The 142,291-nt window shown below is 34.8% G+C and overlaps 8 protein-coding genes, 1 long non-coding RNA gene and 2 pseudogenes across 27 annotated transcripts; 7 read left to right on the plus strand and 4 right to left on the minus strand.

Moving 5' to 3' along the window:
* Nucleotides 1-2,923: 2,923 nt before the first annotated feature.
* LOC139814863 (uncharacterized) lies at nt 2,924-9,617 on the plus strand. 11 transcript variants are annotated; one of them, XM_071781359.1, is made up of 6 exons: nt 2,924-3,324; nt 3,467-3,580; nt 3,689-3,740; nt 3,806-3,918; nt 4,117-5,734; nt 6,100-9,617. In XM_071781359.1, the coding sequence occupies exons 2-6, from the start codon at nt 3,518-3,520 to the stop codon at nt 6,120-6,122; spliced, it is 1,869 nt and encodes a 622-aa protein (XP_071637460.1). In that variant the 5' UTR covers nt 2,924-3,324; nt 3,467-3,517; the 3' UTR covers nt 6,123-9,617. The 11 variants fall into 11 exon arrangements, 10 of the variants coding, with proteins under 10 accessions (XP_071637460.1, XP_071637463.1, XP_071637464.1 ...); XR_011732604.1 differs by having other exon boundaries at nt 2,924-3,740; nt 6,100-9,302; nt 9,398-9,617; XM_071781362.1 differs by having other exon boundaries at nt 2,924-3,740; nt 4,117-5,574; nt 5,658-5,734.
* On the minus strand, nt 8,772-10,697 carry LOC139814864 (uncharacterized). 2 transcript variants are annotated; one of them, XR_011732606.1, is made up of 4 exons: nt 10,347-10,697; nt 9,836-10,204; nt 8,996-9,698; nt 8,772-8,909 (listed from the first exon to the last, which is right to left on the minus strand). It is a non-coding gene; the product is annotated as an uncharacterized lncRNA (long non-coding RNA). The 2 variants fall into 2 exon arrangements; XR_011732605.1 differs by lacking the exons at nt 8,772-8,909; nt 10,347-10,697 and adding an exon at nt 10,291-10,305 and having other exon boundaries at nt 8,999-9,698.
* A 17,464-nt stretch (nt 10,698-28,161) lies between these two features.
* LOC139814039 (proteasome subunit beta type-2-like) lies at nt 28,162-30,817 on the plus strand (annotated as a pseudogene).
* Nucleotides 30,818-31,841: 1,024 nt separating this feature from the next.
* On the plus strand, nt 31,842-40,329 carry LOC139814037 (solute carrier family 35 member C2). 4 transcript variants are annotated; one of them, XM_071779977.1, is made up of 9 exons: nt 31,842-31,988; nt 32,064-32,208; nt 32,803-33,033; nt 36,204-36,415; nt 36,516-36,588; nt 36,682-36,934; nt 37,098-37,273; nt 37,519-37,816; nt 39,901-40,329. In XM_071779977.1, the coding sequence occupies exons 3-9, from the start codon at nt 32,824-32,826 to the stop codon at nt 39,936-39,938; spliced, it is 1,260 nt and encodes a 419-aa protein (XP_071636078.1). In that variant the 5' UTR covers nt 31,842-31,988; nt 32,064-32,208; nt 32,803-32,823; the 3' UTR covers nt 39,939-40,329. The 4 variants fall into 4 exon arrangements, with proteins under 4 accessions (XP_071636078.1, XP_071636076.1, XP_071636077.1 ...); XM_071779975.1 differs by lacking the exon at nt 39,901-40,329 and having other exon boundaries at nt 31,843-31,988; nt 37,519-38,395; XM_071779976.1 differs by lacking the exon at nt 39,901-40,329 and having other exon boundaries at nt 31,859-31,973; nt 37,519-38,395.
* Nucleotides 40,330-44,580: 4,251 nt separating this feature from the next.
* LOC139814036 (uncharacterized) lies at nt 44,581-48,958 on the minus strand (annotated as a pseudogene).
* Nucleotides 48,959-50,624: 1,666 nt separating this feature from the next.
* LOC139814127 (uncharacterized) lies at nt 50,625-58,393 on the plus strand. Of its 2 annotated transcripts, XM_071780172.1 has the most exons (11): nt 50,626-51,481; nt 53,021-53,130; nt 53,203-53,280; nt 53,973-54,047; nt 55,352-55,399; nt 55,718-55,822; nt 55,903-56,035; nt 56,130-56,224; nt 56,309-56,534; nt 56,692-56,835; nt 57,163-58,393. In XM_071780172.1, exons 1-11 carry the CDS (start codon nt 51,319-51,321, stop codon nt 57,444-57,446), a joined length of 1,461 nt encoding a protein of 486 aa, XP_071636273.1. In that variant the 5' UTR covers nt 50,626-51,318; the 3' UTR covers nt 57,447-58,393. The 2 variants fall into 2 exon arrangements, with proteins under 2 accessions (XP_071636274.1, XP_071636273.1); XM_071780173.1 differs by lacking the exon at nt 55,352-55,399 and having other exon boundaries at nt 50,625-51,481.
* Nucleotides 58,394-72,067: 13,674 nt separating this feature from the next.
* Nucleotides 72,068-72,987, minus strand: LOC139814903 (uncharacterized). Its single transcript, XM_071781424.1, has 3 exons — nt 72,767-72,987; nt 72,483-72,644; nt 72,068-72,434 (listed from the first exon to the last, which is right to left on the minus strand). Exons 1-3 carry the CDS (start codon nt 72,985-72,987, stop codon nt 72,068-72,070), a joined length of 750 nt encoding a protein of 249 aa, XP_071637525.1.
* Nucleotides 72,988-75,930: 2,943 nt separating this feature from the next.
* On the plus strand, nt 75,931-81,647 carry LOC139814128 (uncharacterized). 2 transcript variants are annotated; one of them, XM_071780174.1, is made up of 7 exons: nt 75,931-77,370; nt 77,510-77,666; nt 77,741-77,861; nt 77,939-78,202; nt 78,315-78,456; nt 81,238-81,256; nt 81,340-81,647. In XM_071780174.1, the coding sequence occupies exons 2-5, from the start codon at nt 77,658-77,660 to the stop codon at nt 78,428-78,430; spliced, it is 510 nt and encodes a 169-aa protein (XP_071636275.1). In that variant the 5' UTR covers nt 75,931-77,370; nt 77,510-77,657; the 3' UTR covers nt 78,431-78,456; nt 81,238-81,256; nt 81,340-81,647. The 2 variants fall into 2 exon arrangements, with proteins under 2 accessions (XP_071636275.1, XP_071636276.1); XM_071780175.1 differs by lacking the exons at nt 75,931-77,370; nt 77,510-77,666; nt 77,741-77,861; nt 77,939-78,202; nt 78,315-78,456 and adding an exon at nt 78,464-80,031.
* Nucleotides 81,648-84,906: 3,259 nt separating this feature from the next.
* On the plus strand, nt 84,907-85,518 carry LOC139814904 (uncharacterized). Its single transcript, XM_071781425.1, has one exon. It carries the CDS (start codon nt 84,907-84,909, stop codon nt 85,516-85,518), a length of 612 nt encoding a protein of 203 aa, XP_071637526.1.
* Nucleotides 85,519-85,641: 123 nt separating this feature from the next.
* Nucleotides 85,642-88,025, plus strand: LOC139814905 (uncharacterized). The gene is made up of 3 exons (XM_071781426.1): nt 85,642-86,709; nt 87,095-87,817; nt 88,011-88,025. Exons 1-3 carry the CDS (start codon nt 85,642-85,644, stop codon nt 88,023-88,025), a joined length of 1,806 nt encoding a protein of 601 aa, XP_071637527.1.
* A 16,915-nt stretch (nt 88,026-104,940) lies between these two features.
* Nucleotides 104,941-112,396, minus strand: LOC139814708 (uncharacterized). Of its 3 annotated transcripts, none has more exons than XM_071781175.1 (12): nt 112,254-112,396; nt 111,780-112,108; nt 111,598-111,657; nt 110,969-111,075; nt 110,421-110,693; nt 110,145-110,286; nt 109,834-110,014; nt 109,378-109,688; nt 109,104-109,299; nt 108,807-109,019; nt 108,530-108,727; nt 104,941-108,353 (listed from the first exon to the last, which is right to left on the minus strand). In XM_071781175.1, exons 5-7 carry the CDS (start codon nt 110,623-110,625, stop codon nt 109,927-109,929), a joined length of 435 nt encoding a protein of 144 aa, XP_071637276.1. In that variant the 5' UTR covers nt 110,626-110,693; nt 110,969-111,075; nt 111,598-111,657; nt 111,780-112,108; nt 112,254-112,396; the 3' UTR covers nt 104,941-108,353; nt 108,530-108,727; nt 108,807-109,019; nt 109,104-109,299; nt 109,378-109,688; nt 109,834-109,926. The 3 variants fall into 3 exon arrangements, with proteins under 3 accessions (XP_071637276.1, XP_071637275.1, XP_071637274.1); XM_071781174.1 differs by having other exon boundaries at nt 109,830-110,014; XM_071781173.1 differs by having other exon boundaries at nt 109,378-110,014.
* Between the last annotated feature and the right edge of the window lie 29,895 nt (nt 112,397-142,291).

A 142,291-nucleotide genomic window follows, 5' to 3' on the forward strand; every position in this document is an offset into this window, starting at 1 on the left:
GGTCAGCCTGGTGTGTATGTGCAAGCGAGTGGGTGTGGGCGATGTGTGTGTGTGTGTGGTGTGTGTGTGTGTGTGTGTGTGTGTGTGTGTGTGTGTGTGTGTGTGTGTGACGGTGAATAATGCGGCTTATTACTAAGTATAGGATAAGTTAGGATAAGTTTAGATTTTTAAAGCGATTAGAATTAAGTATAGAATAAGTATAGAATAAGTAATATCTACATTTGTAAAAGGCTCTTCTCTCTCTCTCTCTCTCTCTCTCTCTCTCTCTCTTTCTAGCAGCGCCAAGTTTTTTGACAAGAAAAATTTATGTATTTTAATAAAATATTTTATTTTTTGTACTGTTACCTCTGTAATTCTTTGCGATGCGATTAAATCTTTTAAAATACATATATAAACTTTGTATTTAAATACCTTGTATTCCCTTGTTGGGTTTAAATATTTTAATAAAATATTTGTATTTTGTACTGTTACCTCTGTGTATAATTCTTCATGATTCAATTTTTTATTCTAATCGAAGAAAAGCAGTAGTAATATTATACCTCGAAAAAACCTAAGTAACAAGTGGCAGACGTAATCTTTGTATCTCGAAAAATATATGTTCTCTGTAATTGGCGCTGTAATTTAAAAAGAGATATCATTTCTTTTTTGTAATTGTAATAATAGATCACTTGAAGCGCGACTCATTTTTTGATAAGGTAACGTAATTTTGTGATGTGTATCACTTGAGTAATAATTTTTTGGAAATAAAAATAATACTGCTTAGGTTTTTTTGAGATTTTTGGAGATACAAAGATTACGTCCACCACTTGTTACTTAGGTTTTTTCGAGGTATAATACTACTACTTTGTTTTTTTTTTCGAGGTGAAGACACTACTGTTTAGGTTTTTTCGAGATTTTTCAAGATACAAAGATTTCGTCTACCACTTGTTACTTAGATTTTTTTAAGGTATAATACTACCACTGTTTTTTTTTTTTCGAGGTAACAACATATACACTACTATGCGTGTACTTGGCGCCTTTCTTTACTTTAAAAAAAAAAAAAGTAATTTTGTACAGATATCACGCCTTTTTGTAGTGTCATATAAGACGTCGGCGTTAGAAGTAGATAGAAGAAGTATCTTAATAAAAAATTTTCACATTTAAACTTTGCGTCGCAATATCTCCGCTCGTAGGGCACGGAGCGGGATATTATAAGAGAAACCCCCCCCCCCCCTAATTGGACCCCAAGCTATCGATCAAGCCTACTTAGAACTTGATCCGTTCACTCGTTATTGAGATCTCAACATCTCGGGTACTCGCAACCCGTCGCGTTGCGTAAAAGAGTCACGGTCGGTCTCGCTCCGCGTGTACTTGGCGCGAGACACTACCGTGTCTCTTAATTCTGTCGCTAGGGAATTTTTAAGTCGATTTTTATGAATCAAGCTTGAATCGATGTCTAGGTGTCCCAGGTTGCCGATGACGAGGTTCACATAGTGCGCTTCATAGTTTTCGGTATCCAGGTGTATTAATACCTTGAATTCGATGTCCACGTGTTCCAGGTTGCTGATGTCGGGTTCCAGATAGTGCGCTCTATAGTTTTCGGTGTCCAGGTATAATAATACGTTGAATTCGATGTCTAGGTGTCCCACGTTTCCGATGACGAGGTCCACATAGTGCGCTCCGTAGTTTTCGGTGTCTACGTGTATTAATACCTCGAATTCGATATCTACGTGTCCTACATTCAGATTTAAAGTTATTAATACACCTAGACACTAAAAACTACAAAGCGCACTATGTGGACCTCGTCATCGGCAACCTGGGACACGTAGACATCGAATTCGAGGTATTATTACATCTAGACACCGAAAACTACGGAGCGCGCTATCTGGACCTCGTCATCAGCAACCTGAGACACCTAGACATCAATTTCAAGATATTAATACACGTAGACACCGACAACTACGGAGCGCACTATGTGGACCTCGTCATCGGCAACCTGGGACACCTAGACATCGAATTCAAGATATTAATACACGTAGACACCGAAAACTACGGAGCTCATTATCTAGACATTGTCATCGGCAACCTGGGACACCTAGACATTGCATTCAACGTATTATTACACCTGGACACTGAAAACTACAAAGCGCACTATGTGGACCTCGTCATCGCCAACCTGGGACACCTAGACATCGAATTCAACGTACGATTACACCTGGACACCGAAAACTATGAAGCGCACTATCTGGATCTTGTCATCGGCAACCTGGGACACGTGGACATCGAATTCAAGGTATTAATACACGTAGACACCGAAAACTACGGAGCGCACTATGTGGACCTCGTCATCGGCAACCTGGGACACCTAGACATCGAATTCAACGTACGATTACACCTGGACACCGAAAACTATGAAGCGCACTATCTGGATCCCGTCATCGGCAACCTGGGATACGTGGACATCGTATTCAAGATATTAATACACGTAGACACCGAAAACTATGAAGCGCACTATCTGGATCCCGTCATCGGCAACCTGGGATACGTGGACATCGTATTCAAGATATTAATACACGTAGACACCGAAAACTACGGAGCGCACTATGTGGACCTCGTCATCGGCAACCTGGGACACCTAGACATCGAATTCAACGTACGATTACACCTGGACACCGAAAACTATGAAGCGCACTATCTGGATCCCGTCATCGGCAACCTGGGACACGTGGACATCGAATTCAAGGTATTAATACACGTAGACACCGAAAACTACGGAGCGCACTATGTGGACCTCGTCATCGGCAACCTGGGACACGTAGACATCGAATTCAACGTATTATTACACCTGGACACCGAAAACTATGAAGCGCACTATCTGGACCTCGTCATTGGCAACCTGGGATACCTAGACATCGAATTCAAGCTTGATTCATAAAAATCGACTTAAAAATTCCCTAGCGGCACTTTCTGCCAAGCGTAGAGAACCTTCTTTTCCGTTGACTTAATATATATTATATCAAGCTTGATTCATAAGAATCGACTTAAAAATTCCCTAGCGGCACTTTCTGCCAAGCGTAGAGAACCTTCTTTTCCGTTGACTCAATATATATTATATTTTACCTAATTTACCTACGGAAACCCCTACGGCTCACCAGCGACTGTGTCGCTAGTAGTGGTTATTCGTGCAACTAGTATCACGTTTTGCTTCGCGCAGCGCGTGAGTCGGGTGCAAGCAGCAAGTTGTGTTGCTTCGTGCAACTAGTTACATCCAGAGTGGGTCTGAAACATAACCTTACTGTCAGAGTGATAAAATTGCACAAACTTGAACATTTATTAATATTTTGGGTAATTTGTCACATTCGAAGTTTGACATATTCATGATTGTGTACAACTAACAAAATGTGAAATGTTTTTTGGTTTTTTACTGTAGAGGTTTGATTGATTTTGCTGCTATTCATGTATTACATGTTCGATTTTTATGTTTCAGATAATTTTCTAGATTATTTTGCTGTCAGAAATAGCTTGTAATTTTGAAGACATGAATCACATTATAGTGAAAGATGAAAATAGTACTGTCAAACTGCCAACACAAAATTGCAGGGTTCGTTTTAAAAGTGTAAAAACTTACTTTCCAGAAGCAAGTGGCCTTGTCTACTATGATTCGGACAATGAACAATGTGGTCTCGAATTAATTAATGATGAATTTCAGTTAATCCCCGGAAAAATTGAGTACAGAATTTTTTATGCTAATTTATCAAAACGTGAGTATCCTTATTCTGATAGTTTAATGTAAATTGAATTAAGTTATGTTAATGTAACCTTGCAGATCCGAACTTCAAAAATGAAGGTAAAAAGAAAAGATTTCAGGAAATAATGGCTATTATTGACGGAGAAGGAAACAATTCTTCTGGGACGAATTTTTTTGAAAAAAAAGTAAAGGTTTTGGATATTGCATTTTTTATTTTTATCAGTTTTTATTTTTAAGACATAGAAAAGTATTCGAAAAATTTATCAATCCTGCATTCTGCCTGAATAGAGAATATTTATCGTCACTGATTTCGGAAGGAATTAATGAAGATTTACATTATTATGTACACTAGGGAATTCTTGGAATAACTTTTTCTTTATTCTTTTTAGGTCGGTGTTAATAAAAATGTAAAACGAATTATTCATATCGGATGGAAACACAAGATAGATGAAAGAAGTAAATTCATTCACATAAAGGAGCCAATCGCAGGTGCCAAGACGATAGAATTGGACCAAGCAAAAAAATATCGACTTGCCGAAGTGAAAAATATGATACTCGAGGCAATGAAAACCGAAGAGAATTCTAAATATTTCGAAGGATCGGTCGTTGACATAGGTAATTACAACGGAGAGATTTATGATGATTTTCGCAGTTGTAGTGAAAAAAACTTTTGGGATTTTGTTCAAAAAATTCGTTCAAGGAATTCAACATTAAGATTATATTTATTGACTCAGAAAAAATCAGTACCTAATCGAAAAACGACAGAAAATAGTTTTTTAGAGGACAAACAATTATCACAAATGAGCCAAATTTCATTGCCAGTGAATCAGATAAAAAATGTTTTCTCATCAAAGTTGAACGATCTGAATATTGAGCAAAATAGAAATAAAAGACGTAATTTCCCAAGTGCGGAGGAATGCAGTAGTAAAAAAAAAATTCTATTCACTACCAAAAATAGTGCTGCTATATCATCTAAAATTCATATTATAACAAATGAAGTCATTTCCAAAGAAAATGTAAATAAAAAACGCAATTTTTCAAGTGCGGTAGAATTGAGTAGTAAAAAAAGTATTAAATTTACTACAGAAAATCGTGCTGCTGCATCGTCCAAAATTCATATTTTAACAAATGATTTCGAATCTAAAGAAAATCTGCCTAATAATCGACAAACTGTTCACAATGTGCATCTTTCGATCCCTGTTATCGACGAAAAAAATATACATTTTTCCGAAATCTTGTTGGGTAAAGGTGCTTTTGGAACAGTGAAACGTGCGACATGGTTAGGAACTGATGTGGCAGTGAAAACTATAGAGTTATCGACCAGTAATAAATACATCATTCGCGAAATGAATATAATGGATAAAGTGAGACATCCGAATATAATTAGTATAATGGCAGTATCATTTTCTCAATCTCAATGTCACATTGTCATGGAGTACTTCGACAGCGAAAGTTTGCGATCTGTCTTGTTTCATGGTAACTCAAAACTCAAATTAAAACTAAATGAAAAAAATAAATCCCTTATATCTTATCAAATATGCAAAGCCATCACATTTCTTCATGAGTCAAGACCAGCAATACTGCACAAAGATATAAAACCAGAAAACATCCTTGTGGATAGACACTATACTACAAAAGTGTGTGATCTTGGCTTAAGTAAATGCGATGCGATGCCTTCTGCGCTTCACACCACAATTGGACACAACTTTCAAGGAACACCGCTTTATATGGCTCCTGAGATACTTATACAATACAAAGAAGCTACTATTTATTCTGACGTTTGGTCGCTTGCCTGTGTTATTGTAGAGTTATACTCGCAAAAGAATGTCTGGACTCTGCCTCTTGGGGTAGGATACAATTTAATTAATTTAAGAGGAATTGTCTCCACTTTGAAAGCACCCAATTTATCGAAAATGCCAATTCATTTAAGATCTCTTTTAAAAGAATGTTTTCTTCACGAACCTGAGAAAAGACCAAGTGCCCATACTCTTCTAAATACTTTCAAAGGTATTGTTTTTTAAATACTATATTTCAAAAAAACGTATTATTCTCTTACATTAAGAAAACGAGGAACAACGAACTCAAGTCATGCAGTTATAGAAAATATACATAGATTTCATTTTATTTCAAGTAAGTCGGTTACGATTTATTTATAAAAACGTTGCAATGCTCTATATGTATACGAAAGTTTGAAACATAATTCTTTACAGTATATGACATTATTCGTTCTTATTATTAAAAATTCTTAATTTATGTTCATTTTCTAATTTAAGCAGAAAGCGACCGATTCAGATATTGAAATAAAATGGAATAACCAACGCATATCTGTACAATAAATAATTAATCAAATTAAAATGGTTGTAATCATTTAGCAGGAACTGAATCTTTGGAATGAATGAAGTAGAGACACTCAAGAGCTGAAGACTGAGAAGAAATGTTGATTTTACAATGGGTGATTTCAACCAAAGATTTTGTTGATTTGTGATTACGATACCAAAATATGCTCACAAAAGAAGTATTATATGCCTAGCATTTGCAAAAAGGATTGTGATTATACGTGTTTATATGCTGCAAATGCAATTTTCAGTTGCTACAAAGTTGAAAGTAAGATTTAATAATATATAAGATATGTTCGGTTATTGTTCTAGTTTTGAACAAACTTATTTTCATTTAAGACTTTTGTTGTTCGTATTAATAGATGTTTAGAATTTAAAAAAATATCATTATTATCCTTGTTTAGTCTGCAAATGCAATTTTGAGTTGCTATAACCTTAAAACTAAAGTTGAATTATATACATTTATAATATATCTTCAACATGTGCTAGAACAGGTTTGATGAAAAGTGTTTTATTTTGGAAAATAGTTATCTTCATTCAAGAATTTTGCTGTTTGTTTTAATAATTAGGAAAAGATTGCGATTATACGTGTTAATGTTGCAAATGCAATTTTTAGATGCTACAAAATTGAAAAAAGGTTTAATAATATAAGATATGTTCGATTATTGTTCTAGTTTTGAACAAACTTATTTTCATTTAAGACTTTTGTTGTTCGTGCTAATAGATGCTTGGAATTTGAAAAAAATCGCGATTATATCATATGTGTTTATGTAATAAATGAAATTTTGAGTTGCTACAAAGTTGAAAATATGGTTGAATCAGATAAAACTATAATATGTATATGTTCGGCATGTGCTACAAAAGGTTTGATGGAAAATGTTTTATTTCTGAAAAAAGTTATCTTCATTCAAGAATTTTTCTGTTCGTATTAATATAATTACAAAGAAAAGATTGCGATTATATATGTTTATGATGAAAATGCAATTTCGAGTTGCTGAAAATATAACGTAAATGCAGTTAGTTTTTAATATTAATGCTTTCAAAATTTCCTTCATAGTTTATGTACAATTGCAATATTGGTTACTAATATGTAACATAATTATGTATTGAACGTGCGAATGTGATACGAAAGTGTACGGCCCTTAAAACACAGTATTTTTCAAAGACTTAAACTTACAGCATAAATAGTTAATAAAATAATAAGTTTTTAATTAAGAAGAATCATAAGTTCATAGAATAATATTGTAATATTTTATGTATATGAGTTATAATTTCCAAAACAGGGTTACTACTATTATAAAAAATACATTAGCAAAGAACAGTTTTGTTATTTGTAAAAATAAACTATTTTCAAAAATTCATTACATTGCTTATAACTTACTTATGCAGGGTGGCCACTTGTCAGGGAAAAGTCAGGGAATAGAAAAACCGTCAGGAAAATCAGAGAAATATCAGGGATATATTTACGAATAACATTACGAAGTAAAAAATAAAGTTTCCTCTATGTAAATTAAAATTTAAAAAATCGAGATAAAATAAGCTCTGCATTCATTTCAGAAGGAATAATTTATTTTGATCATCTTGTGAATACATTGCTTCCTTATAAACTTGAAAGTTTAGTTTAATTTTAAGAAATTTTGTTAAAACAAAGCTTCTTCTTTAAGGAAGCAGTGTATTTTGGAATAGCTATTGATGTGTGGCTTCATTAATTTGTTGCTCACAATTTTATTATCAATCCAATACTTAGCTGAAGCTGATAAAAATACTTTGTCAGTGGAAGTAAAAAAAAAAAAACTCAGGGAAATGTCTGGGAAATTATTCGAGTTTTTAGTTATGGCTTACGGAATGAAAAAACATGTTACTAATTTTATGTAAATTCTTTTATAACGTATATACAGTTTCTCTATAGTGAATGTTAATTTATTAGGTATGTAGACTTACGTTTTTCGTTCGCTAATCACTTCAGGCGTATATATTATATTGTTTAAGTGTTTCAATAACTTGTTGGAAGAAGGGAAAGGTCTACATGAAGGAGAAAAACGTTCAGGAAAAGGAAAAAAGAAGTATGAAAAACGGTAAAAAGAGACAGAGTATAGGGGAAATGTGCATTGAAAGAAGAAACAAGAAAAGAGTATAGATGATCTTGCAATACTTCTCCATTATAATGTATTTCTTCTTGGCCGAGTGAAGTTACAAGAAATTTAAGAGATAAATTATGCTTTATATTTATTCATTTGAAACTCATTAAACATTAGAAATTTCTTCAATATTTTGTTAATATAATGTCAGACTGATTTTATATTAAAATTATTTAAATTGTAATCGAAGTTTGATGTTTAGAAGTTGGAAAAGTGAAGACGATCTTAACAAAAAATAATATGAATCCTTTTAGTGAAGAAACTATACTCTCCACAATGTTCATACAATATACCTCATCGATTACTTTCATTTGTATATTGACTAATTCTGTTTAAAATTTTTTTATACAATTCGAGAGCCTCCTCCGGTGATCTTGCAATTTGAACTTCCGGTAGAATTAATTCAACTAGTTCCTTAAAATGAGGATCAATCAAATGTGGTTTAGTTGTAAGCTCTTGAAGAAGCCGCTTCACAACGTCTCCATTTGTATCCTTCTTGTAATTGCGAGCATTGACCTTTTCAGGCAAATGAAAAAGTATATACGGTTTACCAGCAATGTTATTTCTCGCTGCTTGCTTCCGAATTCTATGTTCATTCCATAGTTTTTTTGTCAGATATAAATCCTCCTTAATCAGTGGACCAAAACAATACTGCAGGCACATTTTGTGTAGCTTACTGCCATCGAAGAGGTTCTTTTGCATCATGCACTTGAAAAATTGTATGTAAAAATCAGCTGAGTGACGCCGCATTTGCCCCCAATAAGATTCGATACGTTGATTATGAACACTTCTACCTTTTATGACACTTTTTTCTCCAGAAAATTTGTCTTCGTCTTTGCTGCGTAGACAAATTTGTAGCGATTCTATTAGAGTGTTTTCAGAGCCCTTATCTGACCGCATTATAGTAGGCAAAAATTTCAAACTGAATATTGTTGATAAGAAATAATGTGCTGTCACTTTTGGGTCATTATTCGTTGTTGCAACTTCTAACCACAGAATCATCCTCGAAAAGCCATCAATACAACCATGTATCGCAAAACCAAACGGTTTTAATTTATCGTAACCATCTGTATGCCACATGAAATTTGGACCTGGACTAAGGTACTCCCTTCTGCGAAGCTTATTAGCAAATCTGTCTGCCAGACCCTCTGGATCTGCAATTTTCAAGATATTATACACTGTATTCCTCTTTACAGTCAGACCATATTTTTTTTTCAATTTCAACCACAATGACGTATATCCTAAATTGTAACCAGCTGAGTGAAGTTCTTCCACAATAGCCCGGCATATATCTTTAATATCACTTTCTTCAATATTTTTTCTTCGTAGGCCAAATGATGAAAGGGTTCTTTTAATAGTACTTAAAGACGTTTCAATACCATGTACTTTTAGCAATAAATCACGTATTTCCTCGTATTTGAAATTCTTGTAAAAATATTTTTTTATCAAAACCTCCATTACATTTTTTAACCAAAACACCTTATCGTAGGAAATAACCTGAAAATGACAATTCAATCCTGGGTTTATGATAGGGGTAGAGATTCGTGAATGGGGAACATATTCCATCATCACGAAAAGGTGACTTCAATAGAAATAAATACAATAAATGATAAATTTGGAGTCGAAAAAATTACCTCTTTCAATCCTTATTGAATGTTACTTTTTATCTCATTACAAAGTTGCAAGAAAATTGAAAGGTCACATTTTTCATTATCTAAATCATATTGCGATGGCCCTCGCGGGTGTTGACGCAATGTGATTTCTGCCCAGTGCTCTGAATGTCAACGTGAAGAAATTCAAGCAAGCGCGGGTAAACGGCGGGAGTAACTATGACTCTCTTAAGGTAGCCAAATGCCTCGTCATCTAATTAGTGACGCGCATGAATGGATTAACGAGATTCCCACTGTATACCATAGTATACTATTTTCATCTTTCACTATAATGTGATTCATGTCTTCAAAATTACAAGCTATTTCTGACAGCAAAATAATCTAGAAAATTATCTGAAACATAAAAATCGAACATGTAATACATGAATAGCAGCAAAATCAATCAAACCTCTACAGTAAAAAACCAAAAAACATTTCACATTTTGTTAGTTGTACACAATCATGAATATGTCAAACTTCGAATGTGACAAATTACCCAAAATATTAATAAATGTTCAAGTTTGTGCAATTTTATCACTCTGACAGTAAGGTTATGTTTCAGACCCACTCTGGATGTAACTAGTTGCACGAAGCAACACAACTTGCTGCTTGCACCCGACTCACGCGCTGCGCGAAGCAAAACGTGATACTAGTTGCACGAATAACCACTACTAGCGACACAGTCGCTGGTGAGCCGTAGGGGTTTCCGTATTTACCTAATAAATAGAAATCTTCCTCCTGACCGATAAGTCTATCGACCTAATTTCGAAATACGCGCGCGATATCGAAACTGGCGATACCTGCGCCGCCAGCGTCGAAAAAGTGAAAGGGACGTTTCTCTGATAATCATAATAATATTGAGACGTCGGCGTTAGGAGGAGGAGGAGGAGGAGTATCTTAAAAATAAATTTTCCCATTTGGACTTTGCGTCGCAATATCTCCGCTCGTAGGGCACGTAGCGGAATATTATGAGAGAAACCCCCCCCTAATTGGACCCCAAGCTATCGATCAAGCCTACTTAGAACTTGATCCGTTCACTCGTTATCGAGATCTCAACATCTCGGGTACTCGCAACCCGTCGCGTCGCGTAAAAGAGTCACGGTCGGTCTCGCTCCGCGTGTACTTGGCGCGAGACACTACCGTGTCTCTTGATCACGGTCGGTCTCGCTCCGCGTGTACTTGGCGCGAGACACTACCGTGTCTCTTGATATAGTCATATATGGTTTTATATACTAGTATATTATCATGTGTGATCATGTAAAAGTATATTTATAAGGTCAAAGATAATCATATATGAATATATACTCTATAATGGATCTATCCATATAAATTTGTATAACTGTTATAAATATTCTTCTAATAGTATATTATTTTACTTTACAATATCAAATTAATATAAATTATATTATTTTTAGTTTCAGTTTACACAATTGCGTTTAACTCCGACAAAGTCCATATATTGGCACGCAGTGCCAATTTAAAAAACTGAAACATGTATTTAATAATAATTGATATTGTGAAATATTATTAAGCATCAAGATCCGCTTCGACCGAAAACGGCACTTCTCATTGCTTATATGTTATTTTAAGTTTTCTTTTTCTTCTAATTTTGCATAAGATACTTAATTGACATTTTTTTAATTGACATATTAATTTTTTACTTTCCATGGAAAGGTTGAAGGTTTGGTTGAAGGTCTGTTAATTTCCATGTAAAATTGTAGTATTTTATAAACATCTAAAAAAAGTAAATTTATGTAGATTTTCATGAATTCACGAGTTGTAAAAGACTTAAGAATTTTGTCGTTTTCTGTAGAATCTTGTAGTATTGTATGCAAAATTACAACCATTCACGAATCAGAAATTTATATAGGTAAAAAATTGTACATTTATGTATTTTTCTATTGGACTTTACAACACAGACTATACGAAAATAAAAACATAAGTATTTTGACTTCTGCGAATTAAGAAGTTATTAATAATAGATGAATTTTGGAAGATTTGTGTAAAAACTTGTAACATTTAACTAAAAATTACAAATTTTAATTAGCCATAATTGTAATAAATTTTTTAGCTGTACAAACAAATCGGTATTTGTTAGTATTTGTACGCAGTTGTAGTATTTTATGAGAAACTAAAAACTGAATTAGATTCTAAGTTGCATAGTTTTACGATACGTAAATTGTAGTAGATTTCTTAGTCATTTATAAATAATTGTAGCATTCTACAAGTAAGCAGATGTTTTAATTTTTTAAGATTTTGTTTTTTCTTAAATTTTTAAAATTTGTAGATCTTTGTACTATTTTTTATAAAATTGTAGTTTTTCATAAAATACTATTTGCAATAATTTCTTGATTTGAGAACATTGTAATTTGTGATACTATTTCGTAGATATTTCTACAAAAAAATAACTATTTCTACACAGAGAGAAATGTTTCTTTAGATTTAATAAATTTTCTTAAATCTAAAGAAATTTATGCATTGGAATAGTCCAACCGAATCAGTGTTTAAACTACAAAATGCAATTGTTTGATTTTTCAAAGAATATATATCTTTGTCTTAAATAAAAAAATTGTTTGAAACGAAAAACATATTCTCTTTGCTTTAATAATACTATTGTTTTATTTAAATATCAATGTTTTATAAAAAATGTCTTAAACATTTATTTATTATTTATTTATTTATATATGATATATGTAGTAGTCGGTTGACTGCTACGTATATAAATAAATAAATAATAAATAATTGTCATATCTCCATCACTCGAGTGACCGGTGTGATATTAGATTCCAATGATGTGTACAACTGCGAGTGATAGACGCTTTTACTGTGGGGCCTTATATACGGTCTCTGGTCGAATTTGACTTACGAGTTTAGCAGCCGCCTAGCGGTGAAAACGCTAATTACATTTATTGTAACCAAAGAAAATGTTTTTTTATTGAAACATATTCTTTTAAACAATCGTGTTTGTTTTATTAAACAATATGGTTTAATGTAATAAAACTACAAAATTTCTATTCAACAAAATAATGTTTTACTTAAAGTAAATTTGTTTCTATGAAATAAATATAATCCAAACAAATGGAAATAACGAATGTAAAGAAATATTTCTTTCTGTGTACAAAAAATTAAATATTTCAACAAAAATGTACAAATTTCTATTTCTAGTTAAATTTTGTAGTTATTCATAGAAATTTTTTCCGCTAGGGTAGGGTCAAGTTACCGATAGGAGGCAACTCGGAGTTGCCAAGTGCGATACTTAATCTATTATTCGTTGTGCGCTCACAACACTTAGTAAATTTCCTCATTTTTGTAACTTTCACCTCGTTTCAAGAACCGTAATAAGCCCCCTTACTTATATATTAGATCCCAACTGAAATTTACTTGCAAGTTAGTCTTACCATTATGCGCCGCCTAGCGGCGTCGTTGCGAACTGGCACGGAAAAATGCGCTACCCCATGCATCTTTTTTAATTAAGAATATTTCATAATATTTCAAAAATATTTGAAAAAAGATTATAGAACTGTTTAAAAATAACCGCGTAAAGTACGATAGGGAGGAAAGGCAAAGAGCAATGAAAAACAAGTGGCGCTTGTCGTTGTCAAGGGCGCACTTCCGAATTCTGATTTTCTCAACGAAGAAGACGAAGCGACGATCGTCTCTCGTCACGTCGTTTTCTGCCATTCTGTCCGTACAATTTGAGCTAGCAACACGTTTTGATTAACGTTCTTTTACGTTTTGTAACATTGTGTTAACCAATTAGATTGAGTGATTTTATTGTAAAGGGTCATGTTAACTGCTTTGCGTGCGCTCTCAAATCATCTATTCTTGATTGTGGACGGCGAATTCCAACGAGAGTTGAAGAAAAGAGATTTCCATCGCATAACTACTACGGATCGTTCCAGCCATTTTGTGAGCTCCTCCATACAACGAAAGAGCACCTTCGCCAGCCGTCCATAGGAATAATTGAGAGAAAGGAATGATGCCGACACGACATCATTCAGCCAGCTCCTAGTGCCGACACGATACAAGGAACCACGAGAGATTTTCTCTCTGTCTGTTCGGTTCGACGAACTGTTCATCCTGAACACAGGTATTTAGTAGAGTTTCAATGAAACCCGAGAAGAGTTTGTGATGTAACTCTCTTGGTTTTAGAAACATCGCTCAATCGATCAAGGTTCGAGCCAATTCAATGCAAGACGTCAATATAGAAAGATTTTGTGAGAACAAGACGTTCTTTTCATTATAATTTATGTTAAGTAAAATCATTTAGTTACTTTAACTATAATTTACAATAACTTAACAAACGTTTGTCATTGCTCAATTTAAGGAAATCTTCACTGTAATTCATTTCATCAGAATTTCAGTTAACATCTGTTTAACGCATCTAGCTAAAACATTGTTAAATTCCGTTGATATTGTGCATGTTTTGACGTGATATTTGACATATTATGCATGCTCTGATGTAATATTTAACACATTGTGTATGTTCTGAAGTGATATTTGATATATTGTGCATGTTTTGTTGTGATAATTGTATAATTTTCATGTTTTGATTGTCATGATTTGATTGATCACTTGATATGTTTACATATGTTAAGATATATTCTGATAAACTAAATTAATATTTTGTACATGCTTCTTTAAACAGAACACAAAGATAATAGTTCATTTCTTATAAGTACAATTTAATTCTAGTTCACATTGTCCTTTGAGTTCATGCTTAACCCTCCGTAGTCACACCGGGTCAATTTGACCCGAGCCTCAACTTTGATCGTAAATATCTTGCGCGTAACTTGAAAATTGGCGGGCATGACGTCCTCTAGCTGTAGTTAAAAAAAAATTTTTTTTTTTTAACACAAATTTTTCGCGAATTTTTTTTATATGTTAAAAATTCCTGAGGCCCTTCTTTTTTTATAGCAATCAATTTAGTAATATCGCAAGTGCATTCGAGAATTTTTTCAACACGATCGGTGGATAAATGGTCAAATGGCGAACGGTCAAAGTTCGTCTCGGGTCAAAATGACCCAGAGTGACTTCCTTGTTTGAAAAAATAGGTGTGACTACGGAGGGTTAATTAAAGATTACCATAAAGAAAGATATAGGCTCTCTAGATTAACACAATGTGAATAGGAGAGGCAATTAGAGCCAAGCGCGGTAATCAAAGCGCAAACAATTTATAAAAATAAATATATTTAATTTAATTTTTAATTTAATTTAATTTAATTTATTGCGATGCTTAGTAGTGGATACAGTTAGAGTATAATGAGTGCACGCAAATGGTAAGGCATCAACAAATTGTTGTTTCTATGCCTACCAGTGGAGACAGTGTGAGTTGACATAATACTAAATACTAAATATATAATATAATATAGAAACAATAAATAATACAGAAATAATGGATTCGCTCACGGGATTCGCTCAATACTAAATACTAAATATATAATATAATATAGAAACAATAAATAATACAGAAACAATGGATTCGCTCACGGGAGCAAATTTCAGTCATTAATATATTTGTCGCAGAACTAAAAATACACACGCAGTGAACGCATAGGATATACGTACGCAACACTCGCACATGTGCGCGTTAGCAGACACGACCGTGCAAGCAATCAGCAATGCGCAGGTTGAGATGCAAGTATATATATATTAACGTACGTTTCGACACAATTAACCCTTCGTGTGTAACGTCTTTTTCGGCACCTGTAACGGGTAACGTCGGGTCACTCGTGTCCGACGCCTAAAAAATACTTTAAAGTGTTCTAAAAAAATCTGAAAAAATTCATGTTACCTTATTAACTATCCTATTTTAAGTATCAATCGCTATATTGCCGATTTTTTCATTTGTTTAAACAATATATTTATATAAACAAATAAAAACGTGAAGAATGGACCATTTTTTTCAAAAAATTGTAACTTTGGCAAAAATTAATATATTAAAAAAAAAAAAAGAAATTAAAGTTTAAGAATAGTACTTTAAAGAAAAAAATATTAGAAGTATGTATAAATTAATGGGATGCTTAAGTTTTGAGCATCAAAATCACGTTTTTTGAAAGTACGTAAATAGGTACAAATTACAGTAAAATACACATTTTATTCATTTTTAATCAATTTTATTCATGAAAATGTAATCAATCACAATTATTTATTACAAAATTATAAAAAAGTACAAAAATATGAAAAAATTATATCGAGGCTAAATTATTGTGCACAGTCAAAACATATTATTTATCGATAACTAAGATTAATCTATCAATTCCCAATGAAAGAACATGAATTTTTAGTAAAAAAAAACATCCAAATTAAAATAAACATTTTACTCACCTGCTACTAGGTGCGCAACTAAGTTTCCGGGTTTTTTTTATCAATAAATACAAAAAATGGTTTATTCAAAGTATCGTCCCTCGCTAGCTATACATTTTCGCCATCTCTCTGGCAATACATGAATACCGCGACGATAAAACGACGCGTCTTTGGACCGAAACCATTTATCCAACCAATTTTGCACTTCTTCGAAATTGGTCAAGTGTAGCCCAGCCAAGCCATGCGCCATCGACCGGAACAAGTGCTAATCGAAAGGCGCCAGGTCTGGCGAATACGGCGGGTGCGGTAGCAGATCCCATTTCAGCGTTTTGATGGTGTCCTGGACGCAAATGCTGTTTATTTGGCACAAAACTCGACATCTCCGTTGTTAGAAAAAATATTTTTGCGTTGCGATATGTGTTGGTATAACGACTGGTTATTGTTAACAGATGTCCAAGCTATAACTTCAGACAACTTCAAACATGTAAGTCGAGTACATGTGTTATTGGTGCCATTTATGTGTGAAACCCGGAAACTTAGTTGCGCACCTAATATTTTTAATCAACGTAACGTGTAATGTCGGGTCACTCGTGCACTTTCAAAATTTCGTCTGGCTTTCACAACGGCTGTTTACGCACTAGACCGTCGGCGCTTGGGGAGCTAGTAGCTTAGTAGTATATTTTTTTCAGTATAGTTTGGTCCCGCCCCCCCCCCCCTTCCTTCGAGCTACAGGGGACAGTCACTTTCGCCAGGGCACGAGTGACCCGACGTTACACACGAAGGGTTAAGCATTTATAACATACTAGATTTTTCGCCCGCGCTTCGCGCGGGCTCAAAATCTATTCCCCTCTCCCCAAACTCACTCATTAATTAGGAGCACCTTTGATATTCTTTCTCCTCAAACTCTAACCTACATTTCTTCGAATTTTTTTTTTTTAAATAAAAAATAATAGATAATATAATGGATGCAGATTAGCATATTGTCAAATGTTTCAAAAATGTATAATCCTTTATATTAAAGTCTTTAAATTTTATTTTTGCTCGTGCCTCGCACGCGTTTTCACCCTCCGTTGACCCACCATTATTAACTCTCTTTTATTTTCTTCCATTTCATTTTTTTTTTCGCAATCATCAAAAAATTAGAAAAATTTTGGCACTGGTTTCAAGAAAATCATTCTTAATGAAAAATTATCCATTAATAAAAAATAAACATCCTCCAAAATTAAAAAATTTTGACTCCTATTTCATATATAATTCTTTAAGATTTGGTCAATTAATACCCGAAAAATTAGAAAAATTTTGTAACTGGTTCACAAAAAAATCGGTAACAAAAAATTATACACTTTATAGCAAACCCCAGGAATTCTACCTTTATTTCATATACAATTTTTTGAAATTCGATCAATTAACTCCCGAAAAATTTGAAAAATTTCGTAACCGGTTTCCACAAAAATCGGTAACAAAAATTATCTATAAAAATTATCCATAAAAAAAATTTAGCTTGATATCTCAAAATTTACGGAAATTGGAGCAGAAATCGGAAACCCCTTTATTATTAACAATTTTTCTATAAACTCATCGTAGCCATCTTCAAAAAATTAGAAAATTTTGAAACCAATTTCCAAAAAATCGGTTATGAAAAATTATACACATCTTTGCCATCCCCAAAAAATTAGAAAAATTTGGGCATTGTTTTTAAAAAGTAACGAAAAATTCTTTAAAAAAAATTCAGCTAATATCTCAAAATTTGAGGAAATTAGAACAATCACGTACCTACATTTTTTTAAACAAAATCGAAAATCCCTTTAGAAAAATTGGAAAAACTTCGTAACCGGTTTCAAGACAATCAATTCATTAATAAAAATTAAACTTATCCTCCAACAATTAAAAAAATTTTGACACACGACTCCTATTTCCTATATAATTCTTTAAGATTTGGTCAATTAATTCCCGAAAATTTTCAAAAAATTTGTAACCGGTTCCCAAAAAAAACGGTAACGAAAAATTATACACTTTATAGCATCCCGGAGAAATTCTATCTTTATTTCATATGTAATTCTTTAAGATTCAATATTTTCCGAGAAATTGGAAAAATTTTGTAACCGGTTTCCAAAAAGATCGGTAACGAAAAATAATACACTTTATATCACTCTCCAGAAAATTCTACCTCTACTTCATATACAATTATTTGAGATTCGGTCAATTAATTTCCGAAAAATTGGAAAATTTTCTGATACCGGTTTCCAAAAAGATCGGTAACGAAAAATAATACACTTTATAGCACTCCCCAGAAAATTCTACCTCTACTTCATATACAATTGTTTGAGATTCGGTCAATTAATTTCAAAAAAATTTTCTGATACCAATTTCCCCAAAGATCGGTAACGAAAAATTATACATTTTATGGCAATTCCCGGGAATTTTACCCCCACTTCATATAATTCTTTAAGATTCGGTCAATTAATTTCCGAAAAATTGGAAAAATTTTGTAACCGGCTTCCAAAAAGATCGGTAACGAAAAATTATACACTTTATAGCATTTCCCGGAAAATTCTACCCCTGTTTCATATATAATTCTTTTAATTTGGTCAATTATTTCCCGAAAAATTAGAAAAATCGGTTTCCAGAAAATCGGTAGCAAAAATTGGCCGCGACATTTTCATCCCCGGGAAATTCTACCCCTGTTTCATATACTTTTGGTAAAAATTCGGTCAACTAACGAATGAGTAGTTCGCGTACATACAGACAGACAGACAGACAGACAGACGTGACTTATATATATAGATTTGTATCAATATACCTTAAATAAAGAGAAAACTAAAATTAATTATTACCTCTGTGCCTTCCATCGATCGCTCCAATACAATGAGGAAAATTCCACAGTTCTTCAAAATTTTCCGCTATCTTTTTCCATTTTTGTGTACTTGGTACAGGCATAACTATATCTTTTAATGTTTTCCAAATTTCATTACAAGTTTTATGCACACTTTTAGAAACTGTGTTTGGAGCAACTCTAAAGGCATATCCTACAGGCTTCATGCTATCACCACTGGCTAAATATCTAATATAAATTTCAAGCCTTGTTCGAGAGGGAATTGGTTCCCTTATAACACATTTTTTTTCAATTTTAGGACCCACTAAGACAAACAGTTTATCAAAAATATCCACCTGCATTCTGAAATAATTAAAATACAAGGATAGATCTGTTGTTCTTAACATTGTAACTAAATTGTCACTGTCTCCTTGAAGAAACCGTTGTTCCACAGTATAAACCCTATTCACTCCAACCATGCCTTTCGTGTCCCACGAGTTTCTAACAGTCGTTTGTTCCGGAAAACAAATGATCGTGGGATAATCCCCCCCACTCCTAAAAAAGTTGTTGTGGCAGAGAACCTCAGGTAAAAATTTCAAAGTCCTAGGCTCATTTACTCTCAAAACGGCGAACAATCAAAATCTCGGTGGGACACGAAAGTGCATGGTTGGAGGATTACGTCCGTGTTGTGTGAAAGGTAAATGAGCATTTTTTTTTTTTATAAAAATGTATTTTTGTGTATAATTTAAACGTATTTAAAATATTTTTGTCGTTAAAAAAAAATTTAACATTCCACAGAGGTCTATTATGGCTCAGAGGCAAGTAGAAGAGGTGGGGAGGAGCTACAATTATAAAAAAAAATTATTTTTTTTACATAAAAAATATCTGTCACACTTCAAATTCGCCTTTTCTTATTCAAAAATTCTTTTTCTAGCATTCTTTAAGTCCTTAAGGGCTTACACCTGAGTAAAGTGACCATATTTTGGGAATTTTTTTCTCGGGAAATAATTGCTTTATTCAAAAACTTTTTTTTCTGTTAAAAAGAGCATGTATTCTAGTACGTTTGTGAATTTTTTAATTAAAATTTATTAACAATAAATATTGTTTATTGGCATCAGCGTAAGCCCCGTTTTTTTGCGGTGTTCACCATTTTGGGTTGTCACGTCATCTGGAACAAAAATATGCATTAAATTCCTAATTAGTGATATACAAGACAGTTAGCTACGAACCAAAAAAAAATTTAAAAAAAAAATTCGAAAAATGGCGGCTGTTTGAAATTTGAAGTCGATTTTTGAACTATTTTTTCAAGTTACCAATGCATTTTTTAAACATTTGTAACAAAAAATTTATAAAAGTTTGATTGTAGCTAATTAGACAAAGCATCCAAGAATATCGTGTCCAAATTTCAAAAAGATCTATCGATCCGTTCTCGAGATATCGTGAACACCGTTTTTTAAAACCATGTTTCGAGAAAAACGCGTTTAAAGTTTGAGAAGAGATTTGGATATCATTAATTGTTTATAATGCTATAACTTGAAAACGACTCGTCTTACGAAAAAAATGCAAAAGACAAAAAAGTTTTATTTTGACTCGAAAATATTAGTAATAATTTAAAAAAAAATTTTTTTTTGTTAATTAACAATAAAATTGTTTTAAAAATAATTTTTTTTATAATTTTACCTTTAGTCGGCGATTCCGGGGCCATATAAAAGTCCTTCGATGACGACTTGAGGAGAGGCTTCTCGAAGGACACGAAGTCCTGAGAGGAGAGAGCTATCTCGCGATACCGGCGAAAAAGGCGCGATACCGCTACGCTCCGCTCCGCCCCGCTTCAGTAAAACTTCCGTAACTTCTACAATTCTTCGAATTTCTTAATAATATTTTAACACAATATTTTTGAAACTATATATTTTCAAGAAATGCAATAAAAAAAATCGATTTTTTCAAAATTCTACTCAGGTGTAAGCTCTTAAAGTCCTTCTGTACTATTTAAAAATTACCAAATTTGCGGCGACGAAATTAAGTATTCCTATTTAATTAATAATTATCTCATATTTTTTTTCTCATTTGCACTACTTTTAGCTTTAATTTGCGTTTTGGTTCATTAAGCTTCGTCAATTTGTTCGTGAGTTATGATTTTTTAAGTAAAACGAGTCGTAACGTGTGTTTGTCAACATATAATTGTTGTAAAAAAATATTTAAATAAATGATTTTTCCAAATTTTCTTTACATTGATTTTTAGTCGAAGGTACAAAGATATTATAATAATTTTTGGAGAATTTTTCAAAGTTATTAACATTTTGAAAAACACGTGGAACTCGAAAGTGCATGGTTGGAGGAATAAAGGGGCGGAAAAAACGTTGGAGTGAATAGGGTAAATTGGCCTAACCCATATACTTCTTTCAACTTTCTTTTTCGACATTGTTTCGTACAATATAAAAATTTACGTTAACGTTAATCTCATTTTCTCCTTTCAATAAGGTAACATTGGAGTTTTCACATAAAATTTCATAAAAATTTTAATAGCTTCTTGTAACATTAACATTAATTTATTATCCATTTTTAATTTTTGCTCCAGAATTCTAGACACAGATCAACAATGACGCATACGCAAGATTTTAGTGTGCCCTGTGCACACGATACGGGAAAACGACCAAAAATGCGTTATAGAATATAATAATATAATTTTAAATAAAATTTGTTCAATACTATATCGCAGTAATGCTTATTTCAATTGAAATAGTATATTTGAATAAAATTAACAAATATTACAGTTTTTGTTAAATAATTATGTCTTAAATTATATATTTATTTCCGGCCGGAACGCGTTATTTTCGGGTCTTTCACGCACTATGTGCAAAGGGCACGAAATACATGCGGGATAGAAAAATGCGGAAGAGCGTTGATTGGCTGTTCGAATCACGCATCCTCTCAGTCCCGCATGCTGATTCCCGTATCGTGTGATTTCACCCTTAAGGTCTATCCAGACAAACTTGCATAGGTGCATAACCATCATATGCATAAAGAAACGGATTGGTCTATTTCCTTATGCACATGCATATGGACCAATCAATTCTCTTATGCTTATGTTTATGCGCTATGCAAGTTTGTCTGGATTGACCTTTATGGTGCGATCTCATGGTACGGAACGTATGCGCAATGCGGAATTGGCGAAACGCTCGTGATTGGTTCGACCTCTTTTATGCCCGTATCAGACTATGGATTGGGATTGAGATTGGATTGAAATTTGACCAATCAGAGCTAAGTTTACTAAACTTGAGATCAGTTTTCTCTGTTCTGATTGATTAAATTTCAATCCAATCTCAATCCCAATATTCCCAATCCGTAGTCTGATACGGGCTTTTCGTTCATTCCGCCGACTTTTATCCACAGTTTCCGCACTGGGGCCCGATTCTCTAACGAGAAACGTATGCGCAAACTCTGCTCTAACAGAAAGGCTGCAAATTGATTGGCTATCGCATAGTTTTTAGCCAATAAGCTTGCAGCTTTTCTGTTAGAGCAGAGTTTACGCATACGTTTGTCGTTAGAGAATCGAGCCCCTGATCGTGCGGAAACTGCGGAAGCATATACTTGTGTGCAAGTGTGAAAAGACAAAATGTCAGAATCTCAACAGAGATCCGTAAGAATATTATTAAAAACTATTTAAATTTTAAATAATGTAATTTTGAATTAATAATTTTTGCAATTGGTGACAATTTTGTAGGTTATGAATGGAATTCGTTGTCGAATGTGACAGATGTATATGTATATACATGTGATTCCGATCCGCATTTTGTTTTCTAATGTACCATGCAGCGGAAAATACGAAAGCGTAGTCCGTGCGTGCCAATAATAGGCGATTTTTGGCGATCGTTTGGTATGGTTTGGTACATATACCAAAGTTGCTATTGGTGGTTGCTATTGGTTCTGGTGCAGTTTGGTACCCTTTGGTTGCTTATACCAGAGTCACGCCAAAAATCGTTTAATATACACTGTTCCGATAGTGAGAGTGAAATGATTCCAAATCAATAAGTGTAGCGATCTCGCAAGGCTGAATTCTCATACGGCGATTACGTGATATAACAAAGATGTAATTCAGCGTACGCAAAAGATTTCAAACTTCACGAGTATACAACTATCATGAATCACAATGAAAACACAAAATAAGGTAGCGTCCCCCTCGAACATTTCGTATCTATCGCATATCTAAATCGCGTATCACGGTCAATAATGTGCAAATTAAAAAATCGGAACAAATAATTTTCCAGTAACGCAGAAATAATTCAAATACACAAAAAAAATTACAAACTAAAGAACATTACATATAACAAACAGTAGGTCTTAATTATATTGCCGCGAAATAATTTTACAAATCATTATTATGATACAGATATAATATAGAAGGCAGCAATCCTCGCAGAAAGCTTCAACTCTGATGTCAATATAGACGTCTGACGTCAATTTTTTTTTTATTCAGATAAAAGAAAAACCATGGAGGTAGCCCATATGGTCATAATGGCGAAACCGAAACTAGTTATATGTCACATAAAAAAAAAGGACTATGACTATTAGGTTAACATGAACGCCTCAATAAAAGCGTCCCAAGCAAAAGTTAAACTGCGTAGTATAAACTCGTAAACTCGTAATATAAACTCGAAACTGTGTAAGCGTATGAATGTATGTATAATTGTTCGTGTATGTCCGCGGTGTCTTGAACTCGATAATGCCGTAGGTGCGTTAGGCCCAAGGAACTGCGCGGATCACTTCCCCCTGCGGCCAGACGTCAAATATAAACCAAGTATGTTCCATAAACGCAAGAAAAACTGTAAACACAATCACGTGAGGATGAAATGATTCCAAACCGATAAATATAATAGCGATCACGCAAGACTGATCCTCATACGGCGATCACGTGATATAACAACGTAGAAATAGTTCAAATTACGCAATAGATATCAAATTTCACGAGTATATAACTATCCTGAATCGTAATGAAAACACAAAATATACATAACAAATACGATCAAAACGCTTGGTCAAAATCCAAAGCGTCCCCCTCGAGCAGGGACGCCTAAGAGATCGACCAGTAGAGTATACTCATTATAAGTAATCCTCATACAGCGATCACGTGATATAACGCAGATAAAAATTCAAAGTACACAAAAGATTTCAGATTACAAGAGTAAATAACTATCTTGAATTATAAAGAAAACAAAAAATATACATAACAAAAACGATCAAAACGCTTGGTCAAAATCCAAAGCGTCCCCCTCGAGCAAGGGCGCCCAAGAGATCGACCAACTCTCCTTCTAGGCCATAAAATAACAGCGCAGGTTAACCTGTAATCACACGATCTCAAGGGAATTCCTATCCAAAAAGTATGATAACGATCTCTCATACAAATCATGTAAGCAGTGTAGTTAATGTAATCTATATCTATAAAGGAAGATGTCCTGACTGACTGACTGACTGACTGACTCATCAACGCCCAGGCCAAACCCCTGAACCTAGAGACTTGAAATTTGGAGGGTGTATTCCTCTCATGACGTAAGCATCCACTAAAAAAGGATTTTTAGAAATTCCACCCCTAAGGGGGTGAAAAGGGGTAAAATGTGTTTTTTTCACGATTATTCTGACTGACTGACTGACTGACTGACTCATCAACGCCCAGCCCAAACCCCTGAACCGAATTTTTACCAAAAGTATATGAAATAGGGGTAGAATTTTCCGGGGAGTGCCCTATGTGTATAGTTTTTTGTTACCGATTTTCTGGAAACCGATTTTTTTAATTTTTCTTATTTTTCGAAAAATAATTGATTAAATCTCAACAAATTATAGATCAAACAGGGGTAGAATTTTCCGAGGAGTACTATGAAGTGTATAATTTTTCGTTACAGATCTTTTGGAAGCCGGTATCGAAATTTTTTCAAATAATTTTTACCAAAAGTATATGAAATAGGGGTAGAATTTTCCGGGGAGTGCCACTATGTGTATAGTTTTTTGTTACCGATTTTCTGGAAACCGGTTTTTCTAATTTTTCTAATTTTTCGGGAAATAATTTACCGAATTTCAAAGAATTGTAGATCAAACAGGGGTAGAATTTTCCGGGAAGTGCTATGAAGTGTATAATTTTTCGTTACCGATCTTTTGGAAGCCGGTATCGAAATTTTTTCAATCTTTCGGGAATTAATTGACCGAATCTGAAAGAATTGTATATAAAGTAGGGGTAAAATTTTACGGCAAGCGCCATAATGTGTACAGTTTTTGTTACCGATCTTTTTGGAAACCGGTTTTTTTAATTCTTTCAATTTTTCGGGAAATAATTGATTAAATGTCAAAGAATTATACATGAAGTAGGGGTAGAATTTCCCGGGGAGTGCTATAAAGTGTACTATTTTTTATTACCGATCTTTTTAAAAACCGGTTCCGAATGACCGAATCTCAAAGAATTGTACATAAAGTAGGGGTTGAATTTCCCAGGAAGTGCTATGAAGTATATAATTTTTTGTTATCGATCTTTTTAGAAAGCGGTTATTACACGAGTCCGGGAGTGCGCGGCGCGAACGCGAGTGATTGTGCGATAGCGAAGCGCAGCGCAACATTTTGAAGTGTATAATTTTTCGTTGCCGATCTTTTGGAAGCCGGTATCGAAATTTTTTCAATTTTTCGGGAATTAATTGACCGAATCTGAAAGAATTGTATATGAAGTAGGGGTAGAATGTTACGGCGAGCGCCATAATGTGTACAGTTTTTGTTACCGATCTTTTTGAAAACCGGTTTTTTTAATTCTTTCAATTTTTCGGGAAATAATTGATTAAATGTCAAAGAATTATATATGAAATAGGGGTAGAATTTCCCGGGGAGTGCTATAAAGTGTACTATTTTTTATTACCGATTTTTTTAAAAACCGGTTCCGAATGACCGAATCTCAAAGAATTGTACATAAAGTAGGGGTTGAATTTCCTGGGGAGTGCTATCAAGTATATAATTTTTTGTTATTGATCTTTTTGGAAAACGGTATCAGAAGTTTGACGAATTTTCGGGAAATAATTAATCGAATTTTAAAGAATTGTATTTAGAGAAAGAGAGAGAGAGAGGGGGGGGAGGGAGAGGGAAAGGGGGGAGAGGGAGAGGGAAAGGGGGGAGAGGGAGAGGGAGAGGGAGAGAGAGAGAGAGAGAGAGAGAGAGAGAGAGAGAGAGAGAGAGAGAGAGAGAGAGAGAGAGAGAGAGAGAGAGAGAGAGAGAGAGAGAGAGAGAGAGAGAGAGAGAGAGAGAGAGAGAGAGAGAGAGAGAGAGAGAGAGACTATTTGCGTGTCTGATTACATATGTCCTCCGGGGCGAAGCCCGGGTAACCAGCTAGTACAGATATATATGTAGAATAAAACTCCAGACACGAAACAAATAAGTGTTCTCGCGCGCGTGATCCGCAGAAGACAATCACATGTTAAAATATAAAAATAACCGATATTTGAACTCAATTGATCATAGAAAACCTATCTTAGTGAGAGAAGATCATTCAGTCCCGAAGCACAAAGATAAAGTTACTCTTCACAATATGTTCAGTAAAGATACTCGTATTATTCGTGTCCTCTTCAGCGTTAAAAGTTACATAAAGTCAAATACGAAGATTAACAAGGATAATCAAAAAGAAGTCGAGTATAAGGCGTAGTCAATGGTTTGAATTTACAGACCGATGCGGAGGGTTTATCGGACGCGTATTTAAATGTGATCGAGAGACTGTCTAAAATTTAGAACGACTTTATGCGAGAGTTTATCCCCTCCTCTGGTTTATACACCAGTCTCTATTATGTTAACCTTCCCACCTATGCCTCACTCATTCGCGACGTTTCGAACCGTGAAGTTTGTTGTTACAATGCGATATTCCGGTCTGCAATTGCTCTGTAAGTAAATCCATTAGTCATCTGATTTTAACATAGATAATTTACGCCTTTACCACATTGCGACTCCGTTTGATGGTACAGGTAGGGCTTTCGAATCTTTCTTACCCACCTGGTCTTTCAACCTGGCGAGATTATTTCTAAGATGCGAGAGATGTGGAGCGAGTGCTTACCGGCGTATCTGGAATTTCGGCAACGGTACATCCATAGGATTTCAATCCTTGTTTTTTTTTTAATTTTGACTGCGTCTTTTATACTTTGTTCGTCTACTAACTACGCCTTATACTCGACTTCTTTTTGATTATCCTTGTTAATCTTTGTATTTGACTTTATGTAACTTTTAACGCTGAAGAGGACACGAATAATGTGTCGAAACGTACGTTAATATATATATATTTATTTTTATAAATTGTTTGCGTTTTGATTACTGCGCTTGGCTCTAATTGCCTCTCCTATTCACATTGTGTAAAGATTACCATTTTCTTTAAATTCAAGTTATTTATAATTTAATAGCTTACATTGTTCAATATACTGTGATAATACTTCATTTCGTTGATTCATTCTTTTATAGTTTAATGTAATTAATAACTCAGAGATAAACAAGAACTTCATCTTCTTCTTATCATAATATATCTGTTTGAATTTATTTATGCTATATATATTTGATTATGTATAATTTTAAACGTTGATAACTCAAGCTGTATTTTACTTACTCATTTATAAAAAGAGTGTTTGAACAATTATAAACGAATTATTGATCTCAATTGGTATTGCTTTCTTCCTTTCTCGTACAGTTCAATACAGAGCCCTTTAACAAGAACCAATAATATTTTTAAATATTTTGGAACAAGATTATAAAACATTAAATATGTAGAATTAAATTAATATTTCAAAAATACGATTTTGTAACTATTTTAAAATATTCCTAAAATTATTTTAAAATATATCTTGTAATATTTTTATAGAAATATTTAGAAATATTTTTTGAAAACATTTAATTTGTGCTGTATGGGATTATATAGTGTTTTGAAAACGTTTTGACAGAGGAAAATGTATGCAATAAAAAATGGGATATTCTATTTAAGGAAACATATGGATCACATTGACCTGGCCTTGAAAAAATCGCTCAAAGTCAATTCCATATTTTTATCATCTGTCCCCCTTAATATCCTACAACTTGTATCTAAAACATTTTTCCATATCTAAAGCTGTTTTTGAGATCCAGGGGGCTGGGTCAGACTTTAGAGATACTTTTAACCTTAGACCTAGGATAAGATAGACGGAGCGTAAGCCTGCGGGGTAGGTGATAGCGCGGGAGGGGAAATAGACCCAAATTTCGGCAAAATTCGGTTAGACTCGGAAACATTCGGACGCTCGACCGACTCGACAGCACACGGATGTGCCTTCGCGCTTTGGTGTGCGTTGGCAGCATGTGGAGGAGATGCGCTGGAATGCGCTGTTTGTTCGATTACACATTTGACATATTTCTCCGGACGGTGGATACCATAACCTAGAATACAGAAGCGTATCATGGAAATGAAGTGCTTAATTGGCATTTAGTGTACAGATTTCGTATTAATTGCGACGGATATGACAACTACACAATCTACTATAGTTATGAAAAGCGGTAAGATGTTTATCTGCACGTTTTACATTACCACGAAACCCTCATCATTGGAGTTGCCGTCGTAACAATTAAATAATAATCACAATGATTCTGACAAATTATGCAGATATAGAATTATTTATTATGCAAATCATTACGAATTATTATATTATTTTTTAACAAACGTTTCTTGAATGAACAGATGAACATAAAATCCACAAGATCTCTGACAAACTTGTCTTGGCAATATTCAGAGAATCAGGCAATACAATACAGTTTTCGGAATACATTGAGAAGAATATTCAGCTGTACAAGATGCGAAATGGCTACGAATTGTCCCCCAAAGCTGCGGCTTGTTTCAAAAGGAGAAATCTTATAGCCGATTATCTTAGAAACAGGACTCCATACTTTGTCAATATGCTACTGACCATATGATAACAATTCAGGACCAGAATTATACATTATATCGATTACTTATCGTCCTGCGTGAAAGTTCCTTACGCGACTCACGGATATGGCGGGATGTTCTCCACATCTGTTTTAGACAGATATCACAAATATGGTGAGGCATTGACAAGACAGCGAACAAATTAATAGAATACAGCTGAAAGATATTAAATAGAAACGTTTCTTGTAGATTGTATCGAAGAAGAGGCATATGCATTATTGAAGAAATGCGTTCGAGACATTCAGAAGCGATTAATCGTTAATTTGCCAAATTTCAAAGTTTAAAAGATATCTAAGCATGGGATTAAAGATAAGCAGCCAATTACAGCTAAGAACTTTGTTGTGGAAAGTGTTGTTAAAGAATAAAAGAAACATTCACTTTATATCTTTTCGTAGGAAAAATATTTCTAAGAAAATGGATACACTAATCAGGAAAGGGAAGGATAAATTGGAGATCAAGAGATGCACTGATGTCGTTTATAAACTCGACTGTTCTGATTGCAATGCATGCTATATCGGACAAACGAAGCGACATTTAGAAACGCGTATAAAAGAGCATCGCGCAGATATCAAAAAACCCCCCAACCAACATTCGGTCGTCAGTAAGCATAGAACAGATTGCGACCATAATTTCAAATGGCAGGATGTTACAATCTTACACAAAGAACAAAATTTAAAAAAACGTGAAATTTCTGAAATGCTATTTATTAAAAAACATAAAGGGGCAATCAACTCACAGAAAGACACTGAAAACCTACCATTGGTCTATGATCGAATAATTTCTTCACTTTAAGTTCTCCTTCTATGTTTACTGTATTTTGCGATAATGTATCACTTTAAGTTCTCCTTCTATGTTTACTGTATTTTGCGATAATGTATCATTAGTTTTTCGGCCTTCACATGAGACCGTCGTATTTTTCCGACCCGCCACGAATTTTATATAATTGACGCACAATGATCCATGTAAGTCCTATTTACCGATATTATCGTAAATCCGTTCAACGCGTAATGTTGTTTAATTTTTAATTTTTAAATTTCTTATATATTCATTCATTCTCTCATTCCAGCATTGTTAAAATAACTTGAAAAGGACCCAAATTAGTGGTCGAAACGTCGTTGTGATATACTTAATAAAACTTGCCAGTCAGGCCGTTTAACTATACCGAATTAAAAATATTTCCATTATAGGAATAAATGATCTAATTGTAATTTGATAATAAAAATATCAGTGATTATAATTGCATGGTTGTAATTACGGTAAATATGCAGAATTTGCATATTTATTTTTTATTTGCAGAATTTGACGTTCGCGATCGTCATATGCGACAACTTCAATTAATGATTATAATTATAATTATGTCTATATTATATCTTTTTTAAATTTAATTTTTAATTTTTTTATAATTATAATTGTCTATATTATATCTTTTTTTTATTTAGAAAGTGCTCTACTAAGCAGCGGAAAATTGAAAAGAAGTTGAGCAAGTTATTAAAACTTGGCTGAGACGTGCAAAAGAAAGGGCAGGCAAAGAAGCAAAATAAAATAAAACATATTCTTTATTGTAAACATTTGCATTTGCACATGCAATTTGTGAATTTATTTTATTTTTGCTCATTTTGAATCATTTTTGTTTTTAAACAATGCAAAAGTGTGAATTTGGAGTAAAATTTCTAGAAAATCTGAGAATTTTTTTACAAAATTTGAGTAAACGCCCTTATTGAAATTTCAACATTAGTTTTTATAAATATTTTGTACAAATTGCTGTTTTCTTTAATTAATTTGCAATACGTGTGTGCAATACGTTTAACAATGTGCATGTGTATGTGTGTGTGGATACATACATATATGTATATATTTTATATAATTTTTAAAATAAATATATTATTTTAAAATATTTATATATATTTCATTGTTTTTACCCTTTTAATGTAAATTACAATTCTGGATGTTTCCTTTTATCATGTCCATAGGACGTCCATCGGATATCCTGGACATGTTTTAGGGATATAAGCATGTCCACTAATTTCACAATAGACGTCCGTAAAATGTCCAAAGGACGTTAAATGGAAGGCCTATGAACATTCTCAATATCCTTAAAGGACGTCTTATGGATGTCCTCGGATATCCGTGTGCTGTCTGGGCAAATAGGAGGGGAGCCCCTTCCCCCGCATAATAAAACTAATCAAACTCCCAGCGTGATAACTAATAACTGCTTGAATCAAGACGCTTGGTTATTCCACACGATTGACCAGTCATTCCGCAGAATTGACCAGTCAATACTAAAACTGCCGCGGGCTTTGACCATAATATATTTTATAGATATATTTATTTAAAATTGAGAGAAACCTAAGTAATGCATTATAAGTACATATATGTTAATTCGCGCACTTTTTGCATGCGCGTGCGGCCACGGAGGATGCGCATGTGCAGATCATGAAGCTGTGACAGAACACATACAGTTTTTCGCCTTTTTTATCGAAACCTGATCCAACAAACATTTTAATTTGTTTATTCGGGTCCAACAAACGATTCCGCATTGATTGGATTGAACCCGTTTTGAAACAAAAACTGTAAAGAATTCTATATTTATCGGCTATATTAAAACACTAAAAATTATTTTCGTGTTTACATATAAAACCTATTAACTAACAAATGTTTAAATTAGTCTAACAATCACTTACAAACGACTAACAAACGATTCGTAAAAAAAATGTTTTAAGTCGAAGTGGTCGAAGTCGTCGAAGTTGTCCGGCTAACTTCATTGAGGTTGTTCTGGGTTGTCATAGAGACCCTCTTCTTTATAGGGTCTCTAGGTTGTCCTAACTCAAGGAACTCTAGTACTCTAGTAGCAGCGAGCAGCAGTTTAGTAATTTCCTATAAAATTTCTAGGAAATTACTAAACTGCTGTTCACTGCTACAGCATTTTACTGTCCATGAAAACCCTCCATAACAGTGTCTAAACAGCCGAACAGCGTTGTGTTTGCGCTATAATTTTAGGTTATATAGGTTAGGGTTGACGCGGTACTTTCTCACACTTTTATGTTGAAATCAAGGTGAGAACAATCAAGGTGAGAACGATCGAGCAACTTTAATAAATAATCGACGAGCCTTTTAATTTATCCCTTAATCTCTATTTTTTTCAGACAAGCGAAAGTGGTAATGGTATTGTGAGTAACATATGCAGGCATATGGGCACTTTTCCTTTCCGGACGATTGACGCGTATACAGTAATTGTCACGCAATGGTTTGCTTACAATCTCTTTAGACTCAAGGCTTTATAACAAGGCGGTGCGTTTCACAAATTTTTATTTTAAATTTTATAATTTTTTTTTACAATTCTTATTGTGTTAATCAGTGATGCTAACAAAATAAACTTTATTTAATAAAAATTGTTCGTTATTCTAAGAAAATGTTTGAAGCAAAAAGAATCTTCTTACTTTAAAGAAGTTATTTGTGAAATTTTTAAAAAATAATGAAAGCAGTTATTTTGAGAATTATATATATTGAAACTATGATACATCTGTAATTACTACGTAGTTTTTTTAGAAAATTTTTTTGTATTAAAATTATCATAATTTCTAGTAATTTTTTAAACAGAAAAAAATATGCAATGTGTCTTAAAAATTATTATAATGTATTTATGCATATTTTATACAAAGTAGAATATATTTGTTTCCTATTCCTGATTAAAACATTATTGAAAAATATAGAAATAAAAATTTTTATTTTCTATATTATTGATAATATAGTATGAAATAAAATGAGACAAATATTTATAAATCTTTGTAAATTTTTGTATTTGTAAATTTTTTATTTTACTTTTTTGCCTTTTTTTTCATAGCAAGTTTTGTGTTGCTAAACATGTATTCTAATTTTTTTTAGAAATTTTTTTACTTTGGGAATATGACACGCTCACATGTAAAATACCAAATTGCTAGAGATGATGTTGATACATCCGAGTACTTGCCACAAAATGCTCCAGATTTTCAAAATGTGACGAAGCCAGAACCTACATTTTGGAGAATAGCATCCCACGTGTTTTTATTGATCTCCGCTTACTTTATTTTGTCGATAAGCCTTACATTTTATAATCCATGGCTTTACAATACATATGTGAGTAATTATATTGATAACCTAAAATGATAACTTTTTACATGTTTTGGTTAATATGAAGAAAAATGTATATATATATATATATATATATATATATATATATATATATATATCTAAAAATTTTTATTCATTTTGTTTTAAGAAAATGCAACTCATCCTTATGAGATTTTATTGTTTATATATACACACACGCGCACGCACACACACACACACACACACACACACACACACACACACACACACACACACACACAAATGTCCCATTTTAATCGATCACCTCCATAAACTTTTTTATTTGTGATTCTAGAAAGAAATGCTTTAGACGATAGTTGTTTGGTTTGAAGGAGAAAACATGATTCTTATGTGAGTTATGTCGTAGACGTCATCGTTTTCAAAAAATTTTAAAGACGACTAATTTCTTAAATTGGACTTGATTTATGTAGCGTTATAAAAAGCATATATAAAAAGCAAAATTTTTCCGTATTTATATATGATATCATATATGATTATATATAACCATATATCATTATACAGGTGATTAAAATATATGTAAATATATATAATCATATATGACCATATATAATCAATATATGTATATTGAAAAAGAAGTGTTAACTCCAATAAGAATAAAGTATTGATAAATTAAGTGTATATTTTTTCAAAAGCTATAGAATCAAAAGTGAAGCAATTTATCCCATATTATAACTTGAAGCTGCTTGGCATGAGACGCTGCCGTGTCTTGATACCACTATTCGTCAAATTTTAAATACGAGAAACAAATTCTATCCGATGCCATCTATCGAATAATCCGAATTTACAACATTATAATGTTTCATATACAATTTGACATGATTATATACGAGTTCTTATAATTTATATATAAACTAGACACTACAGACGCGCGCTACGCGCGCGCTATTTATCTTTAACATTTCACTATTAACCCTATTATACACAACTGTCAAAATATACAATGACAGCTGCAAATGAAGTAAGCGCAGCAAGAGAACCAATCGGCATCGCGGAAAAGCGGCAACAATAAACTTCACATCTCCTTTTTAGAAGAGGATCATAGGTATATAAAAGCATTTATCCACGTAGATTACATATATCCATATATAAACACAACAAATGTGCATTATATTTATTAAACTTTTAAATTCAGATTATTCGATAGATGGCATCCGATAGGATTTGAGATAAAAGTTATAGATATCGTCGAGACGTTTTCAAAACATTATAATAAATCTCTCTTTCGTTAAAGATTACCTGAGATATTTTAAATTTTATCATGATATTCTTTAATATAAAATATGAAATATCTCGTAAAGTATTTACTTTTTCATTACTTTATTTTGACACTTTTGTACATAAAATATGAAAGAAGTGAACAATAGAATTAATTTTTACATTTACAATTTTGCACAATTGAATGCGTTTACAAAATGCAATCAAACTTTTTAAAATAATTATTTCTGTTCTTTTTTTTACAACAATTAGTTTATTTTTTTATTCTACGTATAAAAGTATCAATGTAAAGTCATTGAAAAGTGAATTAATACTTTACGAGATATTTCATATTTTATATTAAAAATATGACAATATTTAAAATATCTCAGGAAATTCTTATCGAAAGAGAGCTTTGTTATAGTGTTTTAAAAACGTCTCGACGAGATCTGCAACTTATCTCAAGGAAAAAATCAAGTTCCATTAAAAAAATTAGTCAAAATGTCTTGAAAATGACGACATATATTACACGACTCACATTAGAGAATCATATGTTCCCTTTCAAACCAAACAACTTTCAGCTGAAGCATTTCTTTCTAGAATCACAAATAAAAAATTTTTTGGGGGTGATTGATTAAAATGAGACACCCTATGTATATATATATATATATATATATATGGCGCATTTCATGCCAAATCGACCTAGTTTGACCCTCGACCTCTCTGATTTGGTCCGCGATTTTTTATGTTATTGTTTCAACTCTAAAATGCACTCAGATTTTTTTAAAGAATTTTTTTAGATTTTTTTATAAATACGATTTATTTATAGTTTTTAAAACTAATATATCGTTAGCCACAATTTAAAAATCTAAAAAAATTCTCAAAAATCCTATATCAGATATCAAAATTTTTAAGCCTTGATCCAAAATGGATTGATGTTCGCTCCTATTCTTTTTTTCGAGTTTTTTTTTGAATTTTTTTTGAAAGAACGTTGAAAAAATTAGAAGCATAAGTCAGTCCACTGTAGGCTGTTGCTTGAACATTTTTATATATAACGCAAATTTTTTCAAATTTTTTTAAAGCAATTTTCCAAAATAAAAAAAATTGTATCGGAAAAATCTGAAAAAATTCTCAAAAATCCTGCGTTATATATAAAGATATTCAAGCAACAGCCTACAATAGATTGACTTATGCTTCTAATTTTTTCAACGTTTTTTTTTTTCGAAAAAAATTCGAAAAAAGTTCGAAAAAGCTCAAAAAAGCTCGAAAAAAAAATAGAAGCGAACGCCGGCCTACTCTAGCTGGGTTAAAAATTTTGATATCTGATATAGGATTTTTGAGAATTTTTTCAGATTTTTAAATTGTGGCCAACGATATATTGGTTTAAAAAATTAGAAATAAATCAAATTTATAAAAAAAAATCTGAGTGTATTTTAGAGTTGGAACAATAACATAAAAAATCGCGGACCAAATCAGAGAGATCGAGGGTCAAACCCAGGTCAATTTGGCATGAAATATTCTATATATACATATATATATATATATATGTGTATATATATATATATACATATATATATATATATATATATATATATATATATATATATATATACATATATGGCTACGTACGATCGCTGGGCGTCCGCATCTCGCCACGCGCTTGCATTTGGCAGTAGGCCGAGCTAATATGGCGATTTTTTATCATTAATAACTCGTTAACTATTGCGAAAATTGCAAAATGGTACAGGACTTTTGGACTCGGTTTAATCCGCTCTATCTGTACACGAGCATTGTCCCAAATATTCTGGGACACACACACGTACGCACACACATACACACACGCACGCACGCACACATGTTTATATGTATGTATATTTATTTATTTATTTATTTATTTATTTATTTATTTATTTATTAACGCAACTATTATACAATACTTTTAGGGATTTGATTTTCCACTTGGGGTTGTAGTTTGCCACTTGGTCATAAAATTTGCACTGTCCGCATTAATAAGATGCATTAGAAGATGTTACAATGGTAAACGGATTAATCTTCCATGGCAAAATATAATTTACTCAATAATGGTACCTGGCATAGCCAGCGGTGTCGATATTGGTTTATCAAATTGGGCACTTTCATTGATCTCGATATCTTTGTAAGTATTATAAATCTTAGAACAACTTAGAAAATATTATATATATTAAAATGTTAATGATTTATTACATATATTAGTTGTACGTGACATTTCTTTCTAGAGTCACTATGACTAAATCAACCACTATTATATTTATTCTTGGATTTTCTCTTCTATTCAAATTAGAGAAAAAGGTAAGACTGATTTTCAATGAAACTATGGTATTTATCAAGTATTTATTAAGCTTATACCTTTAGCAGGTAAGTAATAATTACTATTTATTGCAGTCGTGGTCTCTAGTAGGAATAGTGGTGATGATAGCAGGAGGATTAGCAATGTTTACTTATAAATCTACTCAATTTGGCATTCTTGGTTTTATATTGTGTCTCTTGGCATCATTCGCAAGTGGTATTCGATGGACTATGACACAACTCATTATGCAAAGATCCAAACTTGGTCTCCATGATCCAATAGACATGATGTATTATATGCAGCCTTGGATGCTGTTACCCGCAATGTCAGTGACTTTGTGGTTTGAAGGTAACTCTCTATTTTTACAACAGAATTTTAATAGAATTCTACAATTGATTAGACCTCATAAGTCACCCCAATGAAAAACAGTTCTTTTTTTTAACATTTTATGGTTTGTTGTAATATAATATCTTATTATAATTTCCAGTTAAAAAAATGTTTTAAATTTCAGGTGGCAGAATATACGACGGTATTAGAATCACCGATTGGGGCAATATCGGTAGCATTTTACTGACTACAGGTGCTGTAGTAGCAGGTGCCATTTTAGCATTTAGTATGGAAGTGATGGAATTCTTAGTTGTTACTTATACCTCTAGTCTGACATTGTCGATCTCGGGAATATTTAAGGTAAAATGACATTAATCTCAATTTTATTGGTTTTTTCCATATTGCAACACATGTCATGTTTATCTCTATTACAATCAATCTCTATTACAAACAATAATTTAAAAAAATGCAAGATTAGATAAAATTTAGATATTAAGAGATTATTAGATTAATATTACATAATTACACGTTTCTACAAACTTTATTAACAAAAACATGTCAAAAACGTTTCATAGATAATTTCATTTTTTTCTGATTTTTTATAGGAAATATGTACATTAGCGTTGGCCTTTGTGTTGAAAGGTGACCAAATGACTGGCCTTAACTTTGTAGGATTGTTAATGTGCCTTGGTGGTATAATACTTCACGTTATCCAGAAGGTATTGCTTAAAGGAAAGAAAGTAGTTGATAATATAGAATTACAATCGAAAATGGCAAGCAACAGTGCTAAACACGAAGAAGGAACTGATTCAAATGTGCCATTACTGACGGAAAAGTCGACGTCTTTAATGAATCTTCTTAACGCTGAATTTAGTTCAGATGAGGATGGTGATTTGAGGGAAGGTGATAACTCGACCCAAATATTATCAGATATTTTGCAACGCAGAGAACAGTGATACATTGTGAATTTTTAGACCTAATATGAGGAATTATTTTTTACTGAGGAGAACATTCCAAACAATGTATGTTATGACTTATAGCATTTTATATTTTTCCAATGTAAATTTTACAACCAATAATGAAGTTGTTGATATCAAATTTTACATCACAAAGGACTATGCCCACCCGGGGAAAAAAAGATTATATATAATTATATATTAATATATATGATTATATGTGATTATGTATGAAAAATTTGGTTCTTTATATAAAATTATATATGGGTCCTCATATATGCACTCATGTATGGATATATACAAGATTCATATGGAAGTACATATAATCTTGATTATATATGATTATATATAATTTCATGTAGCGTTATATATAAAAAGCAAAATTTCTGTACATATATATGATATCATATATGATTATATATGATCATATATAATTATACAGGCGATTAAAATATATTTAAATATATATAAATGTTTCTTATACAATTTGACATAATTATATATGGGTTCATATAATTTATATATAAATTATATATAAAAGGCATTTATCTATGTAGATTATATATGATTATATATAATCATATATAAACTTTAAATTTGGATTATCCAATAGATGGCATTCGATAGGATTCGTTTCTCGTATTTAAAATTTGACGAACAGTGGTATAAAAACGGTATCAAGAGACACGGCACTATCTCACGTCAAGCAGTGCCAAGTTATAATACATGGAATAAATCATTTTACTTTTAATCCTATAGCTTTTAAAAAAATATACATCTTAATTTATCAATGCTTTATTATCGAAGTTAACAGTTCTTTTTTAATATATATTGACTATATATATGGTCATATATGATTTTATATATAATTATATATAATTATATATGATCATATAGAAACAAAATTCATATATAATTGCATTATATATAATCATATATATTTATATATAATTATATATAATCTTTTTTTTTCCCGGGCAGTTTCTTACGGAAGTTGGGCCCCCGACGAACAGATTGGGCCATGGCTAGAATTGTAGGGCATCAAAAGAGGATTAAAAAGTTCCATGGGCATAACCTTGTAAAATAAATCCCCTGAGTGCTAGAGTTCTTCGAAAATCGTTATTATGACATGTATCACTGGTCTTCTAATTTCTCTGCGTCCAGGGCACATTTTCCCTGTGCGATGACGGCGGTAGAAGATTGAACCAAAAACATTGAAATAATGTCTGGAATGTATTTGGTACAGTATTAACGCGGCTAACAAGGGAACGTTTGGAACTATCCCTCTTCGATTTTGATGTGCTTTGGATATGTTGTAGAATAGTATATGTTGTAGCGAAAAATAACAGATACGTATTTTTTTATCTGCTTCGAAGCTTGTTTAGAGGTTGAAACAATCCTTCGAAAGAAATTTCATATATATATTTGATTACGAATGAATCCTTGAAACCGTGCGGTATATGAAAAAATATTTTAGACAAAGAGGTTAATCTCTATAATCGTGTATGTATTTAGATTTTTGTAAAAAGTTATATTTTTGCAAAAATAACACTAAAGAGTAGGAGTTAAAATATGTTTAAAAATGACATTAAAAAATCTAAACACGAATACAGAGATTACTTAATACCGCAACTGTTTTGTCTAAAACATTTGTCCATATACCTCACAGTTTCAAAGATATTCACTGATCGTAATCAAATATATGGAATTTCTTTCGAGAGGTTATTTCAACTCCATAATATGCTTCGAAGTCGATAAAAGAAAAACGTGTCTGTTATTTTTCACTATTCTACAACATATCTAAAACCTAAAACCCATCAAAATCGGTGAAGAACAGTTCCAAACGTTTCCTTGTAAGTCCCTGAACGCGATTTGTGCCGTTATGTCAGAGAAGTTAGGATTTGGATGTCATACGGTTGGGTGTTGTGCGCATATGATGACAGTCGTATGATATTTGAGATATGCCTAATTCCCTTGATAAAGACATCCATGCGTCAGCAACAGCAGTCAGCGATATTTTTGTATAATTAGAGAGCTCTGCTGAGGAAGAGGAACCTGAAGAGGGATAAGGTTCGACGCTCGCCAGACTTCAATTAGGCAATTAAAACTTGGTTTCGTACTTTGTGAGTACCCTCCTATTGATCAGTATATGACTCCATGACTCGGGGCCCAAACTGGTCATAGTCCATTTATGCTTTATAAAATTTGATATACCAGAGATAACATGCCACAAATTTGTTAACAATTAACATTAAAAAGTGGTAGTTTTGTGTATTTTTTAAACGTCTTTTAACATTTTTCTATTTGTATAATTTGATATATTCAATGCATCACAAAAGATTTAATTAGCAATATATAATATGTTTGCTGTGAAATGTTAAATGTAATATTTCTATATAGTATCGTCGCATAAGGATATAAGAATAGCTTAAAAAATTGCGAAGTACAAAAATGAAAGTGTGTACCTTATAATTTAAACTGATAAAATAATATAATCACATATAAACTTATATAGTCATATAAAATTATATATGATCAGATCATAATGTTGCATCTCAAAGTATCCGATAGATGGCATCCGACGGAATCTGATTCTCGTGTTTAAAATTTGATGAACAGTGGTATAAGAACGGTATCAGACACGCCAGTGTCGTGCTAAGTTGCGCCAAGTTATGTAAATCGTGGAACGGCACAACTTTTGTATCGTGAAGTCTACTTATAATAAAGTGACACATTTAAAAAATAACATTTAAAAACAACAATTTTCTGCAGTGGATGGACACCGGATCGGATCAGATCTACTCATGTCTGATTGGATCTGAGCAGATATAATAAATTATTATTCTCGTTACATATCTGACTCTATCCTCTAGGATCGGATCAGATCTACTCATGTCTGATTGGATCTGATCAGATAGGGCCAATATTTTGATCAAACCAGATCTGAGTGGATTGGATCTGATGAGATCTGCTCAAATCTGTTCAGATCTCTTCCATTTTTCCCGGGAATGGACTTCGTGTGTATTAATATTGCTAGAAAAATGTTGTTACATATGAAGACTTATAAATTATTATTATTGATGTTATTGTTTTTAATTAGTATGAACAAAAGGAGAGCGAGTGCTAGAGCACAACACAACTGAACATTAATCACTTAACTTAAAGAGTTGTAGTAGATCTGCTCAGTAGGTCTTGTCCACGTTGTCGTAAGTTTTAAGTAGCTTGAGTATCAGAACTATCAGACTCTCGATTGCGCACGCATGTTCGTGGCTTATCTCATGATCACAGATTTGTATGTTTGCGCGGTCAGAGTCTTCATTCCTTTCAAAGTACCGCGATCATTATTTATGACCAAGAGCTTTGCTGCAATATATTAATCCGTTTAAATTATATATAGATATATAAATTTTTTTTGTGTATGTATAAAATTTCTCTTAAGACACGCGTCCAGAATAATATAATGATAATTCAATGTTTGTATAACATTTTTCTAATAATAAACGCACAATATAATAAATTTAAACGCACTAGTTGAAATACATTATTAATGTAACGGATAAAATTATTTAAACATATACATTTTTTAAATCCTATGTACACTTATAAATTATTATGAACATTAATAATAGTTCACATGTGTTATATTTAACATGTTAATAGTAAAGTATTGTACCAAAAAAGTGTATAAAGTTAATTTTAGTTTCAAATCCCTCCTCATATTGAGGATAGATTTTGTAATTTGATTAAAGCTTAATAAATATTTTACATATAAAAATGTTATTTCTTGGCAAATCTATTTTTTTTCGGCATATTTTATAAATAAATATTAAATAATAATGTAAATGCATTATTTTCACAAAATGCAAACGATAAATAATTCTTTCTCTATCTCTCTAAAAACCACACGATAAAAATACACATCAAGTTAGCCACCTCCGAGGATTTTGACCTTCACATATGTTGTCAAGGACATGACTCTGAGTAATTTTTCCTTAATAACTTAATAACTTAATCGTCGCTCATTGTTTATTTCAAAGTTATGAACAAAAAAGTTTGAGCAATTTACAAGTTTGTGTCAGTGCTAAGAGAAGTAATTTGCTGATAAGTGTGCATAGATAGTACACATGTAGGCGGGGTGGGGGTGAGCCTTAATTTTTAAGTAAAAAATATAAAAAAGAGTAAATTACATTTTTTATGTTTCTGTAATTGCTGTATCAAACGCAATATTATCATATGTAATGGATACATTTCTGCCATTATCCTGTATTATTTTTTTAGTGCTAAGAGAAGTATCTGCTTAAAAAGGCCGGTAGAAAACGATTAAATATCATAAGTATTCTCGAAAAATTGTATCGTAATCTATCTGGCCTATGTGATGCAGTTTTCTTCTCCAAAGAGCATTTATCGTAATGAATATAATTCTATTGTAGATATTCCTTAATGTCAACAAAACAATAGAAGACGTATCATATGGTATAATAACTTTCACCATTTATTATTTTTAATCCTACGAACACGAGAACAATTAAATACAAACTTAATATCATTTAACGATACACATATTCTACGAATGCTAACGTTTCTATACCACAGCCATTTAATAATATTCAATAATATTCTATCAGAATACGGTCTAACTGTGATAACTACGTAAATCAATCCGAAATTCACGATAAGATCTATCGTTTCTTGTGTGAGTATTGTCACAGAGGTTTTGTAGTTTCTATTCAGATCCTCGATTTCGCGAAGCAATCATTGTCTATGAAATCTATCCGCAGAGATTTTATACTCTTTTATCTGGATAATAATAAATTAGCTTTATAATAAATTACTACATTATTTTTTATAACATTCTATCAGAAGACTCAGAAACATAGATATTCATGTGAATCAATTTGATCGTCACAATAAAGTATATCATGCTTTATATGAATTCTATCGTATACATGTTCTATATCCTATTGCGTTTCCTGCACTCGCGTAGTTATCATATTATATACGAATCGACCTACAGAGATTCTATCGTTTTCTACCCGGACAATGCTACGCTCGTTTCTATAACGGTTTCCGGAACGATTACCTATTACATTCGATGAGAGCACAGTTGAACATTGGTACCTATGTAAACGAATCACAACTTCACGATAAAGTCTATCGTTCCCTATATGAGACTTATTATACACATATACTATATTCTATTTTACTATATTTATATACGAGTCGACCTACAGAGTTTCTATTGTTTTCTATTCGGAAAATGCTATCATGATTTCTTTAACGGTTTCCGGAACGATTACCTATTACATTCGATGAGAGCACAGTTGAACATTGGTACCTATGTAAACGAATCACAACTTCACGATAAAGTCTATCGTTCCCTATATGAGACTTATTATACACATATACTATATTCTATTTTACTATATTTATATACGAGTCGACCTATAGAGGTTCTATTGTTTTCTATCCGGAAAATGCTATGATAATACCTTTAATAGTTTCTACTATATAAAGGTTTCCGGAACGATTATTTATTACATTCGATGAGAGCACAGTTATTGAACACTGACACCTATGTGAACGGATCTCAACTTCACGATAAAGTCTATCGTTCCCTATATTTACCATGCACTTTTTCTATATTCTATGTGTTCTTAGAAGTAGTATTTTTATATGTTATTGCATTAGGAATAAGTACCATTCTTAATATGTTATGTTTTTTCAAAAACTTTACTCTTATTTTTATGTAACCAAAAGTACATACTATAATGTTCGAAAAAAAAATTTGTTTTGTTAGTAATCTGCGAAATTTGTTTTTTAGTTTTTTCATATATTTTATATCTTCATAAGATGCGATTCTCTCGTGTAAAGTGTCTAGGTGAAAAAAATCGTAGCAAAATGTTCAAAAATGCGTTTCAAAAAGGTAAGACAGATTTAAAAATCTATTCTTGAAACACTGTCTTTCCTTTTTAAAATGTATTTTTGGAAACTTTTGCGATTTTTTTCATCGATATACTTCTTCGATTTACTTATTTTTACAAGATGGGAGAATATCGGAAGCGTTCTCGAATTTATAGTATTATTTATTGGATTTCAACAGCATTTGGAAGAGTACAGACATATACATGATCAATAACATCTACGTAAACTATTTTACATTTAATACTGTTTAGAGGTACAACCTTTAAGCTTCGTTGTGAATTCCTATTATTTTGCACGCGCATAATATGATTGAAGTTAAATATCGGCTGTACACTATATTCATTGACTGTTATGTAACATTCATCTTTGAAATATATGAAATTCGATATTTCAACTATAGTAGACGATTGAAGTTGAACGACAGTATCATTGCTTCTTTTGGGCCGTTCATACATTGTGCTGTGAAAAATTGTACCTCTATATATACATCTGTTATATATTCGAACGATATCTTGATCATTTTCAAAACCAAGTGTTTCTTTCACCAAACTTTTAATGTCTTCAAAACCTGTGATTTCTCCTATTAGAACAGCACCGCATACAGTGATTGTATTTTGCATTACTAATTTTCGGGGGTTGAATAATCCTTGACAATAAATGGTGCATGTGTCCGTCTTGTTTTCATTTATTACCGCATTTTTTAATCTACTTCTTTGCAATGTTTTAGTTGCAATTTGGTGGAGTACTCCATTGGGGCCACTGACATTTTGCTTTAAATGAAAATTGTCATTTTCATATGGAAATGTCGACGTTGCCCACAATGGACCACTCATCCGAACACTGTCAACTACATGTAATAAAGAGTGCATGTTGAAAGTCATAACGCTTTTACCATATAAGATCTCACTTTCGCCAACAAATTGTATTAAATCATTTTCACATTGTTTGAAATTTTCCTCTGAAATATTTTGAGAAAGTAGAATATAAACACTTTGTACTAAACGTGTAAACGAAGCTAAGGCTTTATCATTTAGGATTTCTGTAAGACATGGCACACTATAAAATAGAAGCCAAGACCGCCATTCACTTGCTTTCAGTTTGCCTTCATTAAATGATCTTGGCAATCTATGTATTTCTTGTGGAGGCTTTATATTTAATAATCTTTGATCAATTTTTTGTCTTTGTTTTCGCGACAAATAAAACGGAGAACTGGGACAGTTCCACTCAGTCCACAGTTGGCGAACAACTCCTCCTAATATGCCATGCAGGTAGTCTACAGGAAATCCCCATACGCAATCGAAATGTTTAAATGTTGTCAAAATAGAAGCGCCTTTAACGCCATTAATCGGTCTTTGCATACGCTTAGCTTCGTTTATATCTTTGAGATAGTTTTCATGGCTCCGCAATGACTCACTTTCTGTGAAAGGATATCGCATAGAACCATGTGCGTAGACACCTTTATCGTAGCACCAGCTACATCCATAGTAACCATTGAACTGAATTCGATTTTGAATTATAGGGCGTGCGACCGAATCAACTGATGCACTCAATGGCCGTAAAACGAATTTTATCTTTTCATTGTTGCTATTTAATATGGTGATACCATCATTCATTAATTTTTCCATTTGTTGAATGAAAAATTTGAGATATAAATTCATAAACTTTGGTTTCGGTTCAGATTTGGAAACCCACAAACCTGCTAATATTAAAGTTTGGAATCTACATTTAGGTGGTATCTCGTTTATTATTAATGACAAAGGCCAAATGCTGTTTTTGCTACTTTTAAATACAGGAAAACCGTCGGTATTGAAGTTAAAAGTTAACACTTTACATCCTTGATTCTGTGCGATATTCTTATACAAAAGACTGTCATGTACATCTGACATACTTGAATTCTGTAACGTAGTGTTTACATTTGCCAATTTATTTATCAAAATATTTCGCACATTTTCATGCTCTAATAAGGCCCGAATTTGATGTTCGACATCGATAGATATAAAATAGTTTGAAGATTTCGGAGAAATATTATACTTCTTTTTACACTGAATACACATAGTTTTTTTCTGATCAACGCGATCTTTTGAAAGTGGATTTAACAGTGGGATGTAACATTCAGTACAATAATATATATACAACATTTTATTCGCAGGAGGATTATACCATTTTGACATAGTATACTTTGACGTATTTATATAACTATATTTCGGCCCAGCCAAAATTTTTATTAAATTTAATAACGCGTGTCTGGATTCATCGGAATGATTAAAGCGCAAACATAAAGCTTGTACCATTGTGAAAACTTGACGAATTGATAAACCGGCAGCTTCAAACATAATAGTATTGTCATTTGTGTTATCATTTATGTCTGAACTATCAACATCAAACAAATCAAAATAATCTTCACAAATGACATCATCATTATCACTTTGATCATCGCAGCTTGTATCTTCATTACATTCGTCGGAATCGCAATCACAATTGTTCTTATCGTATACAATTTTATTTAGACTACTCACATCATTATTGTTATTGCACAATAAAATGTCACTTGGCGTTGTATTATGTGGTTCTTTATCGTGTGCAATTTCATTTAAAGTACAGATGTCTTCATTCTCTGTAGATAAACTATCAATGGATGAAATTTGAACTATATCCGACGATGTTCCAGCTGTTTGGTCATTTTGCATTACACCTTTATTACCTGAAATTATATATTTTAATTGTAAGTATGTGTAAAATGGAATTGTTGCAAATGTAATGCAATTATTTTATTTCGATAAATCTAAACATTTATAACTAGAAGAATTTGACTGCTAGACTATAATACATAATTATATATATATATATATATATATATATATATATATATATATATATATATATACAGGGGATGGACAGAATAATATGAACACCTGGAAAATGTACTACTTTTTTATTAATAAGACATTATAATTTCGTATTAATAAAAAAAGGAGTGCATTTCCCAGGTGTTCACATTATAATTTACCATTTGTCTTTTATACAAATTTTACCCTTGTTTAGAATAAGGTCTTACAATAGTCATCTTGAATAATCACCGATGAAATGTTGTACTAGCAAAACATATTTTAATTGATTATATAAGTGATGTTAGAAAGATGAAGAAAGCTTCTTATTTTCCAAATTTTTCCGAATTTTAACGATTTTAAACGTAACTGACTGATTTAAAATATCATCGTGTTATTGTTGTATAGCATTGCACTGGTGACTATTTAAGCATTGTATGACCTTATTCTAAACAAGGATAAAATCTCTATTAAAGACAAACAATGGGCCAATCTCTTATTAATAAAATAAGTAGTGCATTTCCCAGGTGTTCACATTATTCTGTCTATCCCCTGTAAATGTATACATATATGTGTGTGTGTATATATATATATATGATATATATATATATATATATATATATATATATATATATATATATTAATATGATACAAATATTAACCTTTTTCGGCGCGTTTCATCCATCTTGAAAAAGTTCGACGATTAATTCTTGTTGTGTCTCTTGGTTCTAAAAATTTTTTGTACCTTTTCATTATTTCTTGTGAATAACTTATTTTCTAATTATTGTCAATTTGCTCATTGAAAGTTCGGAACTTGTTAAGTACGGATTATGAATTACAATAAACTGATAATGCTCTGTAAATAAAATACAAATATTGAATTATTATTTTCAATTACATAATTTCGTAAAATTTTAACCGTTTGGCTACCGGTTTTATACGTATAGAGGTTGTTTTACATGGAGGATTTCTGTTGCCTTCTCTGTACCTGGTATGGTTTCGCTCAATAATATACTAAGCGATACTTGCTGCTAGAAAAGTACATTTGATATAGGTAATCTAAAAAAAATAATATTGCAAGTAGGATTCCTGCACATTTATTTTATTGGCATTAAGAAAAGATTTCGTACTTGCAACATTAGTATCGTTTAGTATATTATTAAAAGACTCCATATCAGGTGTCCAGAGAGGACTTGTAGAATAGAATTAAACCTCCATATGTATGATTACAGACTACCGAATTAAATCAACCTCCATATGTATGATTACAGACTACCGATTACAAACTACCGACTCATTGTAGACCCGACATAACAGTAAAATATTATATTCATGTTTCAACATTGACTTTCAAATGCCTTGTTTATTGAATAAAATTCTAAAAAATTTGAAGCAATTCCTGGAAGTAGCATTACGATTGATCTCTCTAGCGGCATTAATTAAATGTTGATAAAATGATCAAGTTATTTGTTATAAGAAAACAGTTGTTTTTATGTAATATTTGTATTATATTCAACTGTACATACCTTTTCGTTCAGAGATAGTTTATTTAAACGTCTAAAAGCTAAGCAGTAGAGGTTATAAACTTATAAAACTCTCTGTTTCTGATTTGTTTACTGATTTTCATCGATTAAGTCGATACTCGAGTTTAATCGCAGACCGACTCAGAAGAAGATCGAAGTTTTCATGCTGCTGCGAATTTCCTTTACGGCGAATCAGTCTGGATGTCAAGCCACCTGTAATTGAATAAGTCCTGTAACTCGTGGCTACGTCCAGCATGGTAATCCCACGGTCCCGCGTGGATGCACGGGTTGGTCGGGAAGAGGGACTCACTTCAACATTCCCGATTCTCCGATTCTTGATTGGTCAGATTCCCGTGAGAAGAGCCCAGGAACTTTCGGTTCCGGACCGGCCGGTTTCTTCCCGTCCCCGGGAGGGCCGAAGGTCAAGGGAAAAGAGAGCGCAAATGCGCTTTTTCCGTTTTTTAGCTTCCGCGCCTATGCACCGCGGGCGCCTCTCGATGGTTTCGAGAGCTTCGGGAAAACGCGAAGTGCCAGGCGAAACTGATTTGACTGGTCGCGGTTTGACGAACGATCTAACGAACATGCGCCGATAATCACTGCCTTGTTTCTTCCCTGTCGTTGGTTCAACTTCGAATTTCTCGTGGCTGTAGCGCACGCACACGCTTTCTTTCTTCCTTCCTCGTCACGATTCCGCTCGATTCGCACTCGATCTATGGATCACTAAGATCACTCGCGCGCGATACGACTCGGGCTGGGTTCGGGAAACGTGCTTTTAGCGTGCTCTATGAGCGTGCTCTGTCCTTGTTCAACTTTCAGTAAGTAACAGAGATAGAATGACGTTGTCAGCGCTAATAGCGTCTCCCCGAACCCAGCCTCGTTATCTTCTACAATAAGCCAATAGCCATTAGTCATAAGCTTAAACCGTAAGAATTGACCAATCACAGTCTAATATGAGGGGTATATTCGACTGTGATTGGTCAATTTTTACAGCTTATACAGCTTACCCACAGGGCTTTTCAATTACAGGGACCGTATTCTCGAGCCTGCCCTAATGATTTTCGTATGCAACTTTCTGGCTGCGGTCCACTTGACGCTACAAATGCTTTGGAGCGTTCTTCCTCTCCTTCTTTCTTCATTGAAAGAAAAGAGAAGTGGAATGCTTCGAAGCATTTGTAGCGTCAAGTGGACCGCAGCCTCTATTTGAAAAGCATTGAATTTTGCATGCGAGTTTCATGAAAACGATTGGAGAATAGGGCTCCAGAACACAGTTGTGTTACACAGTGTTCTGTAATTGGAAAAGCGGGGAGCACACACTTCTACATAACGCATAATACGTAAGCATAAGAAAACTGATTGGTCAATTTCCTTATGCACATGGGTATGGACCAATCAATTTTCTTATGCTTACGTATTATGCGTTGTGCAGAAGTGTGTGCTCCCCGCTAAAGCCCTGCAAGTGAGAAATGATAAAAAAATAATAACGAAATCGACGTCATCGAATTGACATCGATTATTCAACGTCGATTCGATATACCATTTCTCATTGGATATGACAGCGATTAAAAGCTATAGCACACACTTTTCATAACAGTGGGTCTGTTCGCGTTGCTTGCACTTTTTGCACTCAGCATCTTCGCTTTCTCTCTCTCCAACGGCCGAATATATATTTATCTCATTTCAAGTGCAAAAATGTTTGGGGATTTCAAGCAACGCAAACAAACCTAACTATAAGACGTACCATAAGAATTAGCCAATCATAGTCGAGAATTTAGAAATAAGAATCTGAATACTTTACTGTGATTAGCTAATTCTTACGATACATCTTATGGTTACGTTTATGCAAAGTATGTACTATAGTCTTAATAGCCTGAATAAATGGAGCCTTAATGTAGAATGCGCTGTGGGGCCTTATTCTTGAAAACATGAGAATAGTTTTCGCATACAAGTGGTAAAATAGCCAATGGGAGAATATCTTTGAATAATTCCATTGGCTGTTCTGCTTCTTTCGTACATGAAAGTCAGCAGGGCACGATCAGATAAACTGATATTTTCCGCGTAAAACGTATCGCGTAATCTAATGCCCGGTGTCCACGATACTAGAACTGCGTCCGAGTTTCGGTTTAAGCCAATCAACTTGCAGCTCTTACAGAAAAGCAGCAGTTTCATTGGCTTAAACCGAAACTCGGGCGCAGTTCTAGCATCGTGGACACAAGGCTTTAATGCCCTGTGTCCACGATGCAAGAACTTGGTCCAAGTTTCGGTTTAAGCCAATCAACTTGCAGCTCTTACAGAAAAGCAGCAGTTTCATTGGCTTAAACCAAAACTTGGACCAAGTTCTTGCATCGTGGACACCGGGCTTAAGCCTTGTGTCCACGATGCTAGAACTGTGTCCAAGTTTCGGTTTAAGCCAATAAAACTGCTGCTTTTCTGTAAGAGCTGCAAGTTGATTGGCTTAAACCGAAACTTGAACACAGTTCTAGCATCGTGGACACAAGGCTTAAGAGTAAAGAAGGATTGAATGTATCGCTAGTGGGAGTAGGCAAATCTGCAAACGGATCTACGTCACACGGCAGCCATCTTAAGAACCCGTTTAGAGTGAGAGAATAGTAAAAAGATAATTTACTGATAATTTGCTTGGTAGCAAGTTTTTTCGGAAATTATACTTAAATAAGTCATCATCTAATTATCGCAGTAAATTTTTAGGTATTTTCAGCATCGACATCGTGCTAAAATGCGAAAAATTATCATTGAATATTGGCACTTTTGAGCAGCCATCTTAAGGTCCCGTTTTATATATAGTCACTTCCGTCCGCCTACTCAACACCAAATGCTCATTTCTTTATTACTTTCCTCTTTGGATCAATCAGAGAGGTTCCGCACAACAGAAAACGCGGAATGCGTCCTCTAATTGGTTACGCGATACGGTATATCAGTCTATGTAAACGGACCCTTATTCCGCGCAATCGCACCTATGGTGCATTTACCGCGGAAAGTGCGCGAACATCGTTTTTCATTTGTTCTGTAGTTGGCGGTTGCGCGTGTGTGATCTCCTCATCTCCCGTGAAAGAGTCTTGATCCGTGTGCGAACGCGTTACGACGTGTGAGCAAAATTGACTGTACTAGATTTCTCGTGAAAGTTCTGGCTCGGCCAAATGTGAAGAATTTCTGTGACTGCAAACATGTTTGCATACGTAAAATTTGGTGACGGTGCCAAAACTATTGTGAGTACATCGGAGATAAAGAACTTCAACCCTGAAACATCTAATAGAACGACGAAGAAGTACAAAGTTCGCTGGAAAGAAGACAATGAATTTTATGATGCGGTTATCATCGACGTAGGTGGTAAGTATAATTGTCAGATAATATTAATTGTTAATTAGTGTGCAAATACATCCTTAAAAATTTTGTTGTTTTACAACATGTATCCTCACTGAAATATCTCTTTCCCGTATTCATAGTCCTTCCTTGAGGAATTAATGGCCATATATATTCACACATATAGTCGTTTCTTAAATCTCGAGATCAGTCTGTCATTGTCTCGTGGTAAAACGAGATATGTAAGACAAAAGACAGTGATCTTGTGTCGCGTACTACTTTTACCATATACGAGACAAAGACAAAGAGGAATATAAGGAATCCTCATTTCTCAAGGGACTAGGAATATGGGCATTGCCACTACATTTTTTGTATACCTTAAAAAATAAGGGGTATTTTCCGATTCACGCATGATGCGCATGATGCATCATTTATCCTTGTTTAACATTCGGTGTACAACAAGGGCTGCGTTCCGATATTCACTGCAAGTACTGAAAATCTATAATTTACGTGACGTACACTATAGGTTTTCAGTACTGACAGTGAATATCGGAACGCAGCCAAGGATAAATGATGCATCATGCGCATCATGCGTGAATCGGAAAATACCCAAGGTAAACAATAATACGAAGAAGGTTCTGACCAATTTGGAACTCTGTTAAAAAACCTGAGGCCATATAATCAAGAAGCAAGAATATCTATATCGTTCCGAGGTTCACACGCTACATTGTCGATAAATTCTTGAAACAACTTTATTAATTAAATAATTTTTAATAATCTATTTCACATGTTTTTCCAATATATAAATCAATTATTTATTAATTTAAAAAATCGATAGAACATGATATAAAACAATACGCTGAGTGCAGTTTTGTCATATTTTTTAATAAAAATCGTAGTATTCAGTGTTTAGTTTTCAATCATGTTCTATTCCTTCTTTTAAGCAAGAAATGAGAACGATTTCGAAATTTTGCCTTGGCTTTAAGCATTGACTAAAAAAATTCATTTATGGAATAATTATATAAACGTTTACATCGCCGCCTTGCACACAAGCAGTTAAACTATTGAAAGTAAATATTTATTATTTTTAAAATTTTATGTTACATATACTGTGTTACTTCAAATGCTATCTTGATACCCAAATGTAAAAATACACAGTTTGTAGGTATTAGTGCAGCATTTGAAATAATGTGGACAGTATATGTAAAATACAATATAAAAAAATTATTTTTTTGCAACAGTCTTTTTCGAAAAGTTTTTAATTTTTCAGGCAGGGGGGATATTAGAGATGTTAGTCAGCATCAGTAATATTAAATTGAATATCAATTAAATTATACTTTTTTGATTCAATCTAAAGAACTAATCCGATAGTAACGGCTCTCAGTTCAAAAGAATTAGAAATTGTATGTAAAATTAGCACTGAATATCTTGTTTGACTAAATATTGGCTTTACTTGAACTTAATTGTATTAAAAATAATTTTTGTTTTAATTTTAAGTTTTTGGCTATACCAACACGCTTAATAACAAATATCACTAAAAAATTTTTTGTATTTGCATTGTTTTAGATAGCAAAAAAGCACTTGAAGAAAGAATTGCCAATAGAAGGCCACGTATTCCACTCTTTGAAAAATGTCAATCAGCGTCAGAAAGTGAGCTGGAATCCAGTATAAACAATGTATGACCTCTTTTTTGTTATTTTCCAAAATATGAATAATATTTGAACATTTATGAATATTTAATTTTTTAGAATACTATTAATGAGAAACTAAATATTAATGAGAAAATACAAGAAAGGCTCAAGCAAAAAAATTTAGATGTCACAAATGTAAGTAATATACTAATTTAAAATATTTTAATTTGAAGGAGTATATTTAAAAAAATATATTTCAGAAAAATAATCTTTAATTTGTTTTACTAGTCATGTAATTTAATCGGAGTTGGATAGTAATTAGTTAAAAAGTTAAAAGTTAAATAATAAAGTTAAGAAGTTAATAAGTTAATAACTTTTAACTTAGATAATTTTGAATGATTTAATTCTTAACTTTAACTAGTTATTTTCAAAACACATAATTTTAATTTATTAACTTTTATAATTTATTAACCTTTTCATAAATTAAAAGTTTACGTCAGATAAAAAATTATAAAAGAAAAAATACATTTCCACATAAAAAATAATATTTCTTTGTTACTTTATTATATATAAACTTAATTTGCAAATAAAATATTAATGTTTTATGATCTATATTATAATTGTTTTGAGTAATCGAACTTTAAGTTACAAATTTCTAATTTAATATGAATAGTGCTCGTCAAAATTAACTTCTAATTTAACTTAAATTAGTTTAATCGTAACGTTACTTTTAACTAGTTAGTTTTTTGTTCTTATAACTTTTAACGTAACTAAATTAATTTTATAAGTCATTAATTTTAGTAAAAAAATTATGTTAACTTATCCAACTCTGAATTTAATATTTATATTTAATAATTACAAATTTACAAATAATTAATATTCCACAGAAGCACCTGGGAGGACCTGCCAATGCAATAAACAAAAGAAATATGACAGGAAGCACAAAAGAGACAGTTTCGAAGGTAAACAAAATAATGTATTCTTTAACATAGGAGTAACATATAATGCATTTACCAGATATTCGCTGATATACATAAATGAAAAAAAGTATACATAATAAGTAAAATAAAAGTATAAATTTACTATAACTAAATTTAATATAAAAAGTTATCATAGAATATTGAAAAATTAACGAAGAATCTTATCCATTTTTCTTACGAGTTGACAAAAAAGTCAATCTTTATCAATGATGTTTTAATGACCTCTCTTGTTTTCATATGAATAAATATGTAATATTTTAATATTGTAATTAACAGACTTAAAATTATTATTACAACAATACAAGTAATACTACACGGGTACACAGGTAATACGAATAGTGGGCGGGTACCCGGACATGGTTATACTGTGATCATCAATGACTATTATCCAAAATCAGTGAATTTTCACTATTTCTACTTAATCTTTTTAGGGGCAATGGAAAAACACACTTCCTACCTTTTTCTTTTTTATTTTTAAGATGTACTGCTCACAGTTTAATGAAAACAATTATGATTTTATATTTTTCTGACATATTATTATTTACTCTACATGTTTTCCATACTCTATACTCAATTGTTCAATTCTAATTATTTATAAAGGAATAAAGTTGAAAAAATTAGCATTTTTTTACAAAAAAATGTTTTTTGGAAAGTATTTGACACAAGAGGCTGAAAATTTTATTAAATATTCTTCATATGTCAAACTGTAATAAATATTTTTTCAAAATTTTTTGCAAGCTACATTTTTTATAATTATTGGTATGTAGCATATAAGTTATGTTAGCATATAACGTACGTGCATCTAAAAGAAATCGATTTGCCCTATTACGATTTGTATGAAATTTGGTATCCTATGGTTTTTGAGGTCGCTAAATTCGAATATATCAAACTTTCAAAATTTAAAATGGCAGATTTAATCTGGCGGATTAAAATTTAGAAAAATAATTTGATTCTTTAATCCGCCGTTATGAATTTTGCACATCTGACAAGAATTTGTAATTAACAATCTTAAAAATCTTTATATTATATATTTAGTTTATATTTATTTAGTTTTACATTAATTTATCCTTATGGATATGCCATTTTGAATTTTTTAAATCTGACTTTAGATTTGTAATTAGCGACTCAAAAATACAGAACTGCAAGATTTCAAAGAAATCCATCAATTAAAGAAAACGTGTCCCTCAAAGGATTAAGAAAATGTAACCTTCATGTTTTATTATCAGTATATTAATATTAAAAGATCTCTTATGTATTTTGATAAAATATTTATATTTATTTCATAGAAAATTACTTCTGCTGTATCCAAAACCTGTACATCACAGGAAACAAAAGTAAGTTATTTTCTTTAATTTTTTATTTTACTTTCTTTGGTGTAATAGTGTAATTGATGATAGAATGATATGCAACATATGGAAATGCCTTCTTAATAACTATTTGATTAATAAATACTATAATCGTGTTTAGTTGATAGAAAACGGTCCTTTTTCACAGCGTCACTGCACAAAAAAAATAAAAAATCTGGTATTAATGCCAATTAAAATTACATTCATGTTAAAAGTATATTCATTTTAATAGTGTTATACTTTAAACATTTGTCAATCATCAGTATTATTAATTTATGTGTGAATATATTTTGTATGTAATAACAGAAGAGCAAATCTGTCAAGATTACGGATCACACAAAACGAGATTCGCAGGACAATGTAAAAAAAAGTTCAAATGGCGAAAATTCGATCGAAAGTTTAAAATTACAGGTAAATATTCAATATATTAACATATTTACAGTCTAGTGGTGTGAAATAGTATAATGATATTGATGTCAACTGTTATACAGATTCATGATTTAAAACTGCAAAATAATCGCTTGAAAGAAAATGTGAAAGAAAACGAAAAATACCTCCAGGAGGTAAGAGAATTAAATTCAAATTTACAAACGAAAATTATCGACGATTTTGAGGAACTGAAAGGTACATTTATATATTACACTGTTACTTGTAGGTGGTATTTCTAAAAATTGCAAATTTTCTTTTTTCTTTACATATGTTTATATAAACATTGCAGCTATTATCACTGACCTTTGTAAGAAAAACGCTGGAAAAGAGCAAAGGAACCCGGGTGAACTCCCCGTGGGTTATAGAAGCATGGAAAAAAATTTGGTATATTAATATGTTTTATTGATATTCTATTGGTACTTATATGCTAATTCATTAATATGTTCTTTCATTGATTTTATTTTATAGGTATATCTTGGACATGATGTGTGGATAACGAACTGTCAATACGACAGTATCATTAATATTAGTAAAACATGTTCTATATTTGTAAAAAATTTAGCTATAGCCGTATTTGGTACCCCTACTTTGAAAGCCAGTTCCGTTACGGGAACAATCTCGAACAGAATTAAAAATAAACGAAATGAAAAACCTCGTCCGAAATTGGATCCAGCCAAAATGTTGGCTATAAAAGGTATTAATGTATTCATATAACTTTTTTAATTTTTAGAAAAAGGTGCATTTGATCTATTTTGTATTTATTTCTTTATTTATTAAACTTAGAAGTGGACAAAATTTTATGTGTAACAGAATGATTTATTATGTAAATTTATAAATGTTTGTATATTTAGATACTTTTCGACATTGGCTATCTACGGAACGTGGGTATGACGAAGTAGCAATCGATTTTGAAGTACAACAGGTTGGCACATATATTAGCCAAAAAATCTCGGAATTAAATAGAGAAAAAAAGGCACGTCAGGATGTTACTAAAGGTATATATATATATCTCGTATATATATTACGTCAATTAAGCTGGCACAGCAATTTCAGTACAATCAAATGCGACTTGTATAAAAATTAATTGCTATCTTTTTACTATTTAATACTTATTTCCAATTTTTTGCTTTAGCCAATTTGGTAACAATGGCTGTGCTAGCTTAAGATTAAATTTAGCACAACCTTAAAGAAAAAGAACAGGAAATTATAAAAGAAATGCATATTCTTTTAGTGCTATTTAATGGATGTACCAGCTTAATAGGCGTACAGTAATTTAACATATAATTCTTCAATATTCTATGTCAATTTTTACATATGTGTAGGAATTGTTAACAATAGCCATGCTGAAGCTGGTAAAGCTGCTGATTTCTGTAATGTGGTAATAGATGAACAAGTATTTAATGAAGGGAATAAAGAAATACAAGACGTACATAATAACGATGAGCAAAACCAGCCTGAAAATGGAGAGGATGTAAACGAAGAAAAAGAAAGCTTTGATGGTGATAAATCCGAAAATTCCGTAACTTCGAAAATCCATTCCGAAACAGACGACGACAAAACAGAGGATACGTCAAAAAACAGCTTGGAAGAATCAAATACCCCGTAAAGTGTTCTTAGATGTAAAAATATTTTATATATTTTATCGCATTAGTAGTAAGTACCATTTTTAAGATGTTATGCTTTTTTCAAAAACTTTACTTTCATTTTTATGTTACACAAAAGTTCATGCTGTAATGTTAAAAAAAAAAATTTGTTTTTATGTTTATAATCTGCGAAAATTGTTTTTTAGTTTTTTTCATACATTTTATATCTTCGTAAGATGCGATTTTCTCGTGTAGTGTCTAGGTGAAAAAAATCGTAGCTAAATGTCCAAAAATGCATTTCAAAAAGGTAAGACAGATTTAAAAATCTATTTTTCAAACACCATCTTTCATTTTTAAAATGCCATTTTGGAAACTTGCGATTTTTTTTATCGATATACTTCTTACTTACTCTTACAAGATGGGAGAAAATCGAAAGCGTTCTCGAATTTATAGTATTATTTATTGGATTTCAACAGCATTTGGAAGAGTAAAGACATATACATGATCAATAACATCTACGTAAACTATTTTACATTTAATACTGTTTAGAGGTACAACCTTTAAGCTTCGTTGTGAATTCCTATTATTTTGCACGCGCATAATATGATTGAAGTTAAATATCGGCTGTACACTATATTCATTGACTGTTATGTAACATTCATCTTTGAAATATATGAAATTCGATATTTCAACTATAGTAGACGATTGAAGTTGAACGACAGTATCATTGCTTCTTTTGGGCCGTTCATACATTGTGCTGTGAAAAATTGTACCTCTATATATACATCTGTTATATATTCGAACGATATCTTGATCATATTCGAAACCAAGTGTTTCTTTCACCAAACTTTTAATGTCTTCAAAACCTGTCATTTCTCCTATTAGAACAGCACCGCATACAGTGATTGTATTTTGCATTACTAATTTTGGGGGGTTAAATAAGCCTTGGCAATAAATGGTGCATGTACGTGTCCGTCTTGTTTTCATTTATTACCGCATTTTTTAATCTACTTCTTTCTAAGTTCTAAATCATGAATTTAATGTTTAATGTTTAATGTTAAATGGTTTTTTTATTTTTGATACCATGAGTTACAAAGGGTTAAAATAATTCTGTAGTAATCACAAATGTTTCACAAATTTTTTTTTAATTATAAAATCTTTCAGGAAATAATTTTAAAATATTTTTCCGTTTTACAGATATTTTAAGAATTACAAATTTAGGATTTACAAATATTTTAGATAGAAGTTTATTTTAGGTGATTTGGGAAGCACACAGAGATCGTACTTGAGTATTTTTTTTTTAGACACTTTTAATTAATTCGCACACACGTTTGTTCAGGCAGTAATGGAACGGTAACACATTTCGCATAGAAAATCATAAAATTATATTAAAGGCTTAATAGAAAACGGTAGAATAAGCATAACATATAGCATAACATATATGTTATGCTTATTCTACCGTTTTCTATTAAGCCTTTAATATAATTTTATGATTTTCTATGCGAAATGTGTTACCGTTCCATTACTGCCTGAACAAACGTGTGTGCGAATTAATTAGACAGTATACTGTCTAATTGATTCGCATACACATTTAATCAGTGAATATCCGTAATGGAACAGAAACCTATATGTATAGAGCACGATAGGATCATGTTGATGATTCGATAGAAAAATATAGAACAAGCATTAGGTAGTGTTTGATTCGCATATACGTTCGAGCAGCGAGTATCCGTAATGGAAATGAAAGATATTTCACATAGAGAACGATAGGATTGTGTTGAAGGCTCGATAGAAAACGATAGTGGGGGCATAGGATAGTGTCTGATTGATTCGCATACACGTTCGATCAGCGAGTATCCGTAATAGAAATGAAAGATATTTCACATAGAAAACGATAGGATTGTGTTGAAGGCTCGATAGAAAACGATAAAATAAGCGTAGAGTAGTCTCTGATTGATTTGCATACACGTTCGATCAGCGAGTATCCGTAATGGAAATGAAAGATATTTCACATAGAGAACGATAGGATTTTGTTGCAGACTGGATAGAAAACGATAGTGGGGGCATAGGGTAGTGTCTGATTGATTCGCATACATGTTCGATCAGCGAGTATCTGTAATGGAAATGAAAGATATTTCACATAGAGAACGATAGGATTGTGTTGAAGGCTCGATAGAAAACGATAAAATAAGCATAGTCTCTGATTGATTCGCATACACGTTCGATCAGCGAGTATCCGTAATGAAAATGAAAGATGTTTCACATAGAGAACGATAGGATTTTGTTGAAGACTGGATAGAAAACGATAGTGGGGGCATAGGGTAGTGTCTGATTGATTCGCATACACGTTCGATCAGCAAGTATCCGTAATGGAAATGAAAGATATTTCACATAGAGAACGATAGGATTGTGTTGAAGGCTCGATAGAAAACGATAGTGGGGGCATAGGATAGTGTCTGATTGATTCGCATACACGTTCGATCAGCGAGTATCCGTAATAGAAATGAAAGATATTTCACATAGAAAACGATAGGATTGTGTTGAAGGCTCGATAGAAAACGATAAAATAAGCGTAGAGTAGTCTCTGATTGATTCGCATACACGTTCGATCAGCGAGTATCCGTAATGGAAATGAAAGATATTTCACATAGAGAACGATAGGATTTTGTTGAAGACTGGATAGAAATCGATAGTGGGGGCCTAGGGTAGTGTCTGATTGATTCGCATACACGTTCGATCAGCGAGTATCCGTAATGGAAATGAAAGATATTTCACATAGAGAACGATAGGATTGTGTTGAAGGCTCGATAGAAAACGATAGTGGGGGCATAGGATAGTGTCTGATTGATTCGCATACACGTTCGATCAGCGAGTATCCGTAATAGAAATGAAATATATTTCACATAGAAAACGATAGGATTGTGTTGAAGGCTCGATAGAAAACGATAAAATAAGCGTAGAGTAGTCTCTGATTGATTCGCATACACGTTCGATCAGCGAGTATCCGTAATGGAAATGAAAGATATTTCACATAGAGAACGATAGGATTTTGTTGAAGACTGGATAGAAAACGATAGTATAGGCATAGGATAATATCTGATTGATGCTCATATACGTTCATTCAGTGAATATCCGTATTTAAACAAAAAGAAATTTTATATAAAGAACAATAATATCCGAAACATTTCATGGAAAACGATATGTTCTTATTCGTAACATTTTCATAACATTCGATACACATTGCTTCGTAAAACGCTGTTTGGTTTTCATTTTCAAGGTATGTGGAATATATCAAAAAGTCTACATTAATCTTCCATTGGTAATATATTAAGTCACTTGTGAAAAGCACGGACCAAAAACACGATTAGTTTTAATAGAATTTTTTTTTATTGTTTTCTATATGCCTTTTTAAGCAGAATTTGCTGATAGTGCATATAGACAGTGTTTCGAAGCAGTTGGGAATGAGGAAGTCTGAGGCGAGTGAATCGAACGAGTCGAAGCTCTGGTAAAAGTGAGCTTTATTTCTTTAATATATATACATGATGACTCAGTGCATCAGCGCGTGAATTGTGGATAGGGCTTTGTCTTTAGATTTGTGTGATTCGCCTGTGCGACTCGGGGATCGTCACCCTTATCAATGGCCACCACAGTTCTGGTGGAAGTGCCGATCCGGCAGCGGTTGGTCGTCGTGGTGGCGAGGGCCTCCTGGCTCTTCTCCTTGGTCGTGGTCGTCGGCGGCCTCTGCTAGAGCGGGCAGAGTTGCCCTGTGCTACTACCACCACGGACCGAACTTATCCGCATTCCACCATGCTTGTCCGGTTCGGCGGGTGGGAAGGGCAGACTCTCCCTTGCTTAATAGCAGGCGCAAGTCGGTGGCACGTCGTTCCGAGGAACGGTGCGAGGATTCCGCTCGCTCCAGGTTGGAGCGGAATATGCAAGGTTCGTCTCAATCACGGTCGCTACAGCCGGTATATTTAACGCCCGGTATATTGTAGCCTCAACGTGAGAGAAGAGAACGTGCTCGTCCTGGGCAGGCTCGCCCTTATGTATTTTTCTTGCCGAATTTTGATTGCGAGTAACGACAGTCGTCCCGCGGCGACAGGTGTTACTCGCGCTAGCGGCGCGCGAGTGGGGTGGTGCCACGTGCGCTCGGCCGGGCGGGCTTGAGCGCGTGGACCGGGTTGCCGCACTCGCAGGCGCGCCGTTCGGAGGACGGATCCAAACAGACAGTACACATGTAGGCGAGGGAGGGGCTACCTAACCCTTATGATAAGATCGAACTCATATATAATCATGTCAAATTGTACATGAAATATGAAACATTATAATGTCAAATTGTATATGAAACATTATAATGTTTCATATACAATTTGACATGATTATATATGAGTTCTTATAATTTATATATAAATTATATATAAAAGCATTTATCCACGTAGATTACATATATCCATATATAAACACAATACATGTGCATTATATTTATTACACTTTTAAATTCGGATTATCCGATAGATGGCATCGGATAGGATTTGTTTCTCGTATTTAAAATTTGACGAACAGTGGTATAAGAACGGTATCAAAAGACACGGCAGCGTCTCACGCCAAGCAGCGCGCCAAGTTATAATATGGGATAAATCGCTTCACTATTGATTCTATAGCTTTTGAAAAAATATACATCTTAATTTATCAATGCTTTATTATCGAAGTTAACAGTTCTTTTTTAATATACATATATTGATTATATATAGTATGGTCATATATGATTAGGGGAAAGGAGGATACTCCCGGCCATTTTTTTATTTTTTAAATTATGACTAAAGTTAAGAACATAAACATAAACGAACTACACAAAAATAATCAACAAGATATATATTAACGTAATTTAGTAAAAAAAAAAAAAAAAAAAAATATAGCAAACTTAAGAAAAAAACTACTTCAAACTTAGACTTAATTTTGACCTCTGTAGAAAAGTGGCGGGTAGCTCCGGCCACCATAATATTTAATGACGAAATCGTTTTTTGGCAACACAAACATCACAGTTGTAGTATAAATCGGATGGATTTATATCTACACATATGCCTCATGAGCCCAGTCTTGACATTTATTGCATTGAATCCAATCCTCATCAAACGTTTCGCCACAAATGATGCATTCAGTTTCCTGATGTTCAGGACGTGGTTTAGATGTAGGATTTTTCTTTTTCAATAGGTTCTTCATATTTTTCGTGATCTTTGGCATCTTTTTAGGATCTTTGGTCTTCTCTACCAGCTCATTTTTATACGGCGATGACGTCGAAATCTGACTTTTCTGGGTCCTTCTTTTTTTTACAGTCAGTCTTTTCTTAGAGGTGTCTGGAAAAGGCGATAAAATCTTGAGCACGTCATTAACTTTTTCGTTCTGCAGTGATCCTGCAGTGAAGTGCGTGGAACTTGGTTCTATCTGCGGCAGCTCTCTGAGAACTCTTACACGTTCAAGAACTTCTTGAATTGCTCTTTTCATATTTTCTTCGCTCCAGTCTCCTTAGCTTGTGCTTCTGCCTTTGAATTTAGGCATTTTAACACCCGCCTACGATAAATAAATGAAAGAAGTTATGAGTAAACCTCTTTGTCTAGACCTTTAAAAAGAAATAGACTTTCGAACAGGTGGCCGGAGCTACCCACAAAACTGGTAGCCGGTGCTACCCGACTTGACTTTGTTCAAAATCATTTACATTACCAAAATAGGTTAAGATTTGTTCAAGCAGAAAGAAAGACATAACATACAATAGTTTTGCAGTATGTAAATAAGATATGTTGAGAAATGTGTTTCAATAGCAAATTAAGATATTTATATTTTCTATGTATTCTATGGTTCATGCTTCCGTAAACTAATGTAAAGGCGCCTTGATCACCTACCGCAATTGTTTGTTTCGTTGTTCACTTCCGCCTTCTTCCTCGCTAGCTCTCGCGCTGTAAAGAGACCGTTGAAACCGTTGAAACTACGTTTATAAAGTAAAGTATATTAGCCACGCATAACAGAGTCTGTTCAGTCTGTTTTGTTCCCAATCCCCATATTCCATCAGGTTATGGGCCCAGACTTTATGCGATACGAAAAGTAGCCAGAGAAACTTGTATTACTGTAACGAGATAAATCTGTGCGCGATACGCGTAATGGCGGAAATAGAAAAGTACAGGATTCCCTTGTTGGACGGAACAAACTACGACGACTGGAAATTCAGGATCAAGACTCTGCTAGTGGAATTAGAGCTCACATCCTACATTGAAGTCGAGTATACGAATTTGTTACAAATTGAGACGACTGACAACGCGGAAACACGAGCGAGGAAGCAAGCCGAGATAACCGAGCATAAGAAGAAGAACAGAAAATGTAAGTCGCAAATAATACAACGTATTTCAGACAGTCATTTAGAATATGCGAAAGGTAAAGCAACAGCGCGTGATGTGTGGCAATTGTTGGAAAATGCATTTTAAAGAAAAGGTATTGCGAGTTAGCTCTTGATACAAAAGACACTTCTTACATTGAAATTTGATTCCGGTAATGATAATCTCTCTAATCATTTTTTGAGGTTTGATAAATTAATTCGAGAACTCAAATCCAAAGGTGCTACCCTCGAAGAGTTGGATATAGTATGTCATCTTCTATTCACGATGCCGACGGAATATAATACGGTAGTAACAGCACACTGGAAACTATGTCATCAGAGCTACTGACGTTGAGCTTTGTGAAAACGAGATTACTGGATGAAGAATTGAAGCGGAATGGTAAACTTGCGTGCGAAAAGAATAAGTATAGTAATGCGTCGACAACTGCCTTTTCATCGTCTTTGCATGGATAATGGAAAAGAACATGGATCTTCTAAAGGCGCAGGAAATAAATTTAGTAAAAACAAAGTAAAATTTACGTTTAACTGTCATAACTGCGGACTGCCTGGCCACAAGAGAGCAGACTGTCGGAAGAAAACAAAAACTAAAAATAATGAAGGAACTACGGCACAAATTGCTTCTAAAGGTGAATATACGGTTTTCAATTTCGCTACAACTACAGAGCTTGAAATACGGAATGCATCGAGCTGGTTCATAGATTCTGGTGCAACGGAACATCTAGTTAGTAGTCGTGATCAATTGTCAAACGTGGTAACACTGGAGAAACCGGTGAAGATAAACGTCGCTAAATTTGGCAGTTACTTACGAGCGGAACAAACCAGAGAAATCAACGTTGTGAGCAACGTGAATGGAAAAAAGATTCCTATAAAGATAAAAGACGTACTCTTTGTACAGGGATTGATTTACAATCTAATATCCGTGCGTAAATTAGAGATAAACGGATACAAAGTACTATTTGCTGACGGAAGAGGAATAATCAAGAAGCGAGACACGACGGTGGCGGTCGCAAACAGGGAGAATACGCAGTTGTATGCACTAAATCTGGAACATGTAGGAACGGTGAATGCTTGTATTGCTGCAACAGATCTGGAAATTTGGCACAGGAGGTTCGGACATCTGAACTATAAGAGCATCAGGAAGGTCTTGGATCAAAATAAGAAAACAAGGACGGATGCATCACAACAGTCGATAGAAAAATGTCAGGTGTGTATTGAAGGAAAACAGACCAAATTGCCACACGATCAACATCGGATTCGGGCAAAGAGACCACTTCAGCTGATACATAGCGACATAATGGGACCAATAAATCCAATATCTTACGATAGGAAGAGGTACGTATTGACATTTGTCGATAATTACACGCACTTTACCGTTGCATATACTATTAAGTCTAAAACTGAAGTATTAAAATGTTTTAAAAAATACGAAGCAATGGTAGTAGCATATTTCAATTCAAAAATAAGTCGTTTCAGATGTGACAATGGACGCGAATACATATCTAACGAGATAAAGGAATACTTCGAAGAGAAGGGAATACAATTTGAATTCACTATCAGATATACGCCTCAACAGAACGGAGTCGCTGAGAGGATGAATAGAACTGTCATTGAAAGAGCGAGATGCATGATCTTGGGTTCTAAACTTGGTAAAGAACTTTGGTCCGAAGCTGTATTGGCAGCTGTATATCTTGTCAACAGAAGTACGACATCCGCTTTGAATGGAGATGTACTTGCATACTTGTGGTTCGATGAGCCAGTAAACACCAAGAAATTGAAAGTTTTCAGTTGTGTTGCCTATCTACGCATACCAAAAGAACTTGTAGCTGGAAAATTTGATTCTAGATCAAAGAAAAGTTACTTCGGGGATATTGTCCTAATAGATACAAACTCTGGTGTCCTGAAGAGAGGAAAATTCTGTTTGGAAAAGACGTTATATTTGATGAGACGAAATTCACCTTTGTTGATTTGACGAGTGAAGATTGGATTCCGAATACTGTTGGACAACAAACAGATTCTATTGCTGATATACAAGAAAACATTGATGTAAACGAAACACCGCAAATTAAAACACCTCGAACGACTGAATCATCTGAAGACAAGTTTGAAGATGCAGATGGAACTCCGACACGAGCTAACGGAAATTGAGATAGTGGAAATAAAGGATGTACACTTCGAAGATCAGAGAGAGAGAGAAAAAACCGAAATATTTGGAAGACTATGCGGTCTTAGCGTTGCATGCGGAATCATTTGTAGAAAATGTACCGGAAACGTTCGAAGATATTCAAGAAAAAAGAGATAAAGAAGAATGGGAAGGTGCAATACAGGAGGAGATAGATGCTTTAATAAAAAATGATATTTGGGAAGTAGTCGAGCTTCCACCTGGAAAACGAGCACTCAACTGCAAATGGATATTCAAAGTCATACGCAATAGCAACAGAGAAATTGACCGTTATAAGGCGCGGTAGTAATAAAAGGCAACGAACAGCGGTGTGGATACGACTACGAGAAAACTTATTGCATCAGTTGCAAGACTGAACTTTCAAGACTATGCTAGCAATCATCAATGAAAGGAACTTACATGCTTGTCAACTGGATGTGAAGAATGCCTTTCTACATGGTCGAATTAAGGAGAAGTTTTGTGATGAAAATTAAGAGAAAAATTCACAGGTGGCGTTGAGATCAATGTCACGGTTATAAACAAAGTGTCGACTTAAGGAGAATTTCATGCTTATGACGTGCAAGCTACTAAGAGGTTAATTTTGGAGAGGTTGCGATTTTACGTTTGAATAAGCATCATAATTGATTTTCGAAGGTAAATATTGTATCATATAAGTAAAAATAGAGTCAATATTTTATTTTGTCAAACATTTTTCTTTAAATTCGTAAAAATACGCTAAATATAATGATGTCTATTCACTGGTGTGATTTTCTAACCTTTTCCCAGTGAATGAACATGTGGGCTCTATTTTGGTAATTAGGTAGTATCTAGATAGTAATAAATAAATTGACTTGATATTTTTTGTGTTGTCCCAGCATTGCTAGATAATTTTTAACTTGATAAGGATCCAAAGTAGAGGTCGAAACGTTGTTTTGAAGTTTTGAATAAATTTATTGCCAGTTACGCCGACGAATTTTCGTGTTTTATTTGATATTTTTAATTTTTGTCTTATTTTTTTGTAAAATTGCAAAATAACTGGTCAATATTTATATTTATTTATTTATGTCTATATATGCCATGTCTTTAAATTTTATGAGTATTGTAGTTACTGAATATAAAGAAAATCTCACCAATGATATTATTGTTCATAGATGGCAAAAAAAAGGCATGACAACGTGTTATTAAAAAAACGTTTAGCTACGTAAGTGGAGATGTTGGATATACAGGCACACGAGGACCTTCGTATTTGAGAATTGTATTCAGACTCTATTTAATCCCGTTACAACGGAGATCGGCGTAAAAATGTTACGGTAAAGTCTCTCGAGACATCTAGTTTTGCATAGATCCCACTTTTCTTCCATTATTTAGAGTCAGACTAAAAGAGAATTACCCAGAGGAGTCGTTCTTGAGCAAAGTGTACGACATTGACACTAGATGTTGATATTAGACGCGTCCCTAAACTAAACAGAAGACACAAGAAAAAACACGATGTCTAATTATTGAGAGAAATAATGTATAATAAATATAATATAATAGATGTATGTATAAGTATCTCTTTCATATCGTTTGTCTTTGCCTAAAAATCTATTTTTTTTTGCAGAATTCAATAACCACAGAAGATCCTGCTATAAATGTTGATCAAATTATTCCAAAAAATAAAAAAAGAGCAACTAGGAAGTCTACGTCAAAGAAAAAGGAATTAGATAATTCTGAGACTAAAAAGAAGTAAAATTACTTCAATCCCCGATTCGAGATACCTAAAACTATTCTCAAGAGTAAAGAAACCAAAAAAGCTTTATTTTACCCTACTGAAAAAAATCACGTCACGAAATCACGTCATGAAATTACATCACGAAATCACGTAACGAAATTACGTAATTAATGACATAATTAATCACGTAACGGATTGTTCCAAATCGGTACGTAATTTTAAAAATCACGTAATTTAAAAAATTACGTAATGTTGAGAAACACTTTTTTTTTTTAAATCTGGATAAAGTTATATAGGAACTACAAAGTTTGTTTAATTGCTTCTTCGTCGTAACTTATGCATGTAAAACATGATTTAAGCAAAATAAGTGGTTCTAAATAAAAAATCAATACTGTATATTAATTATATTGTCTATAATTTTATTTTTATGAGTCAACTTTTAAGTATATAAGTGAGTATATCAAATATAATAATATAATAAAATAAATAGCATATATAACATAGACAACTTAGATATATGTTATGGTAACGTTAACAAGGTTAACTCATTTTAACATTAGTAATATGGTAACACTAAACTTAATCACTATCCGATAATGATTCACTGGAATTTGAATCATTGCTACTTTGTGAAGAACTTGATGAATTGGGCGATGTTGGGCGTCAATGACGTTTTCTTTGTTTTTCTTCTTCTTCCGCAAAACATTTTTAACATTATTATTATTAAGGTGTTTTTAATTTTTTAATAGTAACTTTCAGAATATATTGTTTTCTAATTTTTTGTATTTATTTGTTGAAAGACTTTGTTTTAAAAAATCTAGACTGTTAAGATCTAGCATGTTAATTTAAAATGTTTATTATTTTTTATAATTATCTATGCTAACAAATGTTTAAAAATATTAAAATTTTTTATTTAATTCAATATCTTATATTTTACATGTAAACACAACTATATTACAAATTATTTTTTTACGTATCTTTTTACTGTTAAAGAGTTCTTTAACTGTGTATAAAGTAAAGAGAAAAATATCAATTATTATTAAAAGAAAAAGTACTATACTTTAAAGATTAATTCCATTAAGTTACTTGTTTTTATAAATTTTTATGAATATATCAATCTATAAACACATATTTTCCATTAAAAAATATAAAAAAATATTACCTTTAAACCTTTAAACATATAAAAATTATTTGTCTATTGTTGTTTAAAAAGTATTGACAAACACAGCAGGTATGACGAGAATTCTTGAGTAGGTGAGCGATAGAAAGAGAGTTTTTTTTAAAGAAAATTTCGTCTTTATTGTATGTAGTTCTTTCTAAAAATATGCCAACGTAAAACAAATTGATATGAACTAAAGAGTTTTTACGTGAATATAAACAAACAAATCAGTAATCAGTCCTGAAGATAGAATAAAGAATAAACTAAAGAGTCAGATCTTACAGGACGGAATCAAAGTATCTAAATTACTGACTGAGAATGAGAGTCCGAAACGTATTAGAATGTAATGCTGCTGACGAAAAAAAGAAAGATAGAAAAATGAAAAAGGGGGGCCTCTGCATGAATGTCTATCAGATCGGTTCTTGGGCTAGAATTTTAGGCCAGAGCCACAAGAACAAAATGCAGATCTCAGATCTGAAAACGAGAATGAACCTAGCAGAGGCCCTTGTACTTTGACGACCAATGTCGATCTTCAATATGGCGTCTTAAGATTCGGAATCTATCAAAGGCCCCGCTCATGGGATTAGATTTCTCGCCTCGATCTTCCCTCACGGACGCTAGTCGTTGCAGCTCTCCTTTTCCTGCTGATGAGTCCACTCCTTGGTCATCTGAATCTCGCTCGGTCAGAGTCCAAAACCTTTGAAGTTGTCAAGATAAATCCGAAAGAGGAGCAGAGAATCGACTCGTCCGAAAGATCGCAAGCAACTGCGGCCATGACACCTGAGCGCCCCCACCTTGTTCAGGACAAGAGAAGAAGGAGGATAGATTGATATATTCATTAAAATTTATAAAAACAAGTAACTTAATGGAATTAATCTTTAAATTATAGTACTTTTTCTTTTAATAATAATTGATATTTTTCTCTTTACTTTATACACAGTTAAAGAACTCTTTAACAGTAAAAAGATACGTAAAAAAATAATTTGTAATATAGTTGTGTTTACATGTAAAATATAAGATATTGAATTAAATAAAAAATTTTAATATTTTTAAACATTTGTTAGCATAGATAATTATAAAAAATAATAAACGTTTTAAATTAACATGCTAGATCTTAACAGTCTAGATTTTTTAAAACAAAGTCTTTCAACAAATAAATACAAAAAATTAGAAAACAATATATTCTGAAAGTTACTATTAAAAAATTAAAAACACCTTAATAATAATAATGTTAAAAATGTTTTGCAGAAGAAGAAGAAAAACAAAGAAAACGTCATTGACGCCCAACATCGCCCAATTCATCAAGTTCTTCACAAAGTAGCAATGATTCAAATTCCAGTGAATCATTATCGGATAGTGATTAAGTTTAGTGTTACCATATTACCAATGTTAAAATGAGTTAACCTTGGTAACGTTACCATAACATATATCTAAGTTGTCTATGTTATATATATGCTATTTATTTTATTATATTATTATATTTGATATACTCACTTATATACTTAAAAAGTTGACTCATAAAAATAAAATTATAGACAATATAATTAATATACAGTTGTTCGCGAAATCGCTGATTAATCCCGGCGATGGAAGCGGGATGAGAAGGACGCGCGTGGAAGGTGTTAACTAAATATTCACTTTATTTTTGTGTAACTCAGACCACAGTCTGAGCCGTCTTTAATGCGTCTTTAATGCGTCAAAATTGATACAATCTGACCTGAGAGTGATGAGCGGTGAACAAAATGAGATGTCTATATAGTCCGTGTAAATGAGAGGCAATTATATTAATTGCCGTCCTCTTCGATGAATCGCCCGTGAGCCGGTGAGACACGTGGCGGTCGGCACTCGCGCACATATGTGAGCCTGAGTCGTCGTGTTGATGTACCCGAGTAGAGCTGGATGAGCGGTCGCTTTACATGTTAATGCAGTATCTCGGCAGCTGTTGTAATCACTGCGGTGGGCACTTTAATGTGTAGTCACAATCGAAAATGCACAGAGCACACGTCGTGCGTCTGATCACTGCGCGGCCATTTGTACGACTCTGAATATCGCGAGGAAGACGTTGGCGATGAGCGCGCCCGTGCGTGCGCCAGCTGTCGCGGTGATCGGGCGTCGATACCCAATCGATGCTGCCATCTGATCGGACGGCGCAACGTTAACGGAATCTCGAACATTCCGCCCGCCATCAGCAACCTTGTTGATGATTCCTTACTCTTGATCCTTTTTTCTGAGATTGGCCGAGTGAGTTTCGTGGTGGCCGTCTTAAGGGTAACCACCCTAGTGAGCCCATCCTTGCCGGGGTGCAGCGTTACTCTGGCGAGTGGCCACTTGCACGGTGGAGAGCGTTCGTCGGTGAGCAGCACGATGGAACCCACCTTGATGCTGTTGTTAGGATGATGCCATTTGGATATCGCCTGCTGGCGTTGCAGATAATGAGCCGACCCTTGTGCCCAAACATGTTGAACATGCTGCTGGATGAGCTGCCACCGAGATAGTCGTGAGGTTGCTAGGTCAATCAGAGATGGCTCGAGCATGGTAATGATTGGACCTCCAATGAGGAAACCTGGTGTGAGCGCTGAGACGTCTTCAGGGTCGTCACTCAGCGGTTCTAAGTGCCGCGAGTTGAGAATGTCCTTGTTTTGCGTACGCAACGTTGTGAGTTCTTCCGTCGTGAGTAGAGTCTCCCCGATAGTCCGTCTCAGATGAAACTTCAGACTTTACTACCGCCTCCCACTTGCCCCCCATGTGTAGAGCGCCTGGTGGGTTGAACTCCCATCCTGTGTCATTAAGTTGTAAAACTTTAGCAATCCGTGATGTTCTTGAGAGCCCTGGATGAACATTTTCTTGAGCGCGGCGTCTGCTCCAATGAATGTTGTCCCGCAGTCCGAATACATGGTCTGAGCAATTCCCCTTCTAGCTGAGAGTCTTCGGAAGGCTGCTATGAATCCTTCTTATGAGTAGTCACTGACTACTTTGAGGTGAATTGCGGAGGTGGAGAAGCAGACGAACACAGATCCATCCCTTGTATGTTTTTGCACCTCGTCCCTTCCATGTCTTGATAGTGAGCGGTCCGGCATAGTCGACTTATTTATGAGCAAACGGACGTGACGGCGTAACCCGAGAAAGAAGTAGTTGGCCCATCAATTGATGAGCACGGATCCCCCTCTGCCGAGCACACACGACACACCGTGAGATATGAGACTTAACCGGAGCCCGTCCGCCGATGATCCATTATTGTTGTTTGACATGAGCCAATGTCAGCTGTGTTCTTCCATTCAGGGTGCGCAAATGGGCGTGGGCGATGATTGAGGTTGAGAACCGTGAGTGGCGAGGTAAAATCGCCTGATGTTTGTTGTCTTGATCCAATGTTGGTTGATTGAGACGGCCGCCAACTCGGATGATTCCTTGAGCGTCTATGTATGCAGTCAATCGACTGAATGCGTGAGCAGTTGGTAGTCTCGAGTTGGCCGTGAGTATTTTGATCTCGTACGTGAAGTATGCCGCTTGAGTAGCCTTGATCCAGAATAATCTGGCCTCCTCCAAAGCAGAGTGCGAGTCCAACGACCCGTCCCAGAACCCTCTCAAGAGAGCGATAAACCTGAAACAGAGAGCTGTTATTTTCAATAATTTATTGAGGGTTGAGTACTTGTATATGAGATCCCAATGATCGTCCGGCTGAGATGCAGCTGCATATAGAGCAATGCCAGGACGAGCCTCATGACCGTTCAACTCGTCCGGAAGCGCGGGTTGAGATGGCCATGCTTCAGGTGTGAGAATCCACGGTGGTCCCGTCCACCATAATAAGTGGCTTTGAAGTTGAGCAGTAGTTAATCCTCGTGATGCGCAGTCGGCTGGGTTGGACGTACATGGTACGTATTTCCAATGTGCGTTCGCAGTGAGCTCTTGAATTTGAGAAACTCGATTTCTCACAAAAGTGTCACAACAGAGTCCGTCCACAGGTGAGTTGCTGTAACGTTCAACTTCAAGGTGGCTTGAATGTATGGCATGAGTCTTGAGAGCAGCAGTGCTGCAGTGAGTTCAAGTCTCGGGATGGTGAGCCGTTTGAGTGGTGCTACCTTAGTTTTGGAGCACACCAATGAAATCGTGGCGCTATTAGAGCCGTGGACGGTGATAAATACGACTGCAGCCATTGCCAGTTGAGAAGTATCAGAAAAGCCGTGAAATTCCACTGACGAGGTACTCCATGTGATTTGAGAGGTGCTACCTTGGTTGTACCACCGAGGTATTGAGAGCTTGATCAAGCTTGTGAGTTCTTTTCTGATAATGAGCCACCGTGATGAGAGCTGGGATGGCAGTGGTTCATCCCATTGGAGCTTCATGTAGCCAAAACTCCTGCAAGAGCATCTTCGCCTTGATCACCACTGGTGATACAAAGCCCAATGGATCGAGTATCTGAGCCACTTCAGACCAAGCGAGGCGTTTGGTGAGATGATCGGTGTGCGACGAGATCCTTGTTGAGAATGTGAATGAATCTTCTTGAGGAAGCCATCGTAATCTGAGTCTTTTGGTTACGCAATCGTCAATGTAGTTTGTGAGCCCTGGTCTTTTTCTGCTTGAACCGCAGTGAGTACATCTTGATGAGTCGCGTGCCACCTTGCTAATGGGAAGCCGCCCGCCATGCACAAGTCCGTTGAGCAGTATTGACTACCTGCTGAACGGTGTCGTCGCCTCCAGAATTGTCATCAACATATCGACCGTTGTTAGATGATATGGCACTTCATTGAGTTGTTCATCTATCCAGTGAGTCCGTTGTAAATTTCAGTCATCTTCATGCACGTTGATCTGACTATACCCTTTGGTGATGTCAGTGGCAACTAAGTGCCGAACTTGTCGAATCCAGAGCAAGACATCGGTGATGTCGAAATGCAGCTTGGCTCCTGTGTGCATGAGATCATTAAGTGAGCGGCTGGATGTAGATGCACTCGAGCCATTAAATACCACACGTAATGTTGTGGTTGCACTGTCTGGTTTGAGCACTCCATGATGTGGCAAGTAATCTTGTATGTGCTGACTGGAAACGGGTGAAGCTTCATGTGATTGAGCTCTCGATAGAGTATCATAAACTGATGATACAGACGTCGACAATTGTCATCTCGTGAGAGTCTTCTTTGTAAACTTTTCAAATATCGATGCGCAGTGAGATACGAATCGCCAAGAGTATCAAGTGATGATTTCCGTGTAAGTCGAACTGTGTATCGACCTGTTGAATCCCGTGAAACAGTACTCTTGAAATGTTCTTCACATCTTTGCTCGTCAGGAGTAAGATCAAGATTGTTTCTCGCAGGCACTTCTTCTTGTGTCCGGATTTCGCCAGCAAGTCGTCAAGAGCATCTTCTCCCTCTTGAACGGAGGCATGATGCACGGTGGCAATTGCCGATTATGATGAATTAACAGGTCCGAGAACGAGCTATCCGAAGAGAGCTGCGCAATTGGCATCAATGTATCTCGTTTGATGATGTTGGGCTCAATGATCTGTCCATATGAGTCAGCTCCAATGATGATATCCACTGGCCGTGGTGTCAGAAAATCTAGATCAGCCAAGGTCAACTTGGTGAGATGTGGCCATTCCTGGGGTGCCGCGTTGAATGATGGCAGGATGTTCGTTGACGCTTGCAGAACGTGAGCTTGAATAATGACGTCTGATCTTGAGTGAATGACGGAACGATGACGAGTGATGTTGAGCTGACGAGCGAGAGATTCTGAAACAAATGTAAGTTCTGAACCTGAATCGATGAGAAGCCATACGCATTGAGTATGAACAGATGAGCTGATCTGAGCCAGGGCCGTAGTAATGTTGAGTGTAATGAGCGGGCCAAAGATAAGTGAGCGACGATTGCACCATCTTCCTATTGAGCTGACGCAGCTGAGCTGGTGATCGGCTTCGCTGATGAGTTCGACTGATGAGCCTCATGCAGCATCGTGTCGGTTGGTGCACTTCTTGCACCCCCGTGAGCCTTTACATGAGCGACCGTTGTGGCGGCCGAGGCATTTGAACCAAAGCCTCCGTGGTATGACTAATTTTTGTCGATTGCCTGTTGAAAGATCCCTAAATTACGTGCACATCACAATGAAGTGAGTGCCGTTGCAACAATTGCACGGGTAAATTAGATGTTGCCGTGCGGGCCGGTTGAGCTGCCACATGCTGAGCTGTCAACGTGCGCTTTGCTGTTGAATGAGCGCCGACGGCTGTGAGGCTTCAAGATATGCATGCTCCTTGAGAAACGCCTTGTTCGCCTCTTCGAGATGCATTGAGATTTGGATGACCTCCTCTAACGGCATGTCCTTTGCACAAGTTGGCAGCGTGTCGCCAATATTCCGCACCGTTGCCAGTCGGTTCATTTAGGATGAGCTCCGTGGACAAGCGCACGGGTGAGGCTTGGCGTTCCGATGTGCGAGCCGGTGGTACCTCGAGCAGCGGCGTCGTGATCTCCGTACCGCCCGTACCCGCCTTTGCGGGTTCCGTCATGTTGAGCCGTCCCTGAGCTGCGCACGATGAAATACCTGAGAAATGTCGAGACACGTGTAAGAAATGCTGCACGAACCGAGAACGTTCGAGAGACGCGTGAGAAAAACACTATGCGAATCGAGATTCTACAATGTCATGTATTGAGCACGTGAAAATGTCTATTTACACTCGCGGGGTCGCGTGAACATGTTTTCGTAACACTCGCGAGCGCGCGTGAGAATGTCTGTCCTTCACTCGCGGAAGCGCGCGATAATGTCCACGTGGCATGTCGTGAAAGGCATGCCCTGTTCGCATGATCTGTGTCCGAGCTACACTTTAAGTTCCACGCATCCGGCTCGAAGGACCAAATGTTCGCGAAATCGCTGATTAATCCCGGCAATGGAAGCGGGATGAGAAGGACGCGCGTGGAAAGTGTTAACTAAATATTCACTTTATTTTTGTGTAACTCAGACCACAGTCTGAGCCGTCTTTAATGCGTCTTTAATGCGTCAAAATTGATACAATCTGACCTGAGAGTGATGAGCGGTGAACAAAATGAGATGTCTATATAGTCCGTGTAAATGAGAGGCAATTATATTAATTGCCGTCCTCTTCGATGAACCGCCCGTGAGCCGGTGAGACACGTGGCGGTCGGCACTCGCGCACATGTGAGCCTGAGTCGTCGTGTTGATGTACCCGAGTAGAGCTGGATGAGCGGTCGCTTTACATGTTAATGCAGTATCTCGGCAGCTGTTGTAATCACTGCGGTGGGCACTTCAATGTGTAGTCACAATCGAAAATGCACAGAGCACACGTCGTGCGTCTGATCACTGCGCGGCCATTTGTACGACTCTGAATATCGCGAGGAAGACGTTGGCGATGAGCGCGCCCGTGCGTGCGCCAGCTGTCGCGGTGATCGGGCGTCGATACCCGATCGATGCTGCCATCTGATCAGACGGCGCAACGTTAACGGAATCTCGAACAACAGTATTGATTTTTTATTTAGAACCACTTATTTTGCTTAAATCATGTTTTACATGCATAAGTTACGACGAAGAAGCAATTGAACAAACTTTGTAGTTCCTATATAACTTTATCCAGATTAAAAAAAAACAGTGTTTCTCAGCATTACGTAATTTTTTAAATTACGTGATTTTTAAAATCACGTACCGATTTGGAACAATCCGTTACGTGATTAATTATGTCATTAATTACGTAATTTCGTTACGTGATTTCGTGATGTAATTTCATGACGTGATTTCGTGACGTGATTTTTTTCAGTAGAGTAGGTTAGGTTAGATTAGCTTTGTGATACATAGGTTTATGCTTTATAGTATTATTCCAGTACAAAAATAACATTCTATGATTGTTAAAATATAATATTTAACTTTAATTAAGACATTTATATACATTAGTAAGCAGCCGTTCATTTACTGGCAATTCTGTTCATTCACTGGTATATCGGTTTTTTTGTCACTTTTCCATTTATTTTCTAAATGTTTTATTCTAAAAGCACCTTTAATATTTTTTTAAATAATCAGTATAATATATTGAATCAACTACATCGATGCTGAAAGTGATACGGATAATAATTTTATTTCACGTCTCTAATGAATAAAAGACGCCGCTTATTTATTCATTCACTGGCTGGCACCCTCTATTTATTGTTTTATAATCATTCCAAAATATTTAAAAAATATTTTAAATTTATTATTGGTTCTGTAATCTTTTTTCAAATATTTTTGAAATATGAAATATTCTTAATTAAGAAAGATGCATGGTAGCGCATCTTTCCGTGCTAGTTTGCAACGAAGCCGCTAGGCGGCGCATAATGGTAAGTGTTTAATAGGGATCCTTTAATGAGGGATAAGACACCGAGGGTGCAGGATGCGGATTGGTCGTCCGCCATTAATGGGATACTTCCGCTTTGAGTATATTAAGTGTATAGCTAGTGTATAGTATATGTCACTAATGGCCGCAGGGGAAAGTAATCAAAACAGGCCGTATTGTCCTCTAAAAAGAGGCAGGAAGAAATATTATAACTGATAAAGTGAGAAAAAATAAAAGTGTAAGTATTGTACTTAATAAATCCAATTTTATTACAATTGAATGTGACTTTATATTATCATTTAACACTGAAATGAGAATACATAACCTCAACTATAAATCATCAAATTAACTAATATTGATAAATATAAATTATTTAGAAAATGCGAAATTGCGAAGCAGTTAATTGTGGCAATTCAAGTAAAAGAGGCTTCAAAATGTGCCATTTCCCTACCTCTCCGAACCGAAGAGCAAATAAATAAAAAATGTGGGGCGTGATAACTGGTCTCCTAAAAAGTATTCAACATTATGTGTGAAGTAAGTGTTCAAGTTTTTTGTGATTTGAGTTTACTTATATTTAACTTATATTTAACTTATATTTCTTATTCTAGAAACATTTTTCGGATGAAATGTGGGAAAATGCACAAAAAATTGGGAAAAAAAAGCCAACAGCAGTTCCCAATTGTTTTGACCAGCCAACTCTTCCTTTATCTTCACTTACAACTATTTTAGGTAATTATTTATACTATTCGAATAATAAATCATAAAAAAATTGGCAAGTAAATGATATTACTTTGATTTCATTTTAGAAGAGTATATTGAAGAACAAACTTCAAACAATCATTCTGAACACAATTGTGATCAAGAAATTAACTCAGCAAATCAAGAAATTAACTCGGAAACTTTAAACAATCATTCTGAACACAGTTGTGATCAAGAAATTAACTCGGCAAATCAAGAAATTAACTCGGAAACTTCAAACAATCATTCTGAACACAGTTGTGATCAAAAAATTAACTCGGCAAATCAAGAAATTCACGTTTTATTTGATTCTAACATGCAGTTACAATGTTGTAAGTATTTATTTTATCTTCTTAAACTGTTATCAATATAATTATTATTTATGCACTGTCTTCTTTATATACTATTAAATTTTAAATAATTTAATGATCGTTAATTTTACAGCAAAAAATAATGAAGACGCAAAGAAAATTTTCAAGTTGGAGAAATTGGTTAAAAGATATGCGCGAGTTATAAAGACAATGCAGACGCAACACAAAAAACAAAAAAAATATTTCTAAACCGCATTCAGAAACTTAAACAACAAGTATGTGTTAATAATACTATTTCTGCTTTTTTTAATGAGGATCAAGTTAAAATCATTAACCGACAGCATAAGAAAGTACCTAAATGGTGTCATGCCACATTAGTAAAAGCGTATAAATTAAAATTTTCTTGCGGAAATTCTAGATATCAAGAATTGTTAAATCAAGGACATCCATTGCCTTCAGTCCGTACATTAACAAGAAAATTAGAGAATATAAAGTTTGAACCAGGGCTTATTGATGAAGTTTTTGATTTCTTAAGTATAAAAATATCTTATTTTAAAAAAGATACCGATAAAGACTGCATTGTAGTATTAGATGAAATGTGTATAACACCTGGTATTTTTTACGATAACTCAAGTAAAAAGTGTATCGGTAAAGCGACTTTACCTGACAAAAGTAAACAAGAAGCTTGTCAGGCTTTAGTTATCATGCTTGCTGGCATTGCTAGTCGATGGAAACAAATAGTTGCTTATCACTTTACTACAAAAACTTTAAAAGGAGTAGATTTAAAAGATGTCGTCGATAATGTTATTAAGAAAAGTGAAAACATAGGCTTACGTATTCATGCCATAACTTCTGATATGGGTGGTGCAAATCAGGGATTGTGGAAATTATTTGGTATTAATGCTAGTAGATTTTCTCGCGTATCTAATTGTTGTAAGCATCCTTGTGATGAAGAAAGAAAACTATGGTTTTTTGGTGATATTCCACACTGTTTTAAAAATATTAAAAGTGGATTTTTAAATAATAAATACATTGAAATATCTCAAACTTTTGTAGATAAGTACAATCTACCTACGAATTTAGTAGAAATAAGTCATCTACAAGAATTAGTTGAAACACAAAAAGATTTGGATTTTATGCTGGCACCAAAGCTTCGTGAAGAATACTTAAATACAAAAAATAATTTCTTGAAGATGCGGGTTAGTAGCGCATTTAACGTATTAAATTATGATGTTAGCTCAGCATTAAATTTTTTAGCTGAAGAAAAAAACAAAGTTTTATATAAGTCTACGTCGTGGTTTGTAAAATATATTGCTCGTTGGTTTGAAATAATGACTGCGCGCCATCCTCTCTTTGCTTTGGGGAGAAAAAAAATGGAGGAGTATAATAAAACCATAACATTTCTCAAAGAAGCCATAACTTTTTTTCTGAATTAAAAGTTGGAAAGGATCAAAGTTGGAAACCATTTCAAACATCAGCTGTGATATCCACTACGTCATATATTCAAGTATCAGAATATTTACTGAATAAGGGTTTTGATTTTGTTATGGGTTCGAGATTCAGCCAAGATTGCTTAGAAAATGTTTTTCGCATTGTACGGCAAAAACATCCTACACCAAATTCCATTCAATTTAAAAATGATTTAAAGCTAATCACAATATCACAATATATGGCAAATGTAAGCCATGGCAATTATGAGGAAGATGATCGAACTTTTTTATCAGAGTTTTTAGAAATTTTAGAAAAGAGAAATACAAAAAAGACTAGAACTAATGATGAAAAAAAGGAAGAAGAAGAGGACGGCAATAAGGAAAATAACTGTGATATCATTAATAATAATAATATTAATGGTAATTATAATAAGCATAATAACAATAGTAATAATAATAACACAAAACTTAATAGTAATCAAAGTAAAAGTATTATTATACAATATTCTATACCAACTATCAATGTAACAATTCAACTTAACAATATTGAACAAAATATTTTATATTATATCGCCGGTTATATATTACAATCCATCGTAAAAAGGGAAAAATGTTGTGCAATATGCGTACAAGCAGTGGGATAAAAAAAAAGTACAAAATATATTTATGCCAAATTAACATGTTTAAAACGTAGTCGCAACGCCGAGTCATTATATTTCATTAATAAAATTTCATTTAAATTTTTTCTAGCAATGGAACAAATTTTTAGAAACCACTTGCAGAGAGTTTTATCAGATTCAACTAAAAATGCTAAACAATACTTTATATCTCAATTTCAGAAACTCCCTTACTCTATTCCTAATTGTCACAACTTAAAAAATAAATTGATTGTTAGATATTGTCTGTTTAAATTAAGATCATCGAAAAATAAATGTGATTTTTTAAATAAACCAAAGACTGTGAACGTGCAATCTAGTAAAACAATGGCAATGGATGTTTATATTAAATAAGTGATAATTTGATTTTTCTCAATTTAATATTCTTCGTTTTTGTTTTGTTTATATTCTAATTTTATAAAAAATTATTTTTTATTTTTATATCAAACAAGCGATGTATACAATTTGATTTTTCTCAATTTAATATTCTTCGTTTTTGTTTTGTTTATATTCTAATTTTATAAAAAATTATTTTTTATTTTTATATCAAACAAGTGATGTATACAATTTGATTTTTCTCAATTTAATATTCTTCGTTTTTGTTTATTTCTAATTTTATAAAAAGTTATTTTTGTTAAAAAATTGATGATTTTTATCGCATAATATAATTAAGTTGTCATTTATTAAATTGTTATTTTTCTTTTTCTTTTTACATATAATTTTTCTCTTTTGATAATTTAAAAGACAACTGCTTAATTTTTTTTAAATTTTAATTAGCCTTTGGCTAATAAACATTAAAATTAAATTAGTTTATAACAAAAAATGTTGTTAATTAAAAATCTTTTTCGATATTTTTGTCTGACATTTAATGCAGTTAAGGAAGTATTTTTTACCTGCATGTTTCATTTATGGTTAATATTATTTATTAATAATATTCAATTTTTATTAATCAAATTTTTTTGTATTTCAGGCAAAATTATCACAAGAACGTAAGTATTTGTTATAGCTGCATGTTTCATTTATTATTAATAACATTCAATTTTTATTAATTCATTTTTATTGTTATTTTTAGGCAAAAATATCCCAAGAACGTGTAAATCAAATCATGCAGACCATTATTATTCGTCATACATGAATTTTCAACATTAAAATCAACAAGATTTTTTGTATTCATAATTTTTTGCGTTTTTTGAACAAGAACAAAAATGTCTATAATTTAAATTCAGTTTAATTATAAATAATTTTAAATTGTATATATTATTTCAAATTGTCAGCAAATTGTTCATATCTGTCTTATTTGAGTGAAGCAAAGACTAATACTTCTCTCGAGAAATCACGCTTTTGACTTATTAAAGAAATAAAAATGTTTTCTTTATTTTATTCTTAAATTATTTAAAAACTACTGAACCCATTACAAATCCTCTTTTTGAACCCTCAAAACATGGAGATGTATTAAGAATACAATTTTTGTTAATTAAACTACTGATCATAATATTTTCCTTATTTTCTAAAAAGTTTTAATTTTCAGAGCTAGAAGTTAATAATATACATTTGCTCAGACTATCGCGTCAACACATTTTTAGTATAAAAATAATTTTCAAAACTGTTCTGTTTTTTTTATTTATTGAATTTACAAATTTGCTAAATTTATATAAAAACTTAAATTTATACAAAAAATTATTTATTGCATTATTTACTGCATTTATTAACTTTTTGTGATAAATTAAATTTATCAGTATTTATTGTTTGTTACTATTTACACACACTCAATTTCTTAATTTACTAAATTTATTTTATTTAATTAAATTTTATTTACTTACTTCAATTTAATTGAATTAATTCCTCAATTAGAATTAAATTTATGTAGACATATTTTCGATACAGTTATTTTGTTTTATTCAAAAATGACGCGTAATATGCCTGCCGTCACTTCCGCTCCCATTAATGGCGGCTTTGTCTCATCCCTCATTAAAGGATCCCTAAGTGTTTAAAATATAGAGATATAAGAATAGATCAGTGCGCGAGCGAGCTGAAAAAGCGATATAGGAATGGAAAGAGAAAGCTGCGCAGAATAGAAAGAGAAAGCTGCGCGTGGGCCCCTTCTGTCTTTGTTTTGCACGCGCGCGTAGACAAAGACAGAAATAGTCCGGGAGCCAGCTGCCATTTTTTATGACCAAAATTAAGAAACCTAAGATTTCGCTGTATGGTTCATTTAGTATTGCTACTAAACGAAGTGACCGTCAGCTTGCGCATTTGCGGTGGGTGTTGCCGCGGCAGCCACCCACACACGTATAATTATAATAAAAAAAAACAGACATAAAAAAAGCTAAGACTTTGTTTGTACGTTTATTATGATCTAAATAAACGGAAAATAGTAGTCAGCTGACTTTATGGTGGGGGGTTGTACGTCAGCTTCCCGCCCAAACATGCGAAAAATATGCGCTGAGTAAACTTATACTAAGAAAGCTGAAATTTGGGGAAGTGATAGTCGACTTTAACAGTTTCACGAAAATAATTGTCCGCTGAGCTTTTCGCGGTGGAAAAGTGCTCAGCTGACGACTGAAAGATACGGCGCATTGCTATGCGCGCGGGCGCGTGGCATCCTTTACTGCATCAGCTGAGCACTTTTCCACTGCGAAAACCTCAGCGGACAATTATTTTCGTGTAACTGTTACAGATAACTATAAGTTTACAAATTTCTTGGTTTCAGATAACTTGATTTTTATTAATAAAACAGTGCGTATATGAGCGCGGGCGCGTTGCGCCTATCGCACTCAGCTGCTTATCTCTGACGCTCAATTATACCCTTAAATATGTATACATGACAATATAAACAGTAAATACGTATATATAATATTATAAATAATAAACATTTACACATGCAAATGCCAGAAGTAAATATTTATGGATACAGAGATGTATTTCCTCGTCTCGGCTACACGCTCATAAACACCGGAGTTTTATGATCGAATACAATTGTAGCCCAGCTGACTAAGAGGACCGTCGCTACAGGTATATCCGTAAACGGTTTATAGTTTGAAAGGCTCCCTTTTGCTCCCACCACAACGTCCCTGGGTCCGGCGGCGACTACCTGGACAACGATGACATATTTCGTCTGGCAGCAAAAAATATAGACGGGTCAGCTCTACCGCCTTGCAAAATCGAACTGCACCAACATTTGCTTCGGACGACGTACATCGCTAATATTTGGGCCCATGCACATCTTGCTGTTCCAACTGAATTGCACCCGACTGATTACGGCTGGAGAGAAAAGGACAACAAATTTTTGTTCAAATGGTTCGACGGCGATCAGCTACCCCCTTCTCTTGGCGATATTACCATCGAGGAAGAAAAAGAAAGTACTGCAGGTCAGAATTATACTTCACTATTTCTTTATTCAAGTGTAATTTTTAGATTAGTTTTGTTTTTAATTTAAAAATACAGTTTATAAACAATTAAAACAATTTTTTATTATAACGTGAACACTTTTTATAAATAATATTCTAATTAATTTCAAAATTTTGCTCTTGCGTTATTATATTATTATATTATATATGTATTAAAATTATAAAACTAAAACTTTTTTATGCGATTATTTTTTATGTAATAATATATTATTTATTATATTTGCTTACAGATGATGAGGATCGGACGCCGATGATCGATATCGGATTACAGCGACCACGAAAGCGAGCAAGAGTTTGAGGGCGATGATGAGGAAGACTGAAGAGTAAATGTCTCATACCTCATACGTATTTAAAAAAAAAAAAAACGTAAATAAAAAATTATTTTTGTCAATATAAATGCGTTAAATATAATTACATATTTGAATATAATCAATAGCATAATTTAGCGTGAGAGAGAAGCAGCTGATGCCGTGAGATAGACGCAACGCGCCCGCGCGCATATACGCACCGTTTTATTAATAAAAATCAAGTTATCTGAAACCAAGAAAGCTAAAACTTTGTAAACTTATAGTTATCTGTAACAGTTACACGAAAATAATTGTCCGCTGAGGTTTTCGCAGTGGAAAAGCGCTCAGCTGATGCAGTGAAGAATGTCACGCGCCCGCGCGCATAGCGATGCGCCGTATCTTTCAGTCGTCAGCTGAGCACTTTTCCACCGCAAAAAATTCAGCGGACAATTATTTTCGTGAAACTGTTAAAGTTGACTATAACTTCCCCAAATTTCAGCTTTTTTAGTATAAGTTTACTCAGCGCATATTTTTCGCATGTTTGGGCGAGAAGCTGACGTACAACCCCCCACCATGAAGTCAGCTGACTATTATTTTCCGTTTATTTCATAGATCATAGATCATAATAAACGTACAAACAAAGTCTCAGCTTTCTTTATGTCGGTTTATTTTTATTATAATTATACGTGTGTGGGTGGCTGCCACGGCAACACCCACCGTTACCATGGAAGCTGACGTTCACTTTGTTTATTAGCAGACCAAATTGAACACTAGCCGAAAATCTCAGATTTCTTAAAATAATTCACTTAAAATGGCAGCTGGCTCCCGGACTAGAACGAGCTTTTGCAGAGACTTGGTGACAGATTGGGGGCTTTCATTGACAGTCAGCAGCGGACCAATAGAGAGATAACGGATAAGCTTAACGATCTTGGGCGCATTGCTGATATGGTGCTGGAAAACAGTAAACGTATAGTTACGCTTGAACAAACAGTCTCTGCATTGGCGCGCAAGGTTGTAGAGCTCAGGGAACTGAGGTCTGCACCGACTGTCCCTATTGCTAATGAGCAAGTAAGCAATGGGCTGGTCATCTCAGGTGTGCCTGCCGTGCTACCGGTTACACCGTTGGAGTTAGTACATAACGTGTTCGCGGCCCTTAACATTAAAGATCTCATGTGTCGTGTCATAAACGTGAGACCTATGGTTCGGAAGGCACTTCCGGCTGCAGATCGGGATCGTTCCTCGCGTGCGGCCGAGACTAGCTCGATTGCTGTTACACTGACAGCATGCGCTGTCCGTGATGAGGTTATGTCTAAGATGCGTACTAGGCGAGTACTCAAACAGAGTGATGTATGCGGAAACGACTCGGATCGCAAAATTTATGTAAACGAAATGCTACCCAAGGCCACATACGATCTATTAAACTCGACTAGGCGTGTTGCAAAGGAAAAATCCTACAAGTACGTGTGGATAAAGCGTGGTAGAATATGTGTAAGACTCTCAGACGGCAAGCCCACGATTAATATTGATTCCGAGTCGGGCCTGGCCAAATTACTTTGACCAGCCCGACATCACCACATGACGCCTTCTGCTAATCGTAAAGTATCACTCGTGAAATCGTCTCAGTTTTGTGTGGCGCAATTCAATGCCAATTCCCTTAGAGGACACATTGATGTTATCAGAATGCATTTTGCCACCAACTTTTTTCATGTCATTTCCGTATCTGAAACCTGGCTGCACTCTGAAGTTTCCGATGCACTTGTGGCCTTGGATGGCTATTTCTTGATTCGTCATGATCGCGAGGGTAGGCGAGGCGGAGGCGTTGCCTGCTTCATTCACGACTCATTGAAAGCTAAGATTGTCGCTGTTTCTCCAAGAGTTGACTTTAACTCTCCTGAATACTTGATTGTTGAGATTCGTCTGCCCAGCGACGAGTCGGTACTGTTCGCATCGGTCTATAGAAGACCTAAGGGCATTCTTCCACATGAATTCTTCGACACACTGACGAGTGCTTCACATATGTATAGAAATATCATAATCGGTGGTGACTTGAACTGCAACCTCTTGTCGACCAATTTCGAGGCCAACTGCTTGCGTGACCTCCTAATGTCTAGCACTTTGATGAACATTGTAAATACCGGAGCAACGTATCATACAGCCACGGCGGACTCATGGCTCGATGTGTTGGCTGTGGATGATAGTGACAAGATCCTAAAACTGACCAAGTCTGATAGTCCGTTTATTGCCGGTCATGATCTGATAGAGGTGAGGCTCTCACTTGGCATTGAGTTCGATTCCAAACGCTCTATTAAAAGACGTAACTTTAGAGATATTGATGCTGATAAGTTCCGTGATTGCCTCAGGTCTATTATGAACAGTCCCAGGTACCTTGAGCGTGTTCAAGCCATCACCGATGCGGATGGAGGTCACTGTGTCGATGGTCTCTGCAGTGCGTTGTCGGATGCCACGACTGAGGCACTCGATGTTCATGCCCCTGCGCATGTGATTGCGGTGCGGAGGCCACCGACGCGGTGGCTTTCTGATGATCTCAAAACACGTCTGAACACTCAAAATAAAATGTACAAACAGGCTAAGCGATCGGACTGTTTACTGGACTACTCTGCCTACAGACACTTTAGGAATCAACTTAACGTTGATATCAAGCAGGCCAAGAGTGAATTCCACTTTAATTCGCTTGTCAGAATCACCGACTCGGCTAAGCTATGGAGAGAACTCGCGCGACTAGGTCTGGTAAAGCAGACACAAGTCTCTCCACTACACTTTTTTACACCTGATCAGCTGAATGTATACTTTGCGTCAGTCTCTAGGGCTCAGCTGCCATGCTCACGGGCAGAATGTCGCCGCCATGGCCCAGATTCCTCGACCAACATTACGACCGCAGTTCAAATTTTCTGCCGTGCTTCCGTGCGATGTGTATAGGCTTCTAATGACTGCCCCTCTACACTCGTATGCGTCAGGTTCGGACGGCATTCCGTTGTTTATTCTACGTATTGCTTGGCCAGTGATTTCTTCAGTGCTTACGGCACTGTTCAACCGATCGTTGAAGACTTCCACGTTCCCATTAAAATGGAAGCGGGCACTAATTCGCTCACATTCGAAAATTCGAAACTCACAGTCTCCGTCTGACACGAGACCAATAGCAAATTTGCCTGAACTGTCGAAGATTTTCGAGAAAATTGTGGCCCTGCAGATCACACAATATCTAGACGAATTCGATCTGTTAAATCCCAGACAGTCTGCTTACCGTTCGGGTCACAACACTCAGTCTGCTCTCCTGAGGGTCTGTGACGATATCAGGCGCGCGATTGATAATGGACATATAACCATAATGATACTCTTCGACTTCAGCAAGGCATTCGACACTGTCCCACATCCTCTGCTTTGCTTAAAGCTGAAAGAGGTTGGGTTCTCTGACGAAGCTATAATGTGGTTCTTTTCTTACCTTACAGGCCGATCTCAGGCAGTGGTAGATGATGTTGGTAACGTGTCAGAGTGGCTGTTCACATCATCTGGAGTACCGCAGGGCTCTGTGCTCGGTCCTCCGTTGTTTTCCTTATATATCAACGATATAACGCGTGCTTTGCTATACACCTATACACCTATGCTTTTTGCTGATGACGTTCAGGCTTATCTCTCATGTCCACCGGCCGACATAAATCGTGGTCTTGAATTGATTACTAGGGATGCCAAGGCCATTTTTGACTATGCTGGTGTAAACGGTCTAAAGCTCAATCCGAACAAATCTAAGATCATTATATTTGGTAGTCGAGCTCACATTGGAACCATCGATCTAAACCTCTTACAGCCTGTAGTGGTAAACAACACGCCAATACTTTTTGTGAGTGAAGTTAGGAACCTTGGTGTCATCCTTACGTCAGATCTTTCTTGGAAGAAGCATGTCATCCACGTTTCTCAAAAGGTCCATCACGCACTGTATAGTCTCAAATTCAACAGAAATTCTCTCTCGATTGAGCTTAAGATAAAACTAGTTGTTACCCTAATATTGCCTCACATTGATTATTGCTGTCTAGTTTATCATAGCATGACCGACGAGTTAAATATTAAATTACAGAGACTAGTAAATTGCAGTATTCGATTCATATATAATCTCAGGCGTGATGAGCACATAACACCGTACAGGCGTAAATTGGGATGGCTTCGTGTCGAAAATAGGAGACTCTACTTCATGGGCTGCCAGATGTATCGGATCCTCCATATGCGATCACCTTCTTACCTTTGTGAGCTTTTCACCGTACCTGACCCACTGCTGAGGAGATCCGAGCGTCTGGCCGCCTCTACTCAAGCCTTCCATATTCCTGCCCATAAAACAGTAACATACAAGAACTCATTTCATATCTCCGCAATTTATTTCTGGCACTCGCTTCCTGACAGTATAACATCTGCATCGTCGTTGGTATCATTTAAGAGTTTTCTTCGATCATTTCTGCTGACATCTGAATCTGACTGAACATATCTACTTGCTGTTCTCTTCTTATTTTTGTATCGAGTTTAGATGTTAAGTGGTCGGTTAGTGGACCGACTCTAGGTACGTTAGCCGTAAGTAGTTTACTATTATAGTGCGTTAGTTATATAAGTGCGTTAGTCTTAAGTTGTTTATTTGTACAGTTCTATACATTTTGGTTGCTTTATATCGTATTGGGAAATGTTATCTCGATCGATTTATTAATTTCATGTATGTTGTACTGTATTGAGCAAATCTTATGTTACTTTGGCTTCCTACGTTATATGCTTTGGAGGTCTAATTCAATATTAAGTGAGAGCACTTGTATCTCATCTTAGGAAAAAATGGAGGAGATTTGACCATGTCTGATTTGATAAAATGAGATACAACGAGATCTGAAATTCAAGTAAAGTCAGATCTGATTGGATACAATTTTATCTCGCTAGATCTGCATGGCCATATTTAATCACATGCAGCCAGATATGCTGAACTATAGTCCGATCTCACCAGATCTGACCATTGCTGCCGTTCAATATTGAATCGCAGATCCAATCGAATCTCTTCCGATCTAATCGGACATTATCTGATTGCTTCAGATCTCCTGAAGTACGAGCAGACATTATGCCTCAGATCTTGTTGGATCTGAGCAGACCTAGCCAGACATGTCTTGATCTCACCAGATAAGACCAATCTTGGCTTACAAAGTTGTGTTGCTGATCCAATCAGATCTCTTCCGATCTTGCTGGATCTGAGCAGACCTAGTCAGACATATCTTGATCTCACCAGATAAGACCAATCTTGGCTTACAAAGTTGTGTTGCTGATTCAATCAGATCTCTTCCGATCTTGCCGGATCTGAGCAGACCTAGTCAGACATATCTTGATCTCACCAGATAAGTCCAATCTTGGCTTACAAAGTTGTGTTGCTGATCCAATCAGATCTCTTCCGGTCTTGCCGGATCTGAGCAGATCTCGCCAGTATAGAACTTATAAAAATTTTGTTCTCAAATCGTCCATTATTAATTTTTACACCCAATGTTGGACATTATATCAAATATAATATTAACTCTGTAAAGGGGAAGCTTTTAAATGATTTTTGGTCAAAAAATCAATTAATTTTTATATTAAAAACAGTTTTCTCAATTTTGAAACATTAACATATATATAATAAATATAGTCCTGCCAATTTAATAATAATTGTTAATTTCGACACCATATTTAGAATTTATTATAAATATTCCATTAAAAAAGTTCCGTGCAAAATTAATTAATAATAGGTAAATATAAAAGATTAATGTGTATATGTATATATAAAACATAAATCTTTTAAATTATTTTGCAAACATACCTTATAATTTAAACTGCATGATAAAATAATATAATCACATATAAACTTATATAGTCATATAAGATTATATATGATCAGATCATAATGTTGCATCTCAAAGTATCCGATAGATGGCATCCGACGGAATCTGATTCTCGTATTTAAAATTTGATGAACAGTGGTATAAGAACGGTATCAGACACGCCAGTGTCGTGCTAAGTTGCGCCAAGTTATGTAAATCGTGGAACGGCACAACTTTTGTATCGTAGAGTCCACTTATAATAAAGTGGCACATTTAAAAAATAACATTTGAAAACAACAATTTTCTGCAGTGGATGGACACCGGATCGGATCAGATCTACTCATGTCTGATTGGATCTGAGCAGATATAATAGATTATTATTCTCGTTACATATCTGACTTTATCCTCTAGGATCGGATCAGATCTACTCATGTCTGATTGGATCTGATCAGATAGGGCCAATATTTTGATCAAACCAGATCTGAGTGGATTGGATCTGATGAGATCTGCTCAAATCTGTTCAGATCTCTTCCATTTTTTCCCGGGATTGTTATATCTTTGTTGTTGTATCTGCAATAATTCTGTAAATGTTATATTACTTTTTGCCCTTTAGCCATCGCTTGGGCATAATAAATCTTATCTCTCTCTCTCTCTCTTTCTCTCTCTCTCTCTCTCTCTCTCTCTCTCTCTCTCTCTCTCTTAGTAAGTACTGGTCGGTTGTCGATTTTTGTGCTCCTGCATTAAGTGCATACTGCTGCTGTTGTGTGTGGCCTCCGGGCCTTTTTGTTGCAGGTAAAAGCAAGTTGTTTACTGCTTGTCACGCGCTGCATTTAATTTTTCGTGGAATAGTCGCTATTCTGTGTAATTCGGTGACAAGCATTTTTGGAAATTCGGCTATGCTCTTGGAGTTGTTTTGATGAGTGCCTTCTTCCACTTCTTCCACTTCTTCTGCGCATGCGCTGCCTTGCTGATCTACTCTTTCTTGCACTCTGCTGTTCTTGGGACTGCGCATTGGCTGGACTGTTTGTCACTGACTGAGTAGCACTTTTGGTGATCGGAGTGTACTTGTCCTGTTGGCTGTGCTGCACTGCCTGCTCTGCTGTATCTAATCGGAAGTTGGAACGCCTGTTTAGATTACTAGTGTTTTTCTAATAGACCACTGCCGTGATACGCATTGCAACTGTGACGGGGTGTAAAGTGACACGTTATTATTTATAGAAACCGACTATTTTCTGAGAACTCATGCAGTGTGTGTGCACCAGATGTACTAAAGTAATCGCGGGTCAGTCTATTGTTTGCGGTGAGTGTGGTAGAACATTTCATCCGGGTTGTGTTAAGGCATATACCGTTACTAAATCTGCTGGTGATTGTTGCAAAAGATTAAGAATGCCACTAACACCTAGGGATAATCAGAGCTCACAATATAGTTCTACCTCACCTAATATGAGTGATGTTATGCTCTCCCGCACTCAGGATCAAACTCAGACTGAAACAAACAATCTTTTGCGTCAATTAATCGATAATTTAAGGGAATCTGACACCAGAATGACGATTTTCATTGAGAATCAGCAACGAACCAACAAAGAAATCAATGACAAACTCAATCAGTTAAATCGTATTGCGGAAACGGTGGATCGGAACTGTCAGCGTATTGCCAAATTAGAAAGAGAGAGTGAGACACTGGTGCGTGAAATCGAGACTTTAAAGACTAGTCTGTCAGTATCTCCGTCTTGCGATAATGATTGCAATAAGGTTATGGTGTCCGGTATACCGAGGGCATCCACGGTCATGCCTGATGTGATAGTTCGTAATGTATTTGATGCCCTCGATATTCCCGATTTATCCAGTCACATTCTTGATATTCGAACTGTTGCAAGGAAGCCTCTGGGGCCTGCGGAGAGTCCCTCGATCTCTTACAATACGAACTCGCTTATTGTTACGCTAACTTCTAGAGCTGTTCGCGACGTGGTCATTGCTAAAAAGCGAGCTAAACGTGTACTTAGACAGAGCGAGGTGTGCGGGGGCAGTTATTCCGATCGCAATATACATGTAAATGAGTTCTTGTCTAGGGCTACATACGATCTTCTGCAGCAAGCGAAATGTGCTGCAAGAGAAAAATTATATAAGTATGTCTGGGTAAGAGATGGTCGCATATGTGTCAGGCGTGCGAATGGCGATCCTATTATCTTTATTGACAATGTTTCTGATCTCGTTAAACTTATTTGACCAATCAGACCTAATACATTAAGTGTCGACTGCTCTAATGGCGGGCTATTGCACTTTCATGTAGCGCAATTTAATGCAAATTCCCTTCGTGGACACATAGAATTTATTCGTTTACATTTTAATACTGGTTTCCATCACATTATTTCTGTATCAGAAACGTGGCTCAATGAAAGTGTATCCGATCAACTTGTAGCCCTGGAGGATTATTTTTTGATTCGGCATGACAGAGTTGGTCGTATGGGAGGAGGGGTAGCATGCTATGTACACAAATCACTTAAGCTAAATCTCATTGCTACCTCTGCTAATACCTGTAACAATGCGCCGGAATATCTTATCTTTGAGGTACGTCTGCCGCATGGCGAATCAGTTCTATTCGCGTCTATTTATAGAAGACCTAAAGGCCTGCTCTTGCATGACTTCGTTGAGTCGCTTACTAGTCATTCACATCTTTATAAAAACATTATAATTAGTGGAGATTTAAATTGTAATCTGTCGTCGTCTAATTATGAATCGAATTATTTGCGTGAACTTATGTATAGCTTGTCGTTGCATATTGTAGATTCTGAACCTACTTATCATACTGCGACTTCAGACTCATGGCTTGATGTTTTGGTTGTGGATGATGCTGACAAAGTTTTATCTTTTACTAAATCTCAGAGTCCTTTTATTGCGGGCCATGATCTAATCGAATTGTCCTTGTCACTGGGCTCAGGACCGATATCTAAGCGCTCTATGACTCGACGTAACTACAGAGGCATTGATCATACTGAGTTCTTGGATTACCTCGGGTCCATTGCTGGTGTGGTGCAGACTGCTATTGGTGATGGATCTGAGGTTAACGTCGACAGATTCTGTGATGTTCTGTCTGGAGGCTTACTTGAGGCACTCGACAAATTTGCTCCTAATCGTGTGTTAGTCATTAAAAGGCCTCCAGTACGGTGGCTTACTACTGATATTAAAACTCGTATCCATACTCGAAATCAGCTATTTAAGCAGGCAAAAAGATCAAATAATCTTCTTGACTATGCTACTTACAGACTTTTTCGTAATCAGCTGAACGTAGATATCAAACGAGCCAAAAGTCAATTTCATTTTGACATTCTTAAAAACATCGCAGACCCCGCGAAACTTTGGAGAGAACTTGCTTTACTTGGTCTTGTCAAATCTACTTTGGTTTCTCCACTTCACTTTTTCACTCCTGATCAATTAAACTTATTTTATGTATCAGTTTCTGAAACTCAGTCACCCAGCTCATATGATGACTTTATCTCTGCTATTAATTCGGTTACTCGTCCCTCACATTATCCTGAGTTTTAATTAAATATTTTTATTTTGTACTGTTACTTCTTTAATTCTTTGTAATTAAAATGATTCTTTGTAGTATTAAAAATTTGTTAAAGAGAATTAAGAAGCTATTATCACTTGGGTTTAGAATAGGAAGACCCTTGAATAGGAATACGAAGATACCACTTGGGTTTTATTTCTTTAAAGTAATTGCATAACAATTATCTTTCAAAGCAATATACATATTCTCTTTACAATTGGCGCAATTTAATTTAAAGATTTTACATCTTTTTTTGAAATACATGTCACTTGAGTTAAGTTAGGTAATATAATTTTGTGAAGAAGAAAATAAAGATTTCACATTTTTTTTTTGAAATACATGTCACTTGAGTTGTTAGGTAATATAATTTTGTGAAAAAGATATAAAGCTACCACTTAGGTTAGATTTTTGAATTTACAAAATACATTGCGTGTACTTGGCACTTTTTTTACCTTTTTTGAAAAAGGTAATTTTGTACTGATCGTACTAACAATAATTGTACTAACAATTATCGTATCCTGCAAATTTAACGATATAAAACACGATATTGGCTATTTATTCGAACAAGAACAAGATTCGTACGAATATAAAAGACAAACAGAATTGTTTCGTTTATGTGAAAAATGTATTTAAGAAATCGCGCGTTACATAATTGTTTCGTTTGTATGAGAAATGTATAATATTTAATATACCGCGCATTATATAACGTATCGCTGCAATATAACGTATAAAATATAATATTATGTATATATAGTTTTATAATAAAATATTTATATTACTGACATTTACTGATGAAAGCTCAGTGAATTTCATTGAAATGGTATTTTCATTATAATAGTACAAAAGGATGTCGATAATAAACTAGATAAACGCAGAGGAGTACTAAAGTTTAACATTGATTCACTTGATTCTGAAAGGGCATACGTAAAAATTTCGAAGCTATCTATATTATTTATGTACAAAAATTAAAATTTATACAACATGCAATATGTATATATATTATACGCTTTGAAAATTTGACATTTGCTCTTTTAAAACCGCACTACAGATATAAGTACTTATAATCTTGGAGTAATAAGTATTGAAAAGCAAGAGAGAAACGTTATTATTGCTCGTTTTATCTTACTTTTCATTAAGCAATCGCAAAAGTAGAACAAAAAAAAACAGTTATTTGATGTATATCTGTGGCTTGGTATAAAAAGGGAACGCATAAAAAACTAAGGATTTCAAACAACTAAATCTTTTCTTTGCGCTCGTAAATTCTATCCAGTTTGCATCGCTCTAAGAAACGGTATGCAACACATCAGCATCCGCATATTAATAACCGCGTTAATTAAATGCACGCGAGTAGAAGGCTTTAACACGTCGGTACGCCTATATAGTTCGAGCCTCTAGCGCCGCCTTCGCCGCGAGTATTTTGCTGCGTAATTACAACGGTGCTTGATATTGTTTCGTTTTCACGCTGCTCTTTTTTTCCTCGCGTCCGATTTTACGCAATTCCGGTGTTACGGGAAATGCACTACAATCTTGGCGATTAACGACGAAAATAAAAGTAATGAATACGGCCGATTTTTACATTGCGCTTGAAGAGACCTCGCTATTATTCATATCGTTTCGACTACACCGTTTAAATATATTACTGTACATTTTAAGTATATCACGGATCAAACACAAGTACGATCATTCAAATCTACATACGCAATAAAGCTGATGTAATCTATCATCAAAGCTTGGATAATCAGGTTTATCTCGCTCTCTCTTTTCTATTTCTTTTTCTCACTCTGTTATCACACAATCCCACAAACACGCATACATATATATATATATATATATATATAGGGGAAGTTCTCTGAATTCCATACACCTTGATTTGCGAGGTATCGTTTGACTAACGAGCAAGGAACCTTGCAAAGTGGAAAATTCTGATTTTAATATAACTTTCCACACATGTAGGGGGAGTAAAAAGATGAATTTAGATATTTTTTGTAGCTGCCCAAAAACGGTTTTAAGGGGTGAAACCACTGCTTATAGTAGAGCGGTTTTTTGCTTTTCTCGATATATCTCGAAAAATATTTGAGATATCAAAAAATGTTTCTTATAAAAGTTTTACAGTAAAATCTCCTCTGTTTGACAACATTAATAATATTTAAAAAAAAAATTTTTTTTTTAAATTTTATTAATGTGATTGAATAAAGATATTTTTACCATAAAACTTTTATTTGAAACATTTTTTGATATCTTAAATACTTTCCGAAATATATCGAGAAAAACAAAAAGCCGCTCTACATATGAAGGGTGATTTCACCCTTTAGAACCATTTTTTGGCAGCAACAAAAAATTTCTAAATTCATCTTTTTACCCCCCTCTCTCCTACATGTGTGCAAAGTTTTATAATAAGAACATTTATCAAGAGACACGGTAGTGCCTCGCGCCAAGTACACACGGAGCGAGACCGACCGTGACTCTTTTACGCGACGCGACGATTTGCGAATACTCGAGATGTTGAGATCTCATATAACGAGTGAACGGATCAAGTTTTGTCTTATTTCTCTTATATTATTAAAAATATAATCTTATATTATTATAATCTTATATTATTATATTATTAAAAATATAATCTTATATTATTAAAAATATAACTAAGTTCTTATTTCTCTTATATTATTAAAAATATAACTAAGTTTTGTCTTATTTCTCTTATATTATTAAAAATATAACTTTTTTTAAAATTTTGTTAGCATTTTATTAAAAGAAAAAAACTAATAAACGTATAATGTTTATTCTAGTTCAGACAATAACCACACTTATTCTGAATAAGAAAATTTTTTGTTTTTGGGTGTCTGATACCTATAGAACAGCCAGAATCATTTACACCTTCTAGTGATCAGGATATAACAGAAAAAAATAGCATTTTTCTTACTTAAAAAATAAAAATAAATTTTTAAAATAAGGTTAAATAAGAACACGTAAAGTTTAACAACTGTTCGCTTTTTTTTGTTCCGCTATAAAAAATTTCTATGTATGAAAAATACTTATTTTTAAGACCTTTCAAACCAGAATACGCCCTTAATTTATTGTTTGTTATTAATATATTGTTATTAATTATATACATATAAGTATTAGAAAGCATATGGTATAAAATAATTTCAATATTCAAATTATTGTAACAATAATAAAAAAATCAATTATTTACATTTTGCTTCCTCATAGAGGAAGCTGTGATGGTAAAAAAAAATTTTTTCGAGATTTTGATGGAAATAAATTTAGAATGTTCTAAAATGTCGAAAAATTGTATTAGTAAAAAATGTCCGGAAGTATGTATGTATGTTGTGTGTGTGTGTGTGTGTGTGTGTGTGTGTGTGTGTGTGTGTGTGTGTGTGTGTACGGATTTTTTGTACACGCATCTACTCCTACAATTTTTTAGACACCGGGTTGAAATTTTTCACACAAATAGAGTATCATAGAAAGTATGTTCTCCTCAAATTTTATTAAAATCGGTTGACCGGTATAGATTTTACTGGAATTTTTTTTTTTTAGAAAAGTGTGTTTTATCCTATAGCTTTCACAATATTTGAGATAGCGACCTATATCTAATTCTATTAAATTTTTCAGTTTTTTCTACCCCTATTTTCTTCTGTGTGTGTATGCGTGATGTTATTGACAATAGTTTCTTTGCACGAAACCATTTGTTTTACAGATTTTTTACACGCTTAATTTTCACAAGTGTGATGTCAAATACAGACAAGATTTTTGTTTATCTGTTATAAACGTTATTTCGAATGCAAGATTTTAATAATCAAACGTTTTTAATAATCAAACATTTTCAAACTGCAAACGAGGGACAAGCAATATCATCTACACAGCATGTAGCCTTAAAATACTATGATCTTTTCTAGCAGCACTAGCGTATAATTTGTCCGCCGACATTACGAATTTCTTCTGCAGCAACACATAAAATGTTGAACAGTTTCCACGAATGGTTGTAACAACGTCTGTCCTTGCATTATTAATTCATTAAGATATTGTTCACATTCTCATTCTAAAATAATAATCCTATTAAAAAATGTTTATTCTTCTTTAAAGAAAATGCTGTCTCTCAAATGTTATTCTTTCAAAAAATTTTGACAGACTTGACAGAAAGAGTTTATATATAGAGACAGAAACTTATATCTTAACTTTTTAAAATATATTTTAAATTTCTTTAATGCATTTAATGCGCGTGTGAGTATGAAAATGCAATTTGTTTTTCTAAATAAGATAAATATTATTTTTTAAAAGCTTAAGGTGATGCTGGAGCCGTCTGTATAACCGACAAAATTACCATTTTCTATGTTATCGACTATATCTGTCCTTGTATAGATAAAGATATAGACAAGGATAGCACGCTACATTGCACGCACACATACGCACGATGCACATCGACATTATACTTTTATATTACGCTTCTAAATCTTGATTTGGAGGGTTTATCGATGTTTTTCTTGTGGTGCAATTCGGGGGAACTTGTTTTCGCGTTCGTACCAATGGTATATCTCTTATATGAAATACATCTTGTGACGAGCTGACAGCTCGCCGCAACTCGAGACGCCATATTGGGATAAAAGTAGGATAAGGAAATCTGTACTTCCGTAATTTTTTCTCGTTTTCTATATAAAATCGGAGTTCCCCCGAATCATTAATGTATGTACTGCAATTCTGGAGAAGGATTTTTGATTCTGTCAAATTAATACGACGCTACGTGCCGACAAAAAATGCCGGTAAAACAGACGGCTCCAGCATCCCGAATCAACGGCAAGACGTTTGTGTGTGATAAAAAATTTACAACATAAAAATACACAAATATATATAATTAAATGTAAAATATGTCTGTTTAATTAATAATATTCACGATGTTTAGAAATACAAATTGGATGTGTGTTTTATCCTATAGCTTTCTCAATATTTGAGATAGCGATCTATATCTAATTCTATTAAATTGGACAAATTGGATTTTCATATTCACACGCGTGTGGCCGGGGCGTATTAAAAAAAGAGGTGTGGCCTCGGAGAGTTAATGATGCAAGAGCATGCAGACGTTGTTATAATCGTTCAAAAAAACTGTTCAATATTTTATGTGATTGTTGCAGAAAAAATTCGTAATGTCGGCGAATCAAGAGACACGGTAGTGTCTCGCGCCAAGTACACGCGGAGCGAGACCGACCGTGACTCTTTTACGCGACGCGACGGGTTGCGAGTACCCGAGATGTTGAGATCTCGATAAGTGAACGGATCAAGTTCTAAGTAGGCTTGATCGATAGCTTGGGGTCCAATTAGTGGGGGGTTTCTCTCATAATATTCCGCTACGTGCCCTACGAGCGGAGATATTGCGACGCAAAGTCCAAATGGGAAAATTTATTTTTAAGATACTCCTCCTCCTCCTCCTCCTCCTAACGCCGACGTCTCAATATTATTATGATTATTAGAGAAACGTCCCTTTCACTTTTCCGACGCTGGCGGCGCAGGTATCGCCAGTTTCGATATCGCGCGCGTATTTCGAAATTAGGTCGATAGACTTATCGGTCAGGAGGAAGATTTCTATTTAGGTAAATTAGGTAATATACATGAAGAATAGAGATATTCTTCATGGTAATATATATATATATTGAGTCAACGGAAAAGAAGGTTCTCTACGCTTGGCAGAAAGTGCCGCTAGGGAATTTTTAAGTCGATTCTTATGAATCAAGCTTGATATAATATATATTAAGTCAACGGAAAAGAAGGTTCTCTACGCTTGGCAGAAAGTGCCGCTAGGGAATTTTTAAGTCGATTCTTATGAATCAAGCTTGAATTCGATGTCTAGGTATCCCAAGTTGCCGATGACAAGATCCAGATAGTGCGCTTCATAGTTTTCGGTGTCCAGGTGTAATCGTACGTTGAATTCGATGTCTAGGTGTCCCAGGTTGCCGATGACGAGGTCCACATAGTGCGCTTCGTAGTTTTTGGTGTCTACGTGTATTAATACCTTGAATTCGATGTCCACGTGTCCCAGGTTGCCGATGACCGGATCCAGATAGTGCGCTTCATAGTTTTCGGTGTCCAGGTGTAATCGTACGTTGAATTCGATGTCTAGGTGTCCCAGGTTGCCGATGACGAGGTTCACATAGTGCGCTCCGTAGTTTTTGGTGTCTACGTGTATTAATACCTTGAATTTGATGTCCACGTGTCCCAGGTTGCTGATGACGGGATCCAGATAGTGCGCTTCATAGTTTTCGGTGTCCAGGTGTAATCGTACGTTGAATTCAATGTCTAAGTGTTCCAGGTTGGCGATGACGAGGTCCACATAGTGCGCTTCGTAGTTTTCGGTGTCCAGGTGTAATAATATGTCGTTGAATGCAATGTCTAGGTGTCCCAGGTTGCCGATGACAATGTCTAGATAGTGAGCTCCGTAGTTTTCGGTGTCTACGTGTATTAATATCTTGAAATTGATGTCTAGGTGTCTCAGGTTGCTGATGACGAGGTCCAGATAGCGCGCTCCGTAGTTTTCGGTGTCTAGATGTAATAATACCTCGAATTCGATGTCTACGTGTCCCAGGTTGCCGATGACAAGGTCCACATAGTGCGCTTTGTAGTTTTTGGTGTCTAGGTGTATTAATAACTTTAAATCTGAATGTAGGACACGTAGATATCGAATTCGAGGTATTAATACACGTAGACACCGAAAACTACGGAGCGCACTATGTGGACCTCGTCATCGAAAACGTGGGACACCTAGACATCGAATTCAACGTATTATTATACCTGGACACCGAAAACTATAGAGCGCACTATCTGGAACCCGACATCAGCAACCTGGAACACGTGGACATCGAATTCAAGGTATTAATACACCTGAATACCGAAAACTATAAAGCGCACTATGTGAACCTCGTCATCGGCAACCTGGGACACCTAGACATCGAATTCAAGCTTGATTCATAAGAATCGACTTAAAAATTCCCTAGCGGCAGAATCAAGAGACACGGTAGTGTCTCGCGCCAAGTACACGCGGAGCGAGACCGACCGTGACTCTTTTACGCGACGCGACGGGTTGCGAGTACCCGAGATGTTGAGATCTCAATAACGAGTGAACGGATCAAGTTCTAAGTAGGCTTGATCGATAGCTTGGGGTCCAATTAGGGGGGGGGGGGTTTCTCTTATAATATCCCGCTCCGTGCCCTACGAGCGGAGATATTGCGACGCAAAGTCCAAATGTGAAAATTTTTTATTAAAATACTTCTTCTTCTATCTACTTCTAACGCCGACGTCTTATATGACACTACAAAAAGGCGTGATATCCGTACAAAATTACCTTTTTCAAAAAAAAGGTAAAAAAATGCGCCAAGTACACGCATAGTAGTATATATGTATTATGTTGTTACCTCGAAAAAAACAAAGTGGTAGTATTATACCTCGAAATAACACCCTGTACATATTGTTTATACAATGCGTAATACTACAAAAAGGCGTGATATTTGTACAAAATTACTTTTTTTAAAAAAAAGGTAAAGAAAGGCGCCAAGTACACGCATAGTAGTGTATATGTTGTTACCTCGAAAAAAAAAAACAGTGGTAGTATTATACCTTAAAAAAATCTAAGTAACAAGTGGTAGACGAAATCTTTGTATCTTGAAAAATCTCGAAAAAACCTAAACCTAAACAGTAGTATCTTCACCTAAAAAAAAAAAACAAAGTAGTAGTATTATACCTCGAAAAAACCTAAGTAACAAGTGATGGACGTAATCTTTGTATCTCCAAAAATCTCGAAAAAACCTAAGCAGTATTATTTTTATTTCCAAAAAATTATTACTCAAGTGATACACATCACAAAATTACGTTACTTTATCAAAAAATGAGTCGCACTTCAAGTGATCTATTATTACAATTACAAAAAAGAAATGATATCTCTTTTTAAATTACAGCGCCAATTACAGAGAACATATATTTTTCGAGATACAAAGATTACGTTAAGATCCCTGGAAACCTCTAGCAGAGAGATAGGGTTTGGAACGCGAAGAGCACCGCAGTTGCGGCGGTGTCCGGATCTTCCCCTCGGACCTTGAAAATCCAGGAGAGGGCCACGTGGAGGTGTCGCGCCGGTTCGTACCCATATCCGCAGCAGGTCTCCAAGGTAAAGAGCCTCTAGTCGATAGACTAATGTAGGTAAGGGAAGTCGGCAAATTGGATCCGTAACTTCGGAATAAGGATTGGCTCTGAGGAGCGGGGCGTGTCGGGCTTGGTCGGGAAGCGGGTTTGGCTGACGTGCCGGGCCTGGGCGAGGTGAACCGATCGGCGTTCTCGCGCCGGTCCCGGGGATCTGAGCTCGGTCCCGTGCCTTGGCCTCCCGCGGATCTTCCTTGCTGCGAGGCTTCCGTGGCGGCGCGAGCCGTCGTGGTCGTCCTCTTCGGCCGCCATTCAACGCTCAGCTCAGAACTGGCACGGACTAGGGGAATCCGACTGTTTAATTAAAACAAAGCATTGCGATGGCCCTCGCGGGTGTTGACGCAATGTGATTTCTGCCCAGTGCTCTGAATGTCAACGTGAAGAAATTCAAGCAAGCGCGGGTAAACGGAGTAACTATGACTCTCTTAAGGTAGCCAAATGCCTCGTCATCTAATTAGTGACGCGCATGAATGGATTAACGAGATTCCCACTGTCCCTATCTACTATCTAGCGAAACCACTGCCAAGGGAACGGGCTTGGAAAAATTAGCGGGGAAAGAAGACCCTGTTGAGCTTGACTCTAGTCTGGCACTGTAAGTTTTTTGACAAGAAAAATTTATGTATTTTAATAAAATATTTTTATTTTTTGTACTGTTACCTCTGTAATTCTTTGCGATGCGATTAAATTTTTTAAAATACATATATAAACTTTGTATTTAAATACCTTGTATTCCCTTGTTGGGTTTAAATATTTTAATAAAATATTTGTATTTTGTACTGTTACCTCTGTGTAATTCTTCATGATTCAATTTTTTATTCTAATCGAAGAAAAGCAGTAGTAATATTATACCTCGAAAAAACCTAAGTAACAAGTGGTAGACGTAATCTTTGTATCTCGAAAAATATATGTTCTCTGTAATTGGCGCTGTAATTTAAAAAGAGATATCATTTCTTTTTTGTAATTGTAATAATAGATCACTTAAAGCGCGACTCATTTTTTGATAAGGTAACGTAATTTTGTGATGTGTATCACTTGAGTAATAATTTTTTGGAAATAAAAATAATACTGCTTAGGTTTTTTCGAGATTTTTGGAGATACAAAGATTACGTCCACCACTTGTTACTTAGGTTTTTTCGAGGTATAATACTACTACTTTGTTTTTTTTTTCGAGGTGAAGATACTACTGTTTAGGTTTTTTCGAGATTTTTCAAGATACAAAGATTTCGTCTACCACTTGTTACTTAGATTTTTTTAAGGTATAATACTACCACTGTTTTTTTTTTCGAGGTAACAACATATACACTACTATGCGTGTACTTGGCGCCTTTCTTTACTTTTTTTTAAAAAAAGGTAATGTGTATTTAACCGCAACGAATAATTTTTTCAAAAATTTATTTATTTTTGTATCTCTTATTTAAAAAAATATCTGTTGCGTGCGTTATTTAATAAAATTGTAAAATGAAGATATTTTTATCCTGAATGTACTTATAATTATTTAAACAATATTGTAACAATTTTAGCGCCAACTAAAAATTTCTAAATTTATTTACCTGTGTGTGCGTGCGTGCGTACGTGTTTTATAAAATATTTTAGTTTTAGAGGTTTTTTTGTCAATTTAATCTACACAATTAAATGGTTAAGTTTGTTTCATTTCAATTCGCTGAATTTAATTTGCGAGAAATTATTAACTTTATTTATATAAAATATTGATTTTATTTTGTCATTTATTTGGTTTTGTTTTTATTTTGTATACAGAAGTTATGATTATTTCGCTTGATAGAACGTGTTTTTCCATTTCTTAACTTACGAAAATTTATTATAAAAAATTGCACATAATTATCGTAAGTAAACAAAATATAAATAGTAGTTATACGAGTGAAGGGTGTATCGAACAGCGTGCATTAATTCCATAGTTGATGATACACTTGAATGAATTATTAAACTTGTTGGTACTTTATACTCATCAACTATGGAATTAATGCACGCTGTCCGTTACACCCTTCACTCGTATAACTACTATTTATATTTTGTTTACTTACGATAATTATGTGCAATTTTTGATAATAAACTTTCGTAAGTTAAGAAATGGAAAAACACGTTCTCTCTCAAGCAAAATAATCATAACTTTTGTATACAAAATGAAAACAAAACCAAATGAATGACAAAATAAAATCAATATTTTATATAAAAATAAAGTTAATAATTTCTCGCAAATTAAATTCAGCGAATTGAAATGAAACAAACTTAACCATTTAATTGTGTAGATTAAATTGACAAAGAAACCCCTAAAACTAAAATATTTTATAAAACACACGTACGCACGCACGCACACACAGGTAAATAAATTTAGAAATTTTTAGTTGGCTCTAAAATTGTTACAATATTGTTTAAAGAATTATAAGTACATTTAGGATAAAAATATCTTCATTTTACAATTTTATTAAATAACGCACGCAACAGATATTTTTTTAAATAAGAGATGCAAAAATAAATAAATTTTTGAAAAAATTATTCGTTGCGGTTAAATACACATAAATGTTCTTATTATAAAACTTTGCACACATGTAGGAGAGAGGGGGGTAAAAAGATGAATTTTTTAGAAATTTTTTGTTGCTGCCAAAAAATGGTTCTAAAGGGTGAAATCACCCTTCATATGTAGAGCGGCTTTTTGTTTTTCTCGATATATTTCGGAAAGTATTCAAGATATCAAAAAATGTTTCAAATAAAAGTTTTATAGTAAAAACATCTTTATTCAACCACATTAATAAATATTCAAAAAAAAAAATTTTTTTTAATTTTTAATCAAAATTTTGTTTAAAAAATTATTTTTTAAAAATATTATTAATGTTGTCGAATAGAGGAGATTTTACTATAAAACTTTTATAAGAAACATTATTTGATATCTTAAATATTTTTCGAGATATATCGAGAAAAGCAAAAAACCGCTCTACTATGAGCAGTGGTTTCACTCCTTAAAACCGTTTTTGGGCAACTACAAAAAATATCTAAATTCATCTTTTTACTCCCCCTACATATGTGGAAAGTTATATTAAAATCAGAATTTTCCACTTCGCGAGGTTCCTTTGTAAGATTAGTGTGCGTTAACGTCATGGTGGAAGGAAACAAGGTGTGCTCTTGCGCACGCTAATGTGGTTAGCGAATCAGTGTTGTGGAACAAATGACCAGCCATATTGGTATATTAGCCAATCAACATTTTGCTCCTAAGTTCGCGGTATTTCAAACGTGGAATTAATTTTAATGATAAAAGGATAATTAATAAATTAATTTAATTGAAAAATATCATTATCAGTTTATTAAGTAAAAATGATTTAAATTGTTAGTTAATAATAATGTACATTATGAAGCCGTTTAGGCATTTTGAAAAAAAAGTATAGATAAATAAATAAAAGTAAATTTACTAAATGTTTTTTTATAAAATTTATTAGAAAAAATGTTACAAAATATTAATGTATAAATTTTAAGACTTTTTTTTTTCTTATGTTTATTATTAATATCAGAGATCATTTTTTTGTTAATTTCTCTTAATCTAATGTAAGTACGTGTACGAACCAGGCACAATATTACTTTTTCAGGTACAATAAATCTATCATTTATTTTTTGTTTGACTAAGTTAGTGACTTTTTGAAATATAAATGTTTCTTTACTTAAGCCAAACTCGCCATGAAAAAGAACAAACTGTTTTTCCATAATGTTCGCTACATTAATTAAGTCATCACTAGGATAAGTGAGATAACCATTAGAAAGGAATTAAATCCAATCAAAATGGTCATTATTGAGTTCTAATCTTCTTGTCTCATCACCTAAGAAAGGATATTTTATTTTAAATTTACGAGCAACGTAACCAGCAATATATTTTAAACCTTCAGTTTCAATAATCTCTTGTATAAGGGTTTCTTCATTTTCTGGAATATCTAAAAATAAAGAATACCAGAAAAACAATAATATTAAAATTTAAAAAATATATGAGTATCGAAAAGATCCTGAAAAAAAAAACGTTCCAATACTCATAAAAATATTAACGTCAAGAAATATATATCAAACGTTTCTCATAATAAATAAATAATTTTATAAAGTTTGTAAATCGCGTGCACCTTGTTGAATTTCGAGTTTTATATATTCACAAAAAAGTGTAGAAATAAAATGGAAAAAAAACATTCAAATTAAATATGAAAAAATAAATAATTTTATGGTCATATATATTTTTTGTGATATTTATATATTTTTATTAGAAATTTCAGGAATGGGTTAAAGGTAAAAAAAAAATAAATAAATTTCTTTAATTTATTTATTAATTCCTTTCGTTTAAAATGACGAAACCAGTAATAAAGTTTCATACTTACATATTGCAATCACAAAAAGATACGGATGTTTCCTTTATTTATTATGAGAATTGAATACCTAAGTTTATTATTTAAGAAATGTACCAAAATTACAAATATACACAAAAAAAATAAAAAATATTTGCAAAAAATAAAAACTCCAGTTATGTGAAAATAGCATAACTGGGGCTATATTAACATTACAGTGGTATAAATTACAGTATGTACATACATACAAGAAATCGAGTATAACCTGATTCTTTGTAAAGTATATCAAACTCAAATTTCTTTTCATAGAAATTATTTATCCGTGATATTAGTCGATAAGACTATTATTCTTTGATTAGAAAGCTTTTTAATAATAATACAAATTTAATATTTATTATCTTCTAACTAATGAATAAATTAAGTATTTGAAGAAATTTTTTGAATCTTGCAATTATAATCATTAAAACCTGCATTCATTAAATATTATTAAGTTTTTCTATATATTTATTCTTTATTTGTACTCTAATAGTTCTTTCATTACTTACATTCTTTTATTAAAAAGTCTAAGTTGTAAACAATAAAATTTGAAATATTTTTAAGTACTTTTTTCTTTTTTTTATAGTAACATTTTGACTATATACAATACTAAATACAAGCTCTTCATTATATAATAAGTTACAGAATAAAGTAAACTATTTTAAAACTCATTGTTAGAAAAAAAACACTAAATTTGTATAATTATATTATTAATACGCATTGTAATTGCAGATTATTAGTTTCAATTCATCTGTTCGTACATACCCATATCGCTCTGAAACTCATTTACATCATTATTTATAAACTCTTTATTCTGAAATGTATTAATTAATTCTTCATCAACCGCTGGATTAGGATACTCTTTTTGACCTACATCAAAAGCTGCTGCTATTAATGAATCTTCTGTGTCGTTAAAATTAATCAAATTGCTTTCATCTCCATCAACTTCAGTATTTACAGCATTAGAAAGCATGTCAAATGCATGCTTGCCTAATAGATACCAACGTAATCTGTATCGAAGGTTTAATGCAGAAGGTTGATCATTTGCTGCTCCCATTGCCCGAAGAAAAGAAAATAAATTTTCTAAACAATCTTGCGTAAGTCTGTTTGTCAAAATGTAAGTTAAGTTGAAGTCATTTCTTCTATATTTTTGTTGAAGATAAGGTAGGAACTGTTGAAGAGAGGTATTATTTAATATTACACCTTTTTGAAAAGGTAACAAATTCTTGTGACCACCAACTCTCATTTCATACATGAAATTAGTCAATTGCATTCAATTGCATTCAATAAGTTATTCTGATAGTCTAAATTAAGTCCATAAGGTTTCTTTTTAGGATCTCTTTCATATGTACTTTTGCTATTGAATAAATCAAACCAATCGTTGACATGTTGAACAAGTTCAGCAGTTTCTTTCCAAGCTTCTTCTTTGTAAAGAAAACCTTGCTCTCCACACCATCCTATAGCTCGAGCTGTTGTTTGAGAAAAAAGTTTTGCAGCCGTTGACACTTTTTGTCTTGTTTGACCAGCAACATTAAGATCAGCTTCAGTTACTTTAAACATAACTTAAATCCCTGCAATTTATTGACAGCATTCTTTCTATACATGTTTTGCTGATATGTTTATCGTTTATCAAAAATCCGCTGTCAAAGTAATGATTTCTAATAAGTTTAAGCAAATGAGGTCCATCAGCAAAAACAAATACTTTAAGATTATCGTTACTTGGATGTGTAAAATTACATTTTTGTTCTTTATCGATTCCGACATTCATATCTTTCCAAGTTTTGCTGTTAGATGGGCCTAGATCCGTGGTTACTGCGACTACAGTATAACCCGCATCGTATAATTTTGTAATGACTTCATTAATGATAGACGAATTGAGAGCTTGATCGTAACTGTAATAAATTGGCTGCTTCCACTTACTAAATAAGCCACGAGCAATGCCAATTTGACATGTTTTGTGAGGACCAACTGCTTGCTCAGTTTTTCTGTCAATCTCAACTTTGTGTGATATATATATATTTCATCAAAACAGACAACAACAATTTTTTCAAAATCTAAAAGGGAATCTGCTTTGCGTTTCATGAGAGTCAAAATTTCTATTAAAACACCTTCGGCCAAATCTAAACGAGATGCCCAATTACGAAGCGTAGATAACCCGGGTAGAGGATAGTTTTTTTTTTAAGATATCTATAAGCTTTCGGGCTCACACTTCTCAATGCAATGGCTGAAGCGATGTCTTCTATTCCCCATTTCACTATTTTTTTCTGCGGATTTATAATCTTGTATATTTGTTGTGGTGTAAATACGTTTCGTAATATTTCATAAACTTTCTTCTCAACAGTAACTGTTTTATTCTCTCTTTGCAGTCGCTTTATATGTTTTTTAAGTAATTTATTTGTTTTCTGAATAAATTTATTTTGTTCTCTTTCACTCGCCAATGCCTTCTTTAATTGCAATATTACATTTTCAGATCTACAAAAATAAAAAGTATATAAATTACAGTATATTGGTACAGTTAAAAATAAGGTAAATGAAAACAAATGTTAATTATAAGTTATTAAAAAAGTTAAATAATTTAAAGTTTATTCAAAATAAATATAATACAAATATTATATTTTTATAAAATAATAATAATGTATAACATTTACCCAATTTTATTTTCAGAAGTAGTCGCTTGTTGTAGAGATGGTGCTGCACTTTCATTATTTACATTTTTTGTATATGAATCACCGGTGGCTTTATTTGAGATTGTCAACGAGCATTGTATTCCAATCTCATAAACATTTTGCGATGTACAACTTGCACAACTTGTTTGATCAAAAACAGATGTTTGCTGGTCAAAAGAACTATAAATAAATAAGTAATTAAATATATAATATTCTTAGAAAAAATAAAATAATATTGTGAGATATTAAAAACACATACTTATCATTTTCTATAATATTTGCACTTAATTTTTCATTTATTGTTGGTATCGATGCATCTTCTGTAATCCTTAATGGAATTGCATTTTCTACATTTTTACTTAAAGTTATTAATTTATAGTTATTTGTGCTAGTATCATTATTTTCTGTATGGATAGTTGAGTCGACTCGACCAACTTTAATTGAACTAGAATATTCAGCCACTGGCATAAGTCTAAAAATGGGTAAATATTTCAAAATTAATATGTTGATAATTAGCAATAACACAAACACATTTACATAAGCACAAATTGTATACCTTGAGTTCTTATTAATATTAACATGAATTGAAGGATCATTATTTATTTCTCTTAAAATTTGTTGATCATTCAACAGATTCTCTGTCGGAACAGCATCAGGCAAAAGACTTCTTACTATCGTTGGAGAATAATCTCCATAATGTTCGGGTTTTTTTTTGTAACATGATGGTAGAAAATGAGTGGAACATATGCGTGCTGTAACATTTTTAACATTAAGAAATGTGTTATCTGTTACAATTTTTACGTACAATAAAACTAAATGTATGTATTTACCATTTTGAGGTTAACCTTCTTGCCACAGGCATTCATCCATTTTGCCGCAAATTCAGGCTTTTTTGGAAAATAATAAAATTTAATTTTTTTTTCTTTGACATTTTCACTGCGATTTTTACAATTTCTAACACTACATGCTACTATTTCTGGAAAACACACTCAATCACAGATTAACTTGTATTTATTGCTCCTTGTCCAATATGACAGGCCACTTGTTCCACCGCCATATGTGCGCAGAACGGGTCGAAATTTGGTCTGCTTGTCGAGCACACCTCTTACTTATTCCACCATGGTTAACGTGATATTATTACCTGTGAAAAATTCACGGGTATTCCTTAGGAATTCTTAAAAGTCCTTAAGAAAAGTCTCGCAAATGATAACATAAATAATTATAATCCGTAAGTAAATAATAATCCGAGAATGAATTGCCTCCTCAACCACGGCAGGCCTACTTGCGTTTCTTCCTTGAGATTAAATTTCTCTTGCGCATGCACGATGTTATAATCATTAAAAGTTTAACTCCATTAACGACTTGTGTGCCTCTTCACTTCAAAGAAATCGTATTTTGCACTTCATGAAAAGAAAGTCGGCGTTATTACAAGGATGATTATTGACAAGGACGCAACGAAGGACGAGCCTGTAAAAACGTAAAAAATGCATTAAGAGCAAGAATTTGCGAGTAAGAGCGAATAAAATCGAAATGCATCTTCCATAAATAATTATTATTTTCTAGATGAGATGCGTGTTATACATCGGTTTTCACTTACACGAACTTCTTCTCGCTTAAGATGTAATTGTCGGCGCACGTGCATGTGTTAGAGTTACACGTCACAGACTTAATCGACGGATCGTTCTCGTAATCTTCGGCCTGGTAACACTCGTAATTGTTCACGCACTCATCGCCGATCGCTGCAAAACAATGAAAACGATTAATTGTTATCTCTTATGACGTGGTGCGGAGAAAGAGATTTTTGGAATTGGATTTTTTAAAACATGACGCGATGATTCTACGGGAGAACTATCGGTTGAAAACTCTCGAGTACCTTTGTTGAAAAAACATCTCGTCAGCTCGTGTTCGTAATGAAAATTCTGCTCGCACTGGCACATATTGTCGACGCAAGTTGAAAACTCGAACGTTGCCGTGCACTGTATTGACTCCGTGCATTCGTCCCGGATCTTTTTGGCGGCCGCCAAACACTTCTTGCCGTCCATATTCAGCACCGTCCCAGCCGCGCATCCGCATGTCATGTTATCCGTGCAGATAGCACCCTCCACGTGCGAGCATTCCTGGTTTTTCGTGCATGGCTCATTGTACTCTGCAAACGTGATTACACTTAGAAAAAATCAAATAATACTGCTACAATATGACATCCGCAAGTGGTTTTGCTAAGTTGTGAAAAAAAAGTTATGAGAAAATGGTACTGAAAATTATGAAAATATGGTCAAGATAAAAAATGTGCTGTAATTTAATATTTGTATATAACTGCAATAGTATAGAAATTATTAGTCGAATTATTTTGATACAGCTGGATGTTAAAGATTAAAACTGGAAAAGAATAAAAAATAAGTTGAACCGATAATAATAACTTACGATAATTCCTTCGCGCGTAAACGGGATTGATCTCCTCGGCATCAGCTCCCTGCCGTCAATATGTATATATATATATATACTAGCTGCCCCGGCGAACTTCGTACCGCCTAACAGTAATGAATGTAGTGATAAGACACGCAAATAGTCCCTCTCTCTCCCTCTCTCTTTCTCTCTTCCTCTCTCTCCCCCCTCTCCCCTCTCCCCCCTTTCCCCCTCTCTCCCCCTCCCCCCTCACTCTTTCTCTCTTTCCCCCTCTCTCCCTCTCTCCCTCTTTCTCTCTCTCCCCTCTCTTTCTCTCTCTCCCCCTCCCTCTCTCTCCCTCCCTCTCTTCCTCTCCTCTCTCTCCCTCTCTCTCTTTATCCCTCTCTCTTTCTCTCTCTTTTTCCCCCTCCCTCTCTCCCTCTCTTTCTCTCTCTCTCCCTCTATGTATTTTTTCTATGTATTTGGATATCTTTCTAGATTAATTTTTTTTTTACGTGAATTTTTTCGATATTTTATTAGTTATTCTGCTATTCCGGAAAATTCTACCCCTATTTCATATACTTGTGGTAAAAATTCGGCCCAGCCGTTCTTGAGTTATAAGTGTTCTAACTAACCCGACTTTGTTTTATATATTAAGATATATATACCTGCGAACAGGCTCTTTGATCTCCTCGGTATCAGCTCTCTGCTGTCAATATATAATACCTCTACAAAGTAAAAATGTATTGTATAATCAGAATACTAGCAACGTGCACAACTTCATTTGAGGTTATAATTGGGTACAACATTCATCGCACGATACTGTTATAATTGTAAATCGGAAACGTACCTCGAGTCCAGCTCTTCTGCGATCAACGAAGTCGGGATCGAACGTGTCAGTTGTCACTTTCTGCCAAGCGTAGAGAACCTTCTTTTCCGGCAGCGGTGGTAACACGATGTAGGGATACGAAATCTCCAGATAAACACGAAGCAATTCAATTCAATATATCGCCGGCACGATTACGGTGTTACTGCCGTTTCGCGTACGCGCGTATGCGCGCGTTGTCGCACCTTACACCTCGCGACAGCATGCGGCTCGTGCAAACGTTAACACGCGGCCGCAATCGCGCGGCAGAAACGCCTCGTGTGAACAGGCTCCTTGATCTCAGTATCAGCTCCCTGCCGTCAATATAAAAAATAATATAATAGGTTATTAACCTGTATGTATAAACACTCACGTAAACGTAGTAAACAATAAATAAAATAAGTATAACAGTAATATATAGAATAAGATAATTATAGGATAATTACATAAAACAATTACCTTGAATTAATCGTCGCGTCGCGTAAAGAGTCACGGTCGGTCTCGCTCCGTGCGTACTACCGTGTCTCTCGATCGAGATAAGTTAACTGATAACTGAACTGACTGTGACAGGCTGACAGGCGTGACAGCGCGCTAAACGCACTATCTGCACTCGCGCAGCACACACACGCGCCCTGGTGTCGAAAAAGTGAAAAAGACGCGACTGCAGCCAATGAAATGATGGCATGGCATGAGAGACGTCGGCGTTAGGAAGGAGGAGGAGTATCTTAATAAAAAATTTTCTCATTTCGACTTTGCGTCGCAATATCTCCGCTCGTAGGGCACGTAGCGGAATATTATAAGAGAAACCCCCCCCCCCCCCCAAATCGACCCAAGCTATCGATCAAGCCTACTTAAAACTTGATCCGTTCACTCGTTATATGAGATCTCAACATCTCGAGTATTCGCAAATCGTCGCGTCGCGTAAAAGAGTCACGGTCGGTCTCGCTCCGCGTGTACTTGGCGCGAGACACTACCGTGTCTCTTGATTCGCCGACATTACGAATTTTTTCTGCAACAATCACATAAAATATTGAACAGTTTTTTTGAACGATTATAACAACGTCTGCATGCTCTTGCATCATTAACTCTCCGAGGCCACACCTCTTTTTTTAATACGCCCCGGCCACACGCGTGTGAATATGAAAATCCAATTTGTCCAATTTAATAGAATTAGATATAGATCGCTATCTCAAATATTGAGAAAGCTATAGGATAAAACACACATCCAATTTGTATTTCTAAACATCGTGAATATTATTAATTAAACAGACATATTTTACATTTAATTATATATATTTGTGTATTTTTATGCTGTAAATTTTTTATCACACACAAACGTCTTGCCGTTGATTCGGGATGCTGGAGCCGTCTGTTTTACCGGCATTTTTTGTCGGCACGTAGCGTCGTATTAATTTGACAGAATCAAAAATCCTTCTCCAGAATTGCAGTACATACATTAATGATTCGGGGGAACTCCGATTTTATATAGAAAACGAGAAAAAATTACGGAAGTACAGATTTCCTTATCCTACTTTTATCCCAATATGGCGTCTCGAGTTGCGGCGAGCTGTCAGCTCGTCACAAGATGTATTTCATATAAGAGATATACCATTGGTACGAACGCGAAAACAAGTTCCCCCGAATTGCACCACAAGAAAAACATCGATAAACCCTCCAAATCAAGATTTAGAAGCGTAATATAAAAGTATAATGTCGATGTGCATCGTGCGTATGTGTGCGTGCAATGTAGCGTGCTATCCTTGTCTATATCTTTATCTATACAAGGACAGATATAGTCGATAACATAGAAAATGGTAATTTTGTCGGTTATACAGACGGCTCCAGCATCACCTTAAGCTTTTAAAAAATAATATTTATCTTATTTAGAAAAACAAATTGCATTTTCATACATACTCACACGCGCATTAAATGCATTAAAGAAATTTAAAATATATTTTAAAAGTTAAGATATAAGTTTCTGTCTCTATATATAAACTCTTTCTGTCAAGTCTGTCAAAATTTTTTGAAAGAATAACATTTGAGAGACAGCATTTTCTTTAAAGAAGAATAAACATTTTTTAATAGGATTATTATTTTAGAATGAGAATGTGAACAATATCTTAATGAATTAATAATGCAAGGACAGACGTTGTTACAACCATTCGTGGAAACTGTTCAACATTTTATGTGTTGCTGCAGAAGAAATTCGTAATGTCGGCGGACAAATTATACGCTAGTGCTGCTAGAAAAGATCATAGTATTTTAAGGCTACATGCTGTGTAGATGATATTGCTTGTCCCTCGTTTGCAGTTTGAAAATGTTTGATTATTAAAAACGTTTGATTATTAAAATCTTGCATTCGAAATAACGTTTATAACAGATAAACAAAAATCTTGTCTGTATTTGACATCACACTTGTGAAAATTAAGCGTGTAAAAAATCTGTAAAACAAATGGTTTCGTGCAAAGAAACTATTGTCAATAACATCACGCATACACACACAGAAGAAAATAGGGGTAGAAAAAACTGAAAAATTTAATAGAATTAAATATAGATCGCTATCTCAAATATTGAGAAAGCTATAGGATAAAACACACTTTTCTAAAAAAAAAAAATTCCAGTAAAATCTATACCGGTCAACCGATTTTAATAAAATTTGAGGAGAACATACTTTCTATGATACTCTATTTGTGTGAAAAATTTCAACCCGGTATCTAAAAAATTGTAGGAGTAGATGCGTGTACAAAAAATCCGTACACACACACACACACACACACACACACACACAACATACATACATACTTCCGGACATTTTTTACTAATACAATTTTTCGACATTTTAGAACATTCTAAATCTATTTCCATCAAAATCTCGAAAAAATTTTTTTTTACCATCACAGCTTCCTCTATGAGGAAGCAAAATGTAAATAATTGATTTTTTTATTATTGTTACAATAATTTGAATATTGAAATTATTTTATACCATATGCTTTCTAATACTTATATGTATATAATTAATAACAATATATTAATAACAAACAATAAATTAAGGGCGTATTCTGGTTTGAAAGGTCTTAAAAATAAGTATTTTTCATACATAGGAATTTTTTATAGCGGAACAAAAAAAAGCGAACAGTTGTTAAACTTTACGTGTTCTTATTTAACCTTATTTTAAAAATTTATTTTTATTTTTTAAGTAAGAAAAATGCTATTTTTTTCTGTTATATCCTGATCACTAGAAGGTGTAAATGATTCTGGCTGTTCTATAGGTATCAGACACCCAAAAACAAAAAATTTTCTTATTCAGAATAAGTGTGGTTATTGTCTGAACTAGAATAAACATTATACGTTTATTAGTTTTTTTCTTTTAATAAAATGCTAACAAAATTTTAAAAAAAGTTATATTTTTAATAATATAAGAGAAATAAGACCCCCCGTTTTATGTGACCGTTATACAATCAATCAATATTAAATAAGCCGTTTACGGTCCGAGCTTGGATCTTAATAGCCTAATAATATTTTTTGTGTACTACACGTATATTTTTTCCAACCTTAATAAACTGCGCGCCGACATAACTTGTCAGACTTACAACACAGCTCCTGTTGGAGTAGTAAATTCTTTACTATTATTTAAATCGATTTAATTAATGGGGAGTGAGGGGATTTTACTACTCCAATAGAAGCTGTGTTATAAGTCTGACAAGTTAGTCGGCGCGTAATTTATTAAAATTGAAAAAAATATGTAAATATAGTATATCTATAGTAGGAAGAGTGAGGGAATTCTAGGCCGGGGATCTCAGGGGGGTGAGGGGGGGGGGGGAAGGACTCGCTGCCGCGGGGTCTGCCGGGCGGGGGGGGGGACTTTAGTGCCGCCGTCCTCCGAGGAGGTGCGGGGGGGGGGGGTGGTCTGCGTTCCTAGCATAGGGTTGGGGGAGGGGGGATCAGGCGAGCGCGTCGGGACATGTTCGATAAACAAATGCCGCCTCGCGTCGATGTTCGGCCGATAGTATTTATAAACAGATGTCATTTCACACTCTTCAAATGCGAGCGAGCGCCTATGGCAGGCGGCTATAATTTACGACCTGCGACTAGCGTGACACCGCGGTTCTTTTCACTTTTCTTCGTAGGAAGTGCCGCTTATCGGTGTTTCGCGGCGCCATTCGGCTATGGTGTCGCGCGTTACAAAGGCGAGCGCCGATGACAGGCTGCTAGATTTTATAAACACTAGACGGGATAAGCGCGGCAACGCGACTCAATTTCTATGGGTATCGACGAACGTCGATGACAGAATTTATAAACGAATATCATCTCGCACTGCGGATGCGAGCATCGATGGTCGCGCGACGTACGTACTCGACCAAAAATTTTATGACTTAACCGTCGCGGGTTACAAAGACGAGCGCCGATGACAGGTTGCTATATTTTATAAACACTAGACAGCAACGCGACTCAATTTCTATGGGTGATATTGTTTCTCTGCAGTGTATGCACACCATGCACTAAAACAGAAGAAACGATACGCGATGCTCTAGTTGGAACGAGAGGAAAAGGCAATAGAAAAAGTATATAAGAAAGAATGAAGCAAGTCAAAATCGCAGTCTGTGATTTGAAAGTCTACGCGTCGGTACATCGATTGGAAAAAAGTATAGCGAGATGACAATAATTCAGATATGGATCGCGAGTTAACGGACGACAGCGACTATTTTAGTGACGAAGACGACAATCATGAAGAAGTCATCGATAGAATAGTGCTGCGTTGGGAAATCGTTGAACTAAATCTACGTGTGAGACATTGTGTAATTTATTTTTATTATTCAACGGGTGGTGCACTTGCACTATGTGCTCCATGCATGGTTACTCTATGGGACCTTAATTTCGGCATGTACGCTCGCCTAAAACACTTCGTTGAGAGACGCGGAACGACGCATGGCCGGTATTGTTCAAGATGTCGTGAATCATTGTATATGATATTTCCACGTAATATGTGCCCGATTTGTACACGATAAAAAAACATTATTGCGGCTTTTAAAACAATAATTTCGAGGCAGTGATGGATGTAAATTCATCCGACGAAGATCGTCCTTTGTCACCGGACAGCGATTACAACAGCGAAGAAGACGATAACCGTAGAGAAGTTATGAAAAAAATAGTGTCGCGTTTCGAATTTTTAGCGCTGGATGGACGTACGAAGTGTTGCGCAATTTATTTTTATTTTGAATATGGTTCAGATAACCTGTGTTATTCGTGCATGATCGCTTCACCAGACACTGGTGAGCACATACGTGAACGTCGAGAGCATGTAACCGAGCCGTACGACGTAATGACCATTCAATTTTGCACAGATTGTCGTAATACTCCATTGTTTCAAATATATCCATGCAACATGTGCCCGATTTGCATGAAGTAATAAAAAACATTATCGCGAGTGGGACATTACGTGCGCAACATGGTGTGGATAATTGAAGAGAAATCTGTGGAGCCTCCAAAATCTTGGGATGATATACAAATGGAATGTATTACAACAGATATCATTAATGGTTTGCGTGAAGAAGATCAAGGAGTGAAATTGAGGGATGTGCGACGAATATCGCCGGTACAGTTTCTTCGCGATCGCGAACTCGATATACGCGGAACCGGTCAACGCTTCGCTAGACAAAGAGTCGTTATCAATACCTCTTCTCCATATGACTGGGATTCTAACGTGAGAAAAAAAGTATATCGACGGCTGCGGGACGAGTGCGTTAGCGAGGAAGAATCACGTGTAGCTCGCTGTACTGACGTTCTGCCTATTGTTGACTATCGCTATTGGGCGTCTAAATTTTGTGAACAGCTCTATGATTGTGAAGCAACATACATTAAGATTCATACAGGTATTGGGAAATACGTCGAATTGGTGGTGATGAACAATTCGATACGTTTGTACATGTACCCTTACCATCTCAATAATCCTAATCATCTATTGATGCTTCAAAAAACCTTTGAACGTGACTTTGATGATAGTAATAATTGGGAGCATAATGTCCCTTACTTCTTGCCTCATTTTTTTATGTCTGACCACTATCGCATTCAAAGTGGCAAACGATATTGTTCAGCGTGCGATCGAATCACGTGCAAGTGCTCCATCGAAGAATGTGACGTTATTTAAAAAAGACAATATTAAAAAACAAAAACATGGAACATCTCGATAAAACGGAACGCGACCTGGTGGAAGGATCCAACCAAATCGCTACCTTGGGCGAATATCTTGCATGGGAACAGCGATGCGAGAAGTTTATTGAGCAGCTCGAAGAAGACTGTCGTTCCAAACGTCCGCGGCTCTCAGACGGCTCTCAGACTGTCGGAAACAGATCATCTTTAGTGGCAAGAATCGCGCGACTCGATGGTGCGAAGACTCTATTACAGAGACGGTTCGTACATATCGGTGGTGGTGGTGGTGAGCACGCGGCGGGCAGTAGTAGTAGTAGTAGTAGCGGTAACAAAAACGCGGAAAGACTCGTGTGGCGAGAGATTGATGCCGCGTTCGAATGGCGTGTATTGACCGGTGCAGTGATAAATATCAATTACATCGAACCGCGAAAATTTCTCGAAGATGCCGAAGTCATCGTGCTCGATCGTGTGCAAAACGTCATGCAAACACACGCAAGTGTAAAGATAAACACCGTGTTCAACGGCGAGTTTGTGACAGGTGACAAACGTGACAATAAAAGTTTCAGCACGAGTAACTTTGAACTCTTTCGTTCGTCCGAACGGTCCGATCTGCGCGAGTGGTACAAGCTACACGTTATCGAGCCCACATTAGCGAAACTCGAGGATTTCCAGGAACGCGATAGCGGATGGGCGTTGTCGCGTATACTCAATTTGACAGTGAACGTGAACAAGTACAATCCTTTGCGCGCGGGATGTTACATCAATTTACCGGAAAAAATTAAATTGAAAAAAGCTGTGATCAACGTGCATTCTATGGACAATGCGTGCTTCGCGTGGTCAGTGGTCGCCGCGCTGTATCCTGTCAAGGATCATACATATCGGGAATCCTCGTACCCTGATTACAAAAATATATTAAATTTACAAGACATTAAGTTTCCAATGACTTTGAAACAGATTAAAAATTTTGAAAATCACAACAATATATCCATCAATGTGTATACCATCGAGGGAGAGAAAACGCCGACCGTTCTCCCGATACGGCTCACCGACCTGAGGAGAGAAAAGCACGTAAATCTGCTGTACGTGCAGGATCCGCGAGACGACGTGGGACATTTCGCGTGGATAAAAAATCTATCCCGCCTTGTGAGCTCGCAATTGAGCATGCATCATGGTCGGAAATACTTTTGCGATCGGAATCAAGTTTTAACTCTTTACCAGAGATCTTTTCTTTTATTAATTTATACCTCGTATCTATATGCTTCGACCTCGCATGATAGATATTTGAACTCGCTAATTTTATAGCACTTTGGTTATCTGAATATAAACAAACCGGCTCGCGAATACAAGATTTATCGATATCTTTCATTAATCTTTAAGCCACAAGAGTTCCTGAGTAGCTAACGACATCGCGATGTATTCCGACTCGGTAGTCGATAACGAAACGGATTGCTGCCTTCTTGAACACCAGGATACTGTACAGCTGCCTAACAGGAACACGTATCCACTAGTAGAACGTCGGCTATCCGTATCGCCGGCCTAATTAGCATCGCAATATCCTATTAGCTCCGTAGGTTTAGATTGTTTAGAACAGTCTATCTTCAGTCGGAGATCCTTGGTCCTCTTCAAATAACGCAGCGTGCGTTTAAGCGCGTTCCAATGCGCTTTTCCAGGGTTCTCAGCAACTGTTTATAAATACTATCGGCCGAACATCGACGCGAGGCGGCATTTGTTTATCGAACATGTCCCGACGCGCTCGCTTGATCCACCCCCCTTTCCCCCTTCCCCCAACCCTATGCTAGGAACGCAGACCACCCACCACCTCTCCCTCCCCCCTCCCCCCACCTCCCCACGCCCGGCAGACCCCGCGGCCGCGAGTCCTTCCCCCCGCCCCTCACCCCCCCCTGAGATCCCCGGCCTAGAATTCCCTCACTCTTCCTACTATCTATATATATAAAATAGAATGTCTGTATGTATGTATGTATGTATGTTCTTTATACACTGTTAAACTATTCGACCGAATTTTTACTAAAAGTACATAAAATAGGGGTAGAATCTTCCGGGGAGTGTTATAGAGTGTATAGTTTTTCGTTACCGATCTTTTTGGGAACCGGTATCTGAAATTTTTCCAATTTTTCGGAAAATAATTGACTGAATTTTAAAGAATTGTATATGAATCAGGGGTAGAATTTTCTGGTAAGTGTCGTAAAGTGTATAATTTTTCGTTATCGATTTTTTGGGAAACCGGTATTAGAAATTTTTCAAATTTTTTGGGAAATAATTTACCGAATTTTAAAGAATTTGTATATAAAACGTTGTCTTCTGCAAATACCACATATTTACAATATTTTTTGTAATGCCTGTTGTGGAAATTCAATTTGAGATTAAAATTAAATTCAAATAAGAAATAGTATTCAGTGAATACCGTTACGAATTGACGTTTTGTCTCGCATGAATTTCGTATTGACGTTTTGTCTCGCATGAATTTCGTTTAAGTTTGTTACAAAGCTGAAACTTCAAGTCAAACGAACATAACGCGAGCAGTATTGAAATTGCAAATATAATCAGTTTTAAAATGTGAGTCAGTGATATTAATTGCAAATATTAATTGTAATGGTTCTAAATTGTGAACCTGTGTGTGTTAATAATTTTTGTGAGTACGGAAGAGTCGGGAAGAGCGGAGATTGGGAACGTGAGGGAAAGCACGCGAGCGAGCAACGCACGTAATATTTTGAAATAGATAAGTAAAACGTTGTTTTCCGTAAATAACATATACTTACAATATTTTTTGTAATGCCTGTTGCGAAAGTTTGATTGAACGTGAGGGAAAGTACGTGAGCGAGCAACGCAATATTTGGAAATTCAGTGATCAGTGATATTAATTGCAAATATTAATTGTAATGGTTCTAAATTGTGAACCTGTGTGTGTTAATAATTTTTGTGAGTACGGAAGAGTCGGGAAGAGCGGAGATTGGGAACGTGAGGGAAAACACGCGAGCGAGCAACGCACGTAATATTTTGAAATAGATAAGTAAAACGTCGTTTTCCGTAAATAACATATACTTACAATATTTTTTGTAATGCCTGTTGCGAAAGTTTGATTGAACGTGAGGGAAAGTACGTGAGCGAGCAACGCAATATTTGGAAATAGAGAAATAGATAAGTAAAACGTTGTCTTTCGCAAATAACACATACTTACAAGCGAGCAACGTAATATTTTGAAATAGATAAGTAATTATAATTTTTTAGGGAATGATTTTTTTTTTAAATTTGAATTATCAACTTTATCTCTCTTAAAGGATTATATCTTAAAAAAATAATTTTAGAATGCCTCCAAAAAAGAGAAAATCTATTGGACAAATTAGTTTAAAATCTAAGAAAATTAAATTATTAAAAGAAGCAGAGACGACTCAACAGCGTGAAGCCTGACTTGAGGAAAATCGAAAAAGAAATGCCGAGTCGAGGGCATCGGAAACGACTCAACAGCGTGAAGCCTGACTTGAGGAAAATCGAAAAAGAAATGCCGAGTCGAGGGCAGCGGAGACGACTCAACAGCTTGAAGCCCGACTTGAGGAAAATCGAAAAAGAAATGCCGAGTCGAGGGCAGCGGAGACGACTCATCAACAGCTTGAAGCCCGACTTGAGGAAAATCGAAAAAGAAATGCCGAGTCGAGGGCAGCGGAGACGACTCAACAGCTTGAAGCCCGACTTGAAGAAAATCGAAAAAGAAATGCCGAGTCGAGGGCAGAGGAGACGACTCAACAGCGTAAAATTCGAGTAGAAAAAGATCGGTTACAACATGTTCAATCAAGGAAATTATTTATGCGGTCCGATTTGAAATTAGAGGCATTTAGTTATGATCCAAATTACGAATATCAATTTCATCCAAGAGTAATAATTGGAAAAATGGATATAATATGTGATTATTGTCAAGCAAAAAAGTTTAAAACTGAAGCATCTGGAATGTGTTGTTTAAATGGAAAAGTTAAGTTACCACTTTTAAATCAGCCACCCGACACACTCTTTATGTTTATGTCAGGAATTACGTCAGAATCAAAACATTTCTTACAAAACATAAGGAGATATAATTCATGCTTTCAGATGACATCTTTCGGAGCAACTGTAACAGTTGGAGAAACTGGCTTTATGCCTACATTTAAAGTGCAAGGCCAAATTTATCACAGAGCAGGATCAATACTTCCTTATCTTAATCAGAATCCGAAGTTTTTACTATTTTATGGGTAATGAACAAGTAGAAGTCGATCAACGCTGTGAAAACATTACAGGAATAAGGCGAAACATTGTTTTAATAATGCAGAGATTATTGCATCAAAATAATAATTTAATAAAGATATTTAAAACGGCATTGGACAGAATGCCTACGGATGAATACAAAGTTATAATACGAGCAGACAAGAGACTAGTTGGTGAACATAAACGTCGTTTCAATGCTCCAACTATTAATGAAGTGGCAGTTGTAATAGTTGGAAATGAATATGATAGGCGAGATATAATTATTCATAGAAGGAGCGAAATTTTACAACGTATTTCAGAAACACATAGATCATATGATGCTCTTCAGTATCCATTAATATTTTGGCAAGGTGAGGATGGATATCACTTAAATATAATGCAAATTGATCCTAGCACTGGTAGAACTACGAATAAAAAAGTAAGTGCTAAGGATTTTTATGCATATCGAATAATGATAAGACCTGGTTTAGCAAACCATATTTTAGAATGTCGCCAGCTTTTTCATCAATTTATTGTTGATATGTACGCCAAAATTGAGAGTGAACTCTTCTTTATATTCGGTTAAATCAAAAGAAACTTCGAGTGGATAATTATATTCATTTACGTGATGCTGTCGTAAATGATGAAAATGTTGCAGACATTGGACAAATTGTTATATTACCGGCTACATTTACAGGAAGTCCAAGACATATGCATGAATATGCTCAAGATGCAATGACATATGTTAGAACATATGGGCGTCCTGATCTCTTTATTACATTTACGTGTAATCCAGCTTGGTCTGAAATTAAAGAAGAGCTTTTGAATGGTCAAGCATCAACTGATCGGCATGATTTAACAGCAAGAGTTTTTAAGCAAAAATTAACAAAATTAATGTATTTAATAACTAAAAGTGAAATTTATGGGGAAATTCGCTGTTGGATGTACTCAATCGAGTGGCAAAAAAGAGGCCTTCCACATGCTCATATCTTAATATGGCTTAAGGACAAAATTCGTTCAGATCAAATTGATAGCGTTATTTCGGCGGAGCTTCCGAATCCAGAGGAAGATCCTATACTTTTTGAAATTATTACTAAAAATATGATTCATGGACCGTGTGGACCACTGAATCGTAATTCTCCTTGCATGAAGGAAGGACAATGTACAAAAAAGTACCCTCGCGAACTGAAACAGGAAACTCAAACTGGAAATGATGGCTACCCTCTTTATAGAAGACGAAAACCAGGAGAAAGAGGATACTCTGCGGTTATCAAATTTAAGAGAAACAACCAGTATAGTCAAATTGAGGTAGATAACAGATGGGTTGTACCTTATACTCCTTTGCTTTCAAAAATATTTCAAGCCCATATCAACGTTGAATATACTGTAATTCAGTAAAGTCCATTAAATACATTTGTAAATATGTTAATAAGGGCAGTGATATGGCAGTTTTTGGATTTGCAAAAGATAAAACGACAATAGATGAAATTACACAATATCAGATAGGGAGGTATATCAGCAGTAATGAAGCAGTTTGGCGTATTCTGAATTTCTCAATTCACGATCGTTATCCAATTGTTGTCCATTTAAGTGTTCATCTAGAAAATGGACAACGAGTTTATTTTACGGAAAATAACGCTAAAGAAAGATCAATGCAACCACCAAATACAACATTGACAGGCTTCTTTCTTTTGTGTCAACAAGATTCTTTTGCGAGAACATTGTTATATTCAGAAGTACCAAAATATTATACTTGAAATACATGTAAAAAAATGTTCTGCAAGAGGAAACAAGGTGCGCGAGTACCAGGATATAATGTGTATGCAACAGAAGCTTTAGGACGTGTGTATACGATTCACCCAAATAATGCTGAATGCTATTATCTGAGATTGTTGCTTCACACAATCTGAGGACCGACTTCTTTTATATCATTGAAAACTGTCAACGGAGAAGTATGTCAAACATATAGAGAAGCGTGTCAAAAGCATGGTTTACTTGAGAATGATAAACATTGGGAAACAACATTGTTTGAAGCTTCTCTCACATGCTTTCCAGGTCAACTACGAAATCTTTTTGCAATTATAATAACAACTTGCGGGCCCTCAAATCCAAATAGTCTGTGGGAGACATATAAAGAAAGCATGAGTGAAGATATTCTAAGAGAAGCGCGCAGAGTTAATTCCATCATAAATTTGAATTTTACATCTGAAATATTTAATCAAGCTCTCATATTAATTGAAGATAAATGTATATCAATAAACGGAAAAAATTTACATCAATTAGGAGTAGAAGCACCTATGCGAAGTGGATATGAGGGACTTAATAGGGACATTTTGCGAGAAAAAAATTACAATATTGGCCGCGTTCAGGCAACACAACTGTTGAGTGAGCGTTCATTATGATTGGTTCTTACACTTAGATCCGGAGAAGAACCAAAGGTAAGAACCAATCATATTAAAGAATCACTGACCGCTCACTCAACAGTTGTGTTTCCTGAATGCGGCCATTAATGAATTGGAAAAATTTGTGGAAAATAATAAACCACTCTTGGTTGATGATCAAAGATTGGCATATAATGCAATTCTAGATAAAATTACAAATGGAAAAGGTGGAATTTTTTTCATTGATGCACCAGGAGGGACAGGAAAAACATTTATGATTAATTTGCTGCTTGCTGAAATAAGAAAGCAAAATGAAATTGGTCTTGCAGTAGCATCATCTGGAATTGCATCAACATTATTGGATGGAGGTAGAACAGCACATTCAGCATTAAAATTACCTTTGAATCTTGCAAACTCAGAAACTCCAATTTGTAATATTAGCAAGAATTCTGGACAAGCACAGGTATTAAAAATGTGCAAAGTAATTGTGTGGGATGAGTGTACTATGGCACATAAGCGAGCTTTTGAAGCACTTCCCTTATAGAAATTTAATACTGTAAGTGATTTTTTGGCTAGTGATTAATCATTTAAAAGCACTATTAAAAGCACTATTAACAGTGCTTTTAATAGTGTTTTTAAGTGATTAATTACTAGCCAAAAAATCACACAGTATTAAATTTCTATAAGGGTTGATCGAACTCTGCAAGATATAAGAGGAAATAAGCGGTTAATGGGAGGAGCTATTGTAGTTTTAGCGGGAGATTTTCACCAAACATTGCCAGTTATTCCGCGTTCGACACCAGCGGACGAATTGAATGCATGCCTTAAAGAATCGTATCTTTGGAAACACATACAGAAAATGAAATTGACGACAAATATGCGAGTTTATATACAGGGAAATGTAAGTGCACATAACTTTGCGCATGAATTGTTGCGTCTTGGTGATGGAAAATTCTTGACTGATTCAAAAACAAATTTAATTTCATTTCCAAAAGATTTTTGCACATTGGTGTCCTCGATTCAAGAAATTGTGAATAAAGTTTTTCCAAATATATGCAATAATTTTAAAAATCATAAATGGCTTTGCGAAAGAGCAATTTTGGCACCTAAAAATGATACCGTTAATGATATTAATATACAGATACAGGATCAACTTCCTGGGTCCGCGATAACATACAAATCTATCGATTCTGTCATAGAAAGTGAACAGGCTGTATTTTATCCTATTGAATTCTTAAATTCTTTGACGCCAGCAGGAATGCCACCACATAGATTAATTTTGAAAATTGGATCACCAATAATATTATTGCGAAATTTGGATCCACCTAAAATGTGTAATGGAACTAGGTTTAGTGTGAAGAAACTTATGTCAAATGTAATAGAGGCGACAATATTAACTGGCAGTGCTAAAGGAGAAGATGTGTTCATTCCACGCATTCCTATAATATCTACTAACATGCCTTTCGAATTTAAGCGATTGCAATATCCAGTACGACTTGCATTTGCAATGACTATAAATAAAGCACAAGGACAATCACTAAAGGTGGCAGGTATTAATTTAGAAAGTCCATGTTTTTCCCATGGTCAACTATATGTTGCTTGCTCAAGAGTGGGCACGCCAAAAAATTTATACATTTATGCACCGGAAGGAAAAACAAAAAATATTGTTTATCAGAAAGCATTAGAATAATAAATCAGTCATAATTAACACGAGGGTGAGGGCTGGGCCGGGAGGTTTTTAGCCGGTGCAAGTCCGGCATAACCTTAGGGACCGGCTCTAGGGTATGCATTAGGCATTTTCCTCCTCCAACGAGAAACAAAAAAAAAAAAGGCCGATTATCTTACAAATTGGCGTAAATTAGACAACATATAATGTTGGAAACTGGTTTTAAAATTAAACAAATTTTTCGAGAAATATTAAGTATTAATGAACAACATTTCTTTAATGATAATACTCATCTTTTAATAATTTACTGAATAAATAAAGTAATTTGAAGAAAAACGACTCCCGGGCGAAGCCCGGGTAACCAGCTAGTAAAAAATATTATTAGGCTACTATAAAATCCAAGCTCAGACCGTAAATTGTTTATTTAATATTGATTAATAATATTTTAGATAAAAATGCTGCCTAGAATGAAAATATTGGTTTAGTTTTAGTTCAGACGATAGCCACATATACTTCTTCTGAATAAGAAAATTTTAGCTTTTTGCGTTTCAGATACCTATAGAATAGCTAGAATTATTTACACCGTCTGTCATTTATACCTTCTAGTGACCAGAATACCTATAATATAATAGAAAGGAAAAGCATTTTTGTTACTTAAAAAATAAAAATAAAATTTTAAAATAAGGTGAAGTGAACATGCAAAGTTTAACGTTATTCACTTTCTTCGTTTCCCTATAAAAAATTCCTGCAAAATATATATTTTAAAGATCTTTTAAATCAGAATACCCCCGTTAATAATTTTTTACATTCTCTTCCTGACGGAAGAGATTGTACCACTTCTCAATCTATCTAGTCTAGTCTATATAAAATAGAATGTCTGTATGTATGTATGTATGTATGTATGTTCTTTATACACTCTTAAACTATTCGACCGAATTTTTACCAAAAGTATATAAAATAGGGATAGAATTTTCCGGGGAGTGTTATAGAGCGTATAGTTTTTCGTTACCGATCTTTTTGGGATCCGGTATCCAAAATTTTTCCAGTTTTTCAGGAAATAATTGACCGAATCTTAAAGAATTGTATATAAAACAGGTGTAGAATTTCCCGGGGAATGCTATAAAATGTATAATTTTTCGTTACCAATCTGTTGGGAAATCGGTGTCAAAAATTTTTTCAATTTTTTGGAAAATAATTTACCAAATCTTAAAGAATTGTATATAAAACAGGGGTAGAATTTTCCGGGGAGTGCTATAAACTGTATAGTTTTTCGTTACCGATCTTTTTTGGAAACGGTATCCGAAATTTTTTCAATTTTTCGGGAAATAATTGACCGAATCTTAAAGAATCTATATATAAAACAGAAGTAGAATTTCTCGGGGAGTGCCATAAAGTATATAATTTTTCGTTATCGATCTTTTTGGAAACCGGTATCAGAAATTTTTCCAATTTTTCTGGAAATAATTGACCGAGTAGAAAAAGATTGGTTACGACATGTTTAATCCATGAACACTCCTTATGTTTGTTCACAATAAGGATATTGAAACATTAAATAAAGTCGTTTTAAGAAAAACGACTCCCGGGCCAAGCCCGGGTAACCAGCTAGTATAAATATAAATTTATCTTGCCATGGTTTCATTCAATTATTTCGGCGTTTTTATATTTGTGATTCAATTAGATTATTTGTTTATTTTGTTTATATTGTTAGGTGATTGTTTAATGTTTTAGTCTAGACTAATGTTTAATGTTTTAGTATTTTAAAATGAACATTAATTATCATGTTTCTTGATATTTATCTTCTTCTTTCGTAATAATCCGTTCCGAAGAAGACTAACTATAGTCGAAACATTAACCGTGTGCATTATTTGTATAATAAATTGTTTTTATTTTAATCCAATATCCCTCTTTTGATGCTCGTGATTTGGCAAATTTAATAAGAGTAAAAAGAACACTATAAACTACCTTTTTTTTCTCAATAGTTATTTTATTATTATTATGCATTTAAATATTAAATTTATATATTATGCCAAAGTTAATGTTTTTAATATGACTTTTTTTCTAGATAAAAAAGCATATTGGCCAGAACGGGAATTTCTATACATTACATTTACGAATTTTAGTTTTTATGTTTATAAATATTTATTTAATTAATTAATTTTATGTTTAATTTTAATGGTACAAAAACTACGGAAGTACATGATTATACGCGATTTTATGTTTAACCCGTTGAGGTCACACCTCCTAAAAATAACGTAGCTAGAGGTCACATGGGGTCCAATGGACCCCACAACAGTTTCCATTTGCGTTCTTTTTGATGTATCGACTCAAACCTTGAACTGGAATTAATTTATGACTTCCTCTTGATAATCCAATAATTTAAAAAAAATTTTTATGTTAAAAAAACGCGAGAAAAAAATTTTTTTTTCGAGAAATTTGACTTTTTTCACAAAAATATTCATCAAAATTTTTTTAGATAGAGTAAAAAAACTTTGTGCGTTTTACTCTCAAAATAGTATACTTTTAAGAAAAAAATAAAAAAAAAGCCTGGAGTCCACTGGACCCCATGTGACCTTAACGGGTTAATAAAATGTATTTATTAATGTGCAATTTTTTTGTAAATATAATTGCAATATTTATAAATATAACAATTAAAACTCGTAAATATAAACATAAATGTAACACAGCGCATCGTCAATTTGCCAACTCGAAACTCGGCACTCGGCGAGACATGAGAGGCGATACCCGAAATGCGTGGCCTTTAACAGCTCAAGAGAGAAGGAAACAGCAGGTCGTATGTTCGTCTGCCCTTCTCTCCCCGCGCGAAGCTTGCCGAGTGCCGAGCGTACACTGACAGAGGAGGGGCTTACGCGACCAGCACATCCCCTCCATCTGAGTAGTTCGGACACGAACCATAGCACGGATACGAACCCATGTATCGTTACCCGAGTTCTCTCTGATCGTTACCGAGCGTAACGCCGTCGCCGTAGTTGACGTCCACTTTTTCAGAGGGCAGATTAGGACAGGCGTCCCCCGAAGCGGGTTGGCCGCTCTCAGGTTTCTTTCTGGTACCGCATTAAAGGCCTTCACACATAAAATGCCGTAAGGACGTAAAACGTAAGCGTAAGAAAATCGATCAATCCCAATCAAGTATTTTCCCCTACTGGGGTTACGGTCAGCACAATACTTGATTGGGATTGGTCGATTTTCTTACGCTTACGTTTTACGTCCTTATGCGATTTTATGTGTGAAGGCTTTAAGGAGGGAGGCTAGTGTCATTGCGGGGCAGGCGGCAAGAGGGGAAAGCTTATAGGTGTAGCGTTGCTTTTTGCTGCCTCTCTCTCTCCAACGCCTAATATATATTTATGTCTCTTTTAAGTGCAGAAAGTTTAAGCGCGCACATAGCCTGCACTTTTACCCGGGCGCTGCCAACTCTAAATAATCACACTTTTCATCGCGAGAAATAAACGAGTTTGAGCAAATAAATATGTGGAATGCATTTTATTAGCTATTTCTTAAGGTTTTAATTTGTTGTTTGTACAATTAAAACCCAAATACGTTATTATTCACGTTGAAATTTGGCAACCACGCAATTTCGTTCTCAGTAGCTGGTAGCACTGATACAATAACCTCGGGCCTCGGGAAGTCAGGAACGCGAGAGATCTTGAAGTATTTAATTTTAGTGTTCTCGACGAAAATGAAAAGGTGGAAAGGAAAACTGCAAACTGTAAAGCAGTACAATCGTTTAAAGCAAGTGGAGAATGGAAAGCGGTGAAGAAAAGAAGAAGAGACAGAAGAGACGGAAGAAACAGAATGCGTGGTCGATGGGCGACGTATAATTGATTTAAAGGTTATGTCGCAACACATGATCTGTACTTTCTGTAATGAGGATTTATGGATGAGAAATATTAAACAAGAAAAGAGATATGGTTTGGCCTCAGTATTTTCTCTACTCTGCCAAAACTGCCTGCTAATGAATAAGGTACCGAGTGGATATATATGCATCCTGGACCAAATAAGTTGCAATACGATGTCAACACTAAATCAGCGTTAGGTAAGTTGTACATTATAAATCTTTTTAGATATTTGCAAAATTGTATAATTTATTAATAAAAATAAAAAATTAAATAAAATATTTACATTTTCTAACGATGGGACTTTTGTACAGGGACTGTACACTCAGGATTAGGGTACACATCTGTTAACAAGTATCTGCAGTGCCTGAATATCCCGAACATGAGTCCGTCCTCGTACAAACAATATGAGAGAGAGATTGGACCTATAATTGAAGTAGTTGCAAAGCAAAGCTGTCAAGAAGCCACAAAATTAGAACGATCTTTAACAATACAAAATGTGGAGTCTTTGGAAAGGCTTTTGTAAGTTTATTGGCGTCAGGATTTTTACGAGCATTTGTTTTCTCTATTTTCACTAAATTGCATAGGTCAATAATAATTGTATTAGACATAATTGTATTAGAAGACTTTTTTTACAACAAAATCCAGTTTTTTCAAATGTTTATTTTTTATTTTAAAAGTTTATATTTTTTAATGATAATGATTTTTACAATGATTACATGCTTATAGGAAATATACATACAAATTTTTAATAATTGTACATATGGGTATTATAAAATGACTCGTAAATAATATAAGAAATTATGTTTGTATCCAATCTAAAATTATAAATAAAATCTATAATTATACACAGCAAAAACTCAGACATTTATTATGTCTCCTTCGTCTTCTTACTCTCATTATTTTTCCCTAATAATGTATAGGCCTGAAGATCTTCGAAGCGGGTTTCTAGTTAGAAGTAGAGAAGAATCCGAAGATTCAGTTCTATCAACGAAAGAAACAGATGCTTCTAGAAGTCGAGAAGAATCCGAAGATTTAGTTCTATCGACGAAAGAAACAGATAGTTCGCGTGAATTTCAAGAAAAATATAACGCGCCAGGCGAATCAATCGATCAAGCGATGAATGATTTAACACGAATCTTTGTTTCTTACGACATGGGTTGGAGCAAACGAGGCTCAGGGCGTCAGTATGACAGTTTGAATGGCTACGCTTCTATAATCGGGACGCAGTCTGGTAAAGTCTTAGATTTTGCAACGAGAAACAGGCAGTGCCGCTTATGCTATTTAGGAAAAACGAAAGAAAAGCATGATTGTCGTCTAAATTTCAACGGCAGTGCCAAAGCAATGGAGCCTGATACTGCAGCTCAACTAGCGGCTAATAGCACGATTTTGAAGTCGCAAAACGTACAAGTTGGAGTTTTCATAGGTGATGATGATAGTTCAAGTATCTGCGCTGTGAGAAATGCATGCAGTCACCCCGTTGTGAAGCACTCAGACAAAAACTACACTTCGAGAGGTGTGACAAATATGTTATACAAAATTGACAAGAGAAGTGATGCTAATAAAGAGTTGACGTCAGAAGCTATCAAATATTTACACAGATGTTTCACATATGCTGTATCCCAGAATCCAGGAAATCCGGATAATTTGGCTGCTGCAATCAGGAACATCCCATTCCATGCTTTTAACATGCATGATAATTGCGGAGATTGGTGCAATTATTCGAAGGATCCGGAAAATTACACACATACAACCGTTCTTGGTGGTTTTCAAAACGAACGTTTATTTGAAGAGTTAAGAGAACTTTTTAATAAATTGGCAAACAACGCAGAGAGAAATTCTCGACTGGCGCTTCGAGCCAGGCTAATGAAAGCCTGAATAACATTATGTCAAAGAAAGCGCCAAAAGCCGTGTGCTACAGTCTTTCCGAATCTGCTGATTTTAGATATGCATCCGCGGTTGCCCAGAAAAATTACGGAGAAAAATATGTAGAAGAGGTATATAAATATTACGAATTGAGTCCAGGATCACATTTGTCTAAACACGTAGAAAGATGTGCAAAATCAGCTCGGATACGGTCGACGAAAGCGAAGACACCACTTTTCAAAGCGCGAAGACGAGCTCTCAGAAAACAGAGATCTCAATTACGAAACAGACGGGATCATCTCGAAGGTGAAACTTATAGCAGTCACATCGGTCTATTGAGCATGCCTGCAGTAGAAACTGACCGCGATACATCATCTACTGAGTTGCCAAGCTTAGCAAACAATTTCGATCACGATAATAACTCTACAGCTTTGGTTTTTTTCAATTTGGAAACTGCGGGGTTAAAATTGACTTGCGAAGTCTTACAGGTTGCTATGAAATGTGGGAGCACAATGTTCAATAAATACATAAGACCAAACGAAAATATATCTTTGGCTGCTTCAAAAGTCAATGGACTAACCAACGAAGGACACGATCTATTCTTACACGGAAGAAGCGTACCTGCGAAGCCTTCGCACGTAGTTGCTAACGAATTGCTCCAATTTTTAAAGGGTTTACAGAAGCCTTGCGTGTTAATTGCACATAATTGTGCCTTTGATGCTCCACGACTTATACGTCTTATCAATCAAGTAGGCCTCGTCACAGAATTTATCCACGTTATTGACGGTTTCGTAGACACTCTGCCACTTTTTAGGAATAAGTTTCCCGGTGAAGATTGCAGTTTAGTAAAGCTGGCAGCTCGAAACTTTGCTCTACATCCAGAAAAAACTCACGATGCAATGTACGATGTAGTAATGCTACAAAACGTGGCCTTTTATAACTTCACAGTCGACGAATTACTTACCAGTAATAAAAAGTATGTAGAAATGTTGCAATACGACAAGAATTTCAAATCACTTGTACCTTTGTCAAATTCCGTATCCAACGAGATAAGAAAAAGAATGGCTAATGCAGATATTAGCTACGTCCTATTACAACATGCATACAGCCAAGGAAAGGAAGAGATTATATCACTACTTGAAAAGAAAGAAAATGGAAAAAAGCAAGTGATTAAAACAAAAAAAATGCTGAATACTATTATAAGTTATTTCGAAAAGTTGCTCAAATAAATTTGTGATATGTATGCTGTAAGCTATATTTAAGTATTACTGTTTTTGCACATGTCACGTGCTGCGTTATAAAGTTTAATAGCATAACATATCTGTTTAATAAAATGTATTAATTTATTTTATATATAATATTATATTATTTTATATTTTCAACAAGCTTGTTCAACTTTCAATTAACAAATTTTAATTCGCATTACGTCTCTCTACATTTGATTCTACATCATTTTGTAATGATAAAAAATAATTATAATGAAATAATAAAATAAAGCGTCAATCATTTGACAATTGTTTTCGTCAAATTGTGATACAAAAATTTATTTTCTCTGTATAACCTGTGACTGAATTATGGCCCCATTGGCACCCATGATTTATCAGGGCCGACTCTAATGCGACGTTGCCGCTCTCCGTCGCGTGCTCGATAGCTTTCAGGGTCCGTACTCTCCCGTACAATTTCATCGCCTAGCGTTTCAGCGCCATCTAATAGTTTTCCCTCGTGAAAATGGAACTACGTAGCCAAAATTCAATATGGCGTCAGTTGAACTCAGTCACGTGAACCGAGTCACGTATGTACATACGTCGTACATAACGGGCAACAACGGGCAATCACCAGCAATCACGAGCATCGCGACTGATCGCAACTGATCGCGACACGAGTTATTGCCGAATTTGCTTATAATGTAAGTGTTTGAAATCAACGATCGGCGGTCATCTTGTGCGGTATGGATGTGTACATATGTACATACGTACATAGATAGCGGTTGCACTCCTGAATGCCCACAATGTGTGCAATCGTCACTATACGTAACTGGAATGTTAAGCCTTGTGTCCACCCAGCAAACGCAAAAGGATTAAAAGATATTAAAATTTTTTAATACCTTTGAATCCCTTTTTTGGCGGAATTAGATGAAATTAGATGGGATTTGAAATGAGATGGTCCAATCCCATGGAATCCAAAAAAGAAATTTTCAATTCCATCCAATCCTATGGAATCCGTAAAGGTTATAGAATTGCATGGCATTAGATGGTTTAGGAAACGTCTCGCGCCTTTGTTGGGCGACCAAGCGCCGTTGTTCGTCGGTGAGCTTTTGTGTATGCCTAAGGGCATTACACGCACTACTGCCGACGGGCAATTAGCCCGAAAATGAGATTTGTAAGATCTGCCAGGCCCCGTAGGGGGTCCCTTTACATAGCGGTCGAGACGAAACTTTGAACTCGAGAAGATGCCTTGCGATGCGACGCCTAGCGGCGTCGACGCGAACTGCCGGTAATGCAGATACCGCGCGGGCGTGTACTATTGGTGGCGCGTACCGCCACAGAGTTCAACACGGACACTTTTCAATCCCTATCCTGGCATTCAATGGTATTCATTTTATTGTCAGAATAGACGGAATTCAATGGAATTCAATACGGAAATTTTTAATTCCTAGTTTGGCATTCAATGGTATTCATTTCGTTAACGGAATCAATGGTATTCAATGGAATTCATCACGAAACTTTCCAATCTCTAACCTGGCATTCAGTGGTATTCATTTCGTTAACGGAATCAATGGTATTCAATGGTATTCATCACGAAACTTTTCAATCCTTAACCTGGCATTCAGTGGTATAATATTTTTGTGTCGGAATTGGATGGGATTCAAAAAAGACAAATTCTTTCCAAAATAAGAAATTTCATGATATTGAAACTATTTCAATCCCTTTTTTGGACAGAATGGAATTCGGAAAGTCCTTAATTGAATTCCTGGCAATCCCGTTTTAATTCTTTTCAATCTTTTTTCGTTTACTGGGCACGATGCTAGAACTGCATCCGAGTTTTGGTTTAAGCCAATCAACTTGCAGCTCTTACAGAAAAGTAGCAGTTTTATTGGCTTAAACCGAAACTCGGACACAGTTCTAGCATCGTGGACACAAGGCTTTAAAATAAAATTTTCAATAACTTACAGCTCTTAACATTATCAATCAACCACTAAACGATTGGTAAAAAAGAATTTAAAATTCCCAACAGTCAAAGTGGAGGCGCTAAAGAAGGTTAAAAGTTTGTTGACAATTAATTCTTTCTTTTTAAAACGCGAAACTACCAAAAGGTTTTAATGCGGTACCAAACACTGTCAATCAATCGCCAATCGATTAAAAAAAAAAAAATTACCACAGTCAAAGTGGGGAGGCTAAGAGAAGATCAAAAATTTGTTTTTTCGATTTCCTAAAGAAACGCGCAACCACCAAAAGTTTTTAATGCGGTGCAAAACACTGCCAATCAATCGCCAATCGATTAAAAAAAAAACTACCACAGTCAAAGTAGGGGGGATAAAAGAAGATCAAAAATTTGTTTTTGATTTCCTAAAAAAACGAGAAACTACCGAACGTTTTGAATACGGTACCAAATACTACCAATCAACCACCAAACGATTGGTAAAAAAAATATATCAATAATCCACTTGAGGGGGCTAACTTTGTTGAGGTGCTATTGGTTGGCCTCCCCGAGCGCTACCAACCGATGATTATGGCTCTAGAGAATTCCGGCATGGAAGTCACCGGTGATTTAGTGAAGAAAAAGCTTCTTCAAGAATCGAGTTGTAGCGATAAATCGAAATCGCAAGTCGATGGTAATTCAGCATATTACGTAAGGCGGCAGGCCGAGCGTGCGAAAAGCCAGAAGCAGAAATCGCAGAAAACGAAATGCTGATCCTGCGGCAAAATCGGTCATTACGCAAATGAATGCGATGACAAGAAGAAATAAAATAAAGAAAAGAAGCGAACTGATCAACCGAAAAAGAAAGGTGAGAGCGGTAGCAAGGTTGCGTTCTTCGCCAATAACATCGTGCGTGAAGAAACGAATGCCTGGATCGTGGATTCGGCGGCTTCTGCTCACATGTCACCGAATAGAGAAATTTTTGATACGTTCGAAGAGATTCGTGAATCGAAAGTGATTGTCGCGGATAACACAAGATTGCATGTAAAAGGTAAAGGCACAGTAAATATACCGATGCTTGTAAATTCGAATGGTGAAACGCGTATAATAGCGGCAGAAGAAGTTCCTTAGTGTAAATTTGTTGTTAGTCAGAAAAATCACCGAAAAAGGTTTTACTGTAAAGTTTAACGAAAGAATCTGTGAAATAGTAAACGGTAATCGTTTGATCGCTACCGCGAAACCGATAAATGATATATATAAACTTTCACAACCGTTAAATGTCGCGTACGGTTGTAAAGTAAATACAAATTCGGACGTATGGCATAGAAGATTAGGCCATTTAAATAGGTTTAGTATAAAACTGTTGCGCGATAAACACGCTGACGAGTTAAGCTTTGAAGATCCGAGTGAGCGACTGTGCGAAGTATGCGTAAAAGGAAAGCAAGCAGCACGACAACCGTTTTCAACCAATATCAAGAAAGAGAGAACAACGAAACTCTTACAGTTGGTTCACACCGATATATGCGGGCCAATGGAGACTACGTCGATAGGTGGAGCAAAATATTTCATCCTATTTATAGATGATTACTCTAGAAGATTAAGTATCTATTTCTTGAAGTATAAAAGTGAAGCGCTGGATACGTTTAAGAAGTATAAAGCTTATGTGGAGAAGCAAACGGGTCATCGTATACTTGCGCTCCGATCTGATAATGGTCGTGAATTCGTCAATGAAGAATTTAGAAGATTTCTCGAAGAAGAAGGAATCTCAGGCATCAGACAACAGTCCCATATTCACCTCAGCAGAACGGGCTAGCGGAGAGGTGCAACCGTACAATGGTTGAAAAGGCTCGATGTTTGTTGTTGGAAGCGAATCTGTCGAAGAGATTTTGGGGAGAGGCCTGTTCCACAGCGGTTTATTTGATAAATCGCTGTTGGAAATACGTAAAAATATCGGTAATATCGTGAGATGGCTACAGCCATCTATTGCATTAATAATATACTCTTGCGGTTCCATGAATGAATACTAGATGGCAGGTCGTTTCCGCCTAGTAACTATTGCAAGCGGACGCGCGAGCAACGCGGCGCACCGAGTTCAGCTCACGCTAGCATCACGTGACAAGAAGGCGAGTGGAGGGGATGCGCAAGCACGAACGTGCAGAGAGAAGATCCCGGCCATTCTCGCACATTCTGTCGAAAGTGAAACAGTTCGAGTCACGTACTGGACATTCTGCCACGATAATACTTTATCGGGAACATGTTCAAGTTCAGTTGAAAACTTATCGCTCGTGTCGTATTAATTACTCATGTTGTATTATTGCCTTTGTCATTGCTCGTGTCGTATTCAACGCTCGTTTCGTTTTAATAGCTCATGTTGTAATATATTCCGTTGCCGTGAATTTATACACGAGTTTCGCAATACTCAGTCAATATTCAAATCACGAATAATATTATCGAACACGTCAAAGGAAGAGAGAAGAACGACGTATATTTGGAGCTCAGCCGAGCCTTTACTTGATGGTGGACATTTGTTCAAAGTTGGCAATCGAGAGCGGCCATAATTGATTTCGTTCCTCTCATGAAACGAGACGGAATAGCAGCCATTATTCTTAATATCTGGCTCGCATACGGCGAATGAGTTCTCACTTTCAGTGGATGATTTTCCGTCTAAATAAATAGCGGATTATCTATAAAGAATTAGTGGATGCTGCAGATTCCACGATAAGGTACCTTTGAATTTATTATCTCGAATATTCGGTTCTTTCGTCAGATATCTCCCTGATGAAAGTGATACTTTACAAGTGCGCACGTGCTAATTCAAATATTCGGTTACAAGACATAACGTTATACGTTGTTTATATTTGTCCTCAAAGAAGGACGTTTATTATTTATTCAGATTAATAAGAAAAGGAGATAAATTCTTATCTCGGAACGTAAATTCAGTGGAATTCCAATTAATACTTCTGATTGATGCGCATACATGGATTAGATTGATCATGAAATAATATTCCTTCGAATTCGTTGTGTGTCTTACATATATATTAAGGACTCATATTTCGTTCACTTTATAAAACTCTCTCGTACATACTGTATATAACGAACTTTATGTTAATTCGATAGATTATTACTGTTTAAGATAATATGTTGACTACTCGATTCTTTCGAAATGATATTATAAATTGATTAACGACTTACAACAATTATGAACCGTGCGAACTGATTAGCTTCTTTACTCAATTACGTTATGTAAAGTTACTATTGCGATCCTCTTCGTATTTCTTTTGATTAATTATAAGGATTTATGCTACAAAAATTTACTGCTTTCAGTAACGTATATGGAATAATTATATTTACTACTTTCAAGGAAAAAGTTTCGACTTCAATCAAAAGGACAGTTACTGATAGACTGTTAATTTATAACATTATCGAATTTAATTCCTGCATAATTCTTTTATTTATAATAATTCTCACGTTGAGATTTAATGTATTTTGAATTTTTTTGTTTTTTTAATTCCATATTCGTTATCTTAATATGTATTAATTGTGTTCATTCTCTTTATATTATTTTTCGTACTTATTATAATTGATATGTTTGCTTCGAAGATAATCCCTTGCAGAAGTTCTACATAGAGAAGAGATCACTTATTTCATTTTAATAATTGAGAATATTTAATACATTGAATATTTTTTAATACTTTATTCCTCGATTTTAGTTTGAAATATTTCGTAAATGGATCTCAGTCTTAACTTATTATTTGTAATAAGATTCCGTTAAACGAAGGGAATATCTTCTTTACAATGTTTTGTATCGAAATTACATATTTATGATTACATTTATGTTTCACGACCAAATGATAGAATTGATTGTTTTATGAACTCAGTAAATTAACGATTCTATTTCTTAATTTGAATATCGTTTCTCTTTCTCCACCATCCTTAGCTCACGCAACATACGGGGCGTGTACAATCGCTCTCCAGCAAAAGGTCTGCAGTATAAGACACCCTATGAAATCTGGTCAGGAAATAAGCCGGATTTAAGTCACTTAAAGTGTTTTGGCTGTAAAGCGCTGGCTCACATTCCGAAGGAACTTCGCCTAAAATGGGATGTAAAGTCAAAAGATTGTATATTCCTAGGATATTTGGAGCATTCCAAAGACTATCGGATGTTCGATACGAAGACTGAAAAAGTTTTCAGGAGTAGAGATGTCGTCTTCTATGAAGATAAGCCTGAAAACGCCACGGAAGATATCATGATACAAGAAGTTACGGATGAATCTGAAGACACTAAAGATTCAGTGGGGGCTGAGTCTAATAGTTCGGATGAAAACCTCGAAAGTATAGAAGATCCTGATTCAGAGAGTTCTGATGAAGAGGATGATAATAATGATGCGGATCGTCCACAATCACGCCAAGAAAAGGAAGAATCATTGGTTCGTCGTAGTAGTCGTGTACGGAAACCCAAGGAGTTTCAAGATTTTATTACATACAGCGTATTGGAAGAATCCGAGCAAATTGAACCAATGAGCGTAGATGAAGCATTGAAAGATCCTCACGGAAAAGAATGGAAGCAACCCATGAAGGAAGAATATGATGCCCTTATTCAGAATCAGACATGGGAATTATATATGTGATCGACCTAAAGACAAAAAGGTACTGAAGACGCGCTGGGTTTTTAAAATTAAACAAGATGAAGGTAACTCGCAAAGATATAGAGCGAGGTTGGTAATCAAAGGATACGAACAAATCCCGGGTATTGATTATCATGAAACCTATTGCCCTGTAGTTAGATTTAGTACTCTTAGATGTCTTTTTGCAGTGGCTGCTAAACATAACTATGATATAGACCATCTGGATGTAGTGACAGCGTTCCTCAACGGCGATTTGGAGGAAGATATATACATAGAACTGCCGAAAGAGTTTGTCAAGCAAGGACAGGAGAGGAAAGTATCCAAGCTCAAGAAAGCGATGTATGGACTCAAGCAAGGAGCCAACGCGTGGAACAAAAAGCTACATAATGTATTAAAAAAGATGGGTTTTGAGCGTTCTAAAGAGGATCCGAGTTTGTATATCCGTGAAGAAAGTGACGGAAGCGTAACGTACTTAACCACATACGTAGATGATTTTTTATTATTTACAAAAAATAGAAAGTTGAAACAGACAATTATAAAGAAACTGGAGGAGGAATTTAAGTTAAGAAATCTGGGACCGGTTCAAAGATCTTGGGGATCAACGTACGAAAAAATCGACAAGCCAGAGAGAAACTCCTCGACCAGGAAGATTATATAGAAGAAATCTTGCATCGATTTAACTTGGAGAACTGTAATCCGGTGAAAACGCCACTGGATACGAATCAGACATTAACCAAGGATATGTCGTCAAAAACTGCAGTAGAGAAGAAGGAAATGGAAAACGTTCCATACAGGGAGGCATTGGGTTGCCTGATGTACGTGTATCAAGGCACGCGACCTGACCTGGGCAGTGCGATTACAACTCTTGGTTCATTTGCTGAGAACCCTGGAAAAGCGCATTGGAACGCGCTTAAACGCACGCTGCGTTATTTGAAGGGGACCAAGGATCTCCGACTGAAGATAGACTGTTCTAAACAATCTAAACCTACGGAGCTAATAGGATATTGCGATGCTAATTAGGCCGGCGATACGGATAGCCGACGTTCTACTAGTGGATACGTGTTCCTGTTAGGCAGCTGTGCAGTATCCTGGTGTTCAAGAAGGCAGCAATCCGTTTCGTTATCGACTACCGAGTCGGAATACATCGCGATGTCGTTAGCTACTCAGGAACTCTTGTGGCTTAAAGATTAATGAAAGATATCGATAAATCTTGTATTCGCGAGCCGGTTTGTTTATATTCAGATAACCAAAGTGCTATAAAATTAGCGAGTTCAAATATCTATCATGCGAGGTCGAAGCATATAGATACGAGGTATAAATTAATAAAAGAAAAGATCTCTGGTAAAGAGTTAAAACTTGATTTTAAGTAAGGAAATGTTAGCGGATGCGCTTACTAAAGCAGTAACTTCCGAAAAGAATAATAGGGCAATAAGGGTATGAATTTAATTTCATTAGATTAAAGTTTGTTTTTTTGCCTCGAGCTCAAGTAGGAGAATGTAGGTATATGTATTCTGTTAGTGATCTCAGGGCGAAAGGAGATACGAGTTAGTTCTTCAGTAGATGGCGCTTGTATTTTTAGTTAGTCTGCTCTCTATGTTAGCATGCAGTTAATATCAGTCCGCATATAGCGCCCTCGTTAAGTGAACACTGTTATTCGTATGTATTTGACCGGAAATGAATGTCCGGAAAAAAATCTACCATATGAAATCGTTTGTATTTCGTATGAAGACTTTTGAAGTGCAATTGAAAAGATTTGTGAGTCATTTGTTTAATTGTAATTAATTAATTATTTTTACACCATGCATTTAACCGGAATAGATAAATTAATAAAAGTTTTTATACGGAATCGTTTGTATTTTGTATGAAGAGTTATGAAGTGTGATTAAAAAGACTTGTGAGTCACCCAGATAATTTTAATTAAATATTTATAAACTCGGTAATTAGCCAAAATATAGATTTTTAGTTATTCATATGTTAAAAGAAGAAGGCGCTAGTGTTCCCGAAGGTCCGTCTGCAATCAGAATTAATATGAACGTTTTAAAAATTATTTTATACTGAAATAAATAAATATACAGGCTAATAAGCTTGTAGCTATAAGCGATAGTTGCTAATTAAGTTTGTAAAGATGTACCAGCTGTGCAGGGTGAAGAGCAGGTTATCTCAAACGCCCTGCCACAACCCAATTAAAAGAGACTCAAATGTCATTACCGCTGAGAAGTACTTCTTGCCATTTAAGTTAGCATGTCAGAGCAACCGGATTGTCCATTGCGTTCCACCTTGAATTTTTTTTACAGTCGTTTATTAGGATTGCCCTACTTTTAAATTGAGCGCTTTTAAATGTATTATTATTAAACTACCGATATCGATATATTATTAGTAATTTAATATTAAAACTTGACAGAGTGACGTAAATTAATTCGCTCATAGTATTATAACAAAGTATTATGCGTTCAAATTCTCGAAAGCTAGCTTCTTTACTATGCTCTCTCTTTATGTCGATCGATTCAGATAAAAATCCCCGAAGTCTTTCTTTCTCTCGCAATATTCCTAGAGTAAAACTGTACAAAAACTCCACGAAAGTGGCGATATTTTT

The sequence above is a fragment of the Temnothorax longispinosus genome, chromosome 6 (assembly GCF_030848805.1).
Source record: "Temnothorax longispinosus isolate EJ_2023e chromosome 6, Tlon_JGU_v1, whole genome shotgun sequence".
In the NCBI taxonomy this organism is placed as follows: domain Eukaryota; kingdom Metazoa; phylum Arthropoda; class Insecta; order Hymenoptera; family Formicidae; genus Temnothorax; species Temnothorax longispinosus.

Excerpts from the sequence above, each read along its gene's own strand:
- LOC139814708 (XM_071781175.1), bottom strand. The coding sequence starts at position 110,625 with ATGACATGCGGATGCGCGGCTGGGACGGTGCTGAATATGGACGGCAAG. Across the intron at positions 110,287-110,420 it reads GAGATGTTTTTTCAACAAAG|CGATCGGCGATGAGTGCGTG; the intron begins GTACTCGAGAGT and ends ATTGTTTTGCAG. Across the intron at positions 110,015-110,144 it reads TTAAGCGAGAAGAAGTTCGT|GCTCGTCCTTCGTTGCGTCC; the intron begins GTAAGTGAAAAC and ends ACGTTTTTACAG.
- LOC139814903 (XM_071781424.1), bottom strand. The coding sequence starts at position 72,987 with ATGGCTGCAGTCGTATTTATCACCGTCCACGGCTCTAATAGCGCCACG. Across the intron at positions 72,645-72,766 it reads GACTCTGTTGTGACACTTTT|CCACTTATTATGGTGGACGG; the intron begins GTGAGAAATCGA and ends TCAACTTCAAAG. Across the intron at positions 72,435-72,482 it reads CATTGGGATCTCATATACAA|GTTTATCGCTCTCTTGAGAG; the intron begins GTACTCAACCCT and ends TCTCTGTTTCAG.
- LOC139814037 (XM_071779975.1), top strand. The coding sequence starts at position 32,824 with ATGACACGCTCACATGTAAAATACCAAATTGCTAGAGATGATGTTGAT. Across the intron at positions 36,935-37,097 it reads AGTGACTTTGTGGTTTGAAG|GTGGCAGAATATACGACGGT; the intron begins GTAACTCTCTAT and ends TTTAAATTTCAG. Across the intron at positions 37,274-37,518 it reads CGATCTCGGGAATATTTAAG|GAAATATGTACATTAGCGTT; the intron begins GTAAAATGACAT and ends GATTTTTTATAG.
- LOC139814128 (XM_071780174.1), top strand. Across the intron at positions 77,862-77,938 it reads TTCACTTACAACTATTTTAG|AAGAGTATATTGAAGAACAA; the intron begins GTAATTATTTAT and ends ATTTCATTTTAG. Across the intron at positions 78,203-78,314 it reads TAACATGCAGTTACAATGTT|CAAAAAATAATGAAGACGCA; the intron begins GTAAGTATTTAT and ends TTAATTTTACAG.
- LOC139814905 (XM_071781426.1), top strand. The coding sequence starts at position 85,642 with ATGCATTTTGCCACCAACTTTTTTCATGTCATTTCCGTATCTGAAACC. Across the intron at positions 86,710-87,094 it reads AACTCGCGCGACTAGGTCTG|TCTCCGTCTGACACGAGACC; the intron begins GTAAAGCAGACA and ends CGAAACTCACAG.
- LOC139814863 (XM_071781355.1), top strand. The coding sequence starts at position 3,518 with ATGAATCACATTATAGTGAAAGATGAAAATAGTACTGTCAAACTGCCA. Across the intron at positions 3,919-4,116 it reads TTTTTGAAAAAAAAGTAAAG|GTCGGTGTTAATAAAAATGT; the intron begins GTTTTGGATATT and ends TATTCTTTTTAG. Across the intron at positions 5,735-6,099 it reads TCTTCTAAATACTTTCAAAG|CAGGAACTGAATCTTTGGAA; the intron begins GTATTGTTTTTT and ends GTAATCATTTAG.
- LOC139814904 (XM_071781425.1), top strand. The coding sequence starts at position 84,907 with ATGGTGCTGGAAAACAGTAAACGTATAGTTACGCTTGAACAAACAGTC.
- LOC139814127 (XM_071780172.1), top strand. The coding sequence starts at position 51,319 with ATGTTTGCATACGTAAAATTTGGTGACGGTGCCAAAACTATTGTGAGT. Across the intron at positions 56,535-56,691 it reads CAAAATGTTGGCTATAAAAG|ATACTTTTCGACATTGGCTA; the intron begins GTATTAATGTAT and ends TTGTATATTTAG. Across the intron at positions 56,836-57,162 it reads ACGTCAGGATGTTACTAAAG|GAATTGTTAACAATAGCCAT; the intron begins GTATATATATAT and ends ACATATGTGTAG.